The 134,544-nt window shown below is 42.7% G+C and overlaps 1 protein-coding gene across 1 annotated transcript; it reads left to right on the top strand.

The window, feature by feature from the left end:
* Positions 1-34,948: 34,948 nt before the first annotated feature.
* PID1 (phosphotyrosine interaction domain containing 1) lies at positions 34,949-89,232 on the top strand. The gene is made up of 2 exons (XM_010568315.1): positions 34,949-35,089; positions 88,069-89,232. The coding sequence occupies exons 1-2, from the start codon at positions 34,955-34,957 to the stop codon at positions 88,543-88,545; spliced, it is 612 nt and encodes a 203-aa protein (XP_010566617.1). The 5' UTR covers positions 34,949-34,954; the 3' UTR covers positions 88,546-89,232.
* The last annotated feature ends 45,312 nt before the right edge of the window (positions 89,233-134,544 follow it).

Raw genomic sequence — 134,544 nt, 5'->3', positions numbered from 1 at the left:
CCCTCGGGTGAGGGGGAGCCCCGCCGGCCCGGCCGCCGCCTGGCTCCGAGGTGCGGGAGGGGTCCCCCGCCGCGGTCGCGCGAGACCCGCGGAGCGGGGGCGCGGGGGACGCGAAGTCCCGCCGGAGCCGTTTGCCACCCCGAAATCTACAGGTCCGGCTGGCCCGTGGGAACTTGGGGCCCCCCGCGCCGCCTCCCCGCGCCCTGCCGGGCGGCCCGCACCCTCTTGCAGCGGGTCTGGCTCTGCTAGCCCTGGCTCTCCCTTCTTTAAATGTATGCTTGTATGCGTATTTCATATTCCCGGTGAAATCTGAGACAGGCAGAGAGCAAGATGAAATAAAACTCACTTTGTAGTTCCACTGTGTCGATTTCATATAGTTTTCCAGAGCAAGTGTCTAGTGACAGAGAACTGGACGTTTTAAGTAAGAGTCAATGGTCTTAGCAGATGACAAGAAAAGGTTATTATTGCTTTTGCAATTCAGATTGAGAATCTGCTTTGATATCGTCAAGCAGAAAATTCAGCAGTTTGATTTGAGTTGATAGCAAAGCCAAGCTGAGCAGATCCCTGAGCTTTAATCTGCACCAGCCAGTAACGGGAATAATTCCCACTGTTAAAAAGGCATACTTTTCTCTACAGCATGAAACTTGGTTTTTAGTGGATAGGAATGATGTGCCGCATCCATAGTTGATGGATTCCAGGGTAAAAACTATGTGAGCGTGTTATTTATTTGCTTCCCACGTGTTAGCCAGAAACCTCTCTGTACTAAACACCAGCAGCAAGATCGCCCGTGTTAAGGAGTTAATGATCTTGGGCCGGTTGTTGAGGCCGGAGTGTGTGCTGGGGGATGCTGCTGCAGGGGAAGGACCTGAGGTGAGGCTGCACCCAGCAGTTGGGGGCAAAGGAGAAGGTGAGGGAAGGGAAGGGAAAGAGGGGCAAAGCTGGAATTAGTAGTGCTGTACTGGTCTGTATCGTACAGGCTGGCTACTTGCCCCCTTTGTGGAATTAGGAGGTGTTAAAATAACAAGATATTAATATCACAAATATCTGATACTGCCTACAAGAGCACGCGAGACTAAAGAAAACCAAGTGCTTATGTTTTGCAGAATAAGATTGTGAGTGTAATCTTATTTAGCTGCCTCATGTATCCTGCGCACTGGTAGGGCCTTGCCTTAGGAAGTAGGTGGGAAAGGCTACATGCTGTGGGGAACCAGGGCTGCCTGGAGGGGGGATGCTCGCTGGGCCTCTCGCTTACCTGTTGCAGCACAACACTGGCCTGTGGTGAGGGGAGCCCGTGCTCCTCCCTGTTGCTGGAGGGGAGCCACGAGCACCAAAGTTCTCAGCAGTGACCACTGACTTTGTGCAACCTACTGTTGGTTGCCGCTAGCTGGAGGCTCCAGGCATCCTGAGCCTCCGGAAATGCTGAGTGCCTGTAAATGCAGTTCTTGCCAACAGGAGTTGCTGAGGAAATACGTGAAGAGCTGTAGGTGATCTAAAAAAAACCAAGCCAGAGGGATCCAAAATTACAGAATTAAATGATGCTTTGGACTTGTACCAGCTCCTAAAATGGGGAGAAGGGGAAAGCCTTGGAAAAGTCACAAGAAGCCCATAATAATTCTGTGTTCACACAAGAGGTTAAATAACAACATAGTGAACGGTGGACAAAATGAATGCAGTGAGTGGAAGGATGCTGGGACTAAGATGTGATCCTGTAATTGAAAGCCAGATCCTAATCCACATACACATGAGCCAGAGTTGCATGGGCAATAGACTACGTAATATCCCCAACCCCTTTGAATTTTTTTTTCTCCAAAAAACCTTTGAAACCTGGTCATTTCAAGTAGCCTGATCTCCCCTTCTGCCACCAAGAACCATGTGTTTTGCATCACCAGCCTGACCAAAGCTGCTGGGAGCGCTTGCCCGCCTCTCCCGAGAAGAGCTTGTGCAAGGCAATAAATGCATGTTTTTTCCCTTCTTTCTCCCCCTCAAAGTCTTAATTCAGTTTCAGATGTCCCGTGTTGCTCTCTTTGTCCCAGGTTCCCTCTCTCCTGGCACCCAGCTGCTGTGAAACAAATCTTGGTGCCATCAGGGTGTTGAAGGGGGGCCTTCTGCTTGTCCCTGGCTTTGCAAGTGCTCACCCTGGCTGGCAAGCATGTGTTGGGAGGGTGCTGGGCATGGGATTTAGGTTGTAGTGGGGGGATATTTGGTCACTGGGTAGAGTAGATGACATCTTACGGTCTCTATTTGTGTATTCTGTGATTATGGGTTATGCCAAGTCGCTGCTGTAGGATATTTGGGGGATGTATAATGGCAGGTCCAGCCCTGTCTTCTAAAGGTTTTCCTTCCAGCTGATCTATGGGTGCAGAAAGTATGGAGCTGGCACAGCTTTCTTGGCATTTTAACGTGTGAGTTTTATGTGGCGTAATTTTGACCCAGATGTGTCTTGCGTTAATATCCAGTCATGGCGAAGTGCAGGTTTGTTGTTAGTCCATGCTGTAGCTCTGTACTAAGTAAAACGGCAGAGAAAATATTTTCATCTTTCAGAATATTTCTTTTGGCTTGGTTCAGTAAGGGAAAGTATGAACCGACTTTGGAAGTGGATGCCTGTTGGTATGGGTCAGTCCTGCCCTCATTGCTAAGGCGAGCTGTGTATGTTTAACTTAAATGGCAGTGAGTATCGTGGCGTGAAGACTCCTGTGGTGTTCTGACAAAGCGTGCTACGGTCATCTATTGCTCGCGGGTCTCCTTTCCCAGTCCTGTGCAGTGTATGACAAGGCTGCGCATTCCTGGTCTGTGGCCATTTGTGTAAGATCTACTTTTGTTCCGAATGTGCTCAGTCCTGTCAAGTTTCACAGTTTGTGTTGAAATTTTTGGCGTTGGCTAGACGGGTACAATTCCAGTAGTGAGGTCAGCAGCACAGCTCACGCATATGCAATAGGAATGAAGTGTCATCAGCTGCTGGGTTAGAAAAATGCAATGAGCTGGGGCATGAGCTGGACTTGTCCCCACTGCTGTCATGGCCACTTGCTGCTGAAAGCTTCATCTGCTGCTGAAATGTGCCCCCCTTCCTGGGGCTTTGGTTTCTGGCTTTGCTGGAATAAGCCGTGATCGCTTGTTTTTTTGTTTTGTTTTGTTTTGGGTTTTTTTGTCACTGTGTTCTCCACTCCACTTGTCTCTGACGGAAGCTTTTCCTGTTATCCTGCTGCTTAATGAAGAAGCCTCGCTGTTCCTGGAAGATATGTTGAATTGAATTAAATGGATTAGAAGGATAAGTTAGAAAAATATAAATATCCAGGTTTCTGGAATTTCCTTGAAAATATAATACAGCAAAGCCTGCTTTTTCTTCTGCTGTTCCTTTCACCTTTTGTGATTCTTTCACCCATAGCAACATTGCAATTATGTGTATTTTCTCCAAAGTTAGTGGGACAGTCAGTTATACGGGAAACGGCACAGCTGGGATGTCGCAGGAGTATACCACAGGGATCATTGAGTCTCTGGTGTGGTACTCAAGAAGATTGTGATTTTGCAGGTAATACAGGCATTAGCATTATTCACGCTTAATGTAAAAGAGATGATCTGGGACTGTGTCTTTTTTGAAGACTTCTTCCCCTCTACTTTTTGTGGTGGCATTCCTGGTTTGTGTTCAGTAAAATGTGGGTGAACATACCGAACACGTGTGTGCCTCCCTGTCTCCTCTGCTGGAGCAGTGACCAGGGAATTGTTCAGGTATTTATAGATTGTTCTCCTTGCTGGGAACGCTGGGGCTCCAGCCCAGGGCTCACTGTACCTTCTGGGTATGGTTTTCATTGCCGTGTTTGCAGCAGACCTTATCGATGGTTATAAGAAGTGCACTCTGATTTTTGGCTTGACGTTTGTGGCAGCGGCACTGGTTGAAATTATGCCGAAAATCTTCTGAAATCTTTCTTTAAAATTATTTCCAAATGTACCCTCTGTGCCTGGTTTGGGATGTGAGGGTCGGGAGGCCTCGGCGGTGCAGCTGGGATTTCAGAGCCGCTGGCCTCGGCAATGCTCCCGTGAGGACTCTGAAGTGGTTTTTGAAAACAAGCAACATCTTCGTGCAGTTTCATATGCCTGTCTGAGAGATGACTGCTATTTGCTTTGAAACCTAAATTTTCCTGGAAGCTTGATGCCAGACATTGTTTCTAGGTAATAAATCCCAGTGGCTGCATAGTTTCCAAGGTCATGCTGTTTATAAGCCCTATTTATAAGTTTTCCTGCATCTCTTAACACGTGTGGGTAATAGGGATCACCGCATCCAAATACTTTTTCCCCTGGAGTGGGAGACACAGCGATGCTGGTGCTGCCTGGCCTCATGCTGTAATGCTGGGAGTCCCTGAGCTGAGCAGTGCCCATGAGCCCTCCTTTTGGAGAAGCTCTCGCATTTCTTCTGCAGGTGGTACAGCTGATGGGCTTGCATAAGCAGGAGTCAGGTAGTGGGGAGCAGACAGGAGTGCCGTGTCGTGGAGCTGGCTCCCATCCTGCATCCTGCCCCTGCCTGCAGGTCTGGGTGGGAAAACGCTGTTGTTTCAGATGCTTTTCTTGGGCATGCAGTTGCTTCTGGCCAAGTGGTCGCTTGGTTTCTGCCATCATCTAGGCCAGCCCCAAACCACTGGAGGACAACGAGAAAAACCCCCTTGCCACCCGCTGCCTCCCTGCTTTGGGGCTGGACATCATTTGGTGAAGTGGCATCATAAGGATGCGCAAATGGCCAAGTGTTCACGATAGGACTTCAGTGATTCTCTGTTTGCTCATCTGGAAATTCAATTTTCTTACCGAAACCCACAGTTTTGGGCCATTTCTGGGCAAGGATTTAATAGTGGATGGCTGCAGCATATTCTTATATTGCTAGAATTTATTTCTTTCATAAAATAGTTCCACATCTCTTCTAGTGTGCTGTGAAATACTGTGGGGGAGAGCTGCGGGTGGGCGAGATGCGATGAAGTGAAGTGGGTGATGGAGGGCAGGAAGCTTCAGGTCCTTCTTTACTGCGGCAAGTTTGATTCCCTGAACCCAGAGGCTTAATTTTGCCATCATGTAACTTGTGGAGCCCCTCTGAAGTCCATGGCAAATAAGTTTGTGTAAGTTGCTTTACCATGGTCTTTGAGTTGCTGGTGTAATTTACCTCCATATCATTAAGATATAGCAGTAAAAACAGTGTAGCTATTGGTGGAAGTGAAAAAGGTGAGAGCAGCAGTATTGGGGGTGTTGCTGCTCACCTTCTGGCCTGCCTGCAAGCACTGCTCTCTGAGGCTTCAGAAACACATCGCTTGTTTTGCTGAGATTTGTTACTATATCCTGTAACTGTGCATCTTGAATCTACTAATACTTTTAGATTTTGGGATGATAGACTCTGTTGCTAAATACATGCACTTTACATGCGTATTACATGCATCCACTACCACCTAGTATACACATCAAACGCCTTTCCCATGTCTGGAACATTGAAACTCTTCACTAAAGAAAAGTCAGCTCTGGGCAGATTTGCACGTGTGTGATGGCTTTGAGGTAATCACGGGTGCAGTGGTTTTGTGACAAATGTTTGCATGTGTTCAGACTTAATGTGGTTTTAGGTGCTACTGGTGCTTTCAAAACCAACTTCTCAACTTTCTGTGTCCAGTGTTCAGATGCATATGTATGTTGAAAAATGCAGTATACAGTCAGTTGAAACAACAGTTTTCCAATTTTTCTTCCAATTCCAAAGCATATGGAAAACCTCCTTTTTAAACCAAATACAAACAGGTTGTAAGTGTAAAGCACGCAAACAGCTGTCTAGGCAGAAACAGCTGCAAGACATGTATAGCAGGACCGATACTACTACTGAACTCTGGTTTCATTAAGTATTATGTAAGAAGGAAAAAGTGAAAAGTATTTGAAATTTAAGCATGAGTCATGTGCATGCAAACGTCCGGGAAGTATTACAGCCTAGTGTTTTGGCACTATATAGCTTCAGGATATCTTTCAAGGCATCAAAGTTTTTGCACTGGTTTGTTGCTATGACTTTACAGCAGTCAGGGATCTTTAAAACAAAGCTCTGTGATTCCAGCAAGCTCATCTGGCACCACTTAGCTTGGGCAGTTTCTTTTTTCTACATTATTTATTCTTTGTAGAAAATGAATGGCTCTGGAAAAATGCTAATTTTGGGAAGCATTCTATGACCAAAAGAAAATCAAAATCAGTGACTGCCTTGTGGAAAGCCCCCTGGGAAATGATCTTAAGGGTTCGTTTATAGTGTACTACTAGTTTCTGTTTATGAAGCTGACAGCCTCTTTGATGACCAAGAAAAATAAAAAAAAAAAATAAAGCAGTGATTTCCTTGAAGGAAGACAAACTGAAGCATTCGGTCTAAGTAGTTCAGAGTTTTAACTGCCAGTTTCTTATTTTCTCTTTGTCCCTGGTGGCAGCCAGCAGGACAGTCAGCAGTGGCGTGTCCAGAGCGTTACGGTTTCCTTCCAAGCGTGATTGTGTTCGCAGCAGAGAGCCCTTCAGCTGGGCGATGGGAGGTGTGCTACGCTGCCGAAGCTTTGTGCTAGCATCCTCGCACATACAGCAGCGTGGCTGTGCCTTCATTTGCGATTTAGCTCTCTGTGTAAGCAAGATGAGAGTCTGGCCCAGAGACATGTAAATGCGTAGCTGAAAAGTCCCTTTAAGCAATGTTCAGTACTTGCCTTCCCCCCCACCCCCACCCCCCAGTGCTTTCATGTATAATAATTGAACTTATTTGCACATCAAATAATAGCTGGAAAAGTTACAGGTGACAGTAGTGTTAGTCTTCTGGGCTGTTTCTGAATAAGTGCATCCGAACACTTTAACCAAAGATTTTAAATGTGATTGTAAGTGTATCCTGAGAAGACTTAATATGGCTTTTCATGATTTGTTTTTCCTGCTGAAATACTGAAAATATGGAGTGGCAAATATAAATCTTTGATGCATAGAATCTTAAGAAGAAAAATAAATTGTGTATGCTGGTATTTTATATTCTTTTTAATGATGGTGCTTCAACAAAATTATACACAGCCTCAGAATTATTAAGTTGATCTTGCTGCACTGACCCTTACCTTAGCAGTTCATTGATGGCTTCTGAAGTGGTGTCTTTCTAAAGAACCTCCATATATGTTTTCATTGGAAGCATTTAAATAGTAACCACTTTTCTGACAAAATGATCATCAGTGGTAATAATTCCAGTGTCGATTTGGAAATGTAAAAATTTTGCCTGTTCCAGCTCTGTTTCCTCGCAGGCTTCCCCTGCTCTGTCGTGCCAAGCGCTTCAAGGGAGAGGGGGTGGGAGGTCTGGAGCAGGTCGGGGGCCTTTTTTGGGCTGTTTCGCTTCCCCTCTCACAGCTTAGTGGCTGGTTGTGCTTCCAGGCAATGTTAACAGCTACATTTCTGACCTGAGTTACTAATAATAAGTTTTACTGACCAAGCTGTGCTGCGAATGCAGTGCTGTTCAGTTTGGGATCTCCATGCCATAGCACTGGCGCAGTCGCCGCTCTTGTGCCATACCCCTTCATGGCATTGGGTCTGTGTCATGCTGGACAATTTTCAAACGTCTCCTCATGTGAAAACATTTTCTCCAGATATATTTGATGGGAACTGCCAAGAACACTGAGAGCAGATAGAAAGTTAATTAAGTGTCCTGAAGCTCAGATTTGTGGCCACCTCTTTCTTCCCGTGCCAGGCTCCCTCTGGGTTTGAGAGATGGTTATTCCATATGTTCTGTGTGAAGCTTTCAGAATGACCCTGAAGTAAGTTTCAAAGTATTCAGAGCCTCTGTTTAGGGCCAGACTTTTCCAGAGAGTGTTTTACCTGGTGGACTGAGCTCTTCTGAAAACTTGGCCACTCATTCAGTGCCTGGAGAGAAGTGATGTTCAGAGTCTGGTCCCACTGGTGGCGTACCTGCCCTGAAGATCTTGCAGCGGGATCTGGTCCAAGCTCTGCTGGGGTCAGTACCAACTTTGAGCTTGACTGGGCTGTAGAGCAGGGCAGCAATCTCGCCCATCTAGCTGTTACAGGAGATCCAGAAAGTTTCTACAGTGTCATTTAACACAAATATTTCTCCATGCTATGGAGCTTCTTCCTGAGAGTGTCTGCTGGCTGGAAGCCAGGACAGAGGAGTTTGGGGTCTGCAGGGGACCAAGGGCATGGGACCTCCCTGGTGATGGTGGCAACATCAAATACATCATCTGAGCCTGCAAGTTTCTAGCTCTCCATTCCCTGCCTGAGCCTGGGTGTTTAGAGGCAGAAGGGACGGTCAGACGCAGCGTTTCCTCTCCGGATGGCTGCAGGGGGAGGCTCTTTGGAGTGAACCTCAGCAGCTCTGCGGCTTTCCTGTAGCTGGGGACCAGCTTTCCTGCTGTCAGGATTAATCTGTGCTTTCTGAGCCCATGACAATGATACTGACCTGAAAATGGTATAGTTTACTGGGGAGGGGAATTACCCCTCACTCTAGTCATTCTGGTTAAAAAACCAAGCAAAGAAAATTCCTGTTAATATTCATCAAAACTGTCCAGTCCAAATTAATATCCTTAACTTGGTTCCTAGTGTCATGTTAAGAAATGTTGTCCTCAGTTTTCTAGTATTTCCCTCTGCTGGGGAGAGGAACACCACGAGAAGAGTCATGTCATGGTGTGCTGGTTCATCTGGCTTAGGCTTGGAGCTGGAAAGCGTAAAGACAAACAGCAAAATTGTTAGAAAAAAAATGTCAGACTTCAAAAACAGGGTTTTAATCTTTTTTTTCCCTGATTTGAGACTTTTTTTAACAGAACCTTTTGCCCATGTTTAGCTTTTCCATCTGGAAAGTTTGGGGTTTTTCCTGTTTTTTTTGCCAGAAAAGTACATTTTGGAACTTAGGCAAACACCAAGCTGCAGCTCCCTGAGCTGCCTGGGTGTTGGGGCGTAGCGTGTACCTCTGCCGCAGCTTGCTGCACTGCGTGTCTGTGGAAGGTGGCAGTGAATTTCTTTCATCTTCCAGAAAATTGTCGTCTTAAGCATCAGATTAACAGGGATAAATCAATACAAACATTGGAGAGAGGATTTTGGCTGTGTGTTGCTTTGCAGCTGGGGATTTCAAGCTGTCTGATGGGCTGAGTGATGTTTTCAAGCGATTGTTTGCGAGGGGTCTGAGGAAGTATTACTTCAGGTACAGAAACAGCCAATTTACAGATTTCTCATACGTAGCTATTTTAAGGCAGAGATGAACCCAAACCTAGAAGCATCTGCATGTATGTGCAGAGGATGAAGTGAGATATTTCTGTGGCTGGCTTGCTTATCCCATAGTGTCCATATTGTTTTCTGTGCTGCCAGTCCCAGCATGGCTGAATGATATTAGATCAGTTTTAATGTGGGGTGTTTTTTTTGCTTTGTGGTTTGTTTTTTTTTCTCCTTTCTTTCTTTTTTGCCTAGTCCATGGCAATTTTCTGTGCCTGACTATAAATTTGAATCAGAAAATGTAGAAGCTTGAATCTTGTCCCAGTGCTTTTAAGAAGAAGCCTGTACAGCGCGGATCTGCACAGGCTTCAGTTTTCACAGCTGTGCTCTGTTGTTTGGGTTAGAATCAGAAGGAAGGATATTTTGAAAATTTTACGCTGGTCCTCTCGATAGTTAGGCTGAAAGGACCTATTGAGCTTGGTACTGTGTGTCTGAGAAGATCCCGATAGTAGAGACAACTTTGGTGCCTGCTGCTAAAATGAACTGCTGGAGGGATGTGCAGTGCTGTTAGAGTGCTGGGCTGTTAATTTTTCTCTTGGGCAGCAAGGAGCGGACCCAGCAGTGAATCCCGAGACGCCCGAAGCCCGGTGATCCTCCAGCCGAGGACAAGGCACAGGGGTCGGCCCGGGCTCTGAGCCTGTCCCCTTCGTGGGCTGGGCTGCCCCTTGGTAACTGGATTTGTGACCCTGGCTCCCCCCGGGCTGTGCAGCACGGCCACCAGCAAAGCTGCCTGTCGGGATACGTGGTTGGGGTGACGGGGGAAGCGGAGGGGAGCCGAGCCCTCTCTGTCGCATGCTTTTTGGTGGAGCGTCAGCGCCAAGGTCTGCAGAAGGGATGTTACTTTCTGCGAGTTGGGACAGTTCACTTTGATAAATGTGTGTTAAATCACTCAGATTTAAGAATGCAGTCTTACCTCCATGCCTTTGAATCCATTAACTTTTATCTTGCCATTTGAGATGGCAATATAACTTTTCAGTGGTTTATAAGGAATGTTAGGAAACATTTGTCTGTGAGTAACTGTTTTGTTTTGATCAGGTGTTTAGAGGCTCTTTTTTCATTAAAGACCCTGAAGCTTCCTGCCAGGATTTGTAACATTTTCAAAGGGCAACGCTTTACATTTGTACCTCTAAAATACAGAACTGCTATAGAAGGAAGAGTTGCACCGTTTGAAAGGCTACAGGCGCTGAGATGGGTCATGCTGTTGCCTTTTCCTGCAGATCAGCATTGCAATATTTAGTTCTTTCTCTTTCTTGTAGCTTTGAGGTTGCATGGAAGTCCTTGTACCTCCCCTTCTCAATCCTGCAGCTTCTGGCTCGGTAACGGGGCGCACGCTTCCAAGGAGTTAGCCCACTGCAAAGACTTGGGATTTTGTTTTCCTCAACAGTGACGGAGTTCAGATCATTTCCTTGTGGTGTCCAGGGGGGACTGCGCCTGCCTGGTGTAGGAAATAGCCCCATCAGAAATACCAGGCTTGCTGCAGGGTCTGTGGAGGTGAAGGGCGGCCTTTCTGTGCATCACGGTGAGTCTGGGACCAGTCTCTAAACGATTGAGATGACTGCTTTTCATAATCAAGGGTCATGAAAAGCCCTGGCACTTCAGGACAGTGACAAAGTATTCCCTGAAGTTCTAGTCAGTCACTGCTTAATTGTTCCTTTTCTGAAGACACTCTCCCACATCCTTCTCAGGTTTAAAATGCTGACAAGTTTCAGGCTGCAGAAGTGGTGGAGCTCGTCTCCCCTAAGGAGAGTCACATTTGAAGAGATCATAAGCTGCAAGTGATAGCTGAAATGAGTTATGGTAAGATCTTCACCTGGAAAGAGACATCCCAGAGCTGCAGCTTAGGGATTTCACCCCCATGTTTGGCCAAGCTCCCACCAGTTTTCTGAGCTTGGGACAGGGCTCCAGCAGGTCAGAGCAGGGGTCCAGCTGTGCGGGGCAGCGAGGTCTGCGTAGGTATAGGTATCTGGAGATGTTTGTCAGAAAGGCAGAATCTAAGGAGGCTTTAGACTAACGTAAAATGCTTTGTAGAGGTGTAGAGATTCTGGGAGTGGGAGGAGTAGGTCAGCAGCTGGGGACCAGAGAGGTCCATGAGCAGCCTGGGGTCAGGCACAGCCTGGGAGCCCCGTCTGCAGAAACTTTGCACTGAAACAGCTCACTTCTGGTTGGTTTAAATTATTTTCAGAGGGCATTTATATTGGTTTTTTTAGGTTAGGATTTTTATTTCTCGACATCAGAAGTTATTCATGCTGCTTACATGATCTTAGAAAACTAGGCACATGCAGTGGGCAGCATTGATAAGGGAAATGCCTGTACCTTGTTTGTTCTGAAGTTTACTGCACCGATTCTGGAAGTAACAGCCTGACCTTTCGTTCCTCTGTTATGGTCTGAGGGTGTTCTCGCGTGGATGTGGAGCTTTCCAAGATAAGCCAAGTGAATGTGGTTTGGCATTTAAATCACTAATGTTGTATCAAGCTAGAGAATTTCAGAAGCCATTAAGGTCTGAAGAGATGTCATTTTGTTCACTTGGGAATAAACTTTGCTCCTTTCTATATGTGGGTCTTTTTTGGGGTCCAAATTCAAGGTCTTGAGAATGTTGGTATAAATCTAAGTGCCATTGCTAATGCCAGTGGAGTTACTCTGTGTTTCTTTTACTCTGATTGAGTTTAAAGGTCCAAATCTTATCTGATTTTTTTCTTCCTTTTCTTTTTTTAAAGAGTAGATATATGTGACAAGATTTAATGTCCAAGAGAGTTGAACTGAGCGTTTCTGTATGACTCTTTGGAAAGTGTGTGTTATTGAAGTCGCTCTGGACCGGGTCCTGATGCTGTTTGGATAAGGGGCTGCTACGTATCGGACAGAGGAAGGTCTGTGTCACGCTGTGAGCTCACAGCCCGCTTGCTTTGGGGTGGGGGGAAAACCGCTTTGCAAAATAATTATGGAAGTGTTAATAAGCCTCACAGTCACACGGTTCCTCCCCTCTGCGAGGGGAAAAGGGAGCCTGGGTCCCTCACAGGAGGGTCGGTGCGGGGCCGTGGCGGCTGCCCCGGCAGCAGGCTCAGAGCATCGCTGGCTGTCGGCCCCAGTGCCCCACAGTGCCTGCAGCCGCCTCCCGGCACAGCGTGCAGCCTGCTGCCCGGCTTCGGAGCCTCAGCAAATATTTTCAGCTGAAAATCATATTTCTTGTTTGTGAATCCAGTCTGTTCCTAAGGCCTTTTCTTATTTTCATATTTTCTTGTGAAAACTTCATATATTTGTTTCTTCAACGGGTTTAAAATGCCCGCTCTGCTTTTTATTTTTTTCCTCATTTCTCAGGAACAAAAAAGTGTTTCTTACCCAGCAGCCCTCATTACAGAGCTGAAGTTAGAGAGCAGTCTGCCTCATCCTGGGGAGAAAAAACATTGTTCCTAACATTTTCTTAGTCTCAAATCCATACATGGGACAACAGGAAAGTGCAGTCATATTCTTCCCCGTTACCCCAGAATCTATCTGGTGATTTCTAATTTTTTTTTTTTAAATTTTTAAACAGCTTTCTGGGAGGTTTTAAAACTGGTATCCTTACTGAGCTTTACAACTTGGTATAAAACTGCATAAAATCAGACTGAAACATTTGCTTTAAAATAACCTAGTCCTTACAGTGGCATACCAGTGCCACATGTGACTTCCCATATTGGTAGTAAAGCAATGCTGTGAGTTTGAGGAGTCAGATAACTAAGGTAGTCACTGTTAATCATTGCAACTGTGCTGCAAAGCCATCAACACAGAGCCATTATGGCTGTGTAATAGTTTCCAGAAAAATTGCAGTCTTTGTAGCATCCCAGTTAGTAGATGTCAACAGGCAGCAGTACAGTTTTATTTAAGATAGTTTAATTAAAGCCCTTTTGTTAGGACTCTCCAGCTAAAGGAGCAGGTGAAGGCTCCCTTTGCATTGCCAATGGGATTGACTGGCCAGGGAGGGAGCAGGGCTGTCGGGACCACTCTGCGGGACTTGGCGACTGTTTTGCAATGGGAACAAACTGACACAGCACAACTTGTCCATCTGTTGGAGGTGTGGAGGAATGACTTTCAAGCATATCATCACCTCCTTAATGTAATCAGTTTTTCCACTTGGAAGGAGGTGATTGCGGTGCCCACAATGTGAAGGTGACGTTGTGTACTGGATCCTCTACACTGTGCAGTGACGTTACCCTGGTGAACAGAGGGTGTGATGCTGTCTGCACCAGAATAACACCACTTGCTTTGCCTGGGTGATTAACAATACTTGGCGTCATTGTCACACTCTTTCGCCCGTCTAGTCCTCCCTGTGTACAGGCACAAACAGGGTGCAGAGTTGCTAACGTCCACACTGCCAGCGGAGCAGGGATTTGGGCTGGCAGTGCACGCTGTCGTAGAGAATTGGGCTGTAATCTTGTGCTTTGTAAAATTCTCATGGACGCGGTGGTTTGTACGGGTCTGGCCTTCGAACGAGGCTTTGGAAGAGAGATGGGAGGTAGTTGCCTGCCTGAGACTGCTGTGTCGCTCAGTGCCTTCAGTTGCTTCCCTGCCTTGATAGATCTGTCCAGGAGCTAAGGGGATCCATAGCGAGAGTTTGCGCTGTAAAGGCTGTGCGGTGATTTACTGCTGGGTCTGGTTATCCCACGTGGTGGTTTACTGCACCCTGCATACAGATCCAAGGTTTGCTCTAGGAAATATTTAATGCTGTTCTGCTTTGTACGCCTGGCGGTCAAAAGGGAGTGTGGTTTTTCTAGCTAATCATCATCTCTTGCAAGGCAAAGAGAAAGTGTGTGGAGTTTGGCCAGTGCTTAGTAACATCTGAAACAACTAGTCCAATGCAGTGTTATTTCTCAGACTTGATTTCACTGAACTTGTGTGGGATTTTGAAGTTTTACCCTGTGTAGCTTATCTTAACTTTCACTGTGTGGTTGTTGTTCTTTGTGAATTTTTTTTTTTCCAAGCCAGTGGGTCAATATAAAAATTACTTTAAACAGCGGATGTGCGATGACTTAAAAAAAATAATGGTCGTCGCCACCAGCGCTTACATTATAGATACTCCACTGGAAGTTAACAGTGAAGGGTCTAATGGGCAGGATGGTCACTGACAGGGGTCGAATTTGCAAAGATCTGGAATATGTCTCCATTCCTGGGTAGTATTTGGTGGAGGGATGTGTCCTTCTCCTTTGGACCTGGCACAGGATCAGCAGGGTGCTTTGGATGGCGGGGAGGCTGCCCTCTTCCCTGCCGTGTGAATGAGCATTTCCTTGTTTTTCTTTCTTGGCTGTTTTGCCCTTTCCTCTCCTCCGAGAGCAGCCAGACCTCAGATGCTGTGCATTCATCTGCTGAGGCACTGGATGAACGAACAAAGGCTGGGTCCTCACCTGGGGAGCTGAAGAGTTACAATGGGGAGCAAGATGATTTCAGTTTCTAATGTGCATGTTTGGATTAATATCTTGTTAACCCTGTGTTAACCCCTAACGCCATGTGGTTACTAGCATAAATATTTATTCTTGGTATGTAGCTACAGAAATGTGGTGGGATTAATGCTAAATTGTTAGTACTTTGTAGTCAGGTTTAAGTAAAATCAGTTTGTCAGACTGCTTCCTTTTGTGTTGTTTTTTTTTTTTAATTGGCAAGAGTATGCACAAACAGGGTTCAGATGGCCAGAGCCTCTAGAATCTCATTATCTTAATTGAAAAATGTCACCCTTTGACATTAATAAATGATTTAGCTAGTACATGATTTAGTCACTGGGGAGAAATGGAATTGACTGTTACAACCATCCTTCACTTCTAGATGATAATGATAAACTGCAGCCCACAGCTCTTAAGAATTAATAGCTCTGGGTTTAGGACATTATTTTTGTGTATTAGAACATCTCAATTCCATTATATTTGGTAACATTTTATTCTGGAATACCTTTACATAGAAAAATCTGGAAGGTGCACAAAGGACATCTTCCTGTATCCTCTAATGTTGCTCTTCAGCTCTTTTACAGCCTCCAGATGCGTTGCCAGGGCTCTGCCTCTTCTTTTTTTAAAAATCAAACTGTTTTGTTTCTGTTGACTATTCTTCACTTACAGGAGGAAATAAGTTGTTTAGACAATGTGTGGGGATTAGCTGTATACTGAACTACCACAGTAAACAAGTAATTAATTCTCGTCAAAATGTATACTGTGCTCTGTGTGTGGATTTTATGGAGTCTTCTGGAAAAGAAAATATTTTTCTGTCTAAAAAGCATTTCCTACCCAGTGACTAGCTGTAAAAGAAACAGCTTGAAAATATTTCCTGGCCGAAGGAAAGGATCGGTGCATACTTTTGGTTTGCTGTTGTGGTTAACTTCACTATGTTTTTCTAGCACTTATTCAGTTTTTCTGTTTTATGTACCTAGTGTTAATAAACAGAGGTACAGAAATGACAGTCCATTTGAGCCAACTGGTTTGATCTTTTCTTTTCTTTTGCTAACACCAATGCTGGGATTTTGCAAAGGATAATCTGAGGATTCAGGCTTGGCTTTGCTTCTGTTTGAAATGACTGTTAAAATACTGATGACTTTGCTGCTGGATCAGGGGCCTAAGAGTTGCGCCTTGGTTTTTTTCCTTTTTTTTTTTAAAAAAAAAAAGAACTAGATCAGTGGGCAAAATATTGCATTAGTGTGTTGAAGGAGATAAGTGGGTAGGTCAGTGTGCCTGCTAGAGCACCGTGCACGAGGTGTGCACCGCACGTGGTTGTGCAAGTGCAAGTGCAAGCTGGAGTTTGCCATGAGATGTGTTTCAGAGTACAGCCAGTGACAGATGGGTTTTGATGACCAGCTGCCTTTAGAAACAAAAGTGTAGTGTTTGTCTTCTAAACCAGGTTAGTGAATAACTCTTAGCAGTACAAGGCGACATGCAGCTGTTGGTTTGCAGAGCGTAGAAGGTGTTTTTTATGCTGTCACCAATCGGCAAAGGAAAGTTGGGGTTGGCAAATACTGGTATTTCCAGAAAATGAGAAATCAAACGTGGCAAACACATACGTCCTCAGGATTTCTGCTCAGCCTCCCCATTAATGCAGAGTTTTTGCTGTTGTTGTCTGGCTTTGCCAGTTGCAGTTCTCCACGGGCCACCATAGGGGCTTTTGACACTTTGTGGGCAGTATTTCGCTGGCATTGCTCCCTCTTAGCAAGCTGCCCCACAAGCCCCCCGAGCTACCCATAACTCAGGAGGATGAAATTATTCTGAACTGTGAGTAGGCTTTTCTCTCTGACTTTTCCAGTATTACTCTAGTTGTTCTCACTCTTGCCCTCTCCCAGCCACCGCTCAGCAAAGCAGTGTGGTGTGTATTTGTATTTCCTAACCAGGTGCTTCCTGGGCGGCTCTGCAGTGTGGCCATCTTCTCGGGTGTCCTGACACTAAGGTTTCAGTGTCATTTTGCCGTTGTATTGTACTGCAAATGACTGCTTAACTTCTTGTCTGATTTCCTTTGCTGATTCCCGGCTGAGCTGTTTGCCTTCTTTCAAATCATGTATCGCTTTAGCCTGACCCTCATAGTCTGGGATTTCTGTAGTGCCTCATTTTCTATAGACGTGTGATTATGTGTGATTTTCTGCCTTAAATTGTTGTTGTTGCTTTTTTAGAGTTGGCTTTTATCTGTTACTGTCTCAGGCAACATCTAAAACTGTGATTCTGAGATGCTCGGAAAACCTGGAGGCAAATGAGAAGGTTCCTAAACTTATTCACCCCTTGCATTTGTTCATCCATGACGGTTCCCTACTAACAGCTACGTTACAACTTTCGGAGATCAGGGGTGAAAGAAAGAACTGTTAGGGATGATGACCTCTGTGGTACCAAATGCCAGGCTAGACAACCCCGGTGGTTCTTTGGTAGCTGCGTTCTTTGGCAAAAATAGGTTTGAAATGTTTTTGAAGGCTGGGTACAGAGTGAGACCCATAAATAGATCCTGTAAATGTGCTCTCCTGAGTTGCAGAACATCCCTCAGTAAGTCAGACCTAAAGAGCATGAGCTATTCATGCTGTATACATTCATATGTGAGCGTACAGCAGTGAAATTATCACAAAACTGGAACTAAAGCAAGATGTAAATGGAAAGGCTGTGCCAACTGAAATAATAAAAAGAGGTGGCATGTCCCTACTAAATGCTGTAGTGTAATTGCTATAAAAGCGTGCATGTATTTGCAATAACAAAGGTCTCGTTTCTGCAAAACTTTGGCCGTATTCGTATTTTGACCTACTGTGAGCAGCCACCATTGCCCACAGGCCTGTGCGCTGCACGGTAAGTAAGGGTCTGATTTCTTGCAGGACTGAGGCCTTGCTAAGTATTCAATGTTGCAATGCACATGTATTTTTTCCGGAATTGAAAACGTCTTTTATTCCCTGGGCTGAGCTGGCAGCCGGCACAGAAGGCAGTCTGCTTTGTGTTTTATCAATCCAGGGAGAAGTCCAGCTCTTGCGAGCGTATTCTCATCTGCCAAGAGCATCAGTAGAAAGTTTAACTATCTTCCACTCTCTTTTTTTCATTACTTAAATATGGCCATTCAGGGGCCGTTTTAAGTATGGCGAGGAAGACGTTAGTGAATTAAGGGTAGAGGGTCTAACCCCACGATTTGCGAGGCTTTGCTGGCGGCCGGCCGCTGCCGGTGGCTGGGTGCTGTGTGAGGATGCGCGGTCTGTCCCCGGAGGTGCTGTGGGAGCATCCCGCCTGCTGCGGAGCAGCCCCGGGCGGGCGATGCCGTCCTGCCGTGCCCCCCGTGCCCCTCGGTGCGGGGGATGCTGCCTGCGAGCTGGGGCCTTCTTGGGGCTCCTGCAGAGGTTTTCCTGTGGACCGTGGCTTTGGGGGAAACCCTGATTTAGACTATTGCTCTTTGCGGCCATCTATGCAGAGTGTGCTCAGAGAGAATAAGCAGCCTGGTCCCGATGCCTTAGTTAAGCTGTTACGTTCATGTTAATTAGTCTAATTTAAGCTGTGATGTATGGTGTAAAAATGGGCCTTGATCATTTTGGGGCTTGGCTGAAACCGTGTGATCCAGGGCTGCAAATAAACCCCTGACAGTGAGTGAATGCAGAAGGGCTTTAGAAGGGATTTTTCAGATGATTCTTGCGCCTGTGTGTGGAGAAATGGGGATGTGTAAAAGGTTGTCGCTGAGGAAATTTTAAAAGTCTGTAAAGGCGTATTTTACTATCAGAGTTTCTTAATTATTAGAGTTATAGCAAGAAAATTTCTTGCATAAATTGTGGCAGCCCATTTCACTAACTGAACACCAGGTTTATTACTATATGAACTCGATAATTAGTTTGTAAACCATGCATAGGCATTTCATCCTGGTGGTTTTCTCGCAGAGAATAATTTGCCTTTTATTTGTTGAGGGTGGTTTTTTTTGGTGGAAACAGAACTCCCATTCATGATGGGCACAGCAAATGTAGTAAAACACTATCATAGCTGGGATTTGTTGTACGCTATGGATTTATGTCAAGAATGTTAATGATTTGTTTATGAATAAGTGAGCCTGTAGTATTGTGAAACAGTATCTGGCAGGGCTGCTGAATGGACATTTTGAGAGCAGAGGATTCTTGAACTGAATAAGCTGTAGATATTTGTCTCAAACTAGTCATAAGTAGGCTTATGGATTTTAAACAGAAGTGTTTATTTAATGCATTATCATCGTCTACAGTGCTCATCTGGCATATGTATGGGCCACTCGATAACAAGCAAAGAGGTTGTTAAGTATTTTTTAAGGGCAGTTAATCTCCTTCTAGTGGGCTTTAGTTTAAAAATAAGGTTTTCTTCCAGAAAGCAACACGAAGCCTTAAGCAGAGCAGTGTGATCTTTGCAGAGTCGGTGTGGATCAGGAAGGTACCCTGGATTTGCAGTGTCTCACTTGTGTGTAGCACCTAGTTTAGCAGAGCCACCACTTTAGTTTCTTAATGGAATTATCACTTGGCTGCCATTATGTTGTATGGTCCCAGCTATGCACCTTCCTAATGAGGGCTTGGGAAGGGTTTACTGCTTTCTTCTGATCCCTGTTTTCTTGGAAGGATACCTACCGATGGGTAGGAGAGGAGGTTTATTCCCATTATGTGAGTCCAAAGACTGTTATCTCCTGTGTGTTAGAGAGTACTTGTGAGAAGTGAAACACAGTCCCTCAAAAGAAGAATTTGGATTGAACTCCATACCAGGTAACCTTGCTTTGCCTGTTATAATTTGCATGGTCAAGGTGTGGGGTCTAATCACTGGGATATCAAATCAACTGACCAACAACTGATGTCCAGCAGCACAAAGTGAGAGCTCTGTCACTGTTTTGGACTCGAGTCCTTAATCAAACTAATCTGTGACTTTTTGTGCTATGTAAACATCATAAAGTTTCAAAAAAATCATTCCGATATTTATCTTCTCTCCAACCATCCTTCCTGTAATGAGTTTTATAGCTGTTTAAATGGGTTCAAATGCTTAACCTGAAGAAGGGGTTGTCACTCAAGTGGGATTCATGGATTTTTAAATGCAGCTAAGCCTGTTGGAAAAAATGCAGGTAGAAGATGACGTGTTTATTGCTGTAGCAGGAAGCTTTGACTTGTGACTTCATGCACCATGGGCATCTGAGCCCAAAACAGAGGGACTTCAGAGCTGGGTTTGGGAAGTGTCAGAGGCAGTTCGTATTGTGCATCAGGGCTGCTGCGTGGAGCATGACTAAACTCTGCCCGATAAATTATGGCATTTCTTGAAATAGTGCCTTGTACTTTTTAATGTGTTGGGCTATCAGCTCTGCATCAGTGGATGGTTAAAATGAAGCAAGAATTGCTTTAACATTAAAACTGTGCCTGGAGGACTTCTCTGAAAACTTGCTCATGATTATTAGGTGACTATAATACGGTAAGACAACCTTGCTTCTTTGCTGTGCTTTTTTCATACTGAGTGCGGTTTTGAAAGTTGAAACGTGTACAGATGGAAAGTAATGTTCAAATGGGAATGTCTTTGGAAGCTGTGCAGTGCTCTCTCCCTTTGAACGTGGATAGGGAAGAGAGGTAAGACACAATTTATTGAGATACAGCTTTTATAGAAGAATTGGATTTCCTCTAAATACGGTTTGATTGTGTGCCAAATGGAAAAGAGGCTGAAGCCAGAGCACTTCATGTGCGGAACTGGAGAAGAATCTCTCTTCCAAACCGAATGGGCTGGGGAAAAGTGAGCCTTGTATTGCTTGTTCCTTCTGTCATGTATGTACACATACAGCTAAATAAATGGAAAGATAGCCACCCTCTGTGACAATTGATGATGATGATGAAGCAGCCATGGGGGCAGTCGGGCGAGCTACAATCTAACCTACTACAGGGTAACAACACCCCAGCAGTGTTTTAGGCAACCTAGGGCAGGTGGCATGGGTTGCCGTAGGTATCTCTGCCAAGTTACCACTGAGATTTACCCCTGCATCCTGTATGTGTTATTTCTTCGATGGTGCATTTGTTGCTTAACCTGTTTTCAGAATTGTCTCCTGTTTCTTCCTCAGAATCATCTCATCTGAGATGGTATTTCAGCAAATAAATAGTCCATAAGCTGCGTTACTGCCGTTCTTAAATACCGCAGCACACATTCAGGGAGGAAGGCAAGTAGGGAAACTGTACTGGAGCTGATGAACGAATTTGTTCTCTAGAAAGATGCTTGCACTCTTTTCCCTCTCAGATACATACCACACCATTAAACACTATTGGCAGCTTCACAGTAAACTGCATTTGTGATTTGTCTGCTGTGTAAGCAGAACAGGCAATCCCAAATCTGCTTCAGGAACAGCTTTACTCTGCTGGGTTGGGAATATCAGTGATAGCCACCAGAGTCTGTTAATTTCTGACTATAATGGTGATCAAACATGAAAGTGGAAGTGCTCATGTTGTAGGGCAGGAGTTGGAACTAATCACTTTTCTACAGATGCTACAGGGAAAATAGATTATAACCACAGCCCTGTTTCATGTGCTAGTTGAATCTGGTTCCCTTTTAATCTTTATACTAGTGATGGAGCAGTGAATAGAATAGAATATAATAGTTTTCAAATTATTTCTAACCTTTATTTCTACAAATTAATTCTTTTTAAAAGTCAGTGTTTAAGCAGACACTCTTGTCATGTAGTTTTTCATTGTGCCACAGTCAAAACCCATGGTCATCCTTTATGGATAACTACTGCATACACTTGCTTGAACAACAGAAAATGTTAGTAGTTTGTGTTCCTGTTTCTGCAGGTACATGCTGTACCTCTCCACCCTTTGATTTTCTCTGTTGTGCTTGTGGTGTGGATGACACTGAGATGCACGTGATACTGAACCAGTGCCTAAAGACAGGAAAAAGCAAAACTTGGAACGCTTCAATTATAGTGGTTGCTGGATTGTACCTAGGAGGTAACAAGCTTTGTTGAATGAGCAAAGGTCTCCTGCACTCATCAGCTGCTCAGAATGGAGCAGACAGATGTTTATCTAGCTGATTGTCTTGTAAAACTGTAGAACTGGCTTGTGCAAATAGCTGTGCATGCAAAACTTGACTGATGTTATTTCAGAGGCTTTTCTAATGTCATCTGGAAATCTGTTCCAGGCAGAGAACCTGGGATCCAAAATGTAATAAAAATCAAACAAGGATACCTTCTGCTCCTAAAGCCATCTAAGACTGAAAATAGTGTAGTTGGATTAAAGGTCGGTATGTCAGAGGGGAACTAGCGGTGATTAATTGACACGGAGTTAAAGTTCCCTCTCAAAATCTGTGACTTCAGTTAACAGCTTGCCCAGACTTTCCACTTTTGAGGTTACCTGTTTCAAGCTTTGCTTCTGGACTGAAATGACATACTTTTTTTTTTCTTAAAATGAAAATATTTTAGTTGCTGTGGTCTCCCAAGTAACTTACCAACAGTACAAACATTTTTACAGACTTTCATTTAAATAATGGTAACACTTGGAAAGCAAGAAAACAGCCCTCTGTCATCTAGCTCAGAATCAACCCTCAGGAAGAAAAATGTTCATTTTGAGCGTTCGCCTCTGTCCTCCCTCTGACTTCCCAAGCGGAGACCTAGAGGCAAAGCCTTATTTTGTGCCCACATGGAACATTTTGTGCTGAATGTTCTTGACTAGCATGTAGGCAGAGAAGCTTTGCAGTGGGCAGTCTTGAGGATCTCCGCAAGCTGTAATGAAAACTCTGATGGAAGTGAGTGGGGATGAGGCAGAAGTCTTGCGTAGCTGCTGCGTTGTTCCTTGTATGCCGAATAGCTTCACCGATAGAAGCTCTCCACAGCAGTTGCCTTCTGATGATGGTGCTCCATCAGAGTAGTTGGCCTTGATGATCCTAGCTCATGGGTTGGTGTTTACTTTAATCACTTTCTAAATGATCCTTGCTTTCCAAAAGTAGGAAACTGCAATAAACACTATGAGCTAGACAGTTACTTTTCCTAGAAGTTTTTGTGGAAGACACCAGGGAACTTGACAGATTCCCTTGAAAAGTCTTCTGTGGATTCTTCTTCCATTGCAGAGTTGGAGCTGACCTATACAGAAGCGGCACTGGAGGTTCATATTGAATCCCTGTGTGCATGCATCCATCTGCCTCATATTTGCAGTCTACCTGGTTACTACCATATCAGTAAATGTTCGGAATCAGGCTTTTTTTCCCTTCTTTTTTCTTTTGGCCAGATTACTGTCATTGACATCACTTAGTTTGGCTTGGAGATTTTTTGAAAGAATTGTATGGCCATTACGTATGCAAATTGCTTAGAAAAGCACAGTTGAGAAGCCATTGGTAGGGCTGCAGCATGAAGAATTTAAAGTATAAAAAAATGAATTATAAGATTGTTAACCCTTGTGCTTAGTGGTTAGAATGCAAATAACAAAAGCTGCAAATCTGGGCAGAGAGACATGCTATAAAAAGCATTATCACAAGATTAAGCTGTAGAAGACACATTTTTGCATGGTAATCTACTGGATTTATTTTGACAATTATTTATTTGTGGTGGTGGTGGTTGTGAAAGTGGAATTTTTAGCAGTCTTGGTATAATTATAGAGGACTGAATTTGTAAAGCTGCTCAAATGTTTTGCATCACAGTTGTGTGGTTTTTTTCAGCCAAATACATGCCTTTTTTGATTAAAGGAAATATTTGTCTTGAAAGCTTTTTTTCCCCCAGAGGAAAGACTAATTGGTATTCACAAGATTCAATACTTTAATATTTTATCAGAGGCCCCTAAATTCTTTGACTCCCTTCTCTTTCAGGGTAAATAATTTAGATTTCAGATGCATCAAGTTTGATAAAAGCCACCTTGTTAACATCTGTAGAATTACAGCTCTATGTGCTTTGAGGGATGCTGGAATAACTACATCAGTAATGCTTCTAAGTTAAATTGAATGGGGCAAAGGAAGAAGACAGTGGGGAAATGCTGGGCAGGCAGTACATTTATTTTAATTTTGTTGGTTCTTTCACATCTGTTTAACTAGCTGTCTGACACAGGTACACTGGAGACCGTAAATGTTATGGGTATTCAGAATACTTGCATCGTGTTGTATTACAGGAATATATATTAGATTTGCATCTAGGGAAGCTCAGGGCTTTAACAGCCCAGGCCCTTTTTCCTGGATGTTGATGTTCTATATTATTTCATTTCCCCTAAGCCTGAAACATGTTAAAATATTGTTAGCAATAATTGACAGTGTTTGCACCAAGAAACATTTAATAATAAAAACCCCCACCACCTCTCTTTTACATTCCTTTTTCTTCTGCAACTTCATTTCTCAAAGTTGAGTCAAAACTTGCAGATTCAAAATTGATTGGCTTTTTTCAATTATTTAAGTTGTAAAGTGGCTGAGAATGGGTGGTGTTTTTGGTGGTCAGCTATCAATGAAGGGGGAAGAAAGTTGAGGCTCTGCAGAGAATAAGGATGTTCCTCTGTTGCTCTGTGGGATTGTTTATTCTGCAGCTGTTTTCTGTGTGGAAAACTTGCAAGTCATTTCTGTGTCAAACAAAGTTTGGAGCAGATTGGGCAAAAGTGAGAGTGTAATTACTGGAAAAAGATGAAGCAGCTTTCACAACGTAAAGAGGTTGAATGATGATCCTTGTACAGGCCTGAAGCCTTCCAATTCCACTCGTCTTGCTGGAAGGGAACATTTGGATAGTTTTGAGTTCTTCTGTTTTCTTTAGTTAAACAATTTAATATTTCCTTCATTCGATGGTCTTCATTTCATTGGCAATGTTGAATTATAAGACTGAAATAGCAATTTAGTTACTACTCTAAAAAGTAGTAATAATTCTTCATGTAGGTGCATGTAGTAGCACATGTAAAGCAGCAGTAGAGATGAGGGTAGATCTGTTCCTGTTGAACTTCAGATTCGTTTTGCCACAGATTTCTGTGGAAGCAGGGATGTTTTTTTCATGGCATATGGGATTCCTAAAGACTGGGATTTGGTTATGAATGAGCAAGTGTTTCCAGAATGGAATTACTTGAGTTTGTTCAATCAATTGTGGATTCCTCCAGAGTGACGCTGCAGCACTTGTGTGAGGAGTTAGCTCTTTTTAATTGGTCCCATATGTACTGGCAGATAGTATATTAACCATGCCTTGGGGGGATAAGGGCGTCTGGTTGAATCTCATGGTGCATATTTTAGTTCTTTTCTGGAGGGATTTGCCTTTTTTTTTTCTTTCTTTGTTCTAAGAACCATAGATATGTATATATGTGTATAATCACTAGCATTTTGAAACTTAATACTCAGCTGAGGGATTAGTTAAGCTTCTGCAAAATTATCTGAACTTTGCTGACAAATAAAGAAGAAGAAACTAAGGTTTTACAGAGAAACTGGAGTTTCTGAGTATCTCTGGGTTTGGGCGCTTAAGTTGCGAAAACTCAGAAGCTTAATCTCCCTTCTTGTCAAGCGCTAAGGACTTGTCCTTTGAGAATCAGAAAAATGGAAACATCAGAAAAGATGAGTTACTTTTGAAAAACCTTGAAAACACCATGCAGATTTAACCTTTATATCTGGAGGACGTGGATATGAGAGGGCTGTCCTGTCCATGGGTGCTGTAGGTTAGCCCCAGCAAAGGGGAGCGCTGTCCTCAGCCACTTCACCTGACTCATTGTGCACTGGAAAAAGCGGAGTAGTTTTGCATCTGGCTGTTTTGGCTCAGCTTAACCAGTAAGGTAGTTGCAGGAGAAACAGGAATGTAAATGAGTTGGTTTGATTTTCTGTTGTAAAGGTTTCTTGGTGCAAATCCTGTCAATTATCCAACTCCAAAGCTTTGCTGAATTAATGAGACACTTTGTAGAAGGGTATTTTTGAATCACTTTCTGTAGACTCCCTTATTCCTGATGTAGGCTCTCTGGTGTGCTACTCTTATTCACAGCTTTAAGAAGTGGGAAGAACTACGGTGTGAAGTCCCCCTGGGGATAGGGGTTATGCATTTGCACTGCAGTGAGACCCAAATTTTGTCTATATTCCGCATCATCTGCTCAAAGGTTTGTGTAGCCATAAATCCTGGCAGAGTTCCCCCATGATGAATAATTTGCTGGTGGAGGCACGAAAGGAGTAATATTGCAGGAGATGAAATGCCTGTGAGTGTAGTTAGGGCTGGGGAAGTCTCCTTGGGAAGGTGCGTGTGATGGGACAGCAGTGCTGGCCAGACATGGTTCCCCTGGGGATGCTCTGGAGCATGTACTGATGGTGCTCTTGGGGGATATGTGGAGAGCGGGAAGGCTAAAGCCACCAGTCTTCTTTCTTTGCCCTCTGCAAGGTTTGAGGGGGATGCACTCTGATGGAGGCTTTCCAAAAAGGCTGACTTGCTGAAGAAGCAGGTCTCTTCACTTGGAGATGGCTTGTGTCCATGGGAAGTAGGAGGACCCCCTCTCAGACACCCTCAGGAATGCCAGGCTTAAATCTTGGGGGTGTTTCAGACCTGGAAAAGGCAGTGCTGTAAATTAGCATCCAAGGAGTCAGTGACAAAATGGACAGCTTTAGAGGAAGGAATGGATTCTCATTATCTTGTAGCTGTAAATACAAGAATTCATTAGATGAAGAGTTCATTTGGTTTATATTTAAGCAATACATAAGTTTTTTTTGGCAAGAATTGGTACTCTTTGTTTCTGCATAGTATTAGGCACAGTGTTGCCTCTAGCAAATAATCAGGGCAAATTCCCTATTTGTAGCAGGCACCTATGTCATCCAGTCCATATCCCTGTCTCAGAGAACAAGTCTTTCAAAGGCAAGAGAGAGGTCACTGGACTACATAACCGCTTAACAAGTTACTGATTTATTGCAAAAAATGAAGGAGAGAGGAGTGAAAGAATGAAGTGCTGGTTTTGAAAGGGTTGCTTTGGGGAATGCACTGTCTGTCTGGCAGGTATTGTATGAGATGGGCTTGCTCTGCCAGGCACAGAGTGAGGAGAAAGAACTTTTTAAAGCATCCTCTGACACAGAAATTATTGGAAAGCCTCCAAGAGCAAATTGAAAAAGCAACAGCCGCCTTCATGCTGCAGGATTCCATTGTTTTAATATTGGGCCAACTATACCAAATAATACATCTACTGGAAACTCATGTTAGGAGAAAAATATGTTGGAAAGCAGCTAAGGGGTCAGCTCAAAATCAAAGTGAATGAACTTGACATATATATGCTGCTGCGTGTCCTATTTTGTTCTTTCTCTTCTTGTCAGCTCCTATTTCTTAATTCATTTCCACTTCCCCCCCCCCCCTTTTTTTTTAAACCATTTGTCTTATCTTGGGCTTGTATTTTGATTGCCATTTGTTCTAAAAAATGCTGGGGCTGATAAATACCTCTGCTTGCACAGAGAAATTCCAGCATACTGGTACTTTTGAAATTGTAATCTGGTTTATAATTCCAGCCTTGCACACAGACACGGTGCTTTTGGGGAGGTACTGGTGCTCTGGTGATGAGAAGTTGAACAGCAGGTAATGGGGATGACTTTATTTTCCTTCAGTGCCGAGTAATGGAGCTGTGCTTCCGTGTCTGGCTTTGTTTGCTGGACTTCTGAATGTAGTTTGAAGACTAACCTCATCAGGGATGGGATGGCAGAAAAAGGCAGAGCTCTTATTGCGACTGTAAATGCTATTTACAGTGATTGCATTTAACAAAATACACAACACAGCTATCTGTTAATTAGGTTTGTGTAGCATGAGAGCTAGTTCAGTCGTGACAAAGTTATTAAAATTTGAAAGTTAACACTGATTTCTGGGGCCAAAAGTTTGGGAGGCAGTTATTTATGAGAGCAGCTCAGTTGATACATTGGTGAAAGTCATTATGCTTTATTTCTGTTGATGCTAAAAAAAATGTTGTTCTGGTATAAAATATATGCCATGAACACCAGGCACTGGAAACTACAACTCATTTCAAAATATGTTTAACAGTCATAAGTAAATAATAAACTGTAAAAGTCCAAATCCAAGCAGACATATTTATATGTTCATCTTCCATCCACATGCCGAATTTCCACTGAAATAATGAACTTGGAATTTAGGTACTGTAAAGTAGAAACTGATCAAAGAACTTTTTATTGTAATACTCTGACTTTTTTTACCTCCTCCACTGACGTTTTAGGGAGGTCTTATTTTATTTTCATGATTATGAGTGTCCTGAAATATTGACTCCTTCCTACTCTGATGTGGATCTCTATAGTGGGACTTCAGGTTTTGAGCAATTATGGCTAAACTGGAAACTTAGCCTCTGAATATCCAGTATATTTAGATTTGCTTAGGTCGGGGGGTTTAGTTTGGCTGAGTGTAGAGAGATGTTAGAGGATCAGTCCTGAAATTCTCATCTGGCTCTGAAGTTCCCTGCAGTTTGGAGGGTGTTTGTATCTGGGATTGTGTTTTGTTTGGGCAGCGATCCTGCTGATTGGAATCGCATAAGCTTGGCAACAGAACGGAGGCATCCAGCCAGAGCAAACTCAAAGTACACAGGGTCTGAGAACAAAACGTTTCACATGAATTAAATTGTGAGGAAACAGAAATTCTTTAAACTTGTAAGAAAACAAGGCAATGTGAGCATTGTCACACAGGCAGCTGTGTGATCAGGGCTATCGATAGGGAGTGCAAGTTTTATTTATGGAATCTTGATAGTTGTGCGTTTTCGAGAGATATGTCTTATCACCACATGAAGAAAAATATTCCCCAAGAAACTGGTGTTAGAGTGAGGTGGAATTACTCTGGGTGCTTACGTGCAAAGATCCAGTAGCATCTTTGTTGAAAGGCTTTTTGACACTTGACTGATTTTTGTTTCCTCTGTACCATACACTGCAGCTGGGCTTGCCATCCTAAAAAGGTTCCGTGTGTCCTCGTCCTGCTTTTCTATCTGCAGTCCCCTTTTCCTTCATCTGTCCGTTTTTTCTTTATGTTACAGGTTTTTCCATAAGAGCTTTATCCTTGATTCCCTTGGTACGTTCAGTAATGGCAGGAGAAGTCCAGGAGGGTCTCTGTGCCTGGCAGCAGGCAGCATTGCTTGCAGCACACTGGGTGCTGCCTCTCCTGGAGTTCTCCTTTCCCCAGTCTCACGCCTTGCTTGCTTTGATGCCATTTTCTGCTTGGTGTCCCCTGTCTCTCTTCTATGCTGTCTGGTGGGGTGGTAGTGGGAGCAGGGTGACGTGAGGGGGGAAATGGTAGCAGGCACTGGTTCAGTTTCTAACGTGCAACCATGCAGGGTGGCATTGGGCATGTGGAGGGGTGGCTAAAGTGTTCTTTTGTTTGTTTGTTTGGGTTTTTTTGTTTTGTTTTATTTTGTTTTGCTTTTTGTGGCATGACATTTCCCAGATGCTTTGCCCCAGGATCCTTGGGGGTGCCATGTCCTGAGCACACTGAGTCACGCCAAGTTGTGCCGTGGACCTGCCCAAGCTCCTCTACTTCCAGAATGTGTCACGGGGTGCCTGCAGGCAAGTCTGTCTTACCCTTGTGCCTGTTGCCGTTTCTTTGCAATTGAGAGATGTAAATTCAGACACGGTTACCTGCTTTTTCACCTAAATAGCGTGTTACCTGAAAGAGATTGAATGGATTTGGTTTGATAGGCTGGCAAAATACGGCTCTTGACATGCTAGATGAGATACGCTTTTAATAACCAGATTTCTGGAGTTGGATTGGTTTCAAGAAGATTACTCAGGCCGGATCTGCTTGACTATAAAGAGTCGTGACATGATCTTGGATTTGTGCGTGCCAGTCAGTTTTGTGTTACAGAGCAGGCTGCTGATGGGATGATTTCTGACTTTGATAAGTGCTTCCATCTCCTCTGTAGAGGGTTTTATTGTTGTGTTCAGTACAATGTTTATATGAACTGCTAGTAAAGGATAAATAAATACAGCACAGTGAAGTTTAAGGGAGGGGGGGAGAAAGTATTTAAACTCTATTAGCAATATTTGTTTAACAAGAAATGGATCAGATGTGGCATTTATCTGTACTGGATAGCATTTGCTTTAAACAAAACAAAGCCTTGAAATGGATCAGTTTTCATATGTATCAGAATTCTTCTTTTCTTGCCGAAAAGCTAGAGGCTTGGGGTGGGGTGGTCCTCAGGTCACAGCTGTGCTCATGTCACTGATGGTGTAACCATATTGCTAAAGGACTACTGTGTTGTCATCTCCTCTGACCATAAGTAAGAGAGTGGGGTCTTGTATCTACAGACCGGTTACGTTGGTAGTCAAATTCCACTGGGAATGGGCGAAAAGGGACGTTTGGACTTTCTAAATTTCTCTTGCAGTTCATTGCACTTGGTTGTGTCTTTCCCCCCATCGGCTGCTGTGTCTTGCTGTGGGATGCTGTTGAAAAGTGTTGGTTTCATTCCAGAACTAAATGGATTCCAAAGGTGGAGGAAGTACTTGCACTGAAGTAGTAAATTATAGAGGTTATTTTTGAATTTCCCAGGGACTGATCTTTTTCTAATGCTCTAATGTGGATTTCATCTGGGAATTCCTTTGTAGGTGCTGTAGAAGGATGAATTGCCCAGAGGATTGCTTCTCATTCTGGCAAAACCCTCTTTCGGAGGCTTTGAACTTTTAGAGTAACTCTTTTTCACAAGTTAACATTCTATCATTTTGGGGTTTGCACTCAATGTGTGTCTTTGGCAAAATTTGGCCAAATACAGGTCATCTGGAAAAGTGGTGCCAGTTTATGCAGTTGTGTGTTGGTTGTAATGCTGATGTTAAGAGATAATGGGGGCTGAGGGCTAAGGTGCTAAAGACTTTCTTTGTTCACATTGCAACCCAATTAGCCTGTAAACTGTGTTCCATTTTGCTCATCCCCTTTTACTGGATTACAGATTACAGATTTTTGTATTCACATCTAATATATAACACTTTCTTAGATTTATTGAATTTGAGTCTTTGTTTTATTTCCATCATGAAAATGAAAAGATCCACTAGGCCTAGGTTTAGCTGCTGAGTACTCAATATTGTGAACAGCAGTGACTGTTTAGTTCTAAAGACCTGAAGATGAAGAGCTGTGCCAAATTGTTAAGCATTATTATTACAAATTGTCAGTGCATACTTTTCTCCTCCAAGGCACGTTTAATTGTATAGAGTCACAGTTGTTTTCTCCAAGACATTTGGCCTGACTTGTGGAAGTGACTGTATTTTTGCTGACAAACTAAACCAAAACTCAGATGCTGTTAATTTTTAGTTTTAACAGCAACAGAAATTGTGCTTGGGCTAAACACATAGCACCTAAAATTTGCAAATTGAATGTTGTGAAATAGTTAACATAGAGCTAATGTGTGACTGTTGAGCTGGTAACAAAATACATGTTGAAAACAATTTAGAAGTTCTTGATTTTTATGTTCAATTAACCTGTAGCTAAGAGGGTTAGCGATGACAGGGTTTTCGTTGAAATAGGGAGCACTTAGAAGGTCACCAGGGAGGCAAGTATATATTGTACCTCTGTAGTGAGAGTCTGGGCCTGCGATGGGTTTGAGCTACCAGTTATACCCCCCTCAGTTTTCTTCTATAGGGGGGAAAGGATGCCATTAAGACTGGTAAACTAAGCAAAAGAAAATGATGGATCTCAAATTCTTGAATAAGAAAAACTATGGTTTTGTATTAAGATAATTTTCCAACGTTATTAGGGGCTTTACTTAAATTTTACCTTAAATTATTTCATTTTCAGCAAATAGGAAAATACAATGCTAATTACAGCACTGATCATTTCTTTGGCAATTAAGGTATTTTGTTTGCTCAGAGAATTTTAAAACTTGCTGCCAATTTCTCATTGTTATGTTGCTCCTTGCATTTCTTTCAAACTTAAAGTCTGTATCAGTAGCACCATCTAAATGGATAAAGGATGAATGATGTGCAGTTTCGAGCTGTTGTTACAGTCATGCCAGTTAAGAATGTCTTCTTTTGATGATTTTCAGTATAAGGGCTACCAAATGAACCTAGTGGTTCTGGCACCACATTTTGAAATGTGGATGGTATAATGTTCCGTGAACCTTTATTCACTGAATTGCCAAAGTCATGCTTTTCAAGAACTTTGTGAACTTAAAGCACTTTAAAGGAATATTCTGGGTTCACAGCAGTGGAGAGCTAATGTCTCTTCTCAAAAAAATACATTGGCTACTGTTATAGGTCAGCATTTGCCAACGGTTTCTGCAGGAGATGCCAGTTTGGAGTGGAAACTAAGGAATGAGTTCAGCGAAGCACTTTATCCTGTTCTTGGCTTAAAGCACATGAATAATCCCATTGACTACCCACGTGTGCTTTACTGGGACTGCTCACATAGTGAAAGTTAGGGATGTGTTTAAATAACTTCCTATTTGGGGGCTCACTGTGTGATGTCTCCTGGCTGAGACTTGATTTTCTTATGGCAGCCACCATATGACCTGTGTGCAGGGAGCACAGCGTTGTCTGGGCTAGCCATACAGTCCAAAGCAAAAGCTATTTCTGTGTCCATCCCCAGTCCGTCCTGCACTTCTCTGGCAACTAATTATCTGTTTGCTGCCAATTGTGCTCTAGTGTTTTTGGCACACAACCACTCTAACTTGCTGCTCATACAAGTATTGAATTGCCTTTGTAAGGCAGAGAGTAGTCTTTTCCTTGTTTAAGACTGTATATGTGGTTGTTACAACATGAAAAAAAGAAGATCATTGTCATAGTTTTCCTCATTTTCATCAAATTGTGCTCTCTCTGTCAGCAGTCCCACTGAAGTTGATAGAGATGCTAGCAGAGGAGAATAACCATTTTGGACGTCCAAGCTCAGTACTCAGAGGGGCTAAATGGAGTTTTTTCATCTATCGAGTATCTAATGGAAGCACCTTTATTCGAGAACCTCTGTAAATAGATCATCTATGGAAACAGAGCTCTTTCAGCACACAGGGAAGGAGAAGTAAGATGTTAGGATAGAATCATCTTCAACCTGGTATTTTGCAACCATTATCTCTGGTTTGAACCAAAATTGGCCCACCAGCAAAACAGTACAACTTCAGGTTAAAAATACATTTAGGTAGGTTTTCCACCTCTGCCTTTCTTTCCCATCCCCTGCATGCACAAGGCAGCAGATAACTTCGGAGACAGCATTTGCCTGTACTTGAAAAGGGGCTGGTCATAGGTGGGGAATCACTGCGACCCGCGCACGGAGGGTCTCCGGTACCCTCCCCCTTCTGCATATTTTCTCCTCCAGGAATACAAGTTCTGCAACAAGTTAGCAGACCTACAGCCTGTATGTAAAAGCAAGTCAAGTTAGTAGAGAGAACTAGAATAGTAGTAGACAGCAATTAGTTAATGGAACCAGCAAGCCCAGCGCTGCGGTTGGTAATCAGCGGTGCTCCTTCAAACTCAGGATCTCAAACTTTGAGCTTGCTTTACACTCCTCATGGCTGGTTATCTGTTGTTTAGTGTTTGCTAACAACTTCACCAGAGAAGCCTAGGAAACTCCAAACCAAAGGCTGTTAATCACAACTGAAAGGTAAATTGCAATACTTTTTCTCATTAAGTTTAGTAATCCTGGCTGGCAAAGAGCTCTGTTATCTTCAGAAACATGTCAAAGAATGTTCTTTAATGTATAATCATCTTAAATGGGGTACTCTTTTCCTGGAGCTGTGTTTGGGAGAGTGAGTGGGATAACGTGTAATATGAGCCAGATGAAAAATAAAATGTGTAGATTTCTTCACTGGGATGGAAACTTGAATGCTTGCACAAACAGCACGGAGCCCTAAAGTATCACTGTAACAGGCTGTAACTTCATGCGTGAGGTAGGAAAACAAGTACTATTTTCACAGACTGTTAGTGTTTATGCCTTGAATATGCTTATGAGAGTGTTTAAGGTGCTGTAGATCTAGTATCATAATTATTAGACCTAAACACTGATAAGCTAAGGATTAAACTGTTTTAGAAATGTATTAACAAGCTTTCAGTTAGCTAATGATAACGTATTTATGAATTAAGTAGGAAGTTTATTTCCAAGAAATTCTCATGCATCTTCAATGGAGTACTCGAATCCACAAAAATCCATATGAAAACAGCGTAGTATCTAAATAGCTGATTCATGCCCTGCATATAAATAAAATGTTTAGTAGGCACTCTCCTCACCTAAAGCACAGGACTGAAAGACAAGGACCTGAGTTGGTTTTCTAGCTCTGATAGACACTTCTTGTACAGTTCTGGGAAATCACTTAGCATCTCTCTTTCTGCAAGCCAGACCCCGTAATGTTTGTCTCCCTTGCAGAGGTGGAGGGGAGTCTGAAGAAAGGGGTGACTGCAAAACAAGTTAAGATCTCCCATCAAAAGTCAGAGCAAATGGTTTGGTTTTGATGAAAGTAATCTGGAGTCATTGCACATATGTCTAATAACTGCTGATTTATAAGAGTCAAGTTATGGAGCTTTAATAAATGCATACTTCTTTAGACAGTGCTGCAGTATATTACTAGGTGGGAATACTACCTTGATTTGCTTCATATCTGCCTATTTTCTCCCTTAGATATGTAGTAGCAAGTGAAAATGTTCAGTTTCTCAAATGAAGGTCAATTCAAAGAAACACTTAAATGTCGAAAAATTTCTCTGAGTCCCCTGATTCTACAAAATTGATTTGGAAATCTTTCAAGGATTGGCTTTCTTCACTCTAAGAAGTTGCTGAGAAAGTTTTCATTTCATTTTCATTTACTGTCCACTTGGATAGTTCTTCACCCAAGCCTGGGAAGTTATTTCTTGTCTGTTATAGCAAGAGACAAGTTTTGAATGACATCTATTCATTAGTACCAGTAGTGGCATTTACATTGCAGACTGAAGGAACTATTGCTTAAAAAGGAAGCGAATTTAAAATTCACATGCTAAACACAAACCAATGAGGCATTCAGCTCAGTGGGAATGGTAACATCTACAAAGGTCAATGGAATGAGACTTAAGTGCAGAGGAAAGAAAACAAGAATGGAGGAGTCCATAGTTCTTCGAATGGTCTTTGATCCCCTGTTCCTCCCTCCATATGGTCATTAGTAGAGGAACTGGGTCTATGAACAGTTTTATGATAAGCCTGGGGGTGATCAGAGGTTGAATTTAGACTCTTTTTGGGACATACATGGTTTCTAATGCATCCTCTCATTTTGTGTGTCTTATCTTTTTTAATTAAAAACAGTCTCCACATTGCTGATAGTAATAATGAATGTTTGCTGTCTTAAGTTATAAAACGTGTTAACTTTCCCCATGGAAACTTCTAAGGCACTGAACAGCAAGTGAAACACGCAGATGCGTCCAACTATTAACTTTCATTTTTCTGCACTAGAACTGGAGATAATTGCTTTTCTTTCTCTGTTTAGCACTTTCAGACCATGTTAAAGACCAAGTTGAATGTCCTAACTCTTCGGAAAGAGCCTCTCCCAACAGTGATCTTCCATGAACCAGAAGCCATTGAGCTGTGCACCACAACTCCCCTCATGAAGTCCCGGACTCACACTGGATGCAAGGTACTCGGGAGTGTAAACTTAAGGAATGAGACCGATGCGGAGGTGTCCCATGTATGTGTGAGGACTCTAAAGAGCCCAGAGTAACCAACATGGTCATTGTTGCTGTTCTGGAAACCCCATTAACTGCTACTATTACTATAAAGTTTTTAAATCAAAAAAGTCATTGAGTGTTTCTGACCAAAAATTTTGAGCTTCAGGAAAAAAGGGTTTGGGTTGTGTGGCACAGTGCAAATTGTGGAAGATTTCTAACAGCCTGCAATGAATATGGCTTGTTGTAAACACTGCCATTGTTTCTGTAAGTGCTAGTGCTGAGATAGGAAATGAAGGACCAAATGCTCTGTATTTGCATTTATCAATCTGTACTAACAGAGGTATATACCTACTGCAATAGGGTTGCAGCTTAAAACTCGATGTTAGTTTGTTTTTTGGTTTTGGTTTTTTTTTATTTTTTATTTTTTTTAAGAGAGAGAAAAAAGGAAAAAAAGGGGCAGGGGGGAGACTTAGATCTTGATTTGGTTAAGTGACAAGATGAATTTGCCCAGTTACATCAAAGCACAGCTTCTGAAAAAGTCCTTTTTTAAAGTTTAATGGCTTAAGAGCTTCGAGTATGTTCTGTGGTAAGAAACCATATAAAAATAGCAAACAAATCTGCTCTATTTGCATCTCCTGTTGGAGCCATTTTACTTGGTCGCAGAGCTCGCCTAGCCTTGCGGAGACATGGGCAGCCTGGCAGACTGAGCTGGGTACCAGTTTGGCCTGTGCTGCCAGTCAGGGCTTGGCAGCCAAGTCTCCTTCACCTAGCCCAGCTGTCAGTTGTAGGGAGTATCGGTCGTGGTGAAAATGGAGAGAACTGGGCTTCAGCCTCCACTGCTCTGTAAAGTGTCAGCTCTAGAAGAGCCATTGCCTGATGCTACATGTACCGGATAAGGTCCAAAGTGTGATTAAATGTCCTAGCCCCCTCCCCTGCCAGTGTGTATACACACACGCGTGTGCACACACTCTTCCTTGTTGGAGGATGTGATGTGAGTGAGATGGGGTTGGAAGAAATTGCTTCCTGGTGTGTTCTCCTGCTTCTCTTGGCATACTGTGTGGGTGGCACAGGCTGTTGACATGCTGTGAAGGGCTTTGCTTGGGCACCTCCAGGTCTGGCACTTCCTCAGCAAAGTTTATTCTTGGGAAGTGTCATTTTTGTTTGACTTCTTGCCTGTCACAATAGCCAAGAAACAAGACTGCTGCTGGATGTTGAAGCAGTGCTGCCCTGTGCTGACACAGAATAATGCAGAGCAAGCGACCCTAATATGCTTTGTATGGTAGCTCGTAGCATCTGCTCTTCCATGGTGATGTCTTTTGTCCTTTATGTTGACATCTAATGAATTTTTAGAGAATATTAGCTATCATAAAAATGGTTCACAAAGTATCTGGCTTTCACCCCTAGTGAGAGAGAGTTCAGACATAATAATGCTTTCTGAAATCAGTTTATCACTGTGAACGTGTGTAGAATTTAAATGAACCTTTTTACTTAACCTGCAGTCCTTCAACTGGAAAAGATGGATTGCAGAGAGACGTTGAACACCTCAGTGAAAAGAATCTCATTCTATATTTAGAGATCGCGTTTATTTATTAATTTATTTTTCCTGCAATGTAACATAGTAGTGATGACTCGCGAACATCTGCTGCCACAACACTCCCCTTTCCTGCTTGCGCTGTTTCTCCTTCTCCCATTCCCCCTGTAGCTAGCTCACCTCCTGCCACTGCTGGAGTCTTACAGTAGTGTTTTTGGGGTGGTGGCCAGCCCCTCTTCAGTCTATTCAGCAGTTGTGATTTCCAGTACCCCCCTATGGGAAGATGATTCCATATACATATTGTTCCTATGGCTAAGAAATCCTCTCCAGTCATTAACTGCAAGGCTCTGATTTTACCCTGTCTCTCTAGTCACAATCTCTTTCTTTTCCCCTCTCTTTTTTTCTGACTAAACATATTCTTCTCTTACAGGGCTTGTATCCTCCAGCTGTTTATAGGTAATTAGCCTTCCTCTTCTCTTTCCTGTCTGATTATTAGTTTCTTGCTAAGTGATACAATAATAGTGTTGCCATAACAAAGCCAGTATTTTATAATGCAAGTTTTTGTTCTGGGAGGTCTGATCTATCACTGTTATTCCAGGTGTAAGGGGGGAGAGCTGGGGTGTCGCTGGTACCACCAAGCCTCTCTGGTTCTGAGACATGGGCTTTTCAGGCAAGAGCACAGCATCCAGTTTTTACTTCCTTTCATGAGTCACACTCTTTTGATCCTTAATCATTTTATTCCTCTTGACTGAAATCCCTCCAATTTTTCTATGTAATCCCATTAATGAGATAGCATCATTCTTCTGACAGAGGCTCCAGACATCTAATTTTATTGCACGGTTTTAACATAAGCCTCAGCTGGCACCATCTTGTTACGGGAACTTGACACATGCAATTGCTTTGCTGTTCAGAGGTCTTGGCATTGGTTTTCTTATGCAATTGCTCTTTTCCTTGTCCTTTCATTGCAAGACAGGCTTCTCTTTTCTCTTTCATTTGGTGTTAGCTGCTGAATCCTGAAGAAACAAAACTTTTCTGCTGAGATCCAATCTCATTCTGTAATTGAATGGGATGGTTTAAAGAATAGCAGAGAAATGTCTTGCTTGAAGTAATCTCAGGGGAACCCCCACAAAATCTGGAAAGTTAAATAATTGAACAAATTCAGAGAGCTGCTCTTTCCTGCCCAATTCCAGATCTGATGCAACTTTGTTGCCATCCTGTTTCCTAAAATATATTTTTTACTTACAGCAGAAGGCTTAAGACACCTTCCTCCTCTTACTGCACATCTACACCCCCCTGCTTGGGCTGGCTGTGCTGTCGCTGTTCTCGCCCTTCTAGACTCGTGGGCATGATTTCACCAAACAGAAGAAACAGATAGTATTTGCACTGATTTGCAGCACGGAGCTTTAGGTGCACACATTTTGGAGTTTGTGGTGCTGGTTGCTCCGTGAGACAGGGGTTGACTCGGAGGCTGTAGTACCCAAAGGGCACCTTCTTGCTCCCCTGCCCCTCCTTTACCCACCAGTCCTGTTTGCAAATGGGGAGTGACAGCCCTGCACCCTGGGGTTGGACTGTTGCAGCCCCATTCAGCAGACAGCCTAAAACAGAGCAGGATTTCTGGGTACAATAAAGCACTCGGACTCTGGGTTTTTCTTGGGGGGTCGTTTGCTTTTGTTTGAGTCATGGTGTATGTTAGATGAGAGGCAGGTCTCTGGCCCCAGAGGAACCACAGCTTCTCGTCCTTCTCCAGCTGAGACCGCTGGGGCAGGGCAGTGGGATGCAGTGCCCAGAGGGTTGTCATCTCTCTGGCAGCTGTGGTTGAGTACCCACGTGCATCCTGCCTCTTCCCTGCAATGGACGTGACGTTTGTGAATGCTGGATCACTAAGTGTTGAGGTCAGTATCTACTCCAAAGAATGAAAAAACCCAGCTGGCTTATTGTATACCTGTAAATGGCAAGTCTCAGTTTAAGCTAAACCTCCCATTGCTGGGGAATGACAAAAGAGAGTGAGAACAAGTCTTTTGTTCTTCCTAGCTGGACCACACTTTCAATCACAGGTTTCCAATTTGCTTTTATTTAAATAGAGCATGTTGCTGTATACAGGCATGAGTGTCATTTAGATGTGTGTATATAAAAATGTGTCCATCCTTGTTGAGATCCTAAGAATTTTGATTAGACTGTGGCTGTCCTGCTTGTCAAATGTTGTGCACTCTTGTGGTTCAGCTGGAAGCCTCCTCTTCCCTTATCACAACACTAAGTACCACCAGATGGAAACTGAAAATCTGGAGTATCTCCAGAAAATAAGTTGCTCTCTACTCAGAAATGCATGCTTTCTCTGTGCCTTTTAACAGATTTTGTTTAAGTTCTGTGTGGTTTATTCTTCCTTAATGTCCTAATCGGCTTACACTGATACTAATGTTTCTTGATTTCTTTCCCTTTGAGCTATGGCGGTGGCACGAAGGGAAGTGCCTGAATGACTCTCTCTCTTCTGCTGTAGCTTTTCCAGTCACTGCTGCAGTAATGCAAAAGGACAGAGGTTAAAAATGCTGCCTGTGTTTTTTGAAGTGGTGTCATAGGTTTAACTTTTTTTTTTCTTCTTTCTGTTGGAAGGCTCTTCAAAGTGAAGTCAGTGCTAAATAATCAGTAGCTCATTGTTAGCCACCTGGGTCAGGCGATCTTATTCCTCCAGTTCCCACCAGTAAACAAGCTTTTCTCAGCAGCCTGAGAGGCTGAGAGGAGAGGAGCGTAAACAATGCAAATATTGCATTCTTAAGAGTATGCTTTTATTAAATGGGAAAATGTATATTAATGATATGGCATTTGCAGGCATGATACTTCTTGCTTGCCTGTCTTATTGGATTGACTTGGTGAGATTATTAGTTCTGGCTTTGTGGAAAGTCTGATGTTGAAATTTCTGCGATGGTGTATCTTAGTTGAAAATTGATGAAAGTCTTGTTTAGCAATTTGTATAAGTGGCATTAGAGTGGTACTGGTGTTTTAAAATCAAGTCTCGCACATGTTGATAGAGATTTAAAACTTAGCTAAGAAGTAATATGAATAAATGGAGCTTGGTTTTTCAGAATGGCTTAATTGCTTCACTCACAAGGCAAAAAGAAAATGGATCCTGTACTAAGCTTGCTGCAGGGTGGTGATTATGGTGGGGTTTATTCAGGGCCTGTATAGCAGGAAGGGGCTGTGGCCATCATTGGGCTTTGCTGGCACAGTGTAATGTCAGCAGTTAGGCACCCAGCTTGACTGTTGCAACTCTGAGACTTACCTGATCTTGTGTCAACCTACTAACTGGATTTGAGGTGCTTTCTGGAAGAGCTGGGCAGTGCCTGAGGGGCCTTAACCTGGGCAATGCCAAGGGCCTGCCTCTGCATTCCTGCAGCCTGCCCTCCAGTTGCAGCCCTGTGCCCTTTCACCAAAGCCACTGGGGCTGCCTGTTGCCCTTGTTGCTGCTCTTCTCCTGGCCTTGCTGGCTGCTGCCAAGAGTTTTCATTTTCCCTTTTGTCGCTCTGTCTTTTTCCCATTTTTCTTTTCTCAAAAGTAACTTTCACCGTTAGAGACAATGCATGCCATCAACTATGGGCCCTACTAATAAATCTCTGTGCATGTGAAATTGTCTCAACATGCTTTGAGAAACAGGATTTACATCAGTGTGGTAGAGACTGAAGTTCGTCTGCAAGGGAAAAGCTGATAATAACTTTATGGGATGAATAGCGAGTAATATTGATCGTGATCTGATTATGATCCATAGGAATAAAATGTTTCTCATTGGGATACTTATTGAATAAATAAAACATTGTCTTAAAATTGCCCTGCTAGGCCTGATTCTAATTCCTTGTGTAAGAGAGTCATTTAGGAATAATGTCTGCTCAGATACTACTGCCTATTTTTGGTTTTCTGCCTGGTTAATTTTGATTGCAAAAGCCTTGCAGCAGGACTGTCTCTTACCACATGCTTGCAAAATACCCCATTCCTACTCTACTCTGGATGCCTCTACAGCAAATTTATTAATGCTCTGTTGCTGCTCTTATTGGTCATTGTGCTTTTAAAACTTACTGTTTTTCTTTGTTGGTTTTTTTTCCCCTCTAGATCAGACTTTCCCAAGCTGTTTTGCCCAGCATTTCTGTCCTATGCAACCTCTGCCACTTGTGTCCCATCCTAATCAGCTCAGCCTTCGCAGTGGCCAAATACCTTATTGCTTTAGCTTTCAGGAGACAGCATGCTCCCCATCTCCTGGGTCTGGTGGCCCCTTAACATTCAGAAAATGCCCAAATTGATGAACCATCCTCCCAGCTTCATGCAGCCCAGCAGCCCACATAGTGTGGTTTTGGTGGTGGCAATCCCAGCCTCATGCCTCTTCTCCTTCATTGGTCCCCAAACCCAAAATTTTTGCTCTGGCTAGCTGAAGAAGTAGGTGAATGGCTCCCCTCTGCCACACTGTTACTGTGCCTGGGTTGGTTTTGTGTGTCTTGATACTAAATCAAAATTAATGCAGAGAGAACATTGTCTCTCATTTCAATACGCAGAGACCAAGGTGCTCTTTCTTGTTTGTACTGTCCTGCTGGCTCAGAAGGGCTGAAAATGTGCCCTAAGACTTTCTGAGATGGGGAAATCCAGATGACATAAATGGGTGGTTAACAATCTAGTGTTTTACTTAAATTTCCATAGAAAATGGAAATTAAAAACCCTACTTCTCTTGAACATTTGTTGCTATTTTGGCTACTGAAACCATAGCTCCTCGGAAGCTGCACATATTCTTAAAACCACCTCACTTTATCCTTATAAAGCTTAATAAAAATGTTCTCTTTGCAGCTATAGCATGGTCAGGAATGATTGTTTTGAGTGCAGGTTTATCCAGCTGTAAATACAAGTCCAGCTAGCTGTCTGGTCTTCATTACCATTTTGCAAGCCTGTAATATTAAGATGGCCATTAACTTTAATAAAGAAACAAATGAAACAATTGAGACAAGCTAAACTGTACCATCACACCCCAGCCTACTGTTTTCCACCATGTTTAATGTGAGTGTGAAGCACAGAGCTTATTTTCTTGCTTCATTAAAGGCCTTCTGTTATCCTTAAGCATTACATATTTCGTACTGTGAATTGAGAGCTTGTTTTTCTGCTTCTTTCTCCCCTCATCAAATGAACCAAAAGGACGCGTGTGAACTCTTGCATGGGGCTAATCTCAATAGTTCCAGTATATTTAGATATAGTGCTCGTTGGTGAGAGATACAGAGGCTTTAATGATGTGTTTTCCAAAATCAAATAAACTAATGCCCCAACAAGTATGCTGTGTGAAGATGAACTATTTTGTTTACTTTTTCTTCATGTAGTGTTACAGAAATGTAAAAAAAAAAAAAAAAATCTTGATACTGAAGTTAGGGAAGAGTAAACTGCTTGCAAAAGCCTTACACATGATTGTATCCCAGAGTGCTTTAGAGAGTTTGGCTGAGTCTTGTTCTAATATTGAAAATGGAGAGAGTTGCATGTACTCATTTCTTTTTCAAAACATGACCGTATGGTAAGGTCCTGCCCTGCACCTATGAAGTTAATGAGAGTTTTGCCATGGGCTCCATTGTGAGCATGGTGGGATGTAGCCATGCAGGATGGCAGCTGCCTTCATGCAGCACAGGCTGTATGGTGTTTGGCACTGGCTGCTCTCAGCTTTCAGCTTCAGAGAGGACCGCTCTTGCATATGATTTTTTTTTTTTTTATTACATGCATGGAAAGCCCATTTACGTCAATGAGGATTTATGCTTTAAATGAGTGCAGAGGAGCTAATAGAAATATGAAGAGTAGATGCAAGTGGAGAGTGTTGTTAAAGCATTGTAATGCTTCATTTCATGAAGTCCAGGAGTCTTAGGTGGAGAATATAAATTGGCTAAAGCAATTGAATTAATCTTAAGCTGAGCCTGCTTTACACAGGATCTTCTGCAGTGTTCAGTTCTGCTATGTTGGATGTATTTTGGCATAATTTTATTTGCTTACTGGTAAAGTGGCATTGTAAGACCAATGCATTCTGAGAGCAGTGGAAGTTACGTGCTGTCAGAGATGTTGGTAGTATTTTTTTTTTCTTAGCATTTGCACCAGTGACATTTTTCAAGCCATGGTTCAAGTAAAGGGCATCTTGTTATTCAGGAAGTTCTTACATCCCATCTAAAAATGGTCATGTATTTCAGTCAGCTTCACGTTTCTGCTTTAACTACCTTTATAGGAGAAAGCATATGGCTGTTTTCTACATACGGTGGAGTAACTTTGCTCTGAATATATGTATATTAATTAAAGGAAAGCAGTTTTGCCTATTTCTGTTTACTTTTGGATTTTCATTAAGAATATGTGTCTCAAACCATTTTAAAGAGTTCCATGAAAAGAATAAGACTGCCACCTTGGGAGAAGAGCGCTGGTGACAGAGAGGACAGGAGGATTTCTGGGAGGTACCCTGCACGTTGGTGTCCAGCACAGGGCTTGAACTACCCTGGGTGCAGGGCCTTCTCCCTGTGGTTCCCCCTTGGATTTGCTTCAAGAGAGAGGGAGCTCAAGGCTGGGCGTATTGTGAGGAAAATTAGGGAGTGAGCTGGGTTTCACAGAGAGATTTGCAATGAAAATAGTTGTGTGTGTGTGTGTGTGTGTGCGTGCACTCCCAGGAGGACTAGAGGATTGTGTCCCCTAATCCTTGGGCTGGGTAGGAAGGCTTCCAATTACTGTGGACCACGCAGACAATGCCCAGACCGGTTCCTGGGAAGAGAGGTCCCCCCTAAGTCCTGACAATTAGTGTGCTGAGGGTCTCCTTAGCTGTTTCTGGGAGTGAGGCCCAGGGTCCCTGGCTTTTGTGTGGAGTGACCTGTTCCCAGCACTGCTTTGTCTTGCATGAAGAAATAGGAGCAGAAGCGTCGCACCGGGTAAATCAGACTTTGCTCAGATGTATGTGTGTTTGAGCCCATTTTTCTTGGCAGTCGGCTGCAGAAAATATCCCCTAAACAACAAAACCTCCTTGAAAAATGCAAGGAAATAAAATGTCAGAGCATCCATTAGCACATTGTGCTTTACTCCTCCCTTTGGTGCATGTATTGTATTGCTTGCACAACCATTGCGTACCTTACATTTCTTCTTATTGCTGTAGTTCTGTCCCTGAAGTGGATGCAGTGAGTCCCAGTGAAGACAATGGGTGATGATGCATGATATGGAGCCTGGGAAAAAGAGTTTTTAACATAAACAGAAATCCCTTTGGCGGGAATCAAGCACTTCCTTTGGCTTCAGAGCTTTGATGTTATTAGTTGCCTTTGATTGAACAAAAGCTTGAATTGGAAGTCATCAGCTCTTCATTTTGTTAGCAAATGGTATTTATCAGCAGAAATAATCTAAATCAAACCTCTTAATGTAAAACAAGGCACTAAACAGTTTATATTTCAATTAGTTATGGAAGAGATAGTGATTGACATTCAAGGAGCACTGTGTAAAATGCAAATATATAGGAATTAAAAATGCTTTTTGTGACTTGGTTGAGAATGAGCACCGGCCATGCCTGAATTTCACCCTTGCCTGTAAAATCAACTGGGAAACTTGTGAGGTACCAAGGAGGCCAGGCACTGTGTGCTGGGGAATGCTCAGTAGCTCTTTACTATGTAGCATTTGTACTTCTGTAGTATTTCTCACCCAGAAAGATCCCCAAACACCTTCTAAAACAGCTCTGTTGTCCCCTACTGTTCAGCTGCCATTCTCAGCCAGCAGCCCTGTTTGCAGAGGTCAGATCAGCTCACCAAAGCTTGGGGGAAGGCTGTGTGGGCACACTGTACTGCAGGGAAAATATGCTAGGGGAAAACTAAAGAAGATGCTGAGAATTAAAATGCATACTTCTATTAAGTAGTAATGCATTGAAAAAAGGTACTAAAAAGCAATATATATTAATGAAATTCCTTTGATGCATAAAGCTCCATGGAATACTTTTGTGTCTTGAAATCCAAATGTCTTTTCTTCTTTTTGTCAGTTCTAGAAATCCCACTTTTCAGGGTACTTGGAGCTGTTGTCTAATTATAGCTGTCTTTGTAGGAGATAACATACTAAAGTAGTTTTCTCTGAGAGAATATTTAAATATTTAAAACCGATTTGATCTTTCTACAGCAGGAAATATTTACATTTTGAAATTCTAAATTTCCAGAATTCCTTAGGAGATAATCTTCAATTACACAAATATATAAAGCCATATAGTGCGTGCCAGGAAGGTCTATCTTTTGCAATCTGGCACAAAGCCAAGATACCAGTATGAAGCACAGTGGCATCTGTAAGGTCCAAGATAGCTATAGATATGTTAGGGTATTTATTTTTTATGCTGTAGAAAATATTGTGCTCATCACAATTGTTCAGGGAAAGCCGCCTGGTCATAGGAGCTAATTGCTTCCATAATAATTAAGGTTCAAATATCTAAGACCTAATAGCTTTTGACGTATAAAAATTAAAATGAGATTGAAATTTATTATGGTAGTTACGCCGAGCAGATGCTGCAGTCACTGTCGATTGTTTTGTTCTAGTGTGTCCTTGAGAAACATATCCATCTTGGTGCGACTGTTTCAGTGTAAGGATGGAGCTGTGATCTGTGTTGCTGGAGAGCACAGGGTAGCTGGTGCTTCTCCATGGCCCCTAGGGCATATGGGCCCTACTGTGAGCTGGCTCTCAGGAGGAGAAGGCACCCTTCCTTCATAGCACGTACAGTTATTCTTTAACAAAATCAAAGAACTTCCGGTTCTGTGGCCGTTGCTCCCTCATATTATTGCAGTGGGCACCCCCCCGCTCAGCAGCATGAAATGTGCTGGGAGAGGTGTTGGCAGATCTTTTTAGGCATGCTTTTTTATAACAAAGACATGTGCTTATTCTGTGAAGGTATTCTGTATGGCTCTTCCCCCGAAGCCATGGATATTGTTTCTTTGATTGCCATTAGAATACTGCAAAATTTGCATTTGGCACTGGGTACCCACTGCTCACACCAGTTTGAGCCAACATGAGCCTTCTCAGGAATTCGTAATCTCTGTTTACAGCTGTACTATGCCCCAAACCATCAGTTCTTATTTTGGGGCTGATCCTGTGTGCTGAAAGCTTCCCGCTGAAGCAAATGAAACTGGCAAAAAAGGAGGCTGCAATTGGATTACAGATCCATTCTTCTGTAGAAGAGGTACTGTTGGCCATGTTCATAGATGCACAGGCTGTGGGAATGTAGGTTAATGTTGCAATCAAAAAATATTATGTCATCAGAGAAAAGAATGTCCTGTATGTGCCACCTCTGTTTCTGTTGGTCCCAGGAGTAATCCTGTTCTCCTTGTACTGTTGCAATACAGTGTGATGTATAAATACATTAGCTTAGAAGAGGAAAGAAATTTTTCAGTTCCTGGGGTTGGATGTCAGTGTCTGAGACTAATAACATTTTTGTTCGTTTGTTTCATTAAAATATTTTTTTTTGCTTAGTTAATGAAAAGTTCATAACAATAGCCATCTTTAGGCAATACTTCTAGGCAATTTTAAGGGTTGATGTATGTTATCTATTGTTGATCAACTACCTTTATTGTAATCTATTGTGAATATTTGATTTCAGGCTTGTGGTAATTCAGTAAGCGTTCTTCTCTGAGATTCTAGGTTGTATAGGAATAAATAACAAGTGCAACAGAGGTATGATTCTTATTATTTTTTTTTCCTTTAAAATTGATTGGTCTCCTTTCTTAAAGTTTATAGTCTGGTTTTGAAAATCAGTAATTACTCCTAGGTTAAGAACTTCCCTTGTACTACTAACTCAAGAATCTCTGGTATTCACCTTTAATCATTTCACAGCAAGATCCTGTTAAATGATACATATTGTCACAGAAATAACATACTGAATTTCACAGCAATGTAAATTTGGAATTAAGTTTATCAACTTTTATCAGTGAATGAAAAACTAATGTTGAATTGGTAGTGTCCTGTTAACTTTGATAGAACAGAATACTATTTTATACCCACTGAGAGTATGGTCTATCCCTTTTTGGGAGCTGATGTTCATTTGCCTGTTAGATACCAGGGTTGCTTTCTGATTGCTAGAGCATAGCACACTGGTGAAAAAAAATTAATGAGTTAATCAGCTGAAAGATGGTCTCAATTCATTATGCTCTTCCGGGTTTTTTCACCTGTAAGGCCATGATGACACGACCTTCTGATTAAAGTGCTCTCTCAAGATTTAAATGGCATGGCAGTGACCTGCACTTGATAATAACAAACTCGAGATGTGTATAACCTTACATTTAATAGGTGCCCATACACAAACATTTCAAGTAGAAGGAAAGTACTTCAACTTAAATTAGCAAATTTTAGAAGAAGAGCAAGTTGAAAGTGTCTTTATAACTGTACTTTATAAAATTCACTGAAGATATATTGAACTGTTTGCTGAGAAATGTTTGTCAATGAGTAGTTATTTGGTGGGAGTTTTTTTCATCCTTAGGGACATGTTTTATTTCAGTGTGTTGTGGTTTTCCCCCTGTCCCCCAATTTATTTTTCAGTAGCAGAGAGAAAACAGGAGGGAAAAAGCAAGCTTCAAGTCAGAAACAGATTTAAATTAATATCTCCAAGAGCAGAGAAGGATCTGTGTAAAGATTGGTGTAGTTGAGTACTAAATTGGGAGAGGTGATAAGGAAAAGACAAAATAAAATAAGGTAAGATACTATATGACTGTTGTGCTTATTTTGAGAATGTCATTGAAGTCGATTCTGAGTATCTTCTGGGACAGGATGGGCAGAAAAAAACCTGGTTATCGTTCTTTATGGTAGCTGCTGTTTTGACTGAATTATCTATAAGCTGCAAGTAATTCCCCTGTGCTGATGTCTGAATCATTCTTACAAATAGCACAACAATACACTTCAGCTTTGTCAGCTATTTGTAACCACAGTGGCCAGAATCCCTATGGGAGTCATTGTTAATGGGATGCAGTTTTTGGGTTGGCTTTGCTATGGTATAAATTGGCATGCTTCCTTTGACTCCACTGCCATGCTAAGTTATATCATCTAAGAATCTGGCCTTTTATTTTGACATGTGGCTTGGGATTCCTAATGATTGAAAGCAGTCAGTTAATGAAATCAGAGTAATTGAGTACAGCATATGTGAACCAGTGCTGTTTGTCATTTGTTATTAGGCTGAAGTGTTAAAAATATTAAGTAATTCTTGAAATGATTTTTATGAAACAGCTTGATAGTTATTTAAAGAAAGGTGTGTTTTCACCCCAGAGCTTTGCCTTGAGTTGCATTTGAAGGTCTTCATACAAGGCCAAATTGTGTGACTCTGCATTCCCAAGTGGGAAATATGATATACACCTAATAAATATGTTGTACGTATAATTTAAGTTTGGAATAGTTTACAGCACTTCCTTAGAAATACTGAGGATAAACTGAATGACTTTAATTATCAGTGACTTACTGATGAACTGCTCTAAGGTTTTGTTCTTCAAGACTTTCTGTATCTGTGTATATAGTTTTTGTTTAATGCTATCACTTCTATGCAGATGGTGTGCATCTCCAGGGTGAAGCTTGTCCCAGAGCTGTAGCTGTGCTCTGAAGGAGGTTTAAGGTGGGGTGGGTGGGTGGGTGAACGTTGGCTGGAGTGGGAGACATGGCTCTATTAACAGCTCCATGCTGGTCCTCCAAGGTAGGATGTGGGTGCATGGGCTTTGGCCACCCTGAAATCCTGGCTGTCCCATCCCGCAGCAGCTCTCCTGTGCAGGAACATATGGCATCACTCCTGGCCGTACCGCCATTGAGGGTGAGGGGCCTGAATCGCACCCCAGCAGCTGCTCTGCATTACTTGGCTGGGTAGTGCTGCATAGCCTCTCAGCTGAGTGTCTTTGAGTGATTACAGCCCCTGAGGAACTTGCGTGGCATGACCTGCTGCCCAGCCCCAACTGCCCCAGGCGCAGCTTCACGCTGCTGCTGTCTGACACTGATGTGTTGCACGACTGAATGCTCTCATGCATATTTACACAGGGTGCAAATGTGGTCTTTTTGGGGGGAGGGGGGGAAGGGGTGGACACACTAAATAAAAGCTGGCAAGGAAAACATATGCTGGGATTTCTGTGGCTTGGTGCTGCTCAGCAGCTGTAGTTGTGTCAACTTTTCAGGTTCAGTGGGTGGTAATGTCACAGACAAGTGAGCCTGGGTTTAAATAAGTAAATAAATAAGTGGGAATTGATCAGACCCCAGATTTGGGATTTCTGTGTGCATCCCTGGGATGCTCACCCCACCCGTCAAGGATGGGGCTGCTCCAGGCCCAGCATGGCCTGTCACCCTCACGCACCTGGGGCCCTTCACTGGGGTCTGTCTCAGGGCTGTGGTGGGGCTATGGCAGGGCTGTGTGTTTCTCAGTGGCTGCTGGCTGTGTCAAGTGGAGCAGGGGTGGGTTTTGTGTGTTCTCCACCTTCAGGTGGCCCCATCTTTTAGGGCTGGGCGGTGCCTCCTGCCATCTGGGTATGGAGGAGGTTTGAGGACGTGTCCAGCCTTGTACTGGGCCTCGAAGGCCCGCGCTGGCCTCTGCGCTCTGACCCAGGTTTCCACAGGCCCCGGTAATGCCCCACAGCAAAGGGCTGGGGCTGGTACAAGACAAGTCCTGAGGCTCTCGTGTGTGCTCCTAAATGTCTCACCATCTTCACAGCTGCCTGTGCCAAAGGGCTGTGGTGCAGGCACCTGCAGCTTTTCTGCAACCTTTGTCATCTTGATAACTTAAGTCAACAGCAGTAAAACCTTCCTACCCCCCCAAAAAGAAACAAAAGGAAGCCCTCTGGGGTGTGTTTGGGTGGAGGGAAGGCAATAACACCCATCCCTTTCCTTAGATCCCCCTTGCTGGCCTTTTCAAGGAGGCTTGCGTGTTGTCGTAGGCCTGAAATCAGGCATTGGTAACTTGTGGCCTTTTGAAATACTCTCATCAAGAATTTATGCAGTGGGAATTAAATTTCTGTCATTTCAGGCAAAAGACTTTCAATCTGAGTCCTCCACTGTGATACTAGAGGACTCTCTGAAAGTCTGTTGTGAAACCAGAGGAGAGAAGTTTAGGTAATTTAGCCCCTTGACTTTGTAGCATGAGCCTTGTGAAAAATCATGAGCCACTCTTACTGTCTCTTTAAATTTGTTAGCATGCCCTCATTTTGCAGTTGAGTTGTCATCTTCTGCTGTGGGACTCAGTATGGCATGGCTGATGGGTGCCTTGCTGGGGATGGGTGAAGAGCAGCAAGGCAGGGGCAGGCTTGTGATGGTCAAGAGTCCAACTTGACATTTGCACTGCAAGGCAAATGGCCAAGGGAAGTGCATCTTTCAATTAAATATTAAAATACTAGTGTGCAACACATTTCATAAGATCATGTTTATTCCAATTACCTCCTCAGTGAAGCGGTGAATTTTATTTTGGAGTGAGACACAGAGATTATGATTACAGAGATCCTTCTGTAATTTTTTTCCCCCTCTTTGAAATAGGTTGCGTGTTTGCTCTCCGTTAGTAATTACCTTCATGTCAGTATGAGTGCAAGAGGTTAGAGAAGTGCATGATGTTTCTCACATTGTAGCAGCTTTCTGCATACCAACCCCTTTGCCCTTTTGACTATATGGAAAACTATAAATGTGTCATGCAGGAAGATTTAAATGAGTGCTGTTAAGGTCCCAGACATTCATTCCAGAGCTGCAATTTCTTAAGAGCTGTCTGAGCTTTACCTTACATGCAGCCATCACAGTCATGCCGACTGAAATCCTGCTAATTATTTTGGAGACATTTTTGTATGACGTGTCTTGAGAAAAAAGTCTGAGCATCTGTGAAACAGATGAAGTGAAAATTCCTCTGGCATCTATCAGCAAACATAAGCAGGTGGAGCACATCCAAGTTTCTGCAGCTGAGGGAGGGGCTCCAGAAAACATGGTCATTTGCAGCACAGGGGGAAAATCAAAAGAAAAAATAATTACTTGTATATCTTAATTTGATGGTGCCATGTCATATAAGACCAGTCCAGGAACAGCAGCTTTCTGCTTCATTTCAAGTGCTATTGTAACTCAATTGTCAGGTTTGTATAGGAAATTAACAGGATGCTGCAGACCCTCTAAGATGCAAATTGCTGAATCTAGAGCTGTACACTGCAAATACCGCTCATTTCTCAGTTGGAATTGTGTTACAATGTTTACACTTCTTGCCTGTGCAGGGTTAATCAAGGTAATCGCTGAAATACATTGCTGCATCTATCTCGTAGTTATAGTATTCCTGAAAATCAAATACTTTGTATGTTTTAAGGCAAACCCCATGAATTCAGAAATAAAAAATATGCTGCTGATGCCCACTAAAGGAAATGTGTGTGATAAGAAGCTGTTTTTGCTGCCTGGGATGAAAGGCTGGCTGGCATCAATTAGTACTTTATGCATGTGCACTTTTATAGAAATAATTTTTACTGAGCAGGTCTCAAAGCCTTTTAGTGTCACTTAGTTAATCCTCATAACTATCCTGGGCAGAGCTGCTCCATTATACACATGGGCAGACTGGAACAGTGAATCAGTTCCGTCCCATCCTATCTGTCTTCGCAAAGCAGCACTAGCTTCACTCAGAAAGGAAACCAAATACAACATGAAAGTTATGGCAATGGTTGTGTGGTATGTTTTAGAACATCCTGCATGAAGCAATGCCCTTAAACAGTGTATGGGATAGAAATAAGATTTGTTCATTACATGAAGGACAACTGTAAAGGATTAAGTAATTTGTACATTAATTGACTTCTCTACTTCAAGTGCATTGTTGATGTACTTGGATAATTGCATAGACAAAGAATGACATTTCCCAGTACATGAAAGGAAGCTTTGCCTTCTTCTCAAGAAAAAAGAGAGACTGGAATTTTTTTTAAAATAAATGCTTGCTTGTTCTAAGAGCATGACTATGCAAAAATGCAGGCGTGCCAAATTCTACCCTGTGTGTGAAACGAGCAAATGTCCTTCACTACTTTCTCTGAAGTTTGCACCCACTTACAAACAGTCTGCAGTCTGTTTTCCATAGTAGTCTTTAAAGGCCAAGAAAGTGCAATTAAAATATGCAAATATGTAGCTAACTCAGTAGTTCCTCAGTGTCATGATCTGACCCTTGGATGAGAGCTCAGTACCTTGCTTTACAACTTCATGGTGCTTGGGTTGTCTGTCCCCATCACATGTGGGGTGGGGAGGAAGTGGGAGACACTGCAGGCTGTATTCGAGAGGGAGGTGTCAGAAATGTCATCCCTAAAGTACAGGGCCTTTCTCTATAAGATTCCAGGGTGATAAGGAGGAGTTTTACTTTTCTTCTTCTTTTTTTTTTTTCTTCCCTTCTCCTGGAAGGTTGTTATAAAGGGAGCAGGGAATTAATAGAAAAAAAAGCTTAGTTCCCTACTATCTCATGCTCCTGTTGAAATCAGACAGTATATAGACAAATTATCCTGTAGTCATGCCTGACTATAGCCTCAAGATATGAACAGTGTTTCTTTATTTCCAGCTGACAAGAGATATGACTGATGGTATAAATGAGGATCATCATTGTGAATGAGCTGGAGATGCCCCGTGGTTTAACCCTTGGGTTTGGTTAAGCTGGTGTGTTGGTTCATGTCTCAGGGCTATCTTTCCAATTAATTCTCCCAAAGCTGATGGGCTGAATAACATGAAATGTATTAGGGCGCATGTGTCAGGTGATGGTGAAAGTGCTGCCTGATTATATGGATATGAAAAGATGTTTTTAATAGAGCACTGTATATTCGTAAGCAAATTCCCTATTCATTTTATAGCAGTATAACTCCACGGCAACTGCACTAAACTTCTGTAATTGCTCTGCTATCCCACCACTGCAATATAAAGCACTGCTTTAAGTTCCTCCAAGATGAGAGGAGTGTTACATAAAAAAACCCCTACATATTGTCTAATATAGGAGACATATTGTTCATATTCTACCAACTGAAATCTGTTTCGTATTTCTTTTGCTGAGTGTCCAGATCATATAAATGATTGTGGCCATTGCTGTATAGCGCAAAGCAAGCCATGGTCTTTTCATGTCTGGAACAGTTTGACATAATCAACATGTATCCGAGATATTTAAGACGCTTATTCAGCATCTAAAAAAAACTATGGCTCAGGCTGCTATTCCCAACTGTAAAATTCAGGGATCTTTAGTAGAAAATGGAACCCCCCCAAAAAGCCATGCATTCCTCACAGATAATGTATATTAACTTAATCCAGTGTTTCATTCTCCCCTTTCTAAACATAAAAGCAGGGTAAGATAGTATGGAGCACTGTTGTCCTGATCTCCTTATAAAGTGTGAATGATGCCTAGATCCCTGTTTCCAGTTACCTTGCACACCCAATGAATGGATTCAGGCAGGAGATGGGTATGAGGGTGGTTTCAGGTTTCACATCATTAAAAGTGTGTCCCTACAAATCTCCTGTTCTGACCACTTCTTGGTAAGGGCAGGCAGCTTCAGTTTAGATTTCAGATTTTGCACTGGGGATACAGACCCTGGCCATATAGTACTGTCCATCTCTGAATTATTTTGTAGAGGCCATACAGAAAAACTGGGAGAGTGGTTATGCTGGATATATAGCAGTACGCTCTGGTATTGGTACCGTGACTAAATCCTCATGGTTGCATTGTGGTGAGAAATGAAGTTATTTTGTTTTATCAAAGTTTCAGTAACTCAAAATTGATTTACCTGGTTCACTTCAACATGGAGGGATGACTGAAGTGGACATTGCCCCCCCGCCCCCTTCTTTTTTTTAAAACAGACACTGTTATGTTTACCTTTGCCTATATTTAAGTACAACATTTAATCAGGTTTCATGTATTTCCTGGGGGTAAGATATACAGATGGAAGGTTGTATGCACACAAGAACAATTCCAGTTTACTATGTGATATTTTTAGCATCCTTCAAGACAACTAAAATGGGCACCTGCCTCAAAGCAGATCAAGGCAGTTTTGCAGGACTGTGAGCAATATGGATTTGTCTTATACAAGTAGCATTGGCTGGAGATGTTACTTTCACATTTATGAACAGTCCTTTAACAAAATCTCCACAAGATTAGTTCAAACAAACAATTTTCCAATTTATCTTGTTTTTTAAAAACAAAGAAAATAAATTACAAACATTATAAGGATCATTTTCCTTTTTTCTTTTGAAGCCCACAGAAATAATGCTATCTTGGGGCCCTTTTGTTCCTCTTTGCAGAGTGCCATGAAGAAAATCGGTTATTGCCTTTTTTTCTCTGTCATTTTCTTTAGATTGAATAGAGATTGATTGCTCTTCTGGGATGAGAAAAAACAGGCTGTGTCATTCTGTCATATTCTGCCCTAGCAGCAGCGGAGAGTATAAAGCAAGCAGTTTAGTGGTGATCTTGATTATCAATGAATGTAGATTCAGTTAAGTCAATTTACTTATATTATTTCCTGTTCATACAGTCAGTTCTGCTCTCTCGTTGTCTGGAAGCTGCTTTTTTAATCATAGTTTTAGATACAATTTTTAGTCCTGTTTGAAGTTCATGATGAATCTTCCTTTGATATTGGTAGTAGTTAGATTTGGCTGAAGGGTACTATTGCTTGTTATGACTCCTGTTTGTTTTTTCTTTTTCTATCCATTAAATAGCATAACTTTCACAATCAGATGCTGACCTTGGCATTTTGTAGATACAGAGATACTAGAAGAAACAATTTTTTTAAATTGCTTAATGAAGCTGTTAACAGAAGAAGCTGCAAAGCAGAGAAAGACAATTTGAAAATTCACAGTGATCAGATACTTCTTGTGGTACTTGTTTATTTTTTTATATTTGCATATGCAAAGAGACCCAACAGGCACAGTAGTGACTCTTTATTGGTGGAACTACTCGCTTGCAACCACAGTTGAGGTAACTGCATATGCAGGCAGACCCTATTGATGTTCTGTGTATTGCGTGTCCTGAGTAGTTGCTAGAACAGAAGTTATAAAAATGACTTCTTAGGACTTTGTTTCCAATGGCTTTTCTCACTATAAGGAAATGTTTTTGTTCTTTTGTTATGTATTTTTATACTTATTTGCTTTTTGGCATTCAGTTCCCCATAAAATCAACATCTATGTTTAAAAATATTTTTTAAAGGCAGGCAGTCATAAAATGCATATGGATGTGATGGTATTAATTTAAAATTATATGTTCCAAAAAAACCCACAGAGGTGAACTCATTTGAGGAAACAGGTTATCTCCATACAATGCAACATATGTTTACCTAAAGAATGTATATATCTCTAGGGATATTACCAATGAGAGAGGCAGCAAAGGCGAAGGATCATTCACATGTTTGGAGGAATGCTTTTAATTTCATGTAATCCTGTGGTATGTGTTTGAGATATATGGAGAAGTACAAGCATTTTGGCTAGTCCAGGCTTGCCTCCCCACTATCTCTATGTACTGAGGTATTTGTGTCTCATCCGTACTTTGCTTATGTGGGGTAGAACAAATGGACCTGGATCATCAACTTGTTCTGTATTTCACCTCCAGCAGTGGATGCCTTGAAGAAGGAGAAACTGAAAAGTAAACAAGACAGTGCCTGCACCTGGCTGATTGTTCAGTGTCTAAAAGGGTGTGGGATGAAGTAGCTTGTGCCTGATCTCAGCTGGTGATCATCTTATGGATCCTCATATCCTTCAAGCATGAGATTTGATTACCTCAGGTCTTTCTGTTCGTGCTCACATTGCTGTAAATATAACGCCTGCTGTGTTATCTAACTTTGTAAAATGACCCAATTTTATAACCCTTTAACCAAGGAAGTACACTTGGTTAAAAGAGGGAGCCTCTTTGTCTCAGCCAGTAACATCAGGCCAGACAAAGTAAAAGTGATTTTTCCAGCTGTGACCTCTGTAAAAGCTCATAGACTACATCTGCTACACAGTGTTCCTCAGGTGGAGGTGTCCTGCTCTGGCCGTGCTATTCCCAGTATAATATATGATGCATACATGGCAATATAAATATATTCAAAGTTAAACAGACCAAAATGACTGCACCTGCTGGTAGTCTTATAGATGGTTCAGTCATGTAATCTGGAGGGTGAGTCTGAATGAGAGGTGCATTCAGATCAGGACTGAGATATTTGAAATACCTCTGAATCCTCCATGTTAAGCAGAACATTTAGAAGGATAGTGTTGACAATAGTAAGAACCTGGAGGTATTTCCTGAGTGCTTAAATCATAGGTTACAAACCAAACATCAAATCCTGTGCATTTAAAACCTGATTCTACATATTTCTCCTAGGATGTAATACCTACAGAAAATGTCATTTGAAGTGCAAGGGCAACTGAAAAGTTTTGCTCGCAGAAGGGAATATTTTAAATTATTGATAAATGACTGGGCCATAGGCATAGCAATCCTTATTTCCAGTGCCAGTCCTGAAATGCAGCAGCACAGTTCAATTGTATTCTGCAGTAAATTTATGCAAATTAATTGTCTTTCATACTGATGAAAGCTGTTTTCACTCTGGGCAGGATGAAGTGACTCTGATGTCTCATCCTGTTTTTTCCTCCCCTTTTCCCTCCACCCTGATCTCTGGGCGCACACTCTCATTGTTTTTTCTTTTTTCCCCTGCAGTTCCTCTCTGTATTCCAGAGGAGGAACCTGGTTTTAATTTTCATGTGTCATGTCTGTCTCATAAAACACACACACTGGATCATATGACTGTTGTGCAATATTAGAGTGCTGTTGAAAAGAGTATCACATAGAAGGACTTGTAAAGTCATCTTGAAATAAAATGTACTAAGTTTAAAATTCGAAAGGGGTAATAATTCCATACAGATGACAGAAGTAAAGATACACTGACCGTGAATAACAAGTACCTTTAAAAACAGTCCTCGTGGCTTCAGCCCCAGTCACTGTCACAACAACCGCCCCATGTGGCCCTGCTGAGCACGGGCAGGTAGGGAAGGACTGCCTCAGCCCCTCCAGTGGGTTCTGGTGGGACTGTTCTCATGAGCTTCCGTGGGGCTGTATCAGCATGGCATCAGCCCCTGTGTTGTGCATGGAAGAAATTGGCCATCCAGTGTTGACCCAAAGCGTCATATTTGGATCACAGTCAGTGTCCAATTATGAAACAGCTACAAATAACTTATGTTGTTCTGCCCTGTCCTAAGGCTCTGTGTGACTAATGATTTAATAAGGTTTTACTTTGCACATGCAGGCATAGCTCTTTGTCCAGTGTACAAATTCAGTAATGCAGTTTCAAGAAGTCTGTGGGAATTAGGCAAAGGAAGAAGATCCTTCATGGATGTGGGCTGTAAACTTTCAGTGGTTTCTCTGTAAGTCTTGTGAACTAGGACATCACTGTGTTATTCATTCTCTTTTGCAGCTAATGCTACATTTAATTTTTTTTTATTATGTTGCAGCAGGAATAATTACAGAAGTTTTAAAGTAATCCAGCTGAAAACACCTTTTTGCTCCCAGACATTCAGACAATAATACACTTCCTAACATGAGACCCCAGATGGATGTCATACAGGCAGATACATCTCTACTGATTAAGTGGAAAGATGTGGGGATTTTAGTGATGCATGTTGCTGCTGAATTGCCAAGCTGATCTGGAAAGAGCTTGTTTTCCTAGGACTCCTGCAGCGTCAATTCTGCAGCACATATTGCAGCAGGACCCAAACTGTTTTCAGGCTCTTTGCTCTGGGAAGGGTGAACTGGAACCAAAACCAGACCTTCCTCCTCCGCTCTCTTCCCCTCCCTTAGCTGAAGCAGCACAGCAAAGAGCCAAGGTGATGATGATCTGAAGAGTGAAAGAACAAGGGAAACTGTAAAACATGTAGGATGTTATAAAAGCAAGTTAAGAGACTTTGCCAAAAAGCGCAATTTTTTCCACAAAAGTCGTGCATGTGCTTTAGACACAATGCAAAACAAGAGGAGAGAAGCTTTTGAGTGCCCACATGGAGGGGAAGGGCTGTGCAGCTACGTGGTGACTGACAGGACATCCTCATTTTGGGATGACTGTTTCCTTCAGGATTATTTGGTATTCCTGTCTTACAGAAATATGAATAGGGGGAGGAAGGAGTTCACAGAGAAGTCTCTTAACCTGGTGTACTTGCACACAGTCTCTTCTTGTTATTGCTGTTATTACATCTGTCGTATTTGAGAAGATGCTCTTTGCTTTTCTTTTGTGCTTTGTTTCTTGATTTGCTGTCATCTGGGTGTGTTGAATTATAGATAGCTTTCACGAACATAATAACAAGGGATGGTCAGCAAGGGCAGCCATGCTGTCATGTTGCTTCATTTCTTTCCTGACTTGGCTTTCATGGGTGTGGGTTGGGGTAAGGAAGGCATGAAGGGGCTGGAACTGAGCAGAATATGTTCTTTATGTCTGACATGCCTGCTGAGTTTTGGTTGGCCCCTGTACTCTTAACAAACTGCTTGTTTGATTAAAATGCTAGGCCATCCAAGGTTTTCCTTGCCCCTCTCCTTTGCAGCTTGTCCCTTCTTCATCATGTTGCTTTCAGATTGAGAGCAAAGGTGTGAAAGTGCCCTTTACTGCTTCTGGACATGCAAACCAGCAAGCAAGAGAAGCATCACAGCTTTCCAAATTTGTATGAGAGATCGCTCATTTATTGCAGAATCGCAGCCCTGTGATACCAGGCGGTGAGAGCATTCTGCAGTGACACAGCTCGGGGAGGCTGGGACTGCTGGTCCTCAGTCCATGGCCGAGGGCTGCTGCCGCCATGGGCTTTGCCGAGAACTTTGAGGTATTTCTTCCCATCACATGCCAGCTAGGAGGGCTGAGCTGATTGTCTCCACATCTGTCCCAGCCCTCTGCTGAACCCCGCTGTTGCTAAGGCTGGCACCCAAACAGACTGTGGAGCCAGAGGCAGGAGGTTTTTAAGATCATATCTCATGGTCCTGAAAACCTCTAGTTTTAAAACACTTAATTTTTGGTAGCTCTTGCAGGACAGTCTCCTAGGGGAAAACAGTGCTCAGTGAGAAATATTGTCTGGGAAGAAAATGCTGATTAAAATATAGCTTGCTTTATGGAGCTGCTGTAATAAGTAGGAGGCAGCCTTCTGTGCCACGGACTGGAAGCAATCGTTTGTCAAGAATAGGAGTTTTTGGTTCTTGACATGCAGCTTTGTTTTTTAGAATGACTGTAGTTGGTGTACTGCACTCTGAAAAGCCAAAAGCAAACAGAAAGGTCATGGTTCCATCTTCTTCCTCCTCTCCAGGTTTAGGAGAGGAGGAGGGAGTGCAGCACACAGGTTTCCAACCAACCAGAACAGGGTACGGCAGCAGCTGCAAACACTTCACTTTCGGGTGGAGAGGTAATTTCAGCACTTCTGTGTGCTGATGTTTTGCAAACTGCAGTTGTTTCAGAGGCACTTTTTCCACATGTGCATACTTGGACAAAGCAAAATATTTTTGCTTAGGATTCTTGGAGGATTCTTGGACTCCCCTTTGTGCCTCTCTTGTTGTACAGAGATTCTTGGAGTTCTGCGGGCTTTTTGTAGAGTTTCTTTGCACTGACTCAGAGGAAGATTTCACATATATGGTGGCAAATTGTAGTCTGACAGGCTAGTATAAACCTGGAGTTGTTCCAGGGCAGTAACTGAATCAAAATCTGGCATGGAATTACACTGCTATTTCTAGATCCTGACCTTTCCATGATTTTGTTCTAATTTGCTTTATCTTGCACTGCATTATGTTTTAACAATGTTCAGAATAAAACAGATTTGTTTTCATAGTGAGTATTTTTAGAAAAATTATGACTTTGACTAACTGTTTTTACTATCTGGGTCTGTGTTGCGTATGTGCTTACTTTCTCCATGTTACTCCTGTGTATATCCAAGGATAGGAGTATGCCCATGGTGCCATGGACATGGTGAGAGCTGCCCACAGACAGAGCATCTGTGCCTGTTCTTGGGCCTTTTCTTCCATTTTCTTTTGCTGAGGATTTTTGCTCTGCAGGATAAATGGCCATCATATAGCCAGAAGAGGTGGTGTTTGCAGGCTGCATGAATGTATGGTAATGCAAACCTGCAGAATATCTTCTTTTAGGGTGCCCTGTATTATTTCTATTTCAGCATATTCTGGCTGCTGGGAAATGCAGGTTGCAAACGTGAGCTGTGAGTTCTCTGTTTTTTGGCAAGCAGTTTTGGATCATGGTAACCAATTGCAACCACATTTAGGAGTCTCCTATTTTTTTTCTTTTCTTTTTTTTTCCTTTCTTCTTGTTTCATTTCCCCAAGTTGTGGCTTAAGCGTGGCCATGAATCACAGTGGGGGAATTGCTTCATCCCAAAGCACTGGGGTGATGCTATTGGGCTATCCAAATGAATAAACTCTTGTTGGTTTGACTGTAATTTTGCCTTATTTAAGGAGCAGTTCCTAAACAAAATTAATATTTAATGTTAACATTCTCTTAGTCTCAGAAAGTATCAAAACCAATCCACAGATTCAAAACTAGCATAACTAGAATGCCACAAATCTCTTCACTCTCAGTGCAGGCAGAGATGAACACTTCTTCCTGGGATCTTTGCAGCGGTGGGGCAGACAGGTCCCTTCTTTGGGTCACTCTTTTGCTGAGGTGACAAGTAGAGACAACTGTGCTCAGCCCCACTGGCTGCTGCTGCCAGCGCTGCTGGAGGAGGGCCTGGTGGTCTGAGGAGGTGTCCTGCAGTGCGCAGTAAGGGTATGGCAATTTATTTTTTTAATGTTGCATTTCAAAATGAAGAGGAATATGGTTTCTGATATCAAAGTAGGTGTTGACACATGTGGCCAGATGGCTTTCTTGCTCACTGGGTTAGAAAGGAGGTAGGCTATCTTTCTTTATAACAGATTCAGGAAAAAGAAAAGTAGTAGAAATGGCAGTGTTTAGCAGATGAGCTGGGTTCTGGAAGAAGTTTTGAAGTAATTAAAAAAAAAAAATTTAATTATTACTTTGTATTTCTAGAAAATTAGTTTCTTTTTTGATAACAATTTTAGGTACCCTTTCCAGTTCTCATGATTGAGAAAATTTGTTGCAAGGCTTGGTTTTGAAGACTTTTTGAAACAATATATATGTGTATGTGTATTTGTGTATATGTATGTATTTATATATAAACATTTTAAACGTGTTTCAATGGCATGAAAACACTTTTATGGAACCCTTTCCATTTTCTATTACCAAGTTTACTCTGGGTTTGTTTGGTGTCCTTCCTCCCCCCTTCCCCCCCCAATTAATTTGGTGTCAAATTTGTTATGAAAATGTCCTTGTACTTTATAACCAGTACATAAAATAATGAATTGGTTTTGATTAAAGGATTGCCCTCATTAGGGTCATCCTTTAGTTAGTGATTCTTCCATACAAAAGTCTCCTGCTGAAGACAATAGAAATTCTGTGCACAGACCCACTAGGGGCCTGGGCTGCAGTGGCCGCAAGGAAAAATCCTAAATTCTTTCACGATTACGTGTTTTGACTATAATGTTTCACTGTTGTCTTTGTAATTTAGCCATTCTTACAGCAAGTTAACAATGTTTTTTTTTGCTTGGATCGCGATAATGATTTCTGCAAAGCTCACTGAATTTGCTTTCCTATGTGGCTGCGTCCCATGTGGGGTTTTTAATTTTGCCCCAAGCTCAGCCTAAACTTCTTCATTTAAATGTGTTTCACATCAAAGTCATGGCAAACACAGATGTTTTCCTTGGTTTTTAATGACATTACAAAATTGGCAAAACATAATTTAGCCCTGGGCCTGGGTTCCCCACCTAAGGAGAGTTGCTACCAAAGTTACCTGAATTTGCGAAACTTGGTGGATAAAATAATGTTGTTTATGGAGATGGAAATAAGCAAATGATGGAGATTTGGGAGGAGAAATTCATCATGGAAAAGCTTCAAAGCATTCTTGAGTCAGCTCCTGGTTTTCTAATCCTTTCTATCAATAGAGGTCTTTTTGATGCACACTAAATGACGCTTACCAATTGAAATGGAAATCTGTTATTTATATTAGGGACTGATGCTTATCAAATAGGCATCCGTGATGAAAGACCTACACTTCAAGGAGCTCATCTCCAGCAGCTTAGCAGTGAAGCATTGAGGGTTTTGTCCCTGGAGCCAGAGAGGACCAAGGGTGTTCCTGAGGGCAACCCATTTCTGCTGTGTTAACTGCAGTCTAACATGTCCCTGAATTTTCCACCTTTGCCAGAGTGGAATCAATTACTCTTCCTGTCAGTGCAAATCCAATGCTGTTTGAAGGGTGGTTGGAAGATTTGTGAGGCATTCTGATAATTGCAAGGATAAACTGCTTTCCTGCTTAGCTGGGGAATCTTTTAATTATGCAGTTGGCGGCTCTGGATGGTGAGAACAGAACATCAAAGGCAGGTAGAGCTTCAGCTGGCTGCTTGGGACAGGCAACATCGGCAGGTGCTTGGAGAACCAAGAGATAGACTTTCTTCTCTGTCCATACCTGCCTCTGTGCAGTCAATGCTCTGGATAGGGAGTCACAGCAGGTGGTGGGGAAGTAGGTAGCTACAGTGAAACTAAGCCAGATTTTAAAATGTTAGGTAGTAGAGTGTAGGAAATATCTTAATCCCAGCAGATTTCTATGTCAAACCCACCTTCAACATTGTGTGGGGAGTAGCTGTGAATGGAGTATCGGGAATGAAGTCCAAGTGGTCTGGCTGTGGTCCTTGGACGCCGACTTGTCCCAGCACCCCACAGCTTCACACCACCCTGGAGAAGAGGGGGGAAGCCTGGGGCTCACCTCTGCAATGCGTTTCCTGTAGCAGTTCATCAGGCCTGCAAATCAACAGGCTGGTAGTCTGCTGCTTCAGCCACAGTCCATGGCAGAATACATTCCTATTTCTGTGCAATTCTTTCTAAAGGCATTCTCTTTTGAGAGCAGTTAGTTTCTCTCAGCGGGAGCCAGAGGTTTTTGGTGTGACTTCTGCAGTCTCATGAGGAAGACAGAAAACATGGAAAATATTTTCTACTACTTTCTGCAGCGTTTCTTTTGGCATGCAATTGCTGGTATGCAGCTTTCCTTCCAGTTTTCCTCCAGGTTGCCACCTGGGAAATCCCCCTCTGCCCTGTTGCACATGGCAGGGGGAGCATAGAGGATGTGACTGTACTGTGATCCACCAGCGAGTACCTTGCAGCCAGATTTGTGGATATCCAGACAGCGCAGGCAGGACACCGTGCTGCAGAGCATGCATCGAAGGGCAGTGGAGCGAGGTACCCAGGCACAGGGCTGCAGGGCGGGTGCTGGTGGGCAGGAGGGGAGGATGTGACCTGCTCGTAGCAGTTTTCTTGGCTGGGTGTCAAAAGCTGTGCAGAGCTGGTCAAAGAACATAAGCCAGGCTTATTTCAAAAAAGGGTTTCTATTATTTTTTAGCTGTAATGTGTGTTTTACTGAGTCATAGCAATGTTATGGTCTAAATTAAGTCATCTGCCCACTTGGAAAATGCCCTAGTATTGGTTTTACAGTACCCTCGGTTTTTAACTTCTTAGCCATAACTTGCCAGGGAAATCCCTGAGGAATCTCTGCAAGCCTTGCTGTGAAATCATGTGGGTTTTATTGATTTCCACAGGATAGATCTCTGATTTCCCATTTTATGTACTGCATAAAACATCTTCACTTTACCTGTGCTGTTAGGGATGTTGGCCAGCAGTGAGATAATACACATCTGTGGAAACAGAGATTTATTACTTAAAGTTTTGAGAGCAGGAGGCAACTATATTAGTTGCTATGATATAAAACAGCCCATACCAAAATGTTTAGGACTGCTGGGCATTCTTTAGGGAATGTATGGAAGTGAAGAGCTGGGCTTAATGGCAACTTTGTTCAGTAATTACAGTATGGCTTATATTTAGCCAAGGTGAATCAAATAACCTGTAGTGATGAAATAGGGATAGGACCATTTGTGACGGTTACAGCTTCAGTTTAACAGGTTATCATGCATGAAATTAGTTATTAACTAATGGGTCTTTATGCTATGATAACATCTGGTTTTGTTTTTTCTGCCTTCAGTTCTTGGCTTTATCCCAAAAGAAGATGCACCTTCTCTCTGACAATCAGTTGGATTTTCCAGCTGCCAAGTCAGAGAGCAGGCTCATTTCATACCTTAGAATTCTGGCTGTGAATCCAAAGTAATTCGGCTGATTTCAAAGAAGTTATTTCATATATGTCTGCATATATATCTGATGGAAAGATTCAACCTATCATCCCTTGTAAAGGATCTGTCCATCTCCCCTTATATTGTACCATATGAGCTAATCTTGGCAATGGAAGTTTTATCTGTTTCAATGCAGACTTAGGAAATGATGACTCCTGTGATTTTTTTGTAGTTATCTTTCTCTCTGACTTTCCCTCAGGCACGCAAGTACTATCTCTCTAGAGGAGGCTTCAGCAGCAGACATTAGGAATGGGGAAGAGTCGCATGATATGAGTCATTAAATAGCAATAAAAAAAAAAAGATTATAAACTAGAGCTGTCTCAGAACAGGAACCACCTATTGTGAATTTTCAGGATTTTTGTTTGCTTTTGGTAAATGTCTGCTTCTCCCTCTAAATGGGAAGCTGAAAAATGGGCTGGTGAATGGGCCTTGTGCACTTTCACAATTAGTAAAAGCTTCAGTCATGTCACAGAAGTGACTCAAATGTCCCTATTTCATTCCTTCCCCATTTTCACTCATCTTAGGTTTCTTGCTTACCAAGTTACTAATTGCATTTGGGAGGGGAGGAAGGGCTGTATTAGGAGCTTCTTTTGACAGCCATCTTCAGTTCCTAGGGAAAAAAAAAAGAACCCCCCCCCAAGATCTGTCTGTTGCAGTGAATTATTTCTGCTGATTTGGGAAGACTGAGATGTGGAGGGCAGAGTTGCATCCAGTCCCCGGTCGGGGCTGTTGGGAGGCATTTGAGATGGTGGCTGAGCTGTGTCCTGGAAGGAGAAAATACAGGTGGCTTATTTGCAAATGAACTTGAGGGGCAGTTTAGGCAGAAGCTGGACCGTGGCAGTCTGTTTTCCAAAGTTGAGCCCCTGCTGTGACAGATGCAGTACAGCCACATGCGGTGGGCAAGCTCTCCATCTAGCATGGTCAGAGCAGCCTCGGCAGTAAACACTCCTTGCTGCACATCAGCCTGCAGAATGTAAATATTTAAGGGGTCCTGTTGGAGAGTAAGCTCTTTCAAGAGCCTTCTGTTTATAATCATTCACAAAAGTAAATGCTTCCTATTATACAAAGAGCATGTGGTAGGTTCCTGTGCTTAACGCACTTCCCTGAAGTCGTATGAAAAGCGTAAGGAGCTGGTGAGCTCAGCTTGCTGCTACTTGTCGGGCATTCGACAAGTTCGGCACAGCTTTCTGTCCACATGGTAGTGGGCTCTGTGGGCTTGTCCCAGCCCACCGCTGCCAACCTCAAGCATGAAACTGGTTGGACTTCAGCCTCCTTGAAATGTGGTTGTGGCACATGTCACATCTTGAGTGCGTAGCTCACCTGCTCTCAGCAAATCATGTCCCTTTTTTTTCATTTTCAAGTGCTGAATAACACAGGATGCAGCTGCCTGGAGATGTTCACTGGTCAGATCACATTTTTTATTAGGACACAGGAATTTAAAGGTAGTTGGAATATACTGTTTTTGATATCTTTGAGGGCAAAACCAGACGATGGCTTTGTAGCTGATTTGGTGGAAATGTTGGCATCTTTCTGGGCTCTGCTAGCACCTCCTCTGCAGAAGCATGATGTGGTTTCAGCACACCATCACTGTTTATTTCTAACCTTTTGGTTTAAGAAGATGGTGCTATGAAGAGCCTTCTGCATTCCAGAGTTGCTTCTCGTGGCCCCTCATGCGATGAAATCATAGGGAACAGTGAGCTCCATGATTTCTTACAAAAATCCTGTGGGTTTTGTCTGATGACTTTACCTTGTTCCTTTTCTTAAATTATTTTTTTAAAAGAGAGACATTTGTGCTGCCACAGTGCAGGCACAGTTGCAGTGACCTTACTTTGTATCACTGTAAATATTTCCAGCATCCCAGGCTCAGCTGAAGTGAACAGTGTAAACATGCCTTCCAGTAAGGTCCTGAGTCTCCGAGGTTTTCCCACATGGGTACAAGTCTCCCACACAGCAACTTCTGGCTTTATAGGCAGTTTCTTGTTCCTTTAGACTGATGCCCATGTATTAGTCATGTCAGGGCAGGAGCCTTGCCCAGTGGTGTGGATTGATGCAGGATGAGTTAATGTCTTGTTGAATTAAGAATTCGTTGTCTTTTCCTGCCTTATGTTGTATTTGACAGTTGTTTATGGTCTGATATCAAGTTCCAATAAGATACTATTTTTTCATCTCTTTAAACTGATGTGGATGGGTTATTGAAGAAGGCCAAATATTCAGCTAATGTAATCTGACTGGGATTTATTCAGGTAGTAATAGTTATCATAGAAGTACACTCTGATTAAGTTTGTTGAATGTTACCATGATCCATTTACCCTTGAGAAAAAACAAGAGGTAAAAATGTACTGGGAGGCTGGCCAGCAATTTGGAAAGCTCATAGTAAAAATATGAATAATAATGGATGTTTGACAGTGTTTGATATAATAAAATCTCATTTCTATAGTTAAGATTCTTCATCCAAGATATTCACTTCTGCTCTCCCATATATTGTACTATCCAAGGGGAAAAGGAACAGTGCAACTAACTCAGGTGATTGTAAGGAAGTTCTCAAATTTTTGTAGTGTTTCTTGAAATTTTTCTTATTCTCTGAAGGATCAGAGATGTGGGTCATGCATAAACTAATTTTCTCCATCTTTTCCTCTACCACCTGCCTGCTGTGTGGTGCCTGTGCTGAACTTGAGTGCTGCTGCTGGTGGCTGCTGCTCCTATAAAGAAGCAAGCAGGAACACAAAAATCCCTGTTGCATCTCAGTGTCTGGGACGCAGCTGAGTAGGAGGAAGCAGAGGGTTTTTTGATGGTACATGGAGTGCTTTGCCCTCGAGACTGGCCAGATCAGAGTGATGCAAGTTCAGCTCTGGCCTGGAGTTATGAGGTACTGCAAGTAAATAAGTAGTAATTTATTCTCCTGTGATGGCAGCAGCGTACGAGTGGTACCATAATGAGATGCTCCCAGCTTTACAAGCTGCTGCTTGCCTGTCTTAGTTTCTGATTCGTTCTCTGTAAAATAGGCATGTTGGCTTATGTGAAGGAAGCAATTGTTTAGGTTAAAATAAATAAATAAATACAAGCTCCTCAGTGCTACAAGATCCAAAGCTACCCACTGGTGAGGATGGGTTACAGGTCCCTCTCTGTGCTTGGTGCACAGAGGGACATGTTTGTTACAGCCTGGCTCTGGAGCTGCTTTTTTTTTGCGCGAGGTGAGAGATTTGGCTTTTCGAAGTGGAGGTTCTCCAGTTCACCAAGGGCATGTTGACTGTCACCAGAGTCCCATAACCAGAATTTACATGAGGAATAAAAATGTTTCATATTGTGTTAGGCTGTCATATAAGCGACTGCAGAATGATTGTTTCCAAATCCAGTAAACCCCAAATTGTAGACTCTACGACATCGCTTGACTGGTGCTAGATACGTGTCTGCTACAAGAATGTTTGTATTTGGCCACCGAGTGGCACTCCAGACCCAGCAATGTAAGAGGGGATGAGTTTATTTCTGCCATCAGGTTGTAAGGATCTAAAATACAATCATTTGCAAATGTGTAGACACCATTGAATCAAATTGAATTGCTGAAGGTTAAATTACTATCTTCAGAAATGTTTTTATAATATCCATCTTGACATTTCATTATCCCAGTACAACATAAATATCAAATTTGATTAGCTGTCAAGCAGCAACAAAACCCAACATCTTTCCATCATTTTTACTCCAGAAAAGTAGGAGGAGGAATTGTAAAAAATAGCTGGTTGCCAAAGGTGGATTAAAGTTTAAAAACGTGCATTGAAAATGGTATTTGGTTGGGTTGCTAGAATATCTGTTTCCCAGAAGGTGCCGTTATGAAGAGTGTTGGTGTTGGAGGCAGATGTTCAAGCTGCTGCATCCATTGCTAGATATAACCTATTGCGGTTTCGGCAGTGCTAGTTTTTTCATCCAGCTTTAGTGTTGCTTCCAAGATCCATTCTGACACTTTTGAGATTGCATTGTGCTTACAGGACCCAAACCTCCCCGTAGCTTGCCCGAGATTTGTTTTTTAATCAAGCAAAATTCGAATAAAACATCATATTTAATTGACCTTGTTGGCAAAACCATTTGTGGGCAACTGGCTGTATCCATATTTTAAAATTATGATATTATGGGTCAAGCAAACCTCTGGTGTGAATCGAATTCAAGTTTCCATAAATTTGAATATGGTCCTGTGTGCTGGAATTTAGGCAATGCAATATTTAAAACATTATTCAGTGTCATAACAAATCATCCATCATACTCTGTGGATCTAGAATTGTTTATAACCATTTTTATTACTATGAACAGTTTCTAGCTCATAATTACTATTCAAACTACGTGACATCAATCTAATTCTCTTTTGTGAGATTAATGGGTAACTCCAGCCTACTATTTTGCATATGTAACTGTGAAGGCAGCTGTTGGAAGAGGAACTTCAGCAATAATTCTGAATAAATGCACTTGATAGAGCTCCAGTTCCTAATGAAGATGGGATATCTCTGCAGCTAAGAAAGAATTACGATTCCTTCTGGAGCATGTCCGTCGCAGAGCATTGTTAAGTTTAACAACTGCTTTTGAAAAAGAGGGAAAACTTCGTCCCATCCACTGCAGATTGCTTCCTTGTTTCACATCATGCCTGGTGGTGATCACACAGCCCTGGGTGGGATAAATGATTGCATATTCACTGACATCTGTGTGGCTACAGATTTGCACTGGGCACAGACGTCATCCAGCTTTCTCTAAACAGTCTTTTAAATGTCAGCTTCCCGTATCAGGCCATATCAGACCAGGACTGAAATTTCAGAGCTTCAGAATTCTTTCTTACAGTTTTTTTCAGCTGCAAATGCCAATTGTGTTTATGTTGACTTGATATTTTCAGGAATCTTTGATTCTTTTCAAGTTATATAAATTCATCTCACAAGTGACTGTGTACTGTATATGGGTACCCATGGGGGCTGTCTTCTTGTGACATTAAATACTCTAGGGATTAGTATGCAAACACTTCAAGAAAAAAATCTTTATATGCTTTCTGGTTTGTATTCAAGTTGCAAAGAAGACCATTACTTTCTAGGCTATTGCTTAATTGAGATAAAATTAAACATTGTGAGCTAAAGTTAAAATATTTTATAAGGGATTTGTATGTACTGCACTATGACCTGCATCCTTAATGACTGATAATTGCAATCATTTTGGAAGTGTTATGTTCCTTTTTCACGGTAGTAGAACTACAAAACAGGTTTAACAGCAGTGCAGCAGAAATAGTTTATCCTTTAAAGGCTTAAGATGGGAAGCCATTCTTCATTTTTATCTTAACAAATGAAGAAAACACTTTATTTTTTCCTTCTAAGTAGCAATGAACTGTCATGGGAAAATGTATGACTAATTTTTCTTGAGTTTCTGTTCTTGAACCTGATTTCCAGTCATGATTTAGGGGTTGAAAGAGGCATTCAGGAAGTTAAGCCAAACATTTGGGAACCTTTAGCACTTCACCCCGGTAACCTGGTGGAGTCCTTCACTTCTTTATCATGAGTTCCCATTGGTAGTGTCTGATAGTTACACAAGAGAAACATACATTTACATTTTAGCATTTAGCATATGTAGGTTATAAAATGCTGAGCTGTAACACACTTTGATCACTCTGAATTTTTTTGTTTTTAAACAAAGAAACAGAAGGTCTGATTCCCTGCCCCTGATCTGGTAGAGGTGCTCAGACCCCAGAAGCACCTCTGAAGGAGCAGGTGCTGCTACAGCCCACGTCCCAGTGACTGAGGAGCTCTGCCAGCTGGTGCTGGGAGATGGGACAATGATGTGCGAACGCCATCTCTTGCTCTCTGGGTGAGCACCCGGCTCACCACGCAGGAGAGGGCCACCAGTACAGGGCCCCTCTTACTCCAGTCTAGTTTGGGTGAAGATGGCAGCAGTGTGGGGTGCTAGGGGGGGTGTGTGTGTGTGTGTGTTCAGGGTTGGGCTCCCCACTGCCATCTCTGCCTGGGGTAGTGCTCCCCACATGCAGCATCCTCCCTGACAGGCCAGCCCGCAGTGGTTAGAAATGTTTTGTGGGGTGTGACTGGGAGCTGGGAAGGAGGTCATACTCACGCTACAGCTGTACCAATGCTACCGTGATGGTAAGCACTTTATCTGACCTCCTGGGATTTCCAGATGTTGTTGGTTGCTCTGTTTTAGTACACAGTGTCCTTTTCCCTTCCTTTTCTTCCTCTGTCAGCCTGGAGAGATCACACATGCCTTGCACAATAACTTCTCTGCACTTAACTCACTAATCTAACCTGTCCAAGCAAGTGTGTCATCTCTGTATGACCATAAGCTTTCCTTCCTAATAGGCTTGATCATGCCAGAAGACTTTATAAGCCAGCAGAATGGATATTGATCCCTTTCTGTTTTGGTGCAACACAGCTGTTACAATGGTGCCTCAGCACATCAGGGACAAGCACAGTATTTTTCTTGGCTCCTGATTCTTATTCACCGTATGGCACCACAACTTCACTCTCATCTGTTATGGGAGATGCTGTAGTAGTCCCACATTTCCCTACATGACATTGATGTACTACCACCCTGTGCATAAACCTGGTGTCTCAGGCATCTAGTTGTATGTACTAAACACAGATTTCCACACTGAAAACCCAGTTTGAAGTCTTTTTTAGTTCTTTGTCAAATCTCTGTGGGCTTTCCAGATTTGCATTTCAGTCCAAGTCCTTTAATGTAAGTGGCCATGGGCTGTGCAGCTGAAGAAGGAGGTGAAGGCGTAGACGTCAAAAACGCTTCATCATTAAAAACCAGGGATTGCTTCAAATGGCAGACATCAGTGTGCAAGAGACTGTGCTGGCTGCCACATTTCTGCTTTCTGTGCTCTGTGCCAGAGGTTAAAATCATATTTGTTTCTTCCACTTCACAAATGCTGGTGACCGAGTGCACAGTAGGTCAAAGCCCAAACAACCTTCCTCTTAGGCAATGGCTAGAAATAACTTTGGGGCAGTATGAAACACTTCAGATAGATGCCCATATGACAACTTGGTATTCAAGCCATGAACCAGAGCCAGGGCTTTGCAGTTGCTTCAAGTTGTTTTACTGGCTAGCTTATCTTGGTTATGAGAGATCAAACAAGACCATATCATAGGACTCATAAAGTTTTTGGAAAAGTATTACTACTGCCGTTGCTGAGGAGAGGACTGTTTTCCCTCTGTGGTGTTCACTAGTAGGAGTTACCTGATGTGTTACCACGGCCCCCAGCTCTGCCCTTGGTTTTTTCCCTGGCCCAGGTATCCTGACCAGCTTTTATGCCTTTCCTTGTTCAAGGGTGTCAAAATCACATTTTCCTTTCAGCAGTTGCTCTTTTGCATGAAGTCACTCTGAGGGGAGCAGGGAAGAGTAATACTGTGCTCTGCTGCCTGAACACCCAGTAAATTCACATGGGCTGACATAGAGTACTGGAGAGCCCAAGGTCATTTTTGCTTTGTGACCTTAGTGAGTTCCTGCTGTCTGTTGCTTTGCTATCAAAGAGTTGGACACCAGTCTATCTTTTTAATTAAAAAAAACCCCAAACCCAGTCATTTCTTAGTAACTTCAAGCTGATCATCTGTTGGAAAAGAGTAATAATTCCTTACAACCAGGAATTCAGTGGGTCTTCAGAATACGTGTTTGGTTTTCTGGCAGTGCTATGCATGTGAAAATGTCCTTCAGGTGTGATTAGGGCTTTGTTCATCTGAGAATCATCTGCCAAGAAGTGCATATGAAGTAGAAGAAACAGGGATTATAAGAGTTTGCATTCCCTAACAGGTTACGTAGTCATCAAAGAGAGTGACTGTACACGTATCTAAGTCAAGGTCTTTAAGTGTTATGAAAGCTGCTGTGTGTGGCTTTATCCATCTATGTGGAAGGATTTGTGCTAGTCTTTTGTTGATTCTTGCAGATTTTTTTCCAGGCCTAAGATGATGATTGTGCCATCTGGCAAACCCCAGAGCTTTATCTCCTTTCCCACACTTGCAGGACACCCTTGGATACAAATTTTTGTTCTGTTCTTTTACAGTGTGTGTGTTTACTTCATTTTCATTTCAAAAAAAGGAGGTGCCTGAAGGTGGCAGCTTAGTTGCTGGAATTGGGGAAGAACACAAGCAAGACAAAACCTATTCTTGCCATTGCATCCTTGATTTAATTTGTTCAAATGCAAGATCTTGGTTATACCTGACATCATGTTGTGTAAGAGTTTTAAGTGTTAGTTGGAAAGTGTGAAGGACATTATATCTCCTTTGCCTAAAGCATAAAAAGAAAAGGCTATTTCCCTTTTTAAAAGAAACTCCAGAGCAGTTTGTGCTCTACATCAGAGGGAAATGTTTGGTTTCCTGATCTCTTCCAGACAGTTTGTAATACAAGTCCAAACCCAATCTATAAGTAGTAGCCAGAGTGATTTTTGCCTTCTCTCAAGTTCTCACTTGCTAAACCTAATCATTCTGGCTATGTGTTTTTCCAAAGTGCAGCAGCCTTATATAATGGAGAGTAGATTTTGCTTTGGCGTGTGGTACCGTGCCGTCATCCTCTTGGACCACCTCCAGCAGAGCACAGGTGGCGGTTCTGCTGGGATCTCACAGCTTCTCTGTTTTTATTAGCCTTGCTGGCTGGTATCTTCTATGGTTTGACCCACCCCTGAGGTGCACTTTGTTTGCACCACTCCATGGAATTTCTTCTGTTCACCTTCTAAAGTTTCTTCCCAATATTTTAAATTAAAAATGTCTGGGTAAACCTTTCAGTGTTCATTCTAATCATTGGTTTATGATCAGATTAACTCAATTTGAGGGCCTCTAAGGAGCCTAGGAGTATCCATAAGGATCATCCAGGGACATCCACACACTTCCCTGTGAAGGGTGTACTCTGGTTTGTGAACTGCCCTGCAAACAGCGGCATATCCAGCAAGAGCTTTCTCAGGGTCACGTCATGGCTCGTTCCCTGTTCCACACATTTCTAGTCTTCCCTGTATGAAGTTCCCAGTTGCTGTGGTTTTCACAGCTTCCACGCTCTGTCCAGGCTCTGTCCCAAGCAGATGCAGCTCACACCTATTTCCATCGCCCGGCCGATGTGGGCAGTGCTGGTGGGGCACTTGTCCATTGCTAGGATTGCACTTCCCTGGGAGGGAAGGAAGGAAGCAGAGCAAATGGCAGGCAGGAAAGAAGGCAGATGCAAGAAAGCAGTGAAGTTACCTTGCTTCATGAATAGCTCTCCTTTGTATTTGCTGATTCTTGGGTGTTTATGTCGCTGGGACCTGCTCTGCAAAGTGAGTGGGAGTGTAGCAGATGTGGTGGTGTAAAGGCAGTGCTCCCCATGCTGTTGGGAGACACCTCTCCTAATGACACTGTGCTGTGAATGAGACAGATAGTGTCCCAGGCACTGCAATCATTGGAAAACTGTGTCTCTTTTTGCAAGGGTAGCACTCTGACCGGGGCTGCTAAAGCCCAATATCCATTTCCATTAATTACATTGCTCCCTCATAAACTGCCCTTGCAGTTTCCCTCGGTAATACTGTTTATCACCTCCTCTTCTAAACTCTGGATTTGGGGTATACAGGGACATGTAGGCAGCTGCTGTTTATATTTTAATGATATGGCTTGCTAAATGCTTCTTTGAGAAGAAAGGTGTTATAAATAATTCAACGGAATTATTTTGTAGTACATATATATGTATATAGTATCCTGTTAGAATAGCATGGTGTCAGCTTGATGCATGCAGATAGGAAGCTGTCTGTGTGCACTGCTGAACAATTTGGGATCTTAGGAACCTAAGGCTGCGACAGGCATTACGACATGATGCATTAATGCCATTTCTGGGCGTTAGCAAGTTCATCCTCAGAAGGGCTGTGGTCTAATTCACTAGTGCATATTGTGTGATCTTGCTGCCATAGGAGGGACTGCCTTGTGGCTATTTTAAATGTGGAGATTTTTATAATCTCTCTTCGGTGCTTTTGTGGAGAAGGGAGATGCAGTTATTTTGTATCTACATTTTTTTAATGAAAATAAAAATCTTACCTTGCTAATGACAAAACATGAAGACAAATTACAATCTATATTGTCTGCCATACTACTTGGTTTTTCAGGTGGGGACTAACCTCTATTTCAGCTTTTTCTCCTTGGGGGGAAAAAAAAAAAAAAGATAAACAAGATCCTCTGAAGACAATCACGTGCTGGCTGCCCTTGCCTGGAGTAAGAAATGCTGCAGGGGAGTGGTTTGAGGTTTTTTGTCCTGGGGTTTTTTTTTGGTGAGTTTCTTGTAGAAGCAGGATGTTTTCTTGTAAATAAGATTCTCTCACAGGAATAGCTAGGTTGGCCTCTTCAGATTTGATTTTTGCATAGATGGCTTGAACTTCAATGCTGTTTGTGGGTTTGCACTGTAATTAAAGAATCTTCTACTTGGTTTCAGCCCAACAAGAGATACCAACTTGTTTTGATAAGGAGGCAGCAGAGGAAAAGAGTGGAAGGCTACAGACAGATGATAGGGGACAAATAATATAGTGTGTGCTTTTACTGTAAATATCTACATTTTTAGCATAAAGTAAATCTAAAGTAAATTCTATGTTACCCAAAATGCTGTTTTTTCTCTATCATGCTGTCATATTTAAGCTCATGCATAATTAAACCTAAAATATATGTTATTTTCTATTTAAAAGTATTTAACCAAAATAATAACAGCTTTGGTAGGAAACCAGACTGTTAGGAGAGACTTAGAAAGGGTTCTAATTCTGTGAGTGAAAGTACAACTGTGTCTCATACCAGTGTTGTATTAGGCTCCCTAGGAACAGGAGTGCTTTGACTTTGCTTGGTTCAGCTTAGATGGGGAAAGCTAAAGAATTTTAAAAGACAAGTCATTCCTCATTTGTTAATGCACACACAATGATCTCTCTTGCCAAATTTCTGTCTGTATTTCTAGATACTGAAAGAGTGGTCAGCTTGTCTTAAAATGCTCGACACGTGTTGCTGTCTGTGCTCTTTTGAAAATCTGTCAATATCTCAAAGCAAAGGGAGAGAGCACTCTAAACCCATGGGCTTTCTTGAAATGCCTGGAAATATTTGGTTCCTGCTGTTTGGGGAAGAGAAACCTTCCCCTGTGGGCAGTTTATTCCAGTCTTGGCCATTGCTTTGTCAGTTCAAACCCTGCTTCTTTATTCTTCCCTTTCTGTCTGATACAGGAAAGTGCTGGAGAAAGTATTATGCACTGGTTGGGCACTTAGTTTGGTATGATCAAGAAGTATTAAGCTCTTAAAAAGATCTGCTTATTCTATTAAATAATTTTAGTAACTAGACGGAAAATTGTAAGTGTAGGATGATGATAAATGGTTAAGACTGAGTATTTACTTGTTACAGAGCTGTGAAACACCTTGTTAATGAAAACTGTTCGAGTCGTTTATATAGAAAACAATCATCAGACTTCTGAGTTTTTTACTAGATATATATTGCAGTCACAGTTAGCAATATGTTAACTTTTGGGTGGTGAGACCTCATTGAGCTTATTGTGCTACGGAATGGCCTGTGCTTCGTTGGATGGATGTATTTTGCTTAGAGACAACGTCACAGGCAGCCTGTAATGCTCTTTGCTTTAGGAAGCTGTATTCTGTTGTCATGCTGAAGAGCGATTTCAGAGAGTTAGTGTTGCTTTATCTAGAACTGACCCTCCGTCCCCAGGTAGGCCAAGCAGCAACTGGACCAAAGGTGTCTGAGCTTCAGTGGCAAAGCACCTGGTAGGATCTCTGCTCCCTATGGCTTGACCATGTAGTGCCAGTGACTGCCAGACTGCGAAGAGGAAGACAGAAAATAGGAATGAGTGGAGCTGCTATTGTATTTCTTTCACCCTAACTCCTCTTAAAGCAACATAGGTGATGAAGAGTAGATGAATGTGATGCTCTGCAGGTTCAGCAGTTGCTCTGAATCAGTATTGATCCTACCATCATGGTTTGCTACTGTATCTTTATATCCTTTCTCTCTTACTGCTCATACAAACACAGAAATCCTCTGCAAATATAAATTGGAGCAATTTTTTAAATCCAGATGGCAGTTTTCGTTGGCTGAGAACTGCAAGACTGGGAGCTTTTTATAATGTTATTGATTATTATATTTTTAACTGCAAGTATTTATAGTTGCATGAAGACAATAAGTGTCAAGAAAAACAGTGAAGGGTTTATTTATTTCCATCATAAGTAGTTTCTTTTTTTTTCCTTCAATCCTTAAAATTTGCACCAGTTTGTCCTTCGTCAAACATACCAACAGCAGGGCTATTCACTATAGATTTTTGTCTTTACAAAGTCAACTTCAGGGCCAGTGGAAACTATGAAAATTAATTTTCTGCCCTTTGTAAAAGCCACGACCTCTGTAATACCAGAGAGATTAATTGTGGATATGAAGGGAGCTCCTAGGATTTTGCTGTACAACTGGTGTGGATAGTGATTGGGTCTGACCTGCAGCTGTCTGAATTGTACTGGGGGCAAGATACTGTAATAGATCATCTAAATTACAGCAGTGGTAAGTAGAGCTGTCCCCAGAGAAGAGGACCTTTGCCCTCTTCCCCTTCTTTCCTCCAGACAGTCCTCCACTTTGGAGTGCCACCTTCCAGGCTCTCCAAACCAAGGCTTGGTCTTTTCTTTCATCTTGGCTGAAATTAGCACCGTAGAAGTTTCCATGTCTCTTTTTTTGCTCCAGGTGGTTGAGGACTGTGCTTTCAGGCTGCTCTGTAGGCTTATTGCCTTAGAGCTGAAATACACGCCAAGAGAATGCATTGGAGGCAATGTAGCTTTTTTTGGAGAGACACACATGTGATGCTGTGATTAAATTAGCCAGAAAAGGAGGGAGGCTCCCTCTGTGTCATTGTAAAAGACCTCTCGCTGCCTGGAGAAATTCCCAGGAGACAAACCTCTCTGGAGCCCAGGTAGCCTGCATGAATACCCAATTCACTGGATGCTCACGGGGGCTAAGGATCGCTTTCAGATCTTTCTGTACTGGTTAGAAAGACATCACCCAAGTGGAAAGTGACTGTTGAAGGCCCAGGCAAGCACTAAATCCATTGTGAAAACAGGACCTTGGAGGCACTGAACTGTGGCTTTGGAAATGAATTAAAAACTTCATGGCACCATTGTCTTCCAGCACTATACTCTATGGGATGTACTCATTCTTTTAAAATCTTGTGTTTAGTCTGCTAAAATACTGTTGCATTGTTGAGTGGGAAAATTCTGTTTAAATTATAATATAGTGTCATAAACCTTAGAGGCAGCAACGTTGTATTCCCTCTGTCTGTGCAGAGCCTGTGTTGCTATGGCCCTGATCCAGAATTTGATAACACAAACATACATAAGTGATAAATCAACCATATTTATCTAAGGGCTCATTTAACAATAAAAAGAGTTGTTTAACTATATTTTCTTTTTAATAATGTATTTAGTGCTTGTTATTAAGTTGAAATATGCAAGGTCTGTTTTTCATTGCTGCAGTATAAAAGCTCCATCCCAGTGTAGACACTGTATTTCTTCTTCAGCCTTTGAATAAGACTTTTTCTGGAGATGCTAAAATTTGAGAACTGGAAAAATCTCTAAGGGTTTTGCTAAGTCATGGAACTCATTTCACATAGTGATGCATGAAGGAGATGTAAACCAATGACCAAGTACCTTAATAGGCGACTTTGCAGATGCAGGTACAGTTACATTTATATGGGGGGTGATATTTCTGTGTTCCTCCGTTCTCTTCAGGGAATGTGTTTCATTTGCAGTGTGTGGAGGATAGCTGCCGTTTCTGGGAGTCTCTCATGTCTGTGGTTTGTTTTGTAATTTTTTCTTTTTTTTGAATGTTACTGGTCTTAATGGCACTCAGTGGGAGGAAGAACTGAAATAGTTTAGTTGTCATTATTTTTCTTCTGTTCTTCCTGCGACGTAGGCCTGACCCTTCTCTTGAAATGCAAACTCAATTTGTAGTCATCTTCAGTGGTCCCTGAAGCTGGCTCCATTCCCTTTTGCTCTGAATTTCAGGTGTTGTCAAGTTGTGCCAGGAAACAAGTGCGGTTGAGATGTTTGGTCTCCAGAACTGAATGTCTTAGTAACACGGGCTTTGTTCAGTTTTATTACTTGGCGTCTTCTTTTAAAAGGAAGAACTAAAGGGGAAATACAAGGGTCTTGTAGGGAATGCTCAAAGAAGGGAACCCTGAGGACAGATCTCTTAGGCATAAAAGATCCTGAAAAACGTGCGCTCTGCATGGCTTTCTGGGAGTACTTCACTGTCCAAAGTCTTGGAGAGTATGTAAAATGCACATGCCTCGGTGGAAACAGTGGCCCAAGTTATATAGCCATTCCCGTACTCGCTCTTTGCATGCTCCATTAAGTACAACTGAAGTTTTTGTGGGACTAGTGCCAAAGTGAGCTTTCTGTGGATTGGAAAAGAAGGGGAACAAAGTAAAAGCAAACAGCCTGCTCCTCCCCCCTCCGCCCGTGGGCTCCTTCCCTCTGCTACAGGACAACAGCTGTGAGGACCGCGGGACCAGAAAGGTTTCTGAAACATGATGAGTTGCTTAATCAGATTTCCAGGCTCATTTTCAACCTCATGTAAATACGGAATGTGTAGGGAAAAAAGCTTGTGTGTAATTTGAACATAAATGTCAAGGTAGATGTCTGTTTAGGGGAAGATCATGATCAGACAAACATAACGCTACTTTCTCCTGGCAGAAGGGACATTCTCAAAGTGAAGGTTTTGAGGTGTCAGAGGAGAGGTTTTGGAAGGACTTTGTGTGAAGGAAACTCCAAGTAATTGCAACTAGTGACTGCAGCGTGGGTTGGTTTTCTTCTCATTTCCATGGCTGCCTCCTTGCCCTGGGAAGACTCCTGAAAGACAATGGAAAATGAACTGGCTTATCCAAGAATTAATTTCAACCCAGTGGTAACCGAGCACAGAGAAAGGAAGTTATGTGAGGCAATGAAAGGAGACAAAGAACGAAAGTGATCTAAATAGCAACATAAAGAAAATATTTGGGAATAAAAGTAATCATCAACTTGTACAGTAGGGTGTCCAGCAGCCCTGCTGAGGTTGTGTATGATCGATGTATTTGTTCATTCAGTTATGTCTTGCACTACAACTTTTTAAAATCGCTGCTAGAATTAAATTGATTTCTTGAGTTTTAAATAGTGCAGCGTAAATCTTCCACTCGCACCAGGACCCAAGTGTCTCCGACTGCAAGCTAGCTGCGATTTGCCAGTTCCACTTGATTTCATTTCAGACTCATCCCCGCAAGCCAAACCACAAAAAGAGCTTCCTGTCCAGTGGAAAATGCAATGCAAGAGGTGATCCTTTTGTTGCTAACGGGAGGTTGCAGGGAGCAGAGCTGGCTCTTGCCGAGGTTGTGTTTGGGCTTGGTTAACCATTTTACCAATTAGGCAGAGACTCCTGGTCACTGGATATAAGCTAGTTGCTCTTAGGTCTAACTGAGGACAGTAGTTTAATACCCAGGGTAGTTTACAAAGAGGCTTGTTGAGCAGTAGCCTGATGTAATGAAAGGTGAAAAGCTTGGACTGTTGAGTTTCTCAGGGTTGTGTTTCCAAAGGAGATCTCTGCTTGCTGCCTTATTTATCCTGCACTGGCTACTTGGTCTGTGGAGCCAGTGGGCTTTTTCTTGTTTGCTTTTGTTCCTCTCAGAGCTTACAAATTAAGCCATCAAGGGTAAATTTTTTCCATTTCAATACATGTATTTACTAAATCTTAAACTTGCCAAATGTCTATGTTTTTTCCCCCCTCTCTCCCAAGCAGTGTGAGTTGGTGTTGGTGATGGGGCTAGTCACACTGGGTAAGGAGGGCTCTGTTCCTCTGGGCACTCTTCAGAGGTTTTTGTCTTCTGCTCCCCTCCCCAGGCACCATCAGCGGGAGACCTGGCAGAGCTCTGCTGTGGGAGGATTAGGATTTTATTTGGCTGGGGAGAGGGGCTCTGGGATGTCTGTGTGCTCTTGGGTGTCTTGCTCAGAGCTGGGACAGGATCTCAGAGATGTACCCTGCTCTTGACGTCCATCGTCCTCAGTCCGTGGAGTGTTTGTTCTCCTCTGTGTCTGAGGAATGAGATGTCCTTTGTGAGTGAGCTCTGCCCTCCGTCAGAAAAGTCCCATGTCCGAGATGCTGCCCTGGCAGATGTGGGACTGGATGTTGGGACACCCACCCTGGACCACGGTAACTCATCTGCTCTGCCTGCTGCTATGTTAAAGGGCTTTCCTAGACTAGCTCAGAAGCAGCAGTGAAATTGGTAATAGGTTTTTCTTTCTACTGGGGATGAGCATTTTTCAAGAAAAGGTGCTTTCACCGTGCCCCAGCTCTTCCTTCTCCTTCACCTGCTACAGCTACCTGGAAGCACCAAGACTGAAACCTGAAAGAATAATGACAGATTAAAAATAACCAGAGCTTTTGTGTCTTTTAAAGGGATTTAGTTGGATGATTGAGTTATGTCTAAAGTGACTGCCCCGCACTATCACTTTACACCTTAACTTGTGTGGTGAACCCTTCCTGGGACTAAACTAAGGCAGGAGCTGCTGCACGGTCACAGCTGAGAAACACATGGGAGAATAAAGGCACCAGTGAAGGGCTACTGTGAGCGTGGCTGTGGGGACAGACGGACGGAGGGAGGGAGGGAAGGAAGGAGCAGCTGCTGCCCAGCAGTTGTTTTTCCAAAGGAGTTCTGAAGATGTAAAGGACTGAATGCATTTCTTGCTGGGCTTGTTTATTATTTTTGTTTTCGAGGGCGAATTTTAGCATTGTTTTAAGACATAGGTTCAGCTTTGTTCCCACTAAAGGAGTCAGATGCTGGCTGTTGACTTAACTGCTGAAGAGGTGCTGACACTTCCAGATTTTGCTGGAGCTACTCTTTGATTCCTCAGAATAAATCAGACATTAACTACTGATCTTTTTTTTCCATCCCTCCTATACCAGAGGGCAGCCATCAGAGACTATGGTTATTTTCCATTAAACGGTTGCCCAGCTTAGTCTGCTGTCCCTCTAAATTTTGTCTCCAAAATAAAAGAGCTCTTCACATATTTCTGTAAGCCATGTTACTGCGTATTTCTGTGTGCTGAGGAGTCCTGCAGTTCCCACAAAGACCCTCATGTTTGTGCTGCGAAGGCTTTGGCTGGATGGCAGGCAGTGTGGGTGAGGAAGCAGTGACAGGCAGAGGGAAACTGTGCAGCCTTTTTCCTTAACTGAGTTAGGTTGTTGGGTCTTACTTAAGCAAACATTGCTTGAGTGCAGTTCACGGTATTTGCTCAGTGATCCAGTGGAATGTCTGGGATATTTTTGTTTTTCTTCTAGAGCCAAAAAGCAGGTTTTGGCTCTAAATCCCAAAGCCACTAGCCTGAGGCAGAGTCACTCTGCCTGAGGGCGAGGAGAGCCAAGCTGCTGCGGTGGTGCGGTGGGACGGGCACCCTGGCTGGCACGGAGTGCTCCCTCTGCGTCAGGAGCTGGGTGTGTTAATTAAAGATGTTGCAAATGACTCTACAGCTAAATTTGCTTTTACCGAAATGAAAGATGTGCCATGAGTGACTGAGCTGCCAGGCAGCGTGCAGCAGGCCTGTCCACTCGTATCCCAGCTCTGCTGTGGATAAAAAAATCCAGTTTCAGCACTCAATGCCATGCGACCCTCTGTGAGCCCCGACCCTCCCTGACCACCCAGCGTGGGAGACAATGTGGGTTTTGTGCACACCACCATTGCAGTGAAGCTCCCTGCTGGCCACCTTGTCTCCTGGCTGGCTTTCCAAATGCTGCACTGTGTCCCCCAGCCCCCAGGGACCAGGGGATGTCCTGGTGGGTTCTGCCAGGCTGCCCAGGGCTCCTTCGGAGAGTCTCTCGAAAGCTTTGTGACCGGGGACAGGAGGGTAACATGCTGCTTGAAGGAGAGGTAGTCCAAGTGGCAGTGGCCATGGGGAAACATGCCCTTTTAATCTTATTTTTTCTTATATATTTTTTTATTTATTTTTGTCTCTGAACTGAAAAAGGTGATGTTTGGAATCCACCAGCACCATATCTAATGTGATCTTCTGATGCATTTTGGAGGCACTGGAAGATATGGGGTTGTATCCAGACAGCTCTGGACCTCACTAAGACTGGTGTTTGGTGGTGTGGCCGGCTGCTGCGGCTGCTGGGGCACAGGGAGGCCGAAGCACAGGTTTTCTGAGTAGCAGCTTCTCACAGTGTTTTCCAGACCTGGTAATGATGTGGAGATCGAGCTTGCTCTGTTCTGGCCTCGAGAATAAGTGCATGGAGGCTGGGTGAAGCTTGGGCTTTCTCATCTTGTGTGTGCTTTTGTATTGCTAACCCAGAGCGTGTCTGCATGTTTATCTGTGTTCCAGCAGCAATTCATAACAAGACATGCACACATCCTCCCAAAAATGCTTTTGGCTGGTTTTCCTTTCTTCAAGTCTCCTCTGTATTCCTCTTAAATATTTTTGCAAGTTTAGCCGATCTTTAGGCTGGTACTTCTTGCTTGGCTGGGACAAGCTGACAATTTCCTTGCTCACTGGAGAGTCTATACTTGTGCATCCTGATACAGACCCTTCCAATCCAAATGCCCTGACGTTGCCACAGGAGAAATTCTTCTGATTTCAGGAAGAAAATGTCTCATTACCTCTGCTTGCCTCACCTTTAAGTGAGGAATATCTTACTGTCTCGGATCAAATATAATCAGTTGCAACTAGACCAAATTTGAGGCTAAAAGAATGTTTCTTTTAAAATACAGATCGATAAAAGAAATAGTCACCTATTACTAAGATCTGCGTAAGATTCAAGATCTTCTAGGGCATCCTCTGGTGACTGCAAATATGCAGAGTAAACACCTGCTGGCTCAAGTTCAGTGCTGTATTTGTTTTAATTTTTTCATTTTCTTTGTTAATTTTGTTAACAAAGACCCTCATCCAGTGTGGAGGAAATACTTACATTAAAGAAATAACTAAGTAGTTAATTTTCCATATGGTCCTTTGATCATGGTCTTGAATAGCGAGAGAGCCCAGAGTCCTCTGTGTGTATGTTTTCCCGTGCCAGACTCCTGTGCCAAGAGAGCATCTGCCCTCATGTAATGTAATAATTATGGATCTTTACAACTTGGATCTGCTTTCTTGGAGCAATGGTAGTCTATGGACTGGGAGTAGGAACGGAGGGAGAAAAAGAAATTGGGCTGCCTGACTTTAGATGCCCAATGGGGGCTCATGAGTTAGGAGCAGTGTGGACTTACGGTCCATAGGGGAGTCAGATCTGAAGTCAATTTGATGCACGCAGGAGCTAAGCTGTTCTTTATCTCATATGAGCTGCAAGTAAACAATGCAAGGTCAATGATAAAGAAAAGAATTGAGTATGGAAAGTAAAACCCCCTTATTACTTCTGACACATCATGCTGTGCTAGAAGTGAAAATGTCTATGGCAGCTGCTATATTGGTCTTTTCAAAGTTGGTAAGCTCTTGAGCCTAGTTGTTAAAAGGTATTTTCACTATGCATTACTGGACTGAAGGGGTTGAAAACAACAATGTCAAAATACTCAGATGTTTTTGTGTGTCCAGGACAGTACATGAAAGATGACATCGATTAATCTTCATGTCCTTTGACATGAGACATCTCTACATGTCAGATGGCTGTAGTTGTGTTATGAAAGGGCAAAGGCACAGCCTTTTTCTGTTGAGGACGGTTTTGTCAGATACTGACACTGGTGTTGGCAAGTCTCTAGGGTGAAATAAGGAGCTCTTCAGACCATCTTGGCTTCTGCTAAAGGTTTGAATGTTTGCAAGCACAGAAGTGCTGAAACCACAAGTGTATTTTGTGTCATGTTGGGTGACAGTGGCTTGCCAGGGAGCAAAGGATCAAATGGGAAACGCCAGTTTGGGAAGAATGTGGGTAATATTTAACATGCACAAGAAGTTGTTGCGAGTTGTATCTTCCAGAAATCCGTGGGAAAGATGGAACACACAAACCAAAAGACTGAAAGTGCCATAAAGAAATATATTCCTACCCCTGGAAGAAGATATGAATGCTTTCATTGCTTAAGGTTAACACAGTGGCATTGAGCTGGCTTTTCCATTCCTTTTCTCACTTAAAATACAGTGTCCAAAACAAGTAAAGGCTGCAACAGCTTAATCATAATTTACACATTACAACCAGCCTGTGGCTACTCTGCCTTGCACTGTGGCTAGAGGGGAGGGAACACGGTTACTGGCCTCGGTGTGTGTAGGATGACACTTGCTGTAGGACGTGCCATGCTGTCACAAATAAGTCATCTTCCTGGACTGATGTTTACTGCCAAGTGACCTCTGTCCAGTATTTCAGAGGAAGGAAAAGTGTTATTCAGTCCTGGTGAAGTTCGGCTGGTAGTCAGACCTGTATTATCGCAGATGTGGCTTTCGGCCTGAGCTGTGGCTATTGCCTGTCCTTGTCAATGACTGCTCTCTAGTTAGTAAGGCTATACAGTTGATTCTGTTCAGGCTCTTCTTCAGTGTGTGTTTGCACATGCACACGTAACAACAACAACAATAATAATGATGTCTTTCTGTGCCCTTCACATCTGGTTCCTATGAGTATTAAAGATGAAATTATTTTTTTTTTATACTTCCTGCTGGCTTCACACTGATGAGACACCATCGATTTTAATGGAAAAGACCACCAGTGGGAATTTTTGCCTCAAAATAATTTTCTTCTCTCTCTGATAATGGAAGGAATAATCTGTTCTTTGGTCTTTGGTTGGCAAACTTGGAAATCAGAAAGGAAGATGGTTATACTGTAATAGCTTTACTCTAATGATGTGTGTGGTCACTGGTTTCTGGGCATTTAAATAAAGGTGGGTGTGCTGTGAGACATGAAGAGGTAGGAGCCAAAATGCAGGGAGCATTGCTTGTGGAATAACCTTGTAACTGAGAGCTCAGGGAGAAGTGGCCTATCCATGTTTTGCTGGTTTTAGTTCAAACCGGTACCATCCCTGCAGTTACGCAAATGTTAATATCTAAGTTACTAAATTGGCCAGCTCCAGATGGATTAATATGTAATGGATAACACGTAGATGATATTTAATCATGAAGAAAACTTTGTTCTGAAGAGGTCGCTGCCTTTTTTGTGTCAAGTATTCGAGGTGTCTCGCCAGCCCCTGTATCCCTGTTCTGTATTTAGCAGGGGACAATGAAGCAATGAAATGTTAGACATCTGTCTTCACTAAGAGCTACAGTAATGCTACTCTTGTGAAATGCTTGTACCTCAACCAGGAAAAAAAAAGATAATTTGTTTTAAAAGAAAAAAAAATAACAACATTAGTAGGTGTTGATGTCTCTATGCAAGACACAGTACAGGAGAGACTCTAAACCAGAAGTTTTCTTTATTCTCTTTCCTGTGAACTCTTTGTTGTAATGTGTAAGCACCTTATAAATATTTATGAATGTGTCCTCAAAGGAAAATGAAATTTATATAATGGAGATGCAAAGTAGTGTTAAAGGAAGCAACTTTCCAAAGGTTTCTACACAGTTATACTCTGACAGAACTGGGACAGTAATCAGACTATTATATCCCATTTTGGTAAATAAGCCATCTTCCCATCCTTCTTATTAGTTACTTTTGCCTTGGCTGCTTTCAGAGTAATTCACTACTTTTCTTTGTAAAATACAAATACTTTATTTGTAAGGAAATACATTATTTTTTTGTAACTTCACACTTAGGCAGGCCATGCACAGATTGACGGCCAAAAGGTTGTTGCAGTTAGTGGCAGGGAAGGAATACAGAGAACATTAAACTCAATTTATACTCCCATGTGACAACCCGCTTTGGTCTTGCTCCTCAGCTGCCGGAGGTGTCCCGAGCATCACTTGGGAGTCATCTGTGCTGAGAAGCTGATGCTCTGTGTGCTGGGGGTGAGTTTGCAGCACCGAGCTCAGCAGTGCTAACTGCCTGGGAAGACCCATAATAATGCTTCCTAAGTGGGATGTAGCTGCTTTTGCTTTCCTCTCTTCTCCCATTCCTTATGCCCTCGTGGCAGGGCAGCTCACATGCTGCCAACAGCTTCCTCTTGCAGACAAGCCTGCAATGAAACAATTCCCTGCATTTACTGTTGTGCACTAACAAGAGGTGCTTATTTCTGCATGCTCCAAGTGATACTGGTCTTCTCCAAACAGCAGCGGGGCAGGCAAAATGTTGGAGTGGTGGCAGCATCTCTCCTGCGGCCAGGGATTCAAAACTGTATTTGGGCAGTGAAAAAGTGCATGAGCAAAAGGCTAATTCTCTGTTCCTCAGGGTTTAAAGGCTTTGTGCAAATCTCTTTGAAGTCAGTGAAGGACTTCTGTTACTGCAATGGGCTTTGAATCTAACCCCAGACGCTCAGTTAATTTACAGCGTGTGTTAGTCTTTTGTTAGCCGGCTTGTGAATATGAAATGGTGCTGAGTGAACCTTCGGAGAATATATTGAATGCGCAAATTTGCACACTGATCTTGATCTTTTGAAAGCAATATGACTGTGGATATATGTTGAAATACCCCCCAGTATGTTGCAGACACATATTCTTCTTTGGTCTTGTATGTGCTGGTTGTATGTGTTTAGTTGGCACTATGAGCTCTGAGGTTTTCTTTTAAGTTATTCTACAGTACTTTAGGGAACTCAACTCTCATCACTAATAAAATAAAATAAAGCAAAACACTGGTGGGTCTTGCCTTGTTAACTGTTCTAGCTGTTGTGTTTCCCACTGTTCCAAAAAATATAAAGCTTTATAAGATTTAACATATTCCCAGTGCAAAGCATGAATATTTATAGGCAAAGAATAAGATTTCCCATTTTGAAATGTCAATGGTATGAAATTGCTTTTTTGGCAGGCGTGATTAAGCCACACGGACTTCCAATAATGTTTTGTAAGCTTTTTCCTTAATTATGGCTTAATTTAGGTCTCTGAGTTTAACAAAACCTATGAAGCTTGCAGCAAAATATTTTTCTTGTGGAAAATTTTGTTTGCATGGAATACAAATCCTGTATTCCTTGTGGGTATGATTTTTTAATGTGTTTAAGTGTGGAAATCCCATATTTTTTCTTTGCATTTCTTAAAGCATATACAAAATAAAAATAGCTGATACTGTGTGTTTAATGCAGAATTTTGAAGAAATTAGTTTGGAAAGTGCATGTGATGACTTTTTTTTTCTCCAAATGCCTTGAGTAAAATGCACATGAGATTATAAGACGTCAAGCAAGAGGCACAAAATTCTGTCTCAAGCAATTACTGCTGCAAGAGACAAATTAGGAGCAATTTTGCTTTCATATAGTTGTTCTTAAATGCACCATTCTGACAACAGCAATAAATAGAATAATTTGCATAATTGTATTTATGTGGCATTGATCTGTCTTTTCTAGAGAAAATCCCTTTTCCCAGATAAAATAATCTTCCATTCATCTGTAAGTGGAAGAAAGCCTCTTTAGCAGCTGCAGAGATTCTGCACAGGCTTAATACAGAATTTTGATATGGACCTCTCAGTGGATTTGTTTTTTGGTGAACAAAATACAGTAAGGGCACTAAAACCACCTTGCCTTCCTGTGCAGATTGGATAACAGGATATTTACTCAGAAGAGCTAGACAGAAAAGCACAGACATGATGTGATTAAACTAAGGTAGATTTATTGCTAGATTTTTAACAGCATGTTTTCTAAAATTGATGTAATAAATGTCTCAGCCCTGGTCAAAGATAGAGTCTCGAACAGCTTTGAGCTATTCCTGGCTTAAAACTTAAGTAGAAACAGCAGAAGTGGTGGAAAACCAGGATCATTTTGGAAAAAAACATTCAAACAGTTTAAAATCCTCTACTGTGATCGTGCTTTTCTGACCCCCTGCAGCCTTGTATTATCAAACTGAGAATGTCTCAGTCTCCCTGATATTAATGTTTGAAATATGATACAAATAAATCATCTGAATAAAGTAGAAAGAAAAAAAAGCGGTTAGCATCACAGCTACCTGGGGCCTGCTCCACTGGCACTTAAACTTGCTGACATGAGCTTAGAGGTACAGTCATGGGCTCTAAAGCAGGCCTTTCCAGGGGACCTGAAGAGAGTGAAATCCCTTAAAACTCAGAGACTGAACATTTCTAACATCTGGGTTTGATTGGTGAAGTCAGCATCTGAAAAAGCAAATATCTGGAAAGCAGTTTGAAAACTGTTTTACTGAAGATGCTGGGGAAATTGGGGGGGTTTGCAGGGTGGGGGTGCTTTTATTTTCCAGATAAAGGAAAGTTCCCTGGAACAGCAGAAAGTAATGCTGGAGCCTGCTGTCTGTGTTTCACCTATCTTTGCTCTTCTTTGCAGGTTACATATTTGGGTAAGGTTTCCACAACAGGGATGCAATTTTTGTCAGGCTGCACAGAGAAACCAGTCATTGAATTATGGAAGAAGCACACGCTCGCCAGGGAGGATATTTACCCAGCTAACGCCCTTCTGGAAATTCGCCCTTTCCAAGTCTGGCTGCATCATCTGGACCTCAAAGGCGAGGCGACAGTCCACATGGATACCTTTCAGGTAGCACGTATAGCCTACTGCACTGCTGACCACAACGTCAGCCCAAACATCTTTGCTTGGGTCTATCGGGAGATCAACGATGACTTGTCCTACCAGATGGACTGCCATGCTGTAGAGTGTGAGAGCAAGCTGGAGGCCAAGAAGCTGGCCCATGCCATGATGGAGGCCTTTAAGAAGACTTTTCACAGCATGAAAAGCGATGGCCGTATCCACAGGAACAGCTCGTCAGAGGAAGTGTCTCATGAATTTGAATCTGATGATGGCTGACTGAACTCATTCACGGTTCAGCAAAGGCAGAAATGGCCTAGGGAGTGAGATCTGAGAGGTGAATAAGCAACAATTGAAACTGGGGAATGAAAGGACTGCCAAACACTTGTCTGACCAGCTTTTTAAATCAAAAGAGCAATTCAGTACCTACAGATATGCATCATTAAAGTAATTACGTTACATTGAAATCTGCTGCTGTTGTAAAAGTGAGAAAAAAGCTCCCTCCCCCATCTCTCTACACCCACCCATCACTGTCCCTTTCTCATCTCTGTAGTTCAGGTGCATACCATGAAGTAGAATCATTCCTGTTTGTCTTATAAGACTGGTCAGGCAATTTTATTAGTTGCTCCTCTGGCATTCCTAGCTGGGGGCTGATGCACAAGAGCAAGTAGACCTGGAAAGCCCTGATGGTTCCCGAAGAATCTTTCTCCATGATGCATCACAAAAATCCATTGACCGTACGTAGGCTAAGACAGCCATACATAGCCTTTTAGACTAATGGCCTGGCATTCTGCAGTTAATTCACATTTCACAGATAAAAAATGAAAGAAGATGCTTGTATGTACACATTATATCATATGCTATCCTTTATTTTATTCATTGTACCTATTTTCTTAATATACCTGCTGCCACGTCCTTCACCCAACACCAGTAGTTGCAGTTTCAGACTATGTACTGCAGGATACCAAAAAGAGGAAAAATACTCCACAATGGCTAGGGGTACAGCAGGCCAGCACCACTATCTGTGTGTTTTGATGTGCTCTGCGGGAGCGGGGCCCACTGGTAAGAGTTGAGGGACACTTGGGTCTGTTAGTGTCTCTGACTTCTCATCAACCTCAGGTCTGAAGTGATATGAGCATGATAGCCTCAACTCCATGTTACCGGTCTCCGCATTGCTGGTCAAGTGACCCTGGTGGGATGGAGCTGGTAGTGCCTTGTCGCACAGCCAGGGCTGCGTTACTGTAAAGATCAAAGGAAACGGTCCCTTGGGAGTCAGGTTTGAACATCTGTTCTGGTTGAGAAGCTCATTTTAAGATTCGCGTTATCTTTCCTTTTTCACAGATATACAGAGTCATGCCTTTCTTAAATGCAGATGTTTAATAAAACTCAAATAAAAGGAAAAACCTGTTTCACTTGATATTTTTTAAGGTTGAGAGCAGATCAATAGTTTGCAGGTAATGCTGCTCCTTTATACAATTTTGTTCGTAATTATGGTAATGTTAGGGGCACTAGGGCACCTTACAGAAGCCTTAAAAGAAATCTAATCAAAGCAGATAGCTCTATGTCTGTGTTTTGTGGGTCTATATGTTTGTAAGTGAGAGTGTATGTGTGAGTCCCGTGTTAAAGCATGTAGATTGAGCATGGAGACATATTGAGGAGGGCCCACACCTCTTGAAAATATGCTTGTTGCTTTACAATGTATGTAAACTATTCTCCAGCATAAATGCATTCATACTTTAATAAAAAAAATGTTTTGAGTTAAAGCTTGGGAGTTTTAAGCTGTCTTTCCAATGCAAACTCTGGTTTTGTTTTATGTGTGTGGGTTCTATTTCATTTAGTGGAATGAAAATGTTAATTTATTTCCATTTAGTATTACATCAGTCTCCACGAGAATTACCTTTAATATTTTAAAATTATTTTCTTTTAAATATTTAGGTAAATATTGCTGTGAGTTGTTTTTTTTTTTTTACTTTGCTGTTTGTGGACATGATTTGTAATTTCTGCTTTGCAGGAGGTGGCAGAGATACCCCCCCCACACACACCTGGCCAGCTGGAATGAGCTCTGCTGAGTGGGAGCAGTATCTTGCCCTGCTTACAGAAATTGCAGAGTGGCTCAGGTGCAGCATTAGATGGTGGGATGGGGAATAAAACATCAGGCCAGCAGCTTTCAGAACTGTTTCTGTCTGAGTCTTTGGATGATCCAGCATTTCCAAATATGGCCCTAAAAATGATTTATTTTTTTCTTTCCACAATGCTCATTTGGAAGCGGAGGGTCATGTATGGGCTATATGCTGGTCAAAAAGAAATAAAATTTAAAAAAAATAAAAATCTGAGTTCTGCCATGTATGTATCTGTCTTTTTGACCAAAGGGAAAATTAGGCAAGACTTTCTTCAACTTTTGACAAATTATTTTCTTTTGCTCAGAGCTGTAATCATGCATTAGTTTCTTTACTTGTTTGAATGCTCTGCCACCAGAGCCGCTGTGAATCAGCCTGTGAAATCCCCTGTTTCATCCTCTCAGCCAGATGTCCCTGCTGACAACAGAGAGCTTTGACTGCGAGTTCCAGCTCTTAACCAAGGGCTGCTCCAGTGTGGGAGGGTGAGAAGGAAGATACCAGCCTTCCTCACACACAGGAGCTGAGATGCCTCCTGCCTGCCCTACAGAGGACTCTGGTGGAAGATTTGGGTTTGGGATTTCCACTTCTGGAGCAAAGACTTGGGAGCATGGGGTGTGTTCCTGCTGCGGGGGTGGGTGTGATCCTTCTGACTGACACAGCCTGCCCTTCTCACCAAGTAGTCCCGGCCAGAGCACAACTGGACAGAAGTGTCATCATTTTACTTTTAATCACGGTCTGTCCTCTAACATGCTGGGAACTGCTGAAAAGATCCCATCTCCCTAAGTCACCTGCAGGTGTGGGTTACGCAAAGAATATCTTTGTTGGGGTTTTTGTTGTCTATTTATTTATTTACTTTTTTTAAGGACAGTCTAAATTTCTGCAAACAGTGCTGGCTTTATTTGGGAGCAACACACAGAAACCATAGACAGAAATGCAAAGAGTTGCTCCAATGTGCTTTTACTCTACACCCTGAAGTGATGTCTTGCTGCTCCCCTTGTTATGTTTGTGACTGGCAGCATCTGCCAGCAAGAGCCCTGGGCTATGGCATTACTCCCCCAGTAGCCCACAGCCACATGGTATTACCCAGAACAGGAATAATCTGGGAGTGTGGTTTAAGCTGTTTTGTCTTCAGACCATTGTCTACAGTGATGCTCCATGTCAGGGCATGGCATCATGCATTGACGTTAGCAGCACCGCAGTGCACTTGCTCAGTGATGGGGATGCAGGTTACTCAGTTGTGGTTTTGGACTGTTGTATTTCATGGCTTGGTGTCAGAGAAATCGATGCTTTTGGGAACACAGGGCTTGCATGTTTGCTAGTTGCCTATGTGCATTTAGAAATCTGTGCCTAGGTGCTGATAAGGACCCTGAAGGGACCATTAAGTGGGGTGGCTGCCATGTGTGCAGCCCTTACTGACCTTGCACTGATTTATAGTGGGTTGGGGAGTTCTTGCAAAGGTATTTGATATTGTGGCATCTGTGATAATTCCTCAGCATTTAGAAGCTGTGGATTACATGAGAATTTTGAATGATGAAAAGAAAATACAAAGGAGAAAATTCTAGTCCTTGTGATTAGAAAATCAGACCCTTTGAAACACAAACCAGCTATTTTCTAAGGGTTCAAACGTGCAAAGGAATATGAGGGAATGTGAACTCCAGTTTGTCTTAGAAAACATGAGATTTGAAAAATAATGAGTATCATGAGTTTGGATCCTTAGTTAATTTGGAATTCAGGCCAAATCCCTCTGCGTTATCAATACCAAATGTGTGATGCCATTTGCATGAAGGAGAAAAGCTTTTACTCCTAAATTGCAAGCATATCAGTTATCACTGAGTATCAGTTGCCAATAGATACCAGAATGAAACATCAAGTTAAACTTTTCCTTCAATTAATCTGTTGGAGAAGAAGAATCATAAAGTTTCCATCAGAAGTCACTTCCAGTTGGCTAAAGACTTTCCTTTTCAACTACAAAGGGCCCAGTTTTGGATCTCACTGCATCCCGCTGTGGGTTGACGAGTTCCTTCAGCGTCAGCCAGGAAAACAACCAAGGGATTTCTTTCCCTCTTCTGTTTGTAGGGGAGAGTAGAAAAGGGTCAAATATCTAAGTATGTTATTAGAACTGCCGAAAAAGTAGAGAGCATTTATGTCATCACACCTCAACATCCATATGCAACATCACTGGTGTTTTATCAAGGTGATTTTCATAATTTTTCTAACTACCTTAAGAAAAAAGAAAGTAAGTGTTATTCTATATAGAGTAAGTTGGTTCAGTTTTCAAGCTCTGAAGTCTAAATATCTTTTGTTCATGCCAAGTCTTCTGTGGAGCTGTGAGTGAATGATGGTAGCTCACGAGCAGTTGTGCTATGGGGAGAGCAATGCACCACACTAGCGACACAGGTTGCTTGAGAATTGCTTAGAAGTGTATGGGGTTTTTTTGCCTGTGGGGAAGGAGAAAAGGAGAGAGTCATTTCTTTCATGTTTTAAACTCAAAGGCCCCTAAGAACAGCTTAATATTTTGTTTTGTTTTTAAAAAAACACTCAAACCACAACCAAACAAAAAAACCCTCTGCAGCTGGTTCCACTCCCTAACTTTCCAGTGGCAAGTGGGTTCATTTTTACATAAAAAAGCAGCTGGACATTGCCAATGAATTATATTTCGTTTTCCTAAAACCTGCAAATAAGGCATGTGATTGAGAATGTTTGATACAGAGACAACCCTGTGTCAGTCTCTTAGAAAACTTTACATATATATGTTATTCGTGGAAGCTTTGAGACTTCAATATCTGTGTATTCACAGTGAATTTTATTTGAATTGTAAGGTTCTCTGTGTGTCTGTATACACATATGTATGCATATATATACACACGTACACACACATCTTGAAACATGATGCTCATTATTAAAAGATTTTCTGCATGGTGGACATATGTAACGGTAGGTGTATGTGTGAAAGCAGTCGTGCATGTTAGTGTTGAGATAAATGGTCTACTTCTTAAAAAGGCCTTTTTCTTTAGTGGGAAGCAAATTAACTTGTCTATCTACATGCAAAATTTGATATACTATATGCATTATTTACAATTTACCACCAGAGCTGGCCCGCTCCACGCCCAATTAGCTGCCATAAGAATGATGGATGATTGGGCTCATTTTTCCCTGTGGCAGTGAATTATTAATTTGTGTATAATTGGGAAGCGATAGCTTATATGTGTGGTTGTTATCCTGTAGACCAGAGTGTTCAGTCTGCCAAGAGGTTACGGTAAGAGAATATATCCTTTTGTGGAAATAGGGACATTCGTTATACCTTTTTTCTAATGTAATTTTAAACAGATGCAGCCTGTTTTTTTAAAAGTTCCTTTTTAAATGGCTTGCTTCCTTTCATTGTACAATTGATCATCATTGGCTGCTTTTACCCATTGCCCCAAGGCTCTTTTATCTCCAGGACAGGACTTGTACGCTGCCCTGGGGCCGGGCTGGGGGAAAGCCGGAGATCCTCCCTCCCGCCCCAGCAGGGCACCTGGCCGGGTGTTGGGGTCCCTGTTGCTGCAGCCCCTGGGAGCCCGTGTGCCCGTGCCAGGGGCACGGTGTTTGCAGGAGGCTGAGCGGGGACAGAGGAGTCGCTGGGTAGCTGCAGGAGGCTGTAAGAAAGTTGGGTCAGGCTGTTGGTTTGAATTGTTACAGCTAAGTTGCACAGGCCAAGCTTGAAGTTTGGGGAGACCTCTCTTGTATGGCAGTAATTCATTGTAAGTGCCATGACGATTTCTTAGGTTAGGATTGTAATTAATTTTGATCAGGGCTGTTAGAGCAGATACAATGATTTATTGAAAATAGTTGTATGTTTGGAGAGATGTCCGGTCTTCTGCTGTGCCTTCCCTGAAAAGCATTGTGAAATATGTTGGAAGCACAGACACGATGCACGTGCTGACCATGTGCTGCAAATGGGATTAAAGGCGCAGGCTGTTAAAGCTGCATGGGGGATGGAAGGGCACGGCAAGGCCCCAGCAGGGAAGTGTGTGTCTATGGGATTAGGGAGATGGCCAGGATGAGATTTTTGCTGTCTGATCATGAACTGGATATGTGAAAACCTGGATGGTTCACCGTTCTTCAAAGGGCTTCTCCAAACCATACAGTTCATTGAAGACTGAGGAGTGAGGATAAGCTGCTGGAGAGCTTTCTGTGATCAGTTCATCAGAGATCCCCAGTACAGTTGAGTGATAAGGAAGTCTTCACCGGAATGAATATATGTGATGTGCTCAGCTTCCACGGTGGTGACAGGGTTAGGAATGCTCTGGCGTGGACAGTGCCTGGAGGTAGTTGGGTTTGTGTGCGTTGGACTCCTGCCTGGTGCCAGGACTTCACGGAGTGTGCACAGCAGCAGTGAGTTGCTGTGTTCTGGTGGGACATGCCCGTCGCAGGGTGATCGGTGGGCTCCTCGGGTAGCACCATCTCTGTCCATTCTCCTTTTCCATCGGTTGGTTGATTTCAAATAGTTACATACCTGATTTACCCTGCTGAAAGAGAGAGGAGCTTCGAATCATTTATCCCAGCAGGAGGTGTGGGTTGCTGCAAGCTCTTTTCAGAAAAACTGGAAGTTAGAAAGTAGGTTTCCAAAGTACAACTGAGGAAGCATTAAAAATGCTTGGAGTAACAATCTCTTATCTACTGAGCAGGTCCTGGTAGCACATTTGAAGACAATCCTTACACTGTGCTAACAGCCTAAGGAGACGAAGCCTGAGCCAAGCACAGAAACATTTTAGCAACAGGTCCTGCAGGCAGTAGGCTTGATTTCCAGTTACTGCTAGAAAGATGGGAGATGGTGTCTGGGGGTGTTTGCTTTGGTTCTTTTTAATGTCTGTGGTGGAAGGTGTATGTGAAAAGGCTGTTAATGTTTTCTCATCAGGAGAAAACTGCTTACGTATTAATGCAGTGACTTGTTTGTTCACTTACATTGGCAAGGTGAAAACACCTATTGAAAACGTGCCATTGGAAGTAGCCCAGCTCTGATGGCAAAGGAGTGCCTTGTAATTACTGTGCATGTCGCGTGGTACAGAATCCACGTGTCCCTTCACGAGGGGGCTATTACTGTACAGACTGGAGCATCTCTCTCCTTTCCTCACTTCCACCATCAGAGTGAGAACATAGTACTAGATAACTTTTATCTATTATGCTTTGATTTGCGTTGGGCTTTACATTCTCTGTTATTTTCCTGTAAATTGTATTGCTCTTGGAAAGAGAGGAAACGTTATAATCCTATGAATAATGCATCATGTGGCTGGTATGTTTTTCTGTGGGCAGTATAGATTTTCTGAGAACGATGGACAGGAGTGGATTTCATTCTTGGAAAGCAAGTAATTTTTCAAAGTTGATATGGGTCATGTGCATGTGAAAAGGTCACTCATTGCTATCTTAAATTAGTTACCTCTCATTTAGAGGTAATAGAAGTAGTTTTAGACATAATTACTGAGCATATAATTAATCAAAGTTTTCTTGCACAGTTGGGTTAAATTGTTGTGGCTGAGTGCTTAGTACCATACTGGTGCTCCCTGGCTCGGTCTCATCTTTAATGGATTCCAGATCTGGTGGTTTCAAGTAACAACAGCTTTTCCAGATCCCAAGACAGTAATGAAATACACAGAGGAACTTCAAAGGACACTCCTCTAGGAAGAAAAAATGAAGTTAAGTGATGATATAGTCAACTGTGGGATATTTTTATATCCATAAAAGATGTCAGGCCTATCCCAATGCAGCAACAGGTGAAATCTGAAACTGTGCTTGACTAATAGACCGTGCTTCACATCTACCCAGACTCTCCTAAATGGTTTGGGACCTGTTTCTGTCTGGGGTTTCCAGGTGGATTTCTTTGTGTTTTTTCTAGTCAACTCTGGCCACACAAAGAAAAGGTGTTTGCGTCTCCCTTCCTTGCTTCTAACAGTCTTTGCTATTCAGTAGCGAAGGAATGGCCCGGGACGACCTGGAGCCAGGTCTACTGTGAGAGTAGCAGCATAATCCCTGCACCCACTCTTCTACCACGGCCGGCCATCCTGCTTTGCCTGTCCTCGGCGTCCCCGGGGGGAGGTCGCTGTCACTTCCAATGAACCCTGCTCTGCTCCCTGGGCCATCGCAGTGTCTTCAGCAGGTAGCGTGCTCTGATTAAATTTGTGTGGCCTGTCAGAAAAATACATCTTTTCCTACCAGTGTTGTGGAAATGTTTATATGGTAATGCATTAGTCTGTGCTGAGCAGAGGGGGAAAGGCCACAGTCTCTTTCCTGCAGTTTGCAGAAGGATGACTGACAATAATTGCCCAGCGTTTACGAGTTGACTCAGGTCTTTGCTGGTGTGCATGCAGTAGGAGAACCACATCTGTACTACCTCAGGTCATTAAAATCTTGATGTCAGGATGGTGGCATGGGACAGGACTGGCAGTCCCAGTTGGCGCACGCGTCTCTGGGACGGCAGCCACTGGTGGGCATGCGGAAAGGCACGTGGGGCCAGGACAGCTCTGGCGTCGCTGAGTGTGGGTGCTCTTGCAGCTCCTTCATCTGTTTGCAGGATGAAATGATGCTGAATTGTGCTGAGCTTTTCCTAAGGCAGCACGGTCTCGTGCAGCAGGTCACCTCATTCCCTGTGCCTTACTTACAGAAATCCTAATTTATGCCATTAGAAATGTTAAGAACGAAGAGTTTCAGCATGGTTCACATTTTGCCTGTGCACTGCAGTGGGTCTCAGCTAATTCATCAGCAGTGGTTTGTTCTGCTTGAAATCCGGGAGAATGGCTCCTCTCCCGAGGTATTTCTTCTGACTTAATTGCCAAGTTATAGTGAAATATGAGGTTCGTTGTTGTCTGCTGGAGCGCTGGGGATTCTGTTTTGTTGGCACATTTTTCATGACCTCGTGTCAGCAGCATAACTAGGCTATGAGATAATTTGTATGCTTTAGATGAGCAGCTGCATGCATCTTAGCCGGAGAGAGAAGTTAAGTGTGATCAGTCCAGTGGAGTTAATTAGGTAGAACAGAGAATTAACTCTAAGCTTGTAGATTAAGTGATGTCAGACCATGCAAGATGTATGTAACTTTCATGCAGGTGGAAATCAAAATGGTCTGAACTGGTACACACCAAGATTTAATAAAAATGAGAGAAACAATAGATGCAAATGTGGAAAAAAATTTACAGCCTTTTAACAGCTGAAAAGGAAAAAGTGTTGGACCCTTATTTCCCTGTGTTGCTTTGGTTCTGCAATGGCTTTGCACTCATTTCATAATTAAGCAGTTTTGAGGTTGCAAGGAAGGAGGCCACTCTTCAAGCCCCATTCCTCATCCTTGTGCTGTTGCATGTGTCACACGGTTATCACAGGCTTCTGGAAGCTATTGAATTTACTGTCATTTTGTTGGCAACAGGGATGAGGGTTAAATAGCGTAGGAAAAAGAGAAGAAGCAGACTCATAATGGTGTCTGATAATCCTTAAACTGCCTCTCCTGTGGAAACTGTGTGAGTTGCTTTGAGGAACAATGGAGGACAGATTCTGCGCTGGCTTTTGCCATGCAGAAACCTGCCTGCATGGGAGGTAACCAATGCTTCGACAGGAGACCTGGTCTCTTGAGATGTCACCCCGAGGAGGCAATGGTTAAGACATTAGCTTTGTACTGATAGTCACAGCGTTTTTCTTATATATTTCTGATAAACCTCAATGTATTGAGTGTGTTTTCAGTGTGTAATATTTGGGTGCAGGAGTCTCATCTTAGCTGTCTTTTGGAAATCTGGGAATTACCTTGAGAAAAAGATTTAGGGCTATTTAGTATTTGTAGTTCAGAAAAGCAGCAAAAGTATGTTATTAAACCTGCTTTTATTGAGTTTTATTGAGCCGCAATATCTGTCATCCTGGGCATCCTTGAGAGCTTACATGGTTTGTGTGCTTCTGTGGAGAAGGATGAAAAATACAAGAAAAAAGCCGCTGTAGTTTATTATAACAATGCAATTATCATCACTTGTAGCGTGTGTTGAGGTGTCACCTCACCAGGTCTCTCTGCCGCGTGCTCCCGGGGGAGCGACACAGCGGGGAAGGCCAGCTCCCTGTCCACCTGCCAGAGATGAAGCAGTTGGAGGTGGCTCCACTGTCAAAACTAAGCCACGATACAGAGAAACATGAGCATAAAAAATAGGTGGGAGACTTGGGGAAAAACCTTACCTTGGTGCCTACTGCATGGAGCCTGGTGGTCACAGTGGAGCTCCACCTCCTTATCTTAATGCCCTGTGTCAGCATGAGGTGCCAGATGTTGTAAACTCCAGTCCCTTCTCTGACTGATGGTGTCTGCGATGCCATACGGTGGCACACCACCTGAAAGGAAAAGGAGGGCGATTGTTGCATTAGCATGTTGTTACCTGCTTGAAAATTTACACAGGATTGTCACATGATGAACATTTTTAAACCAAGTAGGGATTGCAAGATTTTGTCCAACACAGTAATAAATGAACATGCGGTAGCAGAGAGCGTATCTCAGGAGAAAACCAGCAGAATTTAAAGGCTCCATTCCTCAAAATCTCATTACCCCATTCTTGTTTGTTGGTACCTGTTTCTAAATTCAAGGAGTCCCACAGTGAAGAGCCAAGATAGAAAATCTCGTGCTGCAAGCAAAAGAAAATGAATTTAATGAGTGCTGCATGTTCTACATCCCATAATTTTATCAGTAAGCTCTCAGACTTCTAGAAATTGCTCTGAAATTGGCAGCCCAGACTTAATATCTTCTACCATTTTGCCGTCACATGCAATTTTAGTTCTCAAGTGACTCCAATTTTAAACTCCCAGTGATTTAAACAGCTGCATTGTGCAAAGGCTGGAGTGAGGACATGCTTTTGTAATCAAGTAGCCCGACTCTAAATTTTATGGCGTGATGGTTACTGTGCCATTCAAACTATGCCCCATTACACAGAAGTGCATTCCTTTGATTTTACCAAAGAGACCATAAATATAACAAAAAGTATAGTTGGAAAACATTATTTCATGCCTGGATTTTTCAGCTTTTTGCTACTACAAAGAATAAATGAAGTGGTCTCTGAAAGGGGCATATCTTTGCAGTGAATTATGTTTGTATTATTTGTATGGCTAGCAGAGCTCATCATTAAGCTTACCAGAAAATATATGCCTGTTACAACATTTAGAGAAGCAGGGAACTTGGTTTTCAAATCAAAAGACTAAGAATGTAACTTCCTATTTCAGTAGTTTAAGACGGTTGAGGCTCAGGGTGTGGGGGGAGGAGGTTATTATGCTTGATATAAAAATGTAAAAGGTGTTCCATAAATGCATAAATAAAATTAATCGTCAGCAGTCATATGCTTGGCAAACTGTAAGGCTTCTTTGCCTTAAAATTTCTATTGTATCCTTTCTCTTTCCCCCCAAGGTGATGTAATGTTTTCATCTCTGAAACCTGGAATCAAGAACAATTTGGCTCCAAAATGGAAATCTGCTTTTGATTCAACATTAGGTCCTAGCAGACAGTACTTTTCAGTCCCTTTTGTTTGATCACTGCAGCCTTCCTTCAGAAAAAGTCCCAGTGCTTTGTTGCCAGCCATGATTGGCAGTGTATAGCCTGCGCGGTCTCTGTCAGCAATACTAAAGCTTAACTAGGTTCTATCATTAGTTCGCCACCAATGTGAAATAACTGAATAAATGCAATAAAAATTTTAAAATAAAAATGAATAGCTATACCATCTGGCATTAGTGAAGCAAAAAATAAAACAGCATGCACAGGTACAATAACTGAGAATTTAATTTGGGTAATTAAGTTTAATACATAATAAAATTTTATAGTAAACACTTAAAATGCTCCTAAAAATATAAGGGCTTATTTGCTCAATGTTTTATAGAAAGGTACTTATTACAAATAGATCTATTGGGTAATTTTGCACTGTGAGTTTTTATGTAAAGTATTGACTTACATGAAAGCCCAAGTGCAAGCCATTGGCAAGCAATTTCAGCTGGTGTTGGATTAGATCCAGTGGGGCAAAGGGCAAGCTTCGTGCCACCTTTAAAAATATAATTGCTCTCTTGCAAACATCAAATCAAGTATTCTTCCTTGCCAATGGTTTGTTGGTTTGGTTTTTTTTTTTTTTATGTCCAATAGTAGATATTACTTTCCGTCCCTCCGCTCCCCTTCCCACCCTCACCTCGATTGGTGCTTCCCTGAGTGGTGAACCTGGTGTCCAGGCACATTCCAGCAGCATTTGCAACAGCCAAAGGCAAAACAGTACTGTGACGGCTCCTGCCCTTGTCCCACTAACGCTGCTGTGCTTGGGACCATCAGAAGTCAGCAATCCTCCCTGCCACTGCTGCGCCGTCTTGCCGAGGGCAGGTTGGATGCCATCAGTGACAAAGAGGAGGCGACGGACAGATGAGCCCTGGCTGAGGTTGCAGTCAGATGGACCGGTGGGGCTGTGGAGGGACAGGGTTAAAGGCTTCTTGCAGTTCTCCATCCCTGTTTCCTTCTCAAAACATAGGTTAGTCCCACCTCTGATTTTCAGTGCTTGGGTTGATAGCCCATGGGCCCCACTGAAAGTGTGTGAATAAAAGGGCTTCAAGGCACTGGATTTTGGACGTTATCAGAGAAAAGGTAATAACAATAATGCTGGGCTGCAGATTAATGCCTTTAGAAATGTTGATAGTGGTAGCAATTTGCTAAATTGTTTATGGGTTAACCACAGCTTCAAGGCTCAGTGTGCTGTGCTTCACCATCAGCTCACTCCAGAGAATCAGGAATTCTTGTCTGGAAGCAGCTCAGAGGCGCCAGGCACGGGCAGGATAATGCCAGTAGAAAGGCAAATTGTGCAATTTTACATTTATGTGGGTAAGAAGCCAAAAATTCTTGTGTGCACTTCAAGGATAGCAAGTACTATTTTTTCTCAGGCGTAAATGTAAGAAGACACAGTAAAATGTAATATGAGTCCCTTCAGTAACCCAGAATTACCATACCAGGCAGAGCGGGGGGCCATTTTGTGCATTGTCAGGTCTTTGAAAGTGGCTTGTGCTCCAGGCTACAGATGATGGTCCTGTAATGCTATACCTGCCCACTGGAGGACTTTTTTCTCTGGTCTCATGAGTCTGCCCTGAAATACGAGTGTTTACCTCTTTTTAAACCTATTTACCTCATTCAGGACCATCTGATGTTCTCGTTTTCTGTGGAAATGCCTAATTTGTATGTGAACCCTATTAAGCTATTGAATGCAATGATAACATGTGGCAATGAGTTAATAGGTTATGCACATGCTGTGCAACTTTTTTTAAAATCAGTAGTAAATCTTTAAAGCTGTTTAAAATCTGTTTGCTCCCCTGTGCACAATTCTTCGCTCTGACACAGTGATAATGGATAAAATCACCCCATTCTTTCCTGTTCTGCCATTATTTATACAACTGAATAAGTGCCCTTGTGCTTGTGCCTGCCCCAAACTGAAAACTTAGCATATCATGGCTGATTTTTATTTCCTTCTCATAGGTCTCCAAGTTTTGCTCTGTACTGTCTGTAATAGGGACTAGCCACTCAATCTGAGTTGCAATAAAACTCTCAATATTTCTCTTAGAGTGGTCCTTCCATTCTGGGCAGATCCTCTACCTTGGTACTGGGGAGACTGCTATAGACTTGTGCCAGTGGAAACATTTAAAATCATGCAGAGCATTTGAAAACCTGGTGGTTTGTTAGCAGTTTCTCATGCTCGATGAGCATCAGTAGAAGAAATATGGCCACAAGCACCTGGAGACTGGTGGGCAGCGCATTTTGGGGCAATGCTGGATCCTGATGCTGGCCAGGGGTTCTTCCTAAGAACCTCCCCTTGGTGACAAATATTCTTGTCCTTCAATTGTTTTACATTGACTTTCTAAAGTCAAGCACTCCAAAGTTCAGAAATGTCAAACATAAGGCCATTTGGACAACTTTAACGCAGCTTTATTTTGCCAGTGAATGGCAGACACATTGATTACACAGAACTGTTTGGTGAATGTGTGGTATTACAGCACCCAAGGAATGCTAGAGGGCTTTGCGTGAAGGCTCCTGCTGTCTCTGTAAGCTGTGCTCCTATTTGCAACAGCCAAAGGCAGGTAACAAATGAGGGAGTCAGGATGTGGCTGGGAAGGAGAGACCATGGTGGGGATCATCATGGAGATTGATGGTGGGGATATTTGAATACCAGACAAAAATATAATGTAAAAGTAGACCTGGCTTGAATAGGTTTATGTCAGGGGCAGGAAAGCCTAAAATTGAGATAATGTAATAATGAGTTGAGCTGGGGTAGATGTCCATGTCTTTGCAGAAAGCTGCATTCTGTTGATAGCATTACTTGGCCTGTTGACTCATCTGTGGTTTTCTCACTTGAGTTCTGCATTCGGGATTGTGGACCTTGTTCAGTTTCTTTGCTCGAGCGCAGGTGTCAGCAGTCTCTGCAACTGCTGTGTCCTCTCACATCCTCTGTTTCTTCTCCCCCTTAAGCTGACCTTTCCTATCAAATAAACCAACTCCCGCAAACCTGATTTTCTTTCATTGCACTGCTCGCTTTTCCCATATACTACACTTTCTGTCCCACGTGGGGTCTGGACTCTCCATTTTGATCACGGGAGCATAGCCAAGAGGCTGTTGGTGTTCACTGTGGGACACACGGCAATGGGACTGTGCTTTTCACTCCTTGCTTGCACACCACTGGATTTCAGTAGCACCTGATGTAAGTGTTGTTTGAACATCACCTCTACGCTTCAAGAGAAAACCCCTCTTTAAATCTCTATAACAGTGGGAAATGGGGAGACTTTTATCCTCTGTGTTGGTGTGGTCTGGGGTGCCAGCTTTTGACATGCTGGCAACTACAGCTGAGATCATGGAGCCTTTGCTTGTGCCCAGTTCTAAGGATGGTGTGACCTGCTCCCGAGAATATGTTGTGGATAAGGTGCAGGTTAGCATTATCCTGTGGGTTATAATGGAGAAGAATTTTTAAAGCAAAAGATCTTACAGGAGAAGGCAAGAACAGCCGGACCCCTGGTTTGTCTGGTCTCAGTGCTTCGTTTGACAGCTGGATCCTTTTAGTCAGGAATGTCTCATCTTTGGCTTTCACTCAGTTGTGTGAAACCTTATCAAAGCCATAAATATTACCTTAGCCCTTGAACTGGACTTGAAAGGGTAGTGAAAATCCCTCCACCCATAGGCCTTGGAAAGGTAGGATTTGCAAATAGGTCTTTTCTTTATGGCTGTGAAACAAAACCCTTTTACCAACAACAAACCCGGGAACACCTACAATACAAATCCCAAATGCAACACTTAAGCCATGTCCTAGGTGATGGAAATAATGAATATGTGATGTATCGGTAAGTCTTGTCTATGGTGCGGTAAATCTGTCTAAAATTTTGTAGGAGTTCCCCTACAGTGCGCTATCTTAGCAATAAATCATCTCAAGTCATAGAAACAGGACAAAGCAATGAAGATGCCACAACTGAACTGTAGAGCAGAAGCTAAATAATTTCCAACAAGTATTCACTTTATAGAAATACATATGCATAGTACACATAAAAAATTACATATAAAATATATATTCGTATAAAATCTCATTACAGGGCATGTCAGGTACACAGGTTTATGTGTCGAGTACAGCTTCCTTCTTTACATAACTACAAAAATGTTCCACAGTGCTTTGTTGCTTTTAACAAGTCTGCTCTTAAAACCACAGTTCATAACCTTGAATATCCACATTTTGAACTGGAATGTTTTATAGCAGTTGTTTTCATAGTAGTTTTCTCACTCATAAAAATATCCCTATGTTTGACATAACTATGAAAAAAATATTTTCATCCATTGCAACTGATAATAGGTATTTTTTCACTAATTGGCAAGAGACCTGTTAATCTGGAATATATTAGTTTCAATTGATTTGGCAATTGTTTGTGATTTTGCGCTCTGATAGAACAGTTCTGTATATGTATTTTGCATAGCGCTGTAGATAAAAAAACCTCTGCCAACTTGGCTGACAAAAGTATTCTCCCTGTTTTAGTCTTAAATTGCAGCATTGGTATTAAAATGGGCAAGCTTGATAAAAACAAGCCGTGAAGAGGTAAAATTGCCTTGAAAAGGAAATACAGCATTCACTTAAGCAATTCTTTTGTCTACAAAATATTCTGTGTAGACTCTTGTATTGCTTTGCTGGACTGCATCGCTGGGTACATACGGGACAGTTTGACAACCGTAGAGGTACCGGAAGGAAATGTTATGATGTTCACAGAAGCATTTCCAGTCCATGCCTGTTAAGCAAACACATAGATCTGTAGTGAAATTTAAATAAGGCTTATTTGGGAATTTTAAAATCTGTTAAAATAATATCATATTGTCAATACAAGTCTTAACCCTTCTGTTAGGGTTTCCAGTTGATGTCAGGTGTGGTGTTTGAGATATGAACTCCTCTCCAGTGTGAGAATGTGGAAGCTTCCAACTAATTTCATAGCTCTGTAGGAGCTAGTAGATTATATTAATTTTACTCATTGTTGCAAAAGCTGCAGCTGCATTTTACTCGCTCAGTGTCCTTTCTGTGGCCTCTGGTCCACCTCTGTGGTCAGCTGCCATAATTAATGCTACTGACAGTAGCATGGCTGCCTCATCCCACAACATGGGAGCAAGTGCTTGCAGCTTACTTTGTGAGTAGAGAAAACCCTTGCTTTCTCTGGCAATTAACAAGCGGCATAACATCTCATTTGTGAGTCTTCCCAGGTCTCGGTGGGCAGCTGCTCAGCTGACCAGCCCCACTTTGTTCAGCGGACTGATAACCACATTATTTAGCACTGTATGGCCAGGAGAATCCTTCACTGCTGCTGCACACTCCAGCAAAAGCATTTGCTACGTACCTCTATTAATTACAAATTGAAGGCATCCACATATTCAGGATAACTGCAACATTTTCCCTGGGCATGTGGGAGATACTTGGCATTACCAACTTCGAAGAGGGAGAGAGGGAGAGAAGGAATATAATTCTGCTTGTGTATGAGGTAATGTCAATTCCTTGCAGTCAGGAGGCTGGGGCTTAATTGATATCATATGGCTAACAAATGTACTCCAAAGCCAGCCTCATTTGATTGCTTTTTAATAACTAATAACTCTCGGTGGGAGTCCAAAATATGTATGTATAAAAAAGCATGTTGGAGCTGCCTCTCTCGCCTGCCAAGATCACTGTTACTGAAACAAATTTGTACCTTTTGCAGTCCTGGAATAGACACCAGCAGTGGCTGGACACGTTCTCTCTCCGCCAGCCCCGGCCAGGAGCGTCTGGAGGAGCTGCAGGGAGGTTGCAGGGAACGTCCCCGCCAGCGGCAGCGGTTGTCCGCTCTCGCTGGGGTTCGCATCGAGCTGCGGCTGGAGGGGGGATTGAATCCCTCCTGGTATTCTCCCCTGCTTGCCCCGGCCGGCTCCAGGTGAGCGTGCCTGCCCAGAGCTGCAGAGCTCGCAAGGGCAACGACGGGCCACTGAGTAATATTTCTGTCGTGAATCATTTTTTCCCGTGGAGTCCACTGCCTTCCCGAGCCGCAGATCTCAGAGCAGGGAATCGTCCTCTGTGATGGGGCGGGAGACTCATAAAGGGTTCAGCTCCCCAGTCCCCTTTGGTAGCCCCCAAGCCGCCCTGCCCCGGTGCTCAGAGCCTCCCTGCTCGCCCCCGAGCAGCTGCCGGGGTGGGACTGGCTGTGCTGAGCAGAGGCACCGGCCGTCGCCCTCGGCCCCAGTGCCAGCACAGCTGCCTCCAGTTGGATTTCCCTGAGCAACCTGTTACACAAAAGCCCTGCCTGCAGAGCAGCGTTTGGGTGCAAGCAGGCTTTTGCAGAGCAGGGTGTATGTGAAAATGTGACGCGTTGATTACGGCTGACAGAACCAGAGGCCGAGTCCCACTTTCTTCCCTCCTCTCCCTGCCCCAGCAAGGCGGCTGAAGAGGACCAAGAGGGTGGCGCGGTGTCATGCTGCGTCACGCCGGCCCGCTGCCTCCCTCCCACCTGCCCTCCCCGCAGGTTTCCCCCTCCCTTCTTGAGCAGGCAAGTGGCCAGGGCAGGGCCGCGTGGGACCAGAAGTCACGGCCGCTGGCTGGCTTCCCAGGGCACCTCAGTCACTGGAAGCGGGTCATGAAGCAGCTCCTGTTCTAACTCTTGGCAGCCAAAATCCAGGGGGGCGAGTTACCCGGACACGCTCTGACTCAGAGCGGTGCCCAGGACCTGCCGTGAGAGCTCGTGGAGCCGAGCAGCTGCAAAGGGCCGGCACCGCCAGGGCAGCGCCCGGGAGGAGCTCCCACTTTATGGCATTTGTGAAGCTTCTCAGGGGAGGTTCTCGGTTGTGTTTTGAGCTAGAAGTGACTGTGGGGAGGCTGGCTGATTTTACTTTCTTTTTCATCAGGTGCCCTATGTGCGATGTAGAGCACTTGGAGTACTTCCCTGCCTTAGATAGTTTTAGTATCCACCTAGGCAGAGTTCAATGCACTTGAAGCTAAGAAATAACAGAGTGAAGTTTCCGACACATAAATTTCTTTGTTTGATGCCTTTTTTTATGACCTATTAAGCTAAACATTTAACTAGGAAAGAAGAAAAGCAAATGCCACATTATATGCACAGAGCACAGCTGAGTAGAAGATTCTAGCAGTGTATTTCATTTACCTAGTGAACTGGGAGATGTCAAGAATGGGGAAGGGAGCGTTTCTTCTCTGATTTGGCAGATAACCAGTGTTGGTGCACTTCTAGGGGCACTTAGTGTATGGACTTAAATTAAATTTGTAAGACTATATTATTTATTATTGGAAAACTGCAATTCAAGTAATACAGACAGAGATAATTTACAGTAGCATGACATGTCTCAGCAAATTTTAAGGTGGACTGTTTTGGCTGCTGTCTTAGACCTCAGTCTGATTTTGGATAAGTTTTGTACTCTGCATGTTAAGATGGCAGTGCCTGACAACAGCAGTGTACCTACTGACACTGCCCTAATACCGAGTTAATGGAGTGGAGCAAATATGATTGAAGAAACTCTTATACTGAACTTTCAGCCTAATATTTAGGTGTAGGCTACAATGAATTACTTTTCAACACTACAGATGCAAGATGAGCAAATAGCTTTAGTTTTGTTTCCAACATTGGGAAAAACAGGATAGCAGTGGATGGTAGATGCAACCTGACTTTTTAATGATAACCCCCATAAATGCAAAGAGCTAAGCAAGTAGGTGATATGTAGGGAAATGCAAAGTCACTTGTATTTGTGTCATGTATAGAGATTAAGATGATGTAAAATATCTCATTCTTTTCTAGTATTGAAATATCTCTCCTGATGGAAGTCACTCCAGATTGATGCCCCGTGAGAAGAGATTCAGGACCACGGTGGGCACGCATCACAGGTGCTTTGTAAGGTCCATCTCCTGAATGGTTGCAGGGACCATTTCCATGTGAGAACCTGTGATTACGAGCACTGATGATGTGGGTCCATTCAGCAGAGTTACGTAGGCAGGGTTCAGCTGGGAGTTCTCCATGTGAGGGAATTGAACTCAACAGGAGTTGTGCCTATTAGCCCATTATGGTGCACTGGAGAAACAGTGTGGTAGAAAGCAGGGGAGCCTGGCTTAAGGCCACTAAAAGTTGGGGGTAGGACACAGTTATCTGTTCATCTTGCAGAGGTCTGGAGTCATCAGGAGAGTGCGGGTAAGTGCAAAAGGGTTTTTTGTTTCTTTGTCTGGACTTGGTTTTGTTTGGGTTTTTTTTTGTTTGGGTTTTTTGTTCGTTCATTTGTTTGTTTGTGGTTGTTTTGGTTTTCTTGTCCAGTGGCCCCAACCTTGAAAAAATGCTGATCCTGTGTGTCTTTCATTCTGCCCATGGTCAAAGACTCTCCTCGCTGTGGTTGCATCTGGGTTGGTGTCAAAAGGAATTCAGATGGCTTGTGTCTAAAATCAGAGCTAAAACTGGGCAAATTATGCTTGGGATAATTGATACGTATTTGATTTCTATTGCTTAACAAGAGGATGCAGGAGCAGGATTAATTGAAATGAGTTTGCAGGAAGGGTATCAAAATCCATACACTGAAAGCAATTAATGAGGGACCTCCCCTGGGATTATTAGAAAGACTACTAGGAAGATAGCAAATTACGGAAAATTAAAGGTACTTGATGCAGGGCAGAAAAAGGAAAACAAAACCCAGGCTGGATAATTAATTATGAAACCAAAATGATATTCTATTTGGGTAGAAAATAAACACATTGAAAGAGTCCAGAGATACTTCTGTGAGTAGATGACTGGGGCACTTCCACTGTTTCTGTGAAGCACAGGCAATGTTTTAAATTTAGTAGAAAAATTAGGAGCTTTTAAATTTATTCCTCAGAAAAGCAGAGGGACAATGCTAGAAATGGCTATTTTGTGTTGCAAAAGGGAAGAAAAATTAATTCAGTGTCTGTTCCCTTGCTGTTCCCCCTTCTCCAAACCAACAGAGGCAACAGGCACATCTGCCCTTCTCCCCAATTCCTATAGGCAGAGAACGGGGCCGATTTAGAAATATCATTCCTGCAAGGAATGTCAGGAGCTGTTGTGGACTGTTACCATTAAAACGACTGGTGACTTTGTTTTACATATATGTGTGCTGATTTTACTTCACCTCTATAAAGAGGCCTTTGATTAGATTTTTGTTAGGACTCACTCCAAGTTGCACAATACTAACACAGTTATTTAAGTGGAGATCTTTCCTTTGGCCTTCCACTTTCCCTGTTTCTCCTGTCCATCATAGCTCAAAATGACTACATTTTTCATTTCAGAGTATTAGATAATCAAAGGGCACTGTTATTTCATAAATGTCCATTAAAAAAAACCCCCAACGAACGACAGAAAGCAACTCTTATTGCAATGGAATATTAGCAAGTTGTTCTGAAAATGGATACTTTAGTTTTCAACTTCAGTAAATAGAGCTCATCAAAGCTCACAAGAACTAGCTTACAGCTCTTAAAAACAAGAGCGATTCTGTGCAAGTTAATGATGAAGCAACGTGGTTGGTAATTGTAGCAGATGATTTTGGGCTGCTTCTAGGTAAGATTTGGTATACCTTTATACACTATTGATAGACTTAAAAAACCCAACCAAACAAAAAAAGGTAAAACCAAATAAGCCAACGCTGGTGCCCTGTTACAGGAATGGTGCTGCTGCAGGAAAGAATGAGAGGAAGTGGGGCTGATCTTCAGGCCTTTTCCGTAAGGTTCAGCTTTACTGAAGGCTGAAGATGCTCAGCACTACGTGTGACTAGTTCCTTATCCTGTCTGAAATGCAGATCTCCCAGCCTCTTCTTCTTGATACCAGTGAGTTGTTTAACCTCTAACATTTTATTCTCTGTCACTTGGGCATGATATTGGTAATAGTAATAGTTTACAGCCTCCTGGGGACCTAAAGGATCAATTATTAGGGTTTATATAATTAGAGTGTCCTGCCCTGTTTGGTGTTACCTCCCACCCCAAAAGGTACAACGCAGCCTCATAATTTATTTTTCACCTGCCCTGTCTCTGCACTCTCTTAACAACACCACAACTGCTGCAGACCCAGATCCTACCCTTGGAAAACTGAGGCGGTTCCTTAGCCAGTGCCTCCCACCAGCTTATGGAGCTGCTCCATTAATGACCACTGTGGGCAGGTAAAGCCACCTTTACCTCTGATGAAAGCCACCTTTACCTTTGGCAAAAGCCATGCCTGGCTCCAAGTGCAGGGCCAGATCCTTGGGGAGTTGCCCTGCCACAGCCAACATAGCGTTCAGATGTGACACCACTTCAATTCATTGTTTCCATTTCTACAATAAGACGATGTAAAAATTCTTGTGACTGAACATGCAAAGGCACTCATAAAAAAGCCTATTAATTTTTATGCCTCATAAACACAAACCAAAATTCTCTTTAAGTTTGCTGTGAAAACATTCCTCTTAAAACCTGAGTTTGTAGGAGACAGAACAAATAGGATTTCAAAACAAAAGTCTGGTTTCTATTCTCTCGAGAATTCTATTATTGTTAATTAATAATTCTGGTTTGCCTTTGTTTTCAAGGCTTTTCAAGGGAAATATTTCTGAAGCTCCACTGTTTTACTGCTTTTCTTTGATGAATATTTTATCAAATAGTAATCAACATCTTGTAATACAATTGTATGGTTTACAACTGTTATACACTGAAACCTAAAGCAACTGAAAGAAGCAAAAGCAGAAGACAAAATTATTAAACCTCTAGACTTTCAGAAAAGCTGGAGTGCCATAATATTAATTTATGCTAAAGCCAAGCAGCATGTTGCTGTTTTGCTACTGCCTGTCACTTCCCTGAGTGGTGGGATTTGTCTGCTAGCATGTCATCCCACATTTAATCATACTTTTGGAAACGTGGGCATAGGAAGTGGTGGTGCTAGCAAGGCCACCCACTGTTGTCCGAGCTGTAAAGCAGAGCCCTGGCAGACACTGACATGTGCTTGTCCCTCTCTCAAGGTGGGCCATTGGTCTTGATGACATTGCAACCTTCTACATGCCTGACGATTATGGCAGCTCATCAAATAGTAGACTTTTTTTATTTATGTATTGAAGAGCTATTTGAAAACAATGTGGTGGTTTTATGGTCTGAGCGTACGGCCATTTCTCCTCAGCAGCTGTGCTGGGTGCCGTGCCGCCAGCTCAGCACACAGACTCGCTTCTGATGCAGAACATCGCTGCTGGATGAGAGCATTTCTAGCATACATGATTTATTTACAGGCTGACAAAATGCAGGCCTTAAGGCTGAATATTAATGTAATAACCCTAACTGCAATAAACCGGCTGTTTTTCAGAAGTGCTGATCTCCCACAGCTTTCAATGGCCCTAATTTTCCCCTCCCATATTCTTCAGTGCTCTAAAAATCAGAGAGCTTTCATTTCACTCTCTAAATACAGTCTTGTGTCAAGCAGCCTTCAGTGTTACCATTTTGTTTTGGGATTGATTCCTGTGTTCTGCTAAAACCAGAGGCTTGCAAACTGTTTGGGGGACTGTTTTTAAGTTGTTGTTTTTTGTTTTTTCTTTTCCCCTTAAATATTCAGAAGAATAGCACTATATACAGCACTCCCCCGAACAGTACACAGGAACCACAGGTATGCTGTCACCATTAAATGACACCCCTAGGGAAGCTTCAAACAGTTTAGACACAGGAAATCTTTCTGGTGGAGGAGCGCTGGCATGTTTCTGTGGTGTGTGTTACAAGGATGTATTTAGACGATTGCTGTCATTCATATTTTAAGTTACCAGGTGCAGAGAAAGGGCTAGAAAAGCCTGTGCCCACCCTGCCTAAAAAGATTCCTTTTCTCCTGCCATCACACTTCTTTGTTCAGTCCCAGTTTCCAGCTGTATGAGCGGCAGCAGCTTTCACCATCCCTCCTCAGTTTGCAAGGTGATATCTAATTGTTTTTCTTTGCTAAGAAATGGGTGGAAAAACGAAGGCCGCTCTGTGGTGGGGGGAGGCAGAGCCCCTGCTTGTTGGCAACCACCATCCGGAGGGGAGGCTGAGGCTGGCGGCCACGGGGCCGGGCGTGAAACAACAGCATGTAGTGAGATCAGGAGACTTGACCTTGCTGCACTGCTATTCCTTAGACTTCATTTTCAAAAAGTGTATTTAAACCTGTGAGAGCTGTTTATCTTATACTGATGTCCCTCCAAACGATGATTCTTGTACAGCAAAGCCCTGCCAAATTTTCCTGTTCTCGTGTGGTCTTGGGTTGCCGATATACTATTCAGTAGGAAATAGAAGGCCTAAAACCAATACTTGTGGAAAGATGATCAAAAGAAGGTGAGCAAGACTGTTTCTTGCCCTTAAAGAGATGACAGGGGCAATGGCTTGAGGAATCTTTGCTTTTCTATGGCTATTTTCATGTATATTTCTACAAGTATGAAGTAGGAGGAGCTGCAATGAACATTTCACAGGAGCAAATCCTGTTCAAGATCAAGAAACTAACTTCCATAAGCTTTGGCCCCAGTTTATGTACTTTGGAGTGGAATTTAAAAAAAAAAAAAAATGCCAGAACCAATATACAGCTCTGAGCAGACAGAGGGTTTATCATATTCCTATTTTATGATTCTTATGCCAGAGGGAATCTTTTATCATAACTGTGCTGGTATTGTTGCATTCATTAAAGAAAAAAAAAAAAGAGGGAAATTGTATTGCTCACCCGGTGTTTCATTTCTGATGAGTGGTCCCGCACACCACGGGAGCTCAGAGGCAGGCATGTACGGGAAAGCCCTCTGACCTCCCCATGGCACTAGGTGGCCTCAACAGCACGAGGGTGATACTCCCCATTTTGCCGTCACCCGTGTGTTTGAACGGCAAAGGCGGTTGGTGGCTCTGTGCTGCTCGCTGAAGGGTTTTTAGGAGTTCACCAAGGAGGCAGCAGCGGGAGTGGAGCTCAACTCGCTGCCCAGAGCCCGAAGAGTTGCAGATGCTGAGCAGCCGTAAACCATCAGCTCTGCTCCAGGATGGGACTGGGGGGAGGGTGAGAAAGAAAATATGGTGGTTTTTTCTCAGAACAACAACCCCTTTACTTCCTCAGATGGGCTGTGTGCACAGAGGAGTTGCTCACCTGAGTATACTGGGCCAATACAAATTGCTCAGTGGTGGTTTTTACCCCAGCTGAAGAGCCAAAGTTTGGGATTCTGTCACCCTTTCTTTAGCCTGAGTGTCTCCCCACCTCTGTCTGCTGTGGGCTGCTTTAGGCACAGCTGGCCTAACCAGCAGGAGCTGTCGCACATCTTTCAGACCAGATCATGCTAGTGTTTATATGAAGTTAACGGAAGGATTTAAGGCAAATTCACAATACGAGCGAAACTTCCTGGCTGTGTGTAAATCCCCATCAGATGGCATGTAGTTTCCAAGGTAATATACAATGCATGGAGGAAATACATCCTCACATCCCCCGAGGCAGTGAGCGAGAACAGACTGTGGCTGTGCTCCTCCGAATCCTTTCGAATAGCTCTTGTACCCACGGGGAGCTCGAGGGCACAGGAAGCCTGAGAGCACACGGGGACAGCAGGTCACTCTGCAGCCAAGGATGGGCACATCGGCACTTGGGCACCAAGACCTTCGTTGGGTGGGGAAGATTTATAGGGACAGGAAAGATATTTGTATTTTTTTACATTTATTTTTTTTTACGTTGGAAGGATGACTGAAGAATTTTATAACTGTTTCATTTAAATGCTGAGCTCTCAAGAAACTGCAGCCAGCCTCCTGCTGACTCCGTGTGTGCACTTACGGTCGGTCTACAGGTGTCAGACAGTTGGGAAGAAATATAGGTGGAAAGAATCATTTGGAGCATATTGGATTTTAATGAAACAAACTGTTTCTGGGATAATCTTTAATCTTCTCTGTGTCCTCATGGTGATCGGGAGCCAGCCTTTTTATGCATTGCTAACTGTTCACAGCAGAGTGTTGCTACACCTTGCAGCTGAAGCCAGACTTTAAAAAATCTTTAGATACCTAATTCCCTCTAAAATCAATACTTGCTAATTAGCACACCTATTTAGCTTCACACACATACATATAAATTGCATATTAGTGATGCCCTGCGCAAATATATGCCTTGGTCTCCAGACATTATTTAGAAAGATACGTTAGAGGAGTTGAGAAGGTACCTGCAGATCAATTAGTATCCCAAATTACTGCTCTTGGATGCTGGTTTTTCTAGGTCCACATGCAGCTGGGCTTTTCCCGGTGGAGGTTTGCCCCTGCTGTAAGGTGGTTAGGTGACCTGTCTGTGCCTTTTCCCTCTTCAAATTTAATCTTTACAGGGTTGAAGACATGTTTATGGGATTAGGGAGCTTGAGAGTACTTTTTTCCATGGAATTTGTTATGGTGTATAAGGGGAAATTGTAGCAGAAAAGGCAAAGAGAGCAACTGGCCTTTCAAGTTTCCACCCATCCCTGGGTATTTCTAAGGGAAGAGGCAATCAACCCCACATCATGCGATTTTCCCTTCTCTAATGCAGAGAGGAGTAGGGGCTGAAGTCCTCCCTCTCCCCAGCTGAAAGGAGGTGACCTGGGCGTAGTTAAACATCAACGTATAAAGCCTTAAATTATGTGCTAAACTGCAAAACAAAACCTGAAAGCAGCTGGTGATTGCTTATAGTAATGCAGAATAGAAAAGAAAGAATGCAAAATGAGCAAAATGCCAAAAGATGTAATTCCCTTCAAAACATGAGCCTGAGAGACCCCGGGGAGGGGGTCGGATGCAGGGGCAGGCAGGTGCCTGTGCCTGTGATGGTGCAGTAGGAAGGCACAGCTCACTTTGCTGCTTTGGATATTCACATCACTGTGTGCCAGAGGGCTGAGATGCCTGTCCTTGCTGAGCAGAAAAACCCAATCCACCACGAAACTGTTTGAACCCCTTTTTTTGGATTTAGGTGAAAAGCCCTTTTTTCCCTTCCCTGTTTGGCAGGTCTTGGCCCTGTTTCCCAGCTTCAGCTGGTACATCCTTCTCAGAAGGCCTAGGGCTAGCTCTGGGTGCTGCTTCTTGGGGCTTTGCTTGCCAACCGGGGCACTCTGTTTTGGAGTAAAATGATGGTAGAAGAGATGTTCAGGAAGGTGTGGGATGACATATGGTTTTCCCTGCTCCTTAGCTGGGCAGTAAATATTCATATTCTTAATGTTACCTATTTTAATGCAGCTTTGTTGACCAAGTAGGCAACATGCATATTTTTACTCTTTTCTTTTTTTCCCCCCTTCTTTTCTGATGAGAGAAAAAAAGATCTATGCATACACCTCAGAGGCAGCAACTACTTTTGGCTAACAGATTGATGCTGCTCTACTGCAACTGGTCTTTTTTCAAGAAGTACTGAAGACCCTTCAACCCCGAGTGAACTGAACTGAGATGCAGAGAAAGGAAACCTGGGGCATCAGTGGGTGGTCATGCAAACTGCAGGCACCCAAAATCAGGGCTGTGTTGGTAAAGTTTGGTCTTTCCGTTACCTCCTTTTCTCTTCCTAGCAGGCACTTTGCAGTATGAGTTCAAGGCATTTATGAAGGAGATGAATTCGTTGTGTATTAGCAGTAAGGGCAGGACTTGTCAGAGGGCATTTGGCCACTAACCAGGCACCTGGTCCTGTCCGCGGAACCTGTGCCTGTGAATAATGCTGATCTTCTTTTCCCTACATAGCTATGTATGTATAAAAATCCTGGTGCAGCAGATTTCTGAGCAACATATATCTGAATTCATTATGATAAAATGGTCTTGTTAAATTTTCTTGTAATTTGATGTGAGATAATAGAGTAATGATTTTAATTTTTTACTCTGCAGTAAAAATCTAACAGAGTTCTTTATATGTTCTTTCAAAGTAAGTAGACATAATTACAATTGACAATTCAATTTTCTAGTGGTCTCTGTGCATTTTCTGTTCCCTCCTCAATAAAGGAAAATAGCGAGGAGGTTGTTTGTAAGCAGCAGTTCTTGAGGATTGTGTTTTTATAAGGTTTTTACACCTCCTTTGTGTGGAAAAAAAGCAAGAACATTAGGATGAAACTAATGCAAACAGAGCCTTCAAAAATGTGTCTTTTGGTGATGTAGAGAGACTAAGAAGAAAGATCTGAGCTTTTGCCCTTCTTTTCTTCATTGCACATTTCAGATCAAATCCAGCGCTGGACTCATCTTTGGAAGCTCCTAGGTGCTTTAAATCTGGGATTTCAACATATTTCCAGCAATGTAAGAAGCTTTTTATATGCTAGGGAAAGGGATGGATGATGAAAATAACCAGATTTTCTCCTTTCATTCAAGGTGATGTAGATTAAGTGTGACTCCTCTGAAGCTGGTGCAGGACCTGCACCAGGGGATATGGTAGATGTAAGATAGGGCTGATTGTCCTCCAGTATGTTACGTCTGAGCAACCAGTTTGGATTCGGAAAGAAGAACTGGGAGCGTGCAGGGTTTTGGAAAGGGGAAGAAAGGACGCAATTCTGGCTCAGCTGGTAGGGAGCGGCGGGATGCTCAGAAGCTGCGTGCCAGGCACTTTGGCTGATCCGCTGTGAAGCTTTCCCTAAACTGCCGAGGTTTTGTGTGTTGCTCATGTCCACAGCCCAGGAAGCCGTATTTGCCAGCTGACCTCACACGAAGTGGTGAGGATTGACCGTGGCTGATTTGAGCTCTTATGGTTGCTTGCTAGGCCAGAGCTTTTCTTAGCCACTTGGCAGCAAACACTGGCGCTGGTGATGGATAGCCTGGCCTAAAAGGACAGCAAGGACCAGACTGGATTGCCCAGGCAACTCAGACTTGCTCCTCGGGGATGGAGTTACTGTTCACTGTGATTTCTTTTCTGCTGACATTGTGCTCTGCAAATTATGAGATGCAAAAAATATGTGGGGAAGTTTTAATTGTAAGGCTAATTAAATGAGACCATGACTGTGTTAAATCTGTGGATCCATTTCCCAGGAACAGCAGGAATACAGGAGAGCAGGGCTGGGACCTTGCACGGATGCATCTGCATATTTCCATCAAAGGCAGTCATTTGTCATTTTATGCTTGTGCAGGTTTTTGCCCTAAAGAACCCTGTAAAAAAGTATCTTTTTAGGGTGATTTTTTTTTTCCATTAAAAGTTGGACTGCTCCTAAAGATGGCTATGCTTGTGACAGCTGGGAAGAATGTGGGGTAATTGTCTATCCCTACCAATTTTACGGACAAAGCATAAAACAGAGCAGTGACTCGGGGCACAGCATGGGTGTCTCTGTTCCAGAAAGGCTGTGTCCACTGTCAGGGTACAGCCCCGGCAGGAAGTGCGCAGATCGGCAGAAATACATGAAAGGCCATCAAAACGGTCATTGCCCGCCAACCTCCCAGAGCACAGTCCTGCAAGGAGCCACTGAGGTACCCTGAGAGCTCACCGTGCTTCGGCCACGTGCTGAAATACGACTGGTCTTGTCCTAAAGCCAACCAAATCGACAAAAGCTGTGTCAGTCACATTTTGATAGGCTGTCATCTGGCTATGGCACGCTGCGGTCTGGCCATGCCAGGGCTCGGAGCCCGGGCTTGTCTGTGTACTTCATGGGCTTCAGAGTTGACTGCCTTCACCTTCGTGACTGGCATCCAGAGAGGAGGTTGTTGTCGCAGTCAGGTCTTGCATCTTTATGGAGTATTAAAGAGCCATCACGTGTCTTACTGGGGAAGACCAAGAGAGCTTTTGGTCTTCTAATCAAGATGCTACTAAACCCAGGTTTTCTAACAGGATGGTCCCACTGTATGCTGGATCATTGTCTTCTTGTACAGGTGCCTCTTTCATCTTTAGTTTCAGAGCAGGAGATGCCCAGTCACAGGAAGGACCATACTGTGCCCTTAAAAAAAAAAAAAAGGGAAAAAAAAAAGAAAAAAGAAAATTATAGGTCTGTGATTTCAGTGCTATGAATATCACTTGTTGTCAAGGTGGGAGTCTGGAGTCAGAGATCAGCACAGGGAACAATGTGCCAGCCAGCCTGCTTGAACTTCAGTCCTTCTGAACCAAGAAATACTTTAATTATTTTATGCAACACGTGGCCTTTTGATTCTGGCAAGCAGAGGCAGAAGAGAAAGTTGCTATGCAACCAAGCAAGCAGCTGCTGAGCTGAGGAGTCCAGGAACTGGGAACTTTCACAAATAGGGATTGTCTTGAAAAATACAAACAGGCAGAATTTTATGATTGCTTCCAATTATCATATTTGTCATCATCTTGCTTCTGAATTTATTTAGCCAATGTTGGCAAAGGGTCATAAAAATGTTGCCTCAGGTGCAGTCTGGCAGCCTGTTTGTGGGACTACAAAACTATGGGAATTTGGCTTTGGTGAGAGTGACATTCTGTACATGCAGCTGACAAGGGACTTTATTTCAGTCTAGGCTTGCATTGAATCCAGAAAGCTCCCCCTGTAACCGTAGTGCTAGCTCGGGCCTGACTTCCCTCTGGCAGCAGCGCAGATTCAATGTGAGGCTGAGCCCAAAGCCAGGGGCTTGCAGGGATGTGCTGTGAGGTGGGGGGGGGCACGCACTTCATTTCTTCCTAAACCAAAATGAGATACAGGGTCAGGGCAGGGACCTTCACTGTGGGGTGAACATTTGTTAAGATGAATGGCTGAATTTTGCTCGTGTTGCCTGCAAAAATAAACCCGGCTATCTTCTTAAAGACTGGGCAAGCAGAAAACTCTGGTGCTACCCCTCTGCTCAGTTATAGTTCTGATACGTGTTGCTAGCAGGGAGACCTGTCTGTCATTAGCCTTTTATTAAATAAATAAACGAATAAATTGTAGTGAAAAACAAGCTCCCTTTTGTTCCCTCAGATACACACTATGAGCTAGTAAAGGTTGCTGACAACCTTTTTAGTGGAGTTACAACTGAATTACAACAGGACATAAAATACAAGCTCTGACTACCACTTGTGCCATTTAACTACTTAATAAATTCCAAAGCAAGTGGGCATTCAGGGCTGTAAACAAGTCCTTTACTACCATCCCTTCCCATACAGGTTGTAGACACTGTTTAAAGACTCTGACTTAGAAGTAATATTTTGGAATAATCACTTCTCCCCCTGCGCCACAACGTAATTCATGGGGGGGGTTAGGTGAAGCCCCTGCAAGGGCAGATTGATGGTTGAAGAACTGACAAGGAGAGCCACAAATCCTTCATCAAATTACAGCCAGGGTGTTCAGGCTGCCTCCTCCTACTCTTAGTGATAATATCTAGACAGTAAATTATCATATCAAAGTATAAATTCAAAGAAACAGAGTGATAATCATCTTCAATTCCTGGTGGATAAGCAACTAATGGGAGATTTAATGTACTACAAATGCAGGAGATAACAAAATAATTACAAAATGGCAAACTGCTGAAGATTTTTAGGAGGAAAGACAAGGAGAAAAATGTTTTTCAAGTAGTGCTTGTTATAAGGAAAACATATATCAACAGCCCGTCTTTGAACAGATGCATTAGGGAAATTATACCCAAGCATGTCCACTTGGTGTGTTTCCTTGTTCTGCATGTTCCTTAAATTGTGTTCGAGCAAGAGACCATAATCTTTTTTTTTAATAGTAAAGCTCATTTCCCTGGTTGCAGGAAATAATGGTCTAATTTGTCTGTTCATGGTTTGGGATGTTTAGAGTATATAGAGTGAATGGGTAATGGTGCAGGCACCCAGGAAGCCTTTCAGCCCAAAAGGCCGTTTAAAAATACTATTATAAGATGTTAAATCAACCCGAAGGAGCTGAATGGGAAAAATCAGAGAGGTTTCTGTCTGCAAAGCTGCAATGTGTCTGCCTGGAGCTGGGAATTGGTGAGTGACGAGGCAGTGGGGGATGGCTGGGTTTGCTGGTGGGTGGTACATGCCATGCAGCAGTCCACAAAAGGTTTGTGAAAGCGGATGAGCAGCAAGATTGAGTTTGTGAGGCAAGATTGTATCAGATGGGAGATGTATTACTGGTGAAGTTTTTTTATGGCTGAATATATAAGAAAATTGCATCTTACAGATATTATGCAGCAGGAATCTGCAAAATGAAGCCATGCCCTGATCCTGGAGAGGGAAGATGGATGCTGTGCTCAGGTCCTAGGTCTGTCTGCCAGAGGGGACCGTGCTGGTTGCAGTGGAGACTGAGGCAGGTAAGGGAGGTTTGGAAAGGGGGTGGAAGGTGGACTTGGGCTCTGCTTGGCAGGGTTGTGCCTGTAGTGAGGAGAAGGCACCAGGAACTTCCAGAGCGGCTTAGAGTTTAATCTGGACAGAAATGCAACAACTGAGGAAGAGCAGAAAGGCAGTTAGGAGCTAAGTTGTGCTGTAGGAGTGAATGAAGGATCTTATGGCGGGTGACAGCTCGAGAACAACAAACCGCTCCTTGGGAAGAAAAAAGCACCATTTCACATGTCTGTGAAGCCATCATTTGTCTTCTGGTGAGTGCAGGCTGAGTGAGGTGAGTGCATCTACAGAGACTCTGGCCTTTTCCAAACACTGAAAATAATTATCCTTGTTCCAAAGAGCTTACAGTCAAAACCAAAAGAAGACAAAGACGAGTTCAAAGGAAACAAGGACAAGAGAAATTTAAGAGTGTACAATCTTCAAAATGTCATTAATTGTAAATAATGATTTGCCTGACCTTGGCACTGCTCCCAGGAAGTCACACCAGGCTCAAGAATGCAACACGATGACGCACAACTTGAAAATATTGTGTCAAGCACCACCTGGTTCCTGTTAGCTGAATGCCTCGTTGACATTGCTCATTTGTTCTTCACTCAGCTGAAAACTCATGGACTCATTGATGGATGGAGCTTGATGGAACTGCTTGGCAAACGTTAATGGTTTTAAAATGTTTAATAAATTACTAATTAAAGGAGGGGAAAAAACAGAGCTCAAAAAAGTCTGCAAGAATGTTGTGGGTTGTTTTTTTTCCCCAACATCTTGAAAATTAAGTATTTTAAATTGATTGACAAAAACTTTTTTCTTTTTTTTTTTTCATCTGCCTTTAGGATGTTTATGGAAACTACTTTGATAGGTATACCCAAATACTGACAATGCTCCTTGTCTCTTCCTCAAGGACCTTGGTATTGCTTGTGAAGATATCATTTCTATGAAACCTGTAAGTGGATCACACCAATTTGTTTTTTGAAGCAGAGCTTCATGGGGGTACCCTCTCAAAGCCCAGCTGGTAGGAGATACAATGTTCATGAACTAAATATCCATAATGGTTTTTGGGAGGAGTATGCATTGATTAGCTTTTCATACCTCTAAATCAAATACAGAGAAGTATTTTAACTGCTGGCATCCATCTTAGCCTCCTGCAGACTAACTGACCCATCTGCTTTGCTTGCTACTGCTGCAAAACTGGACTTTAACTTCATGGATGAGAAACTTCAAGGTGACCATAGGGTAGATGCCCAAGTGTAACGATTCATGTGCCATTTTGTCCCCTTTTAAAAATGTAGAGTTAATTTCCTAATTAATAGTGGGATGATGTTTGCTCTTATTTCCTTTCCCTATGGGGAGAGGTTTTGGACTTTTATAATACTGTGTGTGTGTGTGTGATGTGTCTATGCTCATACAGATCATGCACATGTGGATATTTATGTCTACATATCTGCCTTTCTGTCACAGATTGCTGTGATTGCTATATACTTGTGGCTGAGAAAGCAGGGCTAAAATGCAGCTTGAACGGATATGGGAAGCTGGAGACCCTCGTGGTAATAATTAGTGTTTCTTGAGGAGTGACTCCATGTTCTTGAGCTGACCCCCAAGGAGAAAATCTCTGCTTTAAGGGGCACATGTTTTGCTAGAAATACTCTGATTCAAGCTTGGCTCCTCCTGTTGTGTAAATGAACTTGGATAATGAAGCAGTTGTAATTTTTAAGATTGAGATTAATGCATCTAATGAACCTCTGCTCATTCAAATTTACACTGAACAGCTTCTCCATGTAACAAGCGGATAAGAGGAACACGGTTTATCAAGTATCTTCCCCCCATCCTCTTTCCTGATAATATAAATAAATCTTGCCAAGTTACTTTTTCGAGAGAAAATACAATATTCTCTGGGTCTCAGTGAGCAATTGTGAAACCAGCTGTTTCCTCTATTCTTTAAAAATGCCATTTGTATCTAATGATTCAAATCAGAAATGTGAGGAGGACCACATAATTCCTTCCGAGGCCTGAAGAGATCTTGCTGTGACTTCAAACCCCAGCAAACCTAACAAAATCAAAACAATCCTAAATAATGACAGCTGAATGGAAAGTTTGGGGTTTTTTTTCTGAAAGTCTGCAGTTCTACAGGAATTAATGTTTCTTAGTCATCTAAGATCCCATATTGGCAAGCGAAATAACAAAATGGAGAAAACGTCTAGAATACCATCCATAACAAAACGAACAAATCAGGAATTTTGCCAAGATGTAACTTAGGCAATTAAACAGGGAAAACATTCCTGCCTTAATCTTGCTGTGTGTTTATTTGTTCATCTTAAGCTAGAATTAGAACTTGTAGATTTATGTACTGTATATAAAATAATAATAATAAAAAAATCTCTGCTAGAACACTTCTTTCTGCACAGAAAGTAATGTTTGGCAGAGATGATTCTATACTAGCAGATTTGCCTTTCAAATATCCTCACAAATTAAAAAAAAATTCTTGATGAACCAGTTTAACTCTTCTGAGCACTGAAGAAAAGCATCCATGGGTGACACAAACTGAAGCCCTAACCTGAACATCTGCAGCTGAAGTCCTATTTCTGTTGACAATTGGAATCCCTTGAGCTAGGCCAAGCATGGCAATGGTAGCAAGGCTATCTAGAAATAGAAATACCTTATAACCAAGCCAACCTTTGCCTCCTCCTGCCCTTAGGAGACCCTTCCCTCTAAATTGGTGGTTTTCCTTTAGGTTCAAAACTCTCTGTAGAATTTCTCCTGAACCAGCTCCTACCCCAATTTTTTTACGTTTTATGAGCTCGATTCACCCTTTGCTACTAAAACTCTGCCATTCTCCCAGAGAGAGGCTGACAAAGCCTGGGTTGGGAAGATTTTGTTCGGTTCATAAAATTTGCTGACTTTTTACCAGGTGCTTTGCACCCAGGTGAGAGTAGTTCAATTTGCTGGACGAGCCAGAACCTGCCCATGAAAGAAAGGCCGGGTGACAAGAGACATTGCTGATGCCTCTGTGCGGCTCTCCTGGGTTCGACATGGGGAAGTTTCCCTGGAATTGGTTTCTGTGTTGATGAAGGTGTGGGGAGGTGGAAGGGCAAGGGCTTTTCATAGTGTGAGATAGCAACACACTGTTGTAGATGGCTCTTGTTTCAATTCTGCGTGCCACTAACTGCTGCTAAGCCAAAGATAATATTGCTGCTGGTAGAGAGGAGGCTTCTCCAGTTTTGGTAGCCCTAACTATATGCCATTAAGAGAGGGAATCAGAAATGTTGAGCATTACACTGAGTGCCTCTGATGCCTCTGCTCACTTCTAAAGCATGGGGATTGTCAGGGCTTAGCAGGGATGTGGACTGAAGGAAATCTGGGCTGGTAAATGACCTACTTCCAAACTTCTACAATTTCATGTGAGAATAGCGAAAACCACAGTAAACATGGGATCACAGAAAGCTCTGTTTCTAAAGGCACTTTTCAGAAGAACCTCATTTTAAGGCAACGCTAGCTCTGGAAATAACTTATTACACTTATAAATAAGATGCTCATGAATAATTTACGCTACATTAACTTGTAAATGTGATAGCTTTTGAAATCATTAAGCTCCAGTAGCTTGCTTTGTAAATCCATTGGCTGGGTCTCATTATTAAAAGCTAATTAGCTCGTTCAGCTGGAACATATTTTGTAAAATAGCTATGCTCGTATTCTTCTTTATATTACAACAGATTAATTATTAATTCTAAAAATATTCCAGCAATGGCATAATGGAAATATTTAATAATAAAGATATAAAAATCTATACAAACAGATAATTCCATTACATCTTTAACAAGTTTTCCAAAACCTGGTAAGTGAGGTATCAGGTTTATGGTTGTTTTTATGAACATATGATATTGGAAATCTCTGATTTATACATTATTCCTATAAATATTAAAGATTGTAATTTATACATGGGAGGGATATTTTCAAAGGGTTAATTTGGATGTGTGAGAAGCTTGGGGCTTTGCTTAAAAAGTTATACTCCCAAAATTAAATTTCTAAGCCATGGTTGGCACTAGAAAGGATCCAGACACGAATAAGTGTGAGCAGTGCACCCGTGACAGCAGGGGCAAGAGATGGGGCGATGCATGAGGCTGCTTTTGCCTCCACTCACAGGGAAATACTGTGGCTGCCAGTCAGCTGCAAAGTCTTTTTTTTCCATGAAAAGTGTTTTTTATTTGCTACTGAATTTTCATATTGAGGAAACACTGCATTTTTCTTTTGCGTTGTTCCTCCTATAGGTGTTATTTCTGCCACCAGGAAAAGAAGTAAGAGGAGCAGAGGAAAAATAGGCACCCACCGAGCACATTGCACCTCCAGTGCTGGACCAAGCGTCGCACCCAGCAGAGCTCCACAACAAGTGCCAAACCCAGGTGTCATAAACACCCCATTGAGCCGCCAAGCACCTGCCTGTGCCGTACCATGGGGAAGTTTAGCTTTGCATGAATTACTTGCTCCCAAGTCGGCCCATCCCACCCTCTCTATCAAAATAATCACAGTATACCCATCGAGCACAATACAAGAGGAGCTGTTTTGTAGAATGTTTTTATTTCAGTATAAAGTAAAACATCATTTAGGTTCATTTGTGCCAAGGCCCTGGCTTTGGGAGAAGAGGCTCTGTAGGAAAATCAATAGCCACTGGGCATAAAAAAAAAATCCAGCTGCTTTGATAATAATCATCTGTGTTGTATTTGAAAAGTATTTGCTATGTAAAATATCCAAACATTCTTTTTTTTCCAAATATTTTGGGTTTATGTTTGTCTCTCCTTCAAATTTAAACATTTTTAAACTTCAGTACATTTAAATCCCTATTACCAGCTTCTAAAGGGATTAGGGTAAATGGCTTTTATTCTGCAGTTACAATACCATTGCTTTCAAATACATCTTCTTGGATTTCCTGTTCAGAAGAAAAAAAAGGAGGAATTTAAGTAATTCACAGCAAAGCTACAATGTCTCCTTCTGCACTGATGAATGTTTCCCTTCAGGAAAGGCAGTTCTCTTATTAATATAACATCTGGCTTTCATCTTGAATAAATACAACAACTCAAAAGCAGGAGAAAAAGAGTAGAAAAATGTGAATTTTCCGGCATATCAAGCAGCCAAAAGGCCTAATTAACAGAAATAATATCTGGCAAGAAATGCTTCTCAAGAAATTGCCATAAATGAATGTTCTGGGGCAAGGTGTTTCAGGGGGACCACTTGGTCACCCGGAGAGCCAAGAGGAGTGGGCTGGCAAGAAGAACAGAAAACAGCATGGATTTATGATTCTGCACATCAAACCAGCCATTATCAGTGGGTCCTTCAGGGAGCCTTTGCTGTATTAACTACAGCAAGAAAGCTGTATAGTCTCACTAGCTGCTTTGTATCCTAGCCGCATGCGATTCAGTGGTGTACTGCCGCCCTTTGCTGCCCTTTCCTCTTGTCAGGCAATGTGCCTCACTCCTGCAGGACTCATCTCGAAGTTCTCATGCCTTTTAAACTGCAGATTTTGAGAATCAGTCTTACTGTTCAGGGAAAAAATAAAGAAGATATTTAGCCTTTTTAGACTTCTATAATTAAAAACATGAAAAAAAAGCCAACCCCCCAGAAACCCACCAAAAAAATCCTCCAGAAAACCAGCGAGGAGGGTAGAGATTTGACAGACATCCCAGAGACAATTTGTTTCCGTAGCTGGAGAGTGGGGCTGTGGATGTATGCACATGCTCCTGATGGAGGTACAAGACCACGTCAGCATCTGCCAGTGAGGAAGGTCTCTCTGGGTTGAACCCAGTTCAGATTTCTTGTCCCTCTCCTTTCCTATTGGGAGTGCATTGATTTGTCCTTGTCCATCAATGAGCAGATGCCATGGTTTAACCCCAGCCAGCAACTAAGCACCACGCAGCCGCTCACTCACACCCCCCTCAGTGGGATGGGGGAGAAAATTGGGAAAAGAAGCAAAACCTGTGGGTTGAGATAAGAACGGTTTAATAGAACAGAAAAGAAGAAACTAATAATGATAATGATAACACTAATAAAATGACAACAGTAATAATAAAAGGATTGGAATGTACAAATGATGCGCAGGGCAATTGCTCACCACCCGCCAACCGACACCCAGCCAGTCCCCAAGCGGCGATTCCGCACCCCCACTCCCCAGTTCCTATACTAGATGGGACATCCCATGGCATGGAATACCCCTTTGGCCAGTTTGGATCAGGTGCCCTGGCTGTGTCCTGTGCCAACTTCTTGTGCCCCTCCAGCTTTCTCGCTGGCTGGGCATGAGAAGCTGAAAAATCCTTGACTTTAGACTAAACACTACTGAGCAACAACTGAAAACATCAGTGTTATCAACATTCTTCACATACTGAACTCAAAACATAGCACTGTACCAGCTACTAGGAAGACAGTTAACTCTATCCCAGCTGAAACCAGGACAGCAGACCAGCCTGGTGAGTGGGATGTAGTTGGTTATTTATGTGCTGACAGTCATTATTCCTGCAGGATGCGAGTGGTCTGGGAATGCCCTGCATGGGGCAGGGACGCTGCTCTGCTGGGACGGCAGCATGGTTGCGGCATGGGGGTGGTACCACAGGGACCTTCTCAGGTGCTTGGAGATAACTGAGCAGAGTTTTTTGCAACTTAGAAAATCATCGTGATCCCTGCAAACTGTCAACTGGAAGCTGAGCCCAGCCTGCAAAGAAGTAGTTAGCAGGAGGGCAGTTGGCTATAAATGCTTTTTTATTTCTGTTCCGCTTGAGCTACTGTGTAGCATTTTGATCTGAAAGCTCTCATAATTTAGAAGTTTTAAATTTAATTTTATGACTTTGCGAGATGATAGCTAATCTCATGTTTAATTTTTACCAAGACTTACCTTCCTTCTTTTATTTCCCTTTTCTTTCTTTCTTCCTTTCTTTCTCTCTTTCTCTCTTTCTCACTTTCTTTTATTAAATCCTTCTGGTCTTGTTTGTAAAATGCACTGTAAGGGCAAAGTCCTGGGAAATGCACCCAAGAGCTGCATTTGCCTCGGGGACTTGTATCTTCTCCCTTTATTAGGTCTGCTCCTGTCAGCCTTAAAACTCTGCAGCTTCACAGCATGCCCCTATAAGGCAAAATTCAATTCCTGCTTTCTGTAGAGGGGAAAACTGATGCACAGACCAGATAAATTACCTGCCCAAGGTCAGAGTGTGGCTGAGGGAGCAGTAGCACACTGATGAAACCATCTCTATCCCATTTTGATAAGCCTGAAAGTGGCTCTTGGTAGGAAGCACTAGCATGGGATATCTGCAGCAATGGAAAAAAATATCTTTTTTCCCCTTTTCCATGTTATCTTTTTTTTTTTCCTTTAGCTTTCTGCAGCAAACCTTCACATAAGTCTTGGTGGTAAATTCTGTGGCTGATGGATGACTAGGTTACTGGTGGGTGAGGGTAAATGAGCAAAAATAAGTTTGTGGGGAGCAGGCAAAAATGTTACAAATAAATTTGCAAGAATGCACTATCTTCTATCCTGCAAAACCATAGGGACCAAGTCTGGCCCCAGACAGCCGTACTTAATTCCTACTCATCTCGATTACCATCTTTCAGCAGTTTCTGAGGTGGATTAGACCAGGAGGGTACAGTTGAGTTCTCTTGTGATGGCCTCTTTCCATTAACTGAAAGCAAAGACCTTATGTTTCAAGAAGCTATTAGCTAATGACTTGACTTTCGCTTGACAAGTAGAATATTGTCAATGAAAAGAGAGGAGTCACTTTTTCAGTATGGTGAAAATATAGAGAAAGATTTCTGTTGTGGGGTAGACTTCTGTTTCCTGCTGAGAAAAAAATCAGTCTTTTAATTCTTTTATATCTCTTCCATTCCTAAACATATAATCAGTGGTTGCCCAGAAAAATAGCATCAAAATGAAAGACAAGAAGACCTTTTAGTCATCCTTGCCCACACATCGAGGCAGTTGAATTTTCAGTACCCTCTCTTATTCCCCCAGCGCCTCCTTGCTGGTGGTTTTACCCCTGGCCCCTGAGAGCCAGTCAAGTCAGTCACTCATCTACATTTTCACAAGCACTTTCCTTCCCCGTCAGCTCTTAAAGCAACTTAGTGGGCTGGCTCTGGCACATCAGTGAATTTTTCTGGTAATTTTCATCTGGTGATATGTTTTAGTGCATTAGATTGCTACAAAGAACTCCTGGAGAAATATCATATGATTAAAACAGTGAGTATTTGAAAACTCTGTAGAGAAGGAAATTAGCTTAACAGAGATTCACAACTCCTTCCAGAGCCTATTCCAGTTCCCACCAACATCTAGGGGGATGCTGTCATCGAACCGAAAGGGAAAATGGTGAGGTGCTAAATGTGCATTGACATTGAATGCTGCTGAATACTTAGGTAGGACTAAGAAAAGACAGATGGTCTCAATAGCTAATCACAGCTATGGAGGTCTTGTGAAATTAGAAGGAAAATGCATTCCCAGATACAGATACTCTGAGATTTATTTTTTCATCTTGAAAGGCATGAAGATCAGGACAGTGGTTTTAATTGAAACACATCTAAGTTGTTTTTTTCCCATATTTCCTGTATGTCTGCAGGAAATTGAAACCTGGAAATAGCCAATCTGTGATAATTCCATCACCACAAGGGTTTGTCTCTTGCTGCCTTTAGCTGTCCATTCTGATAGATTTGTCTTAACCTGCTCTTTTCTTTCCAATTACAGTGCTGGACCTGGAGCTAGGAGCATCAGAGCTGGCCCCTGCGGCACCGACCAGCCCTGCAAGCGCTACTGCAAGATCAAATAGCCCAAATGATGATGGTGAAAGCAGCAGAAGATGTGAGGAATTTTCCCCAGTCACGGGACTTTCTCAGCAGCACGCATTATTCAGTCTTTCCATTTGTAATCATCACAGAGTCAGTCTTTCCTTACAAGTAAGAAAGGCACACTCCTGCTGACATTGAAAGCACTGGCAAAGGGCTGTAGACATCAGTGGGAAAAGACCAGGCCTTAATGGGTTTTGCCTCTTAAGTAAAACCTCAAATTGAATTCTTTTCTTCTTGCGTATAACCCTCTCAGTAATCTGAAAACATTTATTTCTGTGACCATGGTTCTGGACAATAAATAATTCTTCCTTTGATGGGGAGAGAACTGATGTTCATAGTCCGTAGAGGTACCATTCTTTTTTGAAAAAGGAAGTCTCAAAGGCAGTTTTTCTAAGTAAGTGGTTTGTGCAATCTTTCCAGATGCTGAGTACCTCCTGGGCAGCCCAACTGCACTCAGGTGTCACCTCACTCAGGGGCTGCTCTGCCACTGTTTCTAGGTGGTCGTTAAAAAACAGCTCAGCATTTACGTGTAGCTTGGTTAAAACTCATCTGTTGTGAAATAGTGTGGTTTTCTTGTTTTGCACGATACTCCTCTGTGGGTTTTGGGGCTTTACAGCAAAATATAGACTCAGATATTCTCATGGCATATTAAATACTGTTGTAATGTACCCAAAGACTCCCCCCACCAGCAACCTGGTGTGATGGACTCTAAAAGGAGGTGATGGCACATTACCTTCACCAGGTCTCTATAGGAAAGCTCTGTGTATTGCCCTGACTTTACCGCCTTCTGCTAGTGCAGCCAACACTATGGGGTAGTACAAGTATTGCAGCTCCGTCAGCAGCAAAAAGGAGGAGAAAAGTTGCAAAGAAGGAGTCTGACCCTCTAGCTCTGGCACCAGCCAATGTTTTTGGTAATGTCGGGTGTGGTGGAGGTCCAGCCTCGCACACTGCTTCATCATCGCTGCTTGCCCACGGATGGTGACTCTGTGCTTACCATTAGATATCAGCCCTGAAGGCTTCCAGGCTGTAATGAACTCTAGGCTGAAAGAACTCAAGTCTCCAAGGAGATAATCTACAGGTGTGTTACCTGGTGAAGAATGCCACTGCTCTTCAAATAATTTAAAGAATAATTAAATTTTCTGTATGTGACCAGATCAGTAGCTCTCCAAAAACTGGTCATCACATGCATTATTTAAAAAAAAAAAAAAAATCTTGACATTAATTATGCAATAGGCTTTGTGATTATTTTTTATTGCTATTTTCTTGACTGTGTAATTTACTGTGCATAAATAAAGGGAGGTGGGCAAAAAGAAATCTTTTATAGTGTCCTTTGCTGCAGTAGTGGAAATCAGTTTGTACAGTGATTGCCTTGTGCTTGGTTAGTGGTTCTGTCTTCACATGGAAAAGGGTTATAAAAAGCTTCTTTTAAAAACAGGCTGTAATAATCTTAATTTTATGCCAAATTTCGTAGGACAGGAGGCACTATTGATAGGCTCTTGATCTTTGCAGAAACTTTCTCTTCAGCCTTCTGGGGAAGGTAGAGAGCAGAGGAGGGAGCAAATTCAAGAGCTGAAAATTTTCAAACAAAGATCAGCTGGAGATCCAAACCCAAGTAGCAAAGAATGGCAGCAGTCATGGGCAGTGGGACCGCCACTGCCTCAGATGTTTTCTCCAGCTCCTTACAGAAAATCTCTGACTCTTGCTTTGCGTGTAGTTCGGAATACCATGGGATCACTTTCACTGAACAGGAACAGATGTACTTTATCAGTGCTTGTGTCCTCATTGGAACTCATTTTGTTTTAGGTATCTTTAAATGGGCATGAAAATGGTAAAGGTGAAACCAATCAATGCAATGAAACTGTTTTCAGTGAACAGGCGGACACTGGACATTTAGTATTTTTCCCAGTCTGCTTAATAACAATCCCTTGTATAACATGGTCTACTTCTGTCATTTATTAAAATCTGTGATTTGGGGGGAAGAAAAAAAAAAAGCAATATATTTGAGCCTCAAAGGGTTTCAGCAGGGTTCAGTTTGTTTAAATTGTCAAATGTTTATTATTTTCTTTCAGAAGAAAATCCTTATGCTTTGTTGCAGGAGGATATTTTATCAAGTTCAGACAAACTGAACTGGCTTTCAGCAAATAGCATTTGGCTCTTGAATCAGGAGGAAATAAAATAACTTGGTACGGTGTCATCATATTACAAAAGTGGTATTATGGCTACAGGTCAGAAATTCTGGTGTTTGTTCATTTGTATTGAGTATATTGAATTTGTGATACATTATTTGGGTGCCTGGCAGTGTTTTTCTCAATCGGAACTTCACCCTAGTCCAGAACAAAATGCAACCAGTGTGCAGTCTATGCTCCTAGAAACAAATGACTTCTTAAAACGTCCACATTACCATGTGTGGGTACTGGACACACAAGCTGCTCTGGGTGTGCTGAGCACACGGCCAGCCCAACGCCTGCCCCTGGGGACGGTGGTCTGTGTATCATAAATGCAGGCAGCTGCTGCCCACTTCCAAATGGGTGAGACATGGCCTTCAGGAATTGCAGACATGTCTGTCACTTTGGGAAAGCCTCTTGCACAGCCTCCCAGGAAAGACTGTTCCTCCCTATGGTTAGCATTTGCCTCCACAAAACTAGACCCCCAGTCAGCTGCACCGGTTAACGTGCTGGTTAGCTTTCCCTTGTGTTGAGTGTTGGGTAGCTGAATTTCTTGATGCCGTCACTGCATGTCCCACTAAGGCCATTTTGCTGCTGCTTATCTTCCTGACTCATTTAGTCTGGAGTTTGTGGGTGGCCTGCCCGTGTGGCCCTGGCTGTGTGTGGCACGGCGGGAGGGCAGTGGCTGCTGCTTGTGTAATAATTAATGGCTTTTCTGTCAGTGACTTCTTCCAGGTCAAGGAGGGCATGGCACACGCTTGCTTCCTGCAAAATGGTGTCACTAGCCCATGAAATTCAAATAACCTGATCATCTTCACAAGCCCAAAATTGTTTCTCCTCATGTGGTGGGAAGGTTCTTGTGTCGTGCCTCCCTGCAGGTTTGCTGGCAGAGGTGAGAACATCTGCTTCTGCTTCCTGTGCCTAAACACCAGCGTACGATGAGGCAGGCTCAGCCGGCGGTATTTCCATGCATTTATGCTTATCCCTTCATTAATGACAGACCAATGTCATGGGCAGGGACGAAGCAAGGGGAAGGAGGAGATAACTGAAAAATTCTGGTTGGTAATATTCTATTTTCTTCTATAAATATTAATAATTTCACTAGGAGTTGCAACTGAGTGCAAACACAGTTTATTGGACTTTTTTTTTTTTTTTTTTTTTAAACCATATTAGCAGAAGCACAAGCAAGGGAATCTCTGTGACAACTGTGACCAACAGAAAATTAATTAGGATTCTGAATCTCTAGTGCTGGTGTCTTAGGGCTCTTTGCTTCTTTGGATTAAGTTGCATTAAACTCTTTATTAAACAGAGCAGGCAGCTTGGCACTGGAATCAAGCCCACATCTGCACCTGGATTTTCCTATTAAAAGTGGCTAGAGTAAAAAGAACGCTAAATCCTTTTATCCATGATTCAAGACATACTAGGCCGGACATAGAAAACATATTCTCTTTTTTAAGGTTTATAATTTTGGGTATTTACCTACCCTAGGTTTACAGTGGGTTTTTTTCCTGTTTGTTTTGGAGCGTTTTGTGTGGGTTTTTTAATGCTTAGAACATATCCTTTTGTACCAATTGCCTGTCTGGGATCCCAGGATGAATGTTTTTCTTGTATTTTAATGAGGCTGAGGTTAACATGGGCATGTTTGTTAACAACAACAACATACACAACTCTTTGCCTGTGAAGGCACCTTTGTTTGTGTACCGCTGTCATCAGCTCTTTCAGCAGGATCAGGGAATAAAGCTGTTAGTTAACTTCTGACGCGGATGGAAAATGAAACATTGAACCTGAATCTCCTCTCATTTGTGTCACTATAAAGTGTGAGTAACTCCCTCTAAGCTGAATTATATCAGAAATATGGAATTTGGCTAACATTATTCAAGGTCTTGCACAAATAAGAGAGATGTTTGAGCCTGGTCTAAGGATCAGGTCTTGACCATTGAAATTAATGAACATTAAGCAGTAAGCCTTCAGGGATAAATAATGACAGGGTAATTTAAAAAAAGGAAAAAAAAAACCCAAACCCAGATAAAAGAAAGTGTTCTTCAGGTTCTAGAAAGTGCTGGAGGGCACATGATCTTTTCTCTCTCTTTAGTAGCTAATTTCCTCCTGATAGCTATTTTGGTTTTTAAAAATAAATGAAGTGGTGTATCAAAACCATTGGCACCTCTGAATGATGAGCTGTGGGTTTTGTCCCTTCATGCTCGCTTCTGAAAGTTAGACAAAGTCAGAGGTTGGCTACTTCAGACTCAGGATGGAGATTTCAGAGATGGGGTTATAGTTTTGAGCTCTGTCACAGACTTCTCCCCTGTAAGCCTCAGTAGCTCACTCTGCTTCGATTCTCCATGTAGGAAAGAAGAGTTTGCCATCACCTTCTCCCTGTCTCAGTTCCTCACTTGTTTGTTGGTCAAGGACAGTGATACTTTGACTCCCCCTGCCTGCTTCCACTGCTACCTAATCCAGCAACATTTCAGGGTAGAAATTACCCATTGGTTTGCATTGTCTGGCGTGCTGGCTGTTGATCTCTCCTGGGGTTTTGGGGCACTACCTTGACACAAATGAATTTAATGGCAACAACTGTGTTACGTATAAGTCGGCAGAGCCCTAGCATCCTCCAGCCCTGTCCAGAAGCACCGGGGAGCCTCCCTGTGTGTTAAAGTACATGTTTCTTGATGCTGTGTGCACTTTTGAAAAACGTTGTCAAAATAATATTTCCGAGACAGATGCCTGAGAAGTGGTTTTGTGGTCATTGCTAATATTTGGATGTTAAAGTGTCTAAGAACTGTCTTCATTCTTCTGCAAAAGTAGCTGGATGAATGTCCCGCTTTCTCACTGCACAACTATGCATCCTGCCGTAAAACAGAAAGGGGAAAGAGCACCGGCAACTCTTGCGCCTGCTGAAGCTTTGCAGCTGCTGTAGGCTGCTCTTCCTCAACTCTTACCACAGAGCCAGGACAGCCCCAGAGACACAGGGTGTGAGAACAGACAAGTGAAACTATTGTACTCCCATGGTGTTCAGTAATGTCTCTTTTCTCTTTACATTAATGTTTTCCAAGCATAACCCATGTTTTTTTATTGCCATGTAGGGTGGCATCCGGGAGCTATGTGGTACTGAGCACAGCAAGCAGTCTGCTTAGCAGAAAGCAGGGACAGTGCCTCCAGTTGACTACTTCTAAATATTAGGGAATATAAATATAAGGGAAATAATATATGAGTTTGCTGGATTTGAGGACGTTTGTAACCTGTTTTGTGCATAAAGGTTACGCAGAGGCTTCCAAACCTTGTAAAATCATTTCAGCCAGTGCAGGGACAGATATGAGACAAAAGCCTCCAAATGTACCTACGCAGTCAATGAGCCACTTGGAGGGACGCTCCAGACCAGGGAGCTGGGAGGGTGCCAGTCCCCCGCCCGGCAGCAGCCCCTGCAGAGCCACCACGCACACGTGCCAGTGCCTGCCGTGTCCTCTGCAGGACTCCGGCTGATTTTAGAAATGGTTTTACCTTCAGAAAACATCAACAATTTTGCATCTCATTGGCGAGCTCTGCCTTCTCATGGAGCTGGGCTTTTGTTCCCAACGCAGTGAAAA

The sequence above is a fragment of the Haliaeetus leucocephalus genome, unplaced genomic scaffold (genome assembly GCF_000737465.1).
Source record: "Haliaeetus leucocephalus isolate CR32 unplaced genomic scaffold, Haliaeetus_leucocephalus-4.0 Scaffold240, whole genome shotgun sequence".
Lineage (NCBI taxonomy): Eukaryota > Metazoa > Chordata > Aves > Accipitriformes > Accipitridae > Haliaeetus > Haliaeetus leucocephalus.
The sequence above is the reverse complement of the archived record's forward strand: the minus strand, read 5'-3'. Positions and strand labels throughout refer to the sequence as shown.

Coding starts and splice junctions, on each gene's coding strand:
- PID1 (XM_010568315.1), top strand. CDS start 34,955: ATGTTAAAGACCAAGTTGAATGTCCTAACTCTTCGGAAAGAGCCTCTC. Junction 35,090..88,068: donor GGACTCACACTGGATGCAAG/GTACTCGGGAGT, acceptor TCTTCTTTGCAG/GTTACATATTTGGGTAAGGT.